The sequence below is a fragment of the Quercus robur genome, chromosome 8 (assembly GCF_932294415.1).
Source record: "Quercus robur chromosome 8, dhQueRobu3.1, whole genome shotgun sequence".
Classification (NCBI taxonomy): Eukaryota; Viridiplantae; Streptophyta; class Magnoliopsida; order Fagales; family Fagaceae; genus Quercus; species Quercus robur.
Genome location: NC_065541.1, coordinates 34,592,881 through 34,737,059, shown reverse-complemented (window position 1 = coordinate 34,737,059; position 144,179 = coordinate 34,592,881). Strand labels below are relative to the sequence as shown.

The window sequence follows — 144,179 nt, the reverse complement described above, 5'->3', positions numbered from 1 at the left end:
CCAATGCCATACTCAGAAATGATTACCTGGACTATTGGGTTAAAGGCCATGAATTCACTCTTAAAGAGGGGGACATTGATGGTGCACTTGGACATGGAGACCTAGATCAGGAAGACTTCACTCCTTTCAAGGACAGAATGCTTTCCATAGTGACAGTTCAATCTCGTATTGGTGGTGCTAGGGAAGGAAAATATCTCAACACAACCACCTTCCCTCTAGATTTGAGATGCCTCACATATATTATGTTGTTCAACCTATATCTGGTAAGGAAGATGACCACCATCAACAATGCTAGAGCCATCTTCCTTATGGAGCTTCGTGAGGGAACCTACATCAACATCGAGGCTCATGCGTTCACCATCATTGCTGAAGCAACAAGAACAACCTTAAGGCCAAAGCTTGTTCTCCCAAGATTGCTCATGAGAATCTTCCATGAAAAAGGTGTGGAGACTCCACAGGACATAAGCCTTATGAGTGTACCTCCTTCCATCAACACCCAAACAATCCTAAGGAGTAGAGTTCATCTTTTGGGTGATGAAGAAGCAGATGAACCGAAACAAGCACCTCCTGCGGACACCAAGACTAAAGCAGAAGGACAACCACCTTTTTCAACAAGAGTTAGTGGTTGAGGTAGGAGCGAAGCTTCATCGTCTTCATTAGTGCCTTCAGATGTGTTTCAGATTATTCTTGAGAGGATTAACGGATTAAGAGAAGTCCAAGCTGAACACTCCAACAGGCTTACAACCATTCAGGACCAAATCAACTTGCTTACAACCAAGTTTGATAGCTTCACGAACCAGCCTTAGCCCTTTGGCCATTCCTGTCAAAAGGGGGAGTAGTATGGAGGAGTAGCTCTTGACGGGAAGCCTATTTTAAGGGGGAGAATAGTTTAAAGTTTAAAGTTATTATAACTATCTTGTGGTTTTTCATAGCACTTATTCTAGTACTCTATGGTTTTTAGTACTTTGGTTTTTAAGTACTCTATAACTCTAATACTTTGGTTTTAAAATACTTGGATATTGTGTGTTATGGATTCTTGAATGTTTTAGTTATTTAAACTATGCTTGATTTGTACCTTTGCTTTGTAGCTATTTATTACTTTTAGATTATGTCTTGCATTAGCTTTAGTACTCTTGTGCCTTTGTTGGATCTTATATCCTTGATGCAATTACCTTAGTGTTCTTGCATTGGTTGAGTGTTAGACATGCAAATGATACTTTGCATTGAGCTTATTAGCTTGCATGTCCGGATGTTCATTCATTGTGTAAATGTTCATTGTGGTCACTATTTATAGTGATTGTTCTTGTTTGGTCAATTTATGCTTTATTGTTATATTCTTTATTGCTTGATCGTTTTGTGTTTGCTTCATATGCATTTCAAGATTTCTGCTTACAATGAACTTTTTGTGATATTGTTTTCAGGAGAACTTGTCCGTATGGTTTAAGAGCTTCACAGAATCTAGAGTTAGGTGTGAGTGAGTTTTGGCAATTGTTCCTAACTCACATTTTAAGTCTAGAGTTTGTTTTAGGGTTTTGTCACGGAATAGCCAAAGGGGGAGATTGTAAGGTTGAATTTATTCAACCATGTGTTGGCTTTATTTCGTATCAAATTTCCTTGTAATTCAGCAATTAGATACCCTATATTTAGGTGGGAATAATGTAAGGGTTGTGTGTGAGAGAGTGTGAAGAATTCAAGTGTGTGTGCATTCAAAGAGCTTTTTGCAACTGGAACTCGTGAGTGACTCATGACTGATGACTCACCAAAATGCCACACGTGTGAAGCATACAGGAAGCTGAAGGGTCATGATAATTGGAGCACTACAGGACAAAAAAGGACAGTTTGACCAGTTAGTTATTTCGCGACTAAATCTTGTGACTCATCCCAGTCGCGAGTTAGTTGCCAGAACACTTTGTTTTGCAGAAAAATGACTTTTCACATTCCTCACTCACGTACTGTAAATACTTTTATACCCACAAAATGTAGAGAGCTCCTAGAGAGAATTTTGAGAGAGAAATCCTAGAGAACAATAAGATTAACTCATCCACAATCTTATACCTTTGATTCTCAAATTCCTCTACTCTCACCCTCTCCATTGACATACCATGGAAAGGTTCATTAGCCAAATCCTTATCTCACCATACCCATATCAGTGAGGAGGTTATTTGGTGCTTGGGAAGCAGTTCAAAGAGAACCAATTCATTTGGTAGATGCAATGGGCTTATTGCAGGATCTAGAAAGATAGGGAAGACACGGTTAGACTTAACCTGTTAGAGCAAGAAGCTTGGAGGGCTTAGGTGCATTGGGTAGATTAGGCTTGGAGGGTCTATTGCTATTCGTGTATCCCACCGGGAGAAGATATTTGATCTCTTTGATCATAGAACGCGAATGGAGATTCTGGCCGTACCACTTCTGTACAGGTATCGTAGAGATGAGCTCGTGTGGAAGGAAAATAAGAATCAGGTCTTCTCGGTTAAGTCTGCGTATCAGGTTGCTCTCCGGCTTATGGATTGTGTGCATTTGGAGCACTCGGCTGCTAGATTAGACCGTGCTACATGGAAGAAAATTTGGGCTTTGAATGTGCCCCCAAAGGTACGTACATTCGTTTGGCGGGCATGCTCCGATATTCTGCCCACACGTGACAACCTTTACCGGCGTCGGGTGCGGGTAAACCCTAGGTGTGAGCTATGTTGCCAACAAATGGAGTCAGCGGGTCATCTTCTATGGGAATGCCCTTTGGCTAGGAATGTTTGGGCTCTATGTCGTGGACGGATTCAAAAGTGCTCCAATTCGGCTCAGGATGTGTGTGGTTTGTTTCATCAGATGGTTGGCCGTTTATCTCAACAAGATATGGAGAAATGGGCTGTTATTTCATGGGGGATTTGGAATGCTCGAAACAAGTTTTATTTTGAGAAGATCCAACTTCATCCAAAGGTTATTTTTGATGGTGATTATGTGTTTGGGCCTTCTTTTCTCACAACCCTAGACATATAAAAGGATTATTTTAAGGGCCGTCAAAGGTGACACAAGTTGCACAAGTGTTGAGCAAAGTTTGTTTAAGCAAATTGTGACCGGAGACAGAATTTGCCCTAGTTCATCGTTCTTATGAAGAAGTTGCTGTGTTTATGCACCGTAGGGTTTTGTGACCAAGCATCTTCTTAATCTTCATCGTGTGATGAACTGAAGAACTTTGCAGCCAACAATCTTCTCTAGTTAGTGATTGAAGTCGCATATTGGGATCCGTGTAATTGATTAGTCACGTACTGAGAGCAGTGCATTCAAAAGGAGAGATTGTCACTACAGAACAAGTCCAATTGTGTATTGGGGTAAAGGTTCAACTGTAGATTGGTATAAGGTACTAAGATTCCTTTACTTGTTACCGCTTGTTGTGATAATATTAGATTCTCGGGTGTGGTGACCTTAAAATCACTCGGTGGGGTTTTTGCCATGTTGGTTTTCCCCATTCGTAAACAAATCACCATGTCAAATTTTTTTTTTTCCGTCGCATACTTAGTTTAATTGGTGATTTGTTTGTGCTACCACATATTTGCATGTCAATTTGATTAATTAATAAACTTGTCTAATTAATCAATTAATTTATCATAAGGGGTTAATACGTTTTTGGCCTATTAAGTGGTATCAAAGCAGACACACTTTGATTAGGTTTTAATCTTTGCCGTGTTTGATCCATTGACCCCTGTTGTCATGGCTGCAATTGGCTTGAAGAGATCATTTAATTCAAATACATCTTGTTTTTCTAATCTCTGCTTATTTGAGTGTATCAAAAAATACAAGTCTAAAAGTTATTTGAATTCACTTGTGATGACCATTGTAAAAGATCTCAATTTGCTTAAAAAGAAACTAGACTATCTCAGAATGAAAATGTGCAAAGGAGTTTGTCTAAGAAGAGTGAAAGTTAAAGGTTTAGCTCGTAAGAGGCACATGAGAGAAAGCACCATTCGTACTAATCTGTCATTTAAGCATGAAGTGTGTTTTATGATGAAGTCCGCATTTAAAGTTATGGACACATGTTTGTGGTACCTTGACAGCGGTTGCTCAAGACACATGACTGGAGATCAATCTTTCTTCAAGGTTTTTGAGTCTAAGAAAGGTGGCAATGTCACTTTTGGTGATGGGAGCAAGTCACAGATTAAAGGAAAGGGAATCATCTTTCTACCTGGACTGCCGGACATTGCAAATGTTCTATATGTGGAAGGTCTGAGGGTGAACCTATTGAGCATAAGTTAGATATGTGATCAAGACTTCATGGTGCTATTCTCAAAAGGAAAGTGTCTTGTCATGGATGAGTTTGGAAAGAAACTCATAAGTGGCGTTCGCACTCTAGACAACTGTTATGGATTGGTTCCTAATGCTGATATTGTGTGCAATAGCATTCGTTTACCAAATGAAGATCTATGGCATTAACGGATGGGACATGCTAGTTACAAACATCTTTCTATTGTATCTAAGCATGAATTAGTGTTGGGGATACCAAAGCTTAGTAGAATGAGCAACATAGTGTGTGGACCATGTCAGCTTGGGAAACAAACGAAAGCTAAGCATCTGGGCACTCAGAGATCAGCTACATCTAGACCATTAGAGCTTCTACATCTGGATCTTATGGGTCTAACTAGAACTGAGTCTCTTGGTGGTAAGAGATACATCATGGTTGTGGTAGACGACTTTACTAGGTACACTTGGGTCATTCTTCTACGATCCAAGTCTGATGCTCCTGAGCACATTGAAAGTTTGTGCACAAGACTACAGAATGAAAAGAACTTGAAGATTGATCGAATTCGAAGTGAACATGGTATAGAATTCGAGAACTTGTATATGGAGTCCTTTTGCACAAGATCAAGTATATCTCGAGAATTCTCTACTCTTATTACTCCTCAGCAGAATGGTGTAGTAGAAAGAAAGAACAGGGTTATTCAAGAGATGGCCAAAGCCATGTTACACAACAAGGATGTGGCTAGAAACTTGTGGGGAGAAGCCGTTAACACTGCATGTCATGCGGTTAATAGGGTGTACTTCAGACCCGGTACCAAGAGGACTCCATATGAGTTATGGAAAGGAAGAAAGCCGAATGTAAAGTATTTCAGAATCTTTGAGAGTACTTGTTTCATCCTCAAGGATAGAGAGAATATGGAAAAGTTTGACTCCCAGAGCAATGAAGGTATATTTTTGGGCTACTCCTCCACAAGCAAGGCTTATAGGGTTACATAACAAAAGAACTATGAAGGTAATAGAGACAGAGGATGTTGTTATTGATGAGTCTTTAGATTTCGATCCTAAGAAAGGTATTGAGGAATTCCCCAAAGAAATTCTTCCTCCTAAGCCTAAGGAAGTTCAAGAAATTGTTGAACAAGAACTTGCATCTCTAAGTACTCCCGGTACTCCTAGTGTTGTGGAAGATTCTGCAGATATACCCACTTCACCAGATTTTGAATCTCATGAAGTGAAAGGACCTTCCTCCAGGATTAAATTAAATCATCCTCTATAAGTTATTATGGGAAATATGAATGAACTCACATTAAGGAAATGTACAATTGATAAATATGTTGCTAACTTTGTGTCTTATTCTTGTTATTTGTCACAGGTTGAACCCATGAAAGTTGAGGAAGCTTTTTTAGATGAAAGTTGGGTCGAAACAATGCATGATGAACTGTTTTAGTTTCAGAGGAATGATGTCTAGACTTTAGTACCTAGACCAGAGAGTGAGCACATCATCGGCACAAAGTGGATATTCCGCAATAAGATTGATGATGAGGACAATGTGATTCGCAACAAGGCTTGACTTGTAGCTCAAGGTTACTCACAAATGGAAGGAGTAGATTATGATGAAACATTTGCCCCAGTTGCCTGTATGGAGTCCATCAGAATTCTCCTTGCCCTAGCATGTCATTTGAAGTTCAAACTTTATCAAATGGATGTAAAGACTACTTTCTTGAATGGGCCACTTAAAGAAGATGTCTATATGGCTCAACCAAAAGGATTCATTGATCCACACTTTCCAGATCATGTGTTGTATCTCAAGAAAGCACTTTATGGCTTAAAGCAAGCCCCTAGAGCTTAATATGATTGACTCACACAATACTTGGTGTCACATGGGCTCACAAGAGGAAAAGCTGATCAGACTCTCTTCATCAAAAAGGAAGATGGCGATTTAATAATTGCTCAAGTCTATGTTGATGATATCATCTTTGGGTCGACTAAGGATGAACTTGCCCATGGCTTCTCAAAGCTCATGCAAGCCGAGTTCAAGATGAGCATGATTGGAGAGCTGACTCACTTCCTTGGATTGCAGATTCGTCAACTAGATTTAGGTATATTCCTATTTCAATCTACATATGCTAAGAATCTTGTGAAAAAGTTTGGTTTGAAATCTGCTAGCTCTGTTTGAACCCCTATGAGCTCAAATATTAAACTCACCGTGGACTTGTTAGACAAAAGTGTAGATTCATCTCTATATAGAAGTATGATAGATAGTCTTTTTTACCTTAATGCTAGTAGACCTGACATTAGTTACAGTGTTGGAGTGTGTGCTAGATATCAGGCTAATCCTAAAGAATCTCATATGATTGCTTTAAAAAGAATTATAAAGTATGTTAAAACCACTGCTGAGTTCAGTGTGTGGTATAGCAAGGACACCAATGACGTCTTAGCTAGGTATTCTAATGCTGATTGGGTTGGGAATGCTGATGATAGAAAGAGTACATCAGGGGGTTGTTTTTGTGGGTAACAATCTTGTCTCCTAGATGAGCAAAAAGCAGAACTTCATCTCTTTATTCACTGCAGAAGCTGAGTACATCGCTGCCGGTAGCTGTTGCACCCAACTCCTATGGATGCCTCTTGAGTTTATTCACACTGAAGATCAGAAGGCTGACTTGTTCACCAATCCTCTTGACAGCAAACGTTTTAAATTCCTTCATCAAAACATTGGTGTTATCTCCATGGATTGATCTCTTTCTCTCTTCCTTCTTTCTCATGCATTTGCATCTAGTTTTTATGCTTTGCTTTGTTTAACATGTTTTTGTTTGTTTTCAGTTTTGTTTATTTTTTTTATATAAAAATAAAAAAAATTGAAAAATAAAAAAAATACAAAAACAGTGTGTGTTTTGTGTACATTGGTACTTGTGTACCTTGGATGGCCATTGAAACCAAATTTTCTAAACTTTGTATCTTTTGTAGCTTAGATGAGCATCTCCATGCACAACTAAACGAGTTTTGTGGCTTGTGTTTGTGATGAGTAAGGTTAAGTGATCTCTTGTACTTAACACTCGTATTACTCTTTTTGACGGGAAGGACTAGAAAATCCTAAAAGAAAGGCATAAATAATTATCTCACCACTGTTGCCCGCCAATCATGAAATGACACTTGTATGCTTTAGCATAGCAAAAGTGCAATGTCAATGACATTTGTGTGCTTCGGCATAGCAAAATTGGAATGTCAAATGCTTAACATAATTGGGTATTTCTTTTCTATCTATTATATGTCCATGCATGATTTGCTTAAAAAGAAAAATATGCAAAGAAAAATAAAAAGCAAAAGGATCAAAATACTTTAAATATGATTGCAAGCGTGTATTCTAGGAGATGTGGGAGTTATAGGATGTACCTCGAAGGTGATAGTCTCCATCAAACAATTATGATTGTGTGTGAGTTAAAGTGATTTTCTCATATCTCAAATCGTCATAACATGTATACACTTATGCAATCTTGCGATGTTTTTCACACACAACACGCAATATTCTTTGTTACTCCTGATACATGTGTAGGTACAATGTGATTTGGCCATCACAAGGTTTACATGTGTTAATGTATGCTCACTAAACTGTCTTGATTTGTTTTTTAAATATAAAATTGGTTGGACTTGTTTAGTGTGTGTGTGTGTTTTTGGAATCTATGTGCTTAAATTTTTTGGTTGAGAGATGATTTTGAGAGTTCAAAATGTTGATTGGATCATTGATTGAGTTGCATGCTTGCTTGCTCACTCCCAAGTGCAGGAGATCGTAGCAATATAATTCTCGGAGTACCGAGGTCGAACCACAAGAAGCAAGGTAAATTCAAAGACAATAGAATTAAATAAAAATTTGGATGAAGAAGAAAAATATTTTTGCTTGGTGATTGTTAACAAGAATAATAATAAAAATTTATTTAAATCAATAATGTAAATACTAGGGCATCGGGGTGTTTCCCTATATCGATATGAAATTCTTTGTGATCTAAGAAAATATCTATTTCATAATTGATTGTTCTTATACAATTAAAAACTTATGATTCGGTTGGACTGAGACAATTCAAGAACGCATGATAACCTCGATTAATAATGCAGTTAGAAAAGTTTTCAGAAAAACCCATTCACTTAAAAACCTGATTTCTATTTGAAACTATTAGAAATTCATCTAAACAATAAGAAAAACATGATTGAACTTATTGAAAGCATTGAAGAACTAATACATCAAAAGAAATCTAATTGAACAATCAAATATGTTGTTGATAAAATGCTAGAAAGAATCACATTGAATATTCATACCGTATAGAAGAAACATAACCCCTAGCCCTAGCAAAGAGTTTAGGCTGCCATTAGAGAAAGGAAAATACAAGGTTTTCTCTCCAAAATTCGTTCTACACAGCCTCCCTTCAAAACCCTAATGTCTAAGTGTCCCCCAGAAAATAAAACATTTACTATTTTAATTTCCGTCCAGGTTTACAACGGTAAATTGTGAGTTAATTTTGGCCTTCAAAAATTGATAATTTCAAAAAACTCAAAACTGAAAAGTTGTAGATATTTAAGTCAAGGTTCCAACCCATCTGACCTGGTGTCAATTGGATTTTTGAGGAGAGAGATATGCCCAAAATACTGATCAGTGCTCAAATCAGATTTTTCCTTTTCAGATTCTGCTTCTTTGATTTCTTTCCTTATTTGAAGCTTCCAATCATGGTAGACGATCCAAGCACTCCAGCTGCACCTCCTTAGACATTTAAGCATGGTCCTTTAGCTCCACTTTAATTCTAGTTTGGCCTCTATTCTCTCACAAATTCCTGTAAACTCATCTTTCTCACATAATTTCCTGAAAGTAGAAAATTACACCCAATGAATAGCATTTCATTCAAGAAATTATGTAAAGATAAATAATAGGGACTAATGCAAATCATGGCTTAATTATACAAATTAAGCATAATAATAAGGAGATAATGCCCATATAAATATATAACAAGTATACATTTTAAGGCGTTATCAATGCTTGATTGCATTCATGTTTGTTTTTTCTCTTCTTGAAAAACTGGTTTTTAGCAACCTTGATAGATTCTCGACACCTTCTTTACACTTGGCTTATCCGTCGAGCTCTTAAGCTGTTTCTTATCACAATCTCGACACCTTCTCGACAGCTAGGTGGATCGATTGAGAAAGTTCCTGGATCCTCGATAGCTTCTCGATAGTTGGTGGATCGATCGAGCTTCTTTAATCATGTTTGATGAATTCTTCCTCGACACCTCTCGATAGCTGCATCTGTTGACACTTTAACTCTTGACACCTTTCTCGACACATGTCTCGACACCTCTCGACACCTCTATCTATCGAGCTTTACTGACCTTCTATATAAAGGTTCAATGCGATTTCCTTCTCACTTTTCTCGATCTATCTCTCGATAGATCCATCCTTTCATCTCCTAAAACACTCTTTCTCACTCCAAACCTCTTTCCAAGCAATTTTCAAGCTTTCTCAAGTTTTTTTTTCTTCACTTGGTATGTTTCAAATCTCTCATTTACATGCATTTAATGTTTTGAAACCTAGGTTTTGGGGTTTTTGAAAATTTTGGAGTTTTTCAAAATTGATGAGCTTCTGTTGAAATTTTGGGATGGGTTTTTTCTTAAATGAGTTTAAAATCTCATACATTGCATCACATAAACATTATAATAGTATTATCATGCATTTAGATGTGTGCAAATTGATTGTGTGCTAGTAGGATTGGATCGGGTTGAGCCCATGATGCCTTTTATATTGCATGTCACATGTTCATGCATTTCCCATGCATACATACTCTCTTTTCAATATACTTATTATATTTGAAATGTGTTGGGACTTTTCTGATTGTCTCTCTCTCTCCCTCTCTTTTCGTTTATGTTAGTTGTGTCTATGGCACCTAAACGAAAGTCTGCTCCGTCTCGGAATCCTTTTCATTCCGGGGCATCCACTTCCTTTGATCCTACTCCTTCGCATATTCGGTTCCATGATGAGGATGCCCGTAAGCCTTCTTGGAGAACTTTTCTCGACGAGGCATTCATTCTGAATGTCGAGTCATTTTGGTGGACTTCACTGACACTGACCTACTCGATGTCATTCACAGTCAGGGTTGGGAGTCACTGTGTGACGTCCCGGTCACATTTCCATTTGTGCTAATCCAGGAGTTTTACTCCAACATGCATGGATTTAATTTTTCAGTACCTCATTTTATCACTTGCATTCGAGGTACATGCATTGTTGTCACACCGGAGTTGGTCTCCGATGTGCTCCGTGTCCCTAGGGTAGAGTTTCCTGACTACCCTAGTTGTGAGCGTCTGAGGACTATGTCCAAAGATGAGCTCAAATCTGCTTTTTGTGAGCGCCTTTCTAATTGGGGTGAGCATCAGTTCACTTACTGTTTGGACTTTGCAAAAGGTCATTGGTTTTTGAACATGGTTATGACATTTATTCTTTACCCTCTTTCTCACTATAACTCTATCATAGAGTCTCGTGCTCGATTTTTGTTGTCCCTTCTTAAGTATCTTATCGTAAATTTTCCTTCTCACTTTATTCTGTCTATTATAGATGTCTATAGGGATTCAACGTCTCGTGATAAGCTCATCTTTCCTTCGGCTATCACGAGGATCTTATGCCATTTTTCTGTTCCCTTTCCAGCGTCCAACCACTTTTCTTATATGTGTGCCATAGACTACGCTACCGTTAAACATAGCGAGGCGTAGTTTAGGTCGAGGCAGTCTATGTCAACAGCTCTTCCTTCCCATTCGGCTCTATCTCGATCTACTCCATCCACATCTGCTCCCTCCTCTTCTACGAGTGATGTGTCACTCGGAGACATCATGGTGCAGTTTCAGTGCATGGATGCTCTCCTTGATACACTCTCTATAGAGCTGTATCAAGTGAACGTTCGTGTCACCCGTATAGCACGACAGCAGGTGGTCATGGGTGGCTTTGCTCCTGATGCTTCTTTTCCACCTCCTCTAGTGGCTTCTGATTTTGAGGCTGAGGATGATGATGATGGTGATGACGATGATGCTTTCGATGATGATGATGATGATGGAGATGCTAGCTTTACTAATGAGATGTTTACATGACACTCTTACCCTTTGTCACTCGTGACAAAAAGGGGGAGTAGTTTTGGATATGAGAGTAGTCATTCTTAGGAGGAGAGTTAGTATAGGACCATTTTGTTAGGGGGAGTGTTGATATCTGAGGGATGTAGTGAGGATTACTTGTATCCTTTTCTTTTCTCTATTTTAGATACATTTATTCTTGTACATGGGTTTTGTGACCATTATTGACATACATTGTACTTATCTTCTTTATATGTTAATGTATGTTTCTTTCACCTACACTTATATATGTTGTTTCTTTTCTCTCTTTATGCACATGCTTCTTATTACTTGTATGCAATCTATTATTTCTGTTTCACACAAAGATGCCTTGATGAGTTTTGTTTAAAGTGTTTCAAAAATAAAGGTTGTCAAAGTCTACTTGCCATAAACTCTCTTCTTGCAAAGTTTTTCAAGAGTTTGTGTTAGGATAGATTTTATTGTATTCAACAAGTGAATATGAGTTGAGTGATTTATGACTTCTCTCATATGTTCATTTGTTTGTTGTGGTTTTGTTACGGATTGCCAAAGGGAGAGATTGTTAGGACATATGTGATTCACTTGTTAGGAACATATGTCACTATTTTATGAAATTGGCTAATCTTTTGACAAAACGCACTTTACTTGTATTTAAGTAGATCTAGGATATGTTTAATACTTCAAGAAACTGTATTTCAAGATCAAGTGTTAAAACCATGCAAGTTTGTCTAAGATTTAAGCTAAAAAGTGCAAGTTCATTAAATCTCGACAGCTAGCTTAATAGCTAGCCATCTATCGAGCTTGAAGAGCTGTTCCAGCCCCGTGGCTCGACAACAGCTCGACAGATAGGCATTTGTCGAGGTATATGAAAAATAGAATTTCAGTTATGTTTTGACTCTAATCCGTGATTATGTGTTTGTGCCTTCTTTTCTCACAACCTTAGACATATAAAAGGATTACTTTAAGGGCCGTCAAAGGTAATACAAGTTGCACAAGTGTTGAGCAAAGTTTGTTCAAGCAAATTGTGACCAAAGACAAAATTTGCCCTAGTTCATCGTTCTTGTGAAGAAGTTGCTATGTTTGTGCACCGTAGGGTTTTGTGACCAAGCATCTTCTTAATCTTCATTGTGTGATGAACTGAAGAACTTTGCAGTCAAAAATCTTTTCTAGTTGGTGATTGAAGTTGCGTACTGGGATCCACGCAATTGGTTAGTCACATACTAGGAGCCACGCATTCAAAAGGAGAGATTGTCACTATAGAACAAGTCCAATTGGGTATTGGGGTAAGGGTTCAATTGTAGGTTAGTATAAGGTACTGAGATTCCTTTACTTGTAACCGCTTGTTGTGATAATAGTGAATTCTTGGAAGTGGTAACCTTAAAATCTCCTGGTGGGGTTTTTGCCGTGTTAGTTTTCCCCATTCGTAAACAAATCTCCATGTCAATTTTTTTTCCACTACATACTTAGTTTAATTGGTGATTTGTTTGTGCTACCACGCATTTGCATGTTAATTTGATTAATTAATAAACTTGGCTAATTAATCAATTAATTCATCACAAGGGGTCAATATGTTTTTGGCCTATCAGAATTAAATATTCTGACTGTAAACTTTGATTTGATAGTGGATTGTTCTTCTTGGGATTGGTCCCCCTAGGTTTTTTACTATGAAACTAGTTTATTTCTTGGTTTTCCTGAGTTATCATATCATTGCATTATTTACTTTTCCGTTGTGCATGATATGTTTGATTATTTTTTAACCTAAGTCTTGCATAATTAATATAATTAACAACTTGGCCTTAAAATTGGTTAATCCTTTTTTGTTCAGGGGTCTAAAATATAACAATTATGTTTCATGATTTAGCTCAAGAGAGGGTAGTCATTGTATTCTCAACTGACTCTCATCAGCTCTCAGTTAATCAAGATCAACCTATTGATTGTCTCTTGACTGAGACTCATTTGGTTGAGACATGGGAAACTTAAGTTTTAATCAGGTCTCAGTTGGTAATCATGAAATACTTGCTAAAGTATAAAAGAGCACATAATAATTGACTAAAAAAGAGGCTAGAGAGCCATTTTTTTCATCTAAAAAGAGGAAATCACAAAACCTCTCTTTTCACCACAACCCTTGAGTTAAAATAGATAATCCTAAGATGTTGTATTTTTTTATTGGTGATCAAGCTTAAACCACAAAACCTTCATTGTTTGTCACAATGTAGTTCATGATGAGAGAGAGTCTCATGATATAGAAGAGTCCAAATGACTAGGAGTAGATTGTGGGGTCATGTCTATAAGAATTTATTGGATAGCAATTAGTGATTTATGTATATCTCAATTGTAATACTTCAATTCTAAATAGTAAAAATTTCCTTGAGGCCAGGATTAAACCCCGTAATGAATTTTCTTGGGAATGAGTTCATAAGTTTTCTTGTGGTACCTAATCATGATTAAATTGAATGCATAATGGGTTTTTCTTTTTCTTTCTTTTTTTTAGAAAGAATTAGTTATTTTTTTTTTAGAAATAGTTTCAATGTGCTTTAGATATAATAAGGAAAAAAACATGTTCTTGGGTACTCCTTAATTAAGGAAACAAAAAGTAGAGGTTTTAAAAGGTCATTTCATTTTTGGAATATGTTTGACAAACTGGGTAGAGTCTTCATCCTCAAAAAAAAAAAAAAAAAAAAAAAACTGGGTAGTCTTATTGAATTTGGCTCAACTTTTGTTGCATATCCATCCGTGCATTAGTTCTCATTGGCAAAGCTTATGCATGCAATGAAGCAAGCAACGAACGACTCTCCACTTTATCATCGTTCTTTATAAAAGCTAAAATCAATAAAAATCCTATGGGCTACTGATGAAAATGGATGCTATGTTTTTTTATTATTTATTTATTATTATTACTTTTTATGAACAATATTGATGCTATGTTATTAAAGATGTGGCATAGTATATATAACTATTATACAGTAAAAAGATTTGATAGGAAAAATGAAGAGAGAGAGAATATAAAGAAGAATGATTTGGTATTAGAAACTTACATTCATGGTAAAAGTTCTTAATTGTTAGATCTTTAATATTAAATAGTATTTATTTAATAAATGCTACAATATAACCATTAAATGAAATATACAATAATTTTGTTATGAGAGTAATTTAATTTTAAGGTCACATGACTTGAACTATAAGTAAGATTTTTTTTTTCAATTAAAGTAGGATTATGAATATAGATACTTTATTTGCATTCCAAATATCATAAGATAAAATAAATCTAGAAGATTTATAAATTTGGACTTTGATATCTTTAATAATTATCATTACTTTTAAGTGTTTTAGTCTTCTCAATTTTCTTAGGAGTATAATCTATATATATATAAAACCGAAACATCTGAAACTCCCACAATTTTCCAGGTCAGCATAATATTAAAAAAAAAAAATTAAAATTAAAACCAACACAAAAACGTAATAAACCCAAAAAACGTAATAAACCATCTCTTCCCTTTCATGATGCTTTTCTCGATGCTCTGCCTTTCCCACCATCACATCTAAATACCCAACAGACACCTTCTTCAAACCATCGATCTCCTTCCTTAGACGACCGACCACGGCATCGCATTGCATGGAAAGATCCACCATACCCACCATCGCATCTAAAGACCCAACAGACACCTTCTTCAGACCATCAATCTCCTTCCTCAGACCACCAATTTGCCTCAGACCATCGATTTCCTTCCTCAGACCATAGATATCTCCTTGCTCAGACCACCAATTTGCCACAAACCACCCACATCCACCCTGTACAACCCAGAAACAGCGCCCCATTTGTCATGGGTCTCATCAAGCCCATGGCCACAGATCCCACCATACCCATATTCACCTCGCTTAGTTTCCACTCTTTCTTAGAACAGAAGCGGAGCCCCATTTTCCGTGGGTCTCATTTAGCCCATGGCCCATCAACTATGTCGGTTGGTAATACACCCAACCCAACCCATCGAGACCGACCCAAAGGTAACTAATAAACAAATTTAATTAGAACTCTAATATTATTATTATTATTATTTTTTGAATTTGAACTCTATCACTATTAGGACTCTAACTATTATCTTCTTATTGCCTTTCTCTTCGTTGTTTTCCTCCATTCGAATAAGGGTTAAGGTATGGTATTCGTTTGCCTCTGTGATAATCTATGTACATGATTTCGCTTTCTACTCTATTTTAGTGTTCTCTCAATTTTAATTGTAAAGAACTCATGAAACTCAAATTTTAGTGTAGTTATATCAGTTTGTGCAAAAGAATACAGCTAGTAGTTTTATGTTTTGACTGTTTCAAGTTCTGACTTAGAATAGTTAGGATTTCTTAGCTTTTTTTGAATTTTAGTTTAGTTATATCAGTTTTAGCAGAATAAAAAGAATGTTGTGTTCCTAAACAATGCTATTTTATGCATAATTGTTAAAACCTAAAGAAATCAAACTATGATCAATCTATAGTCCACGAGCGTTGGCCTCCTACTCCTTTAGTGGCAGACCACTGAACTTTACTTAAAAATCTTAAATTTTTAATATTGGATTTTTGTTTTTGTTTTGAAAAATGGTGTTTTAGTTTGATTTTTTGATATGGGTTTGTGTTAATGTTTGTGTTTTTGTGTGGATTTTTAAGGTGGAAAGTTGGTGTATTAGACCTCTAAGAAGAGGGCAAGTGGACCCAAGTGCCCTGTCACTGGCAAGAGAATTCAAGGGGTATGTAGTATATATATTGTGTTTTGGCGTATTGGGTTTTTTGCTAAATTTGAATACGTATCTTTGATTTATAGTTATATGCTATGTCAATTTGTGATTGTAATTTTGCTATTTGTGAATCTATAACTTGTGTTGTGGTGGATGATATAATATATGAGTGCAATGTTGTTATTATTGTCATGGTTTCTTTTCTGTATTATTTGATTATAGGAACCTAATTTGTGGTAATGTGTTGGTGAGGGGTTTAGTAATTGATGAGAGAAAGACAGGAGTCCATGTTGGTGATAACAAGTCTCAATCTTGGAAATGTGTATGTATGTGGTTCCTATGTGAGGCATTAATATGCTCAAAGCATAGGATTGTAATATTGATATTGTACTTTTACATTGCCTTTTACCAAAGGTCTTGGGGCTCAAATCTAACATTTATTTGAACTCATTATTGATCAATCACTGTCTGCATGGTGTTATGATGGTTAATATATCTTGGAAACAAAATATATTTGTCATTAATGGCCCAAAATGAAACTCTTTATTGCAGGATATACCTGAACATTTTAAGTCATTTTGGCATTTTAAGTCAATGTACTTTTTTTTTTTCTAATGAATCCTGTGCATTGCAGGAGAGTATAACTTATCGTCAACAAGTGGAACAAGGGTTTATATTGATTTGGACATTCCTGAGACTGCTGAATTCAAAGATCAGTAAGTGCTTTGTTTTGGATTCACATTTTTAATATATTTACAGTCTCTATAATACTATGTCTAATATCTTTATGTAATATAATAGGCTGGTGGAAAATAACCAACCAATAGTACAAATGCCAAAGCAATTCAAACCACAAGTGACAATTCAAGAAGAGATGAACATCAACAGAAGAACCATAAGTGAAATAACAAAAATTACGTGGGACTCTGATAATGAGGTAAGAAAAAAAAAACCTTCAACAATAACATTGTGTCCTTAACATTGCTTTATATACTATAGACCTACTTTTACAAAATTTAACTATAAAATTATGAATTGATTGATATTAAATTCAATTTCTAGGGAACTAAAATTTTTATGGTGCGACAATTGCAACAAAAAGGCATGCTTCCCAATCCCAAGGTACACAAAATGAAAATGTTTACTTTTATATTAAAATACACAATAACTAATATGATATTAACATTATATATGCCATTTCTTTTATCAGGTATAGAATTCAATTAAAGGTTGAAGATAGCTTAGGAATGGCCACATTCATTTTAATTTGATTCAGAAGCAGAAAAATTACTTAACATATCAGCAAAAGACCTTTTGAACAAATCTTTAGAGGTGAGAATGTGGAAGATAAAATTCGTATTTAATATTTACTAAACTTTACTTGAGTGTACAATTTGAAAAATGTTACTTTTGCTAGGAGCCCGATGAAGTCATCCTTCCTGTGCAAATATAAAATCTAAAAGGAAAACAATTTTTTCCAAATACAACTAAATGACTATAATCTCAAGTATGGATGGGATTTCTACACTGTCAAGAAACTTTTTGACTCTTTTGAAGAAATTGACAAAGCAATTCAGCTTGATAAAATGACAGAAGCACGTATTCTTTAATTTAGCAAAATTACAAATATGATATTTAAGATGTATATGTTGTAATACATTCCTCAACCTGTTTTATTGCCAGGCTTACATTAGTGATACTTCAAATGAATGTAGCAACAACTTATGAACTGAAGAACACTACAACAACATGTATTTTCAATGACGAATTGTAGTGAGGAAAATTTTTTCGTCACTAAAAAGTACCATTTAGTGACGAAATTTATATTTCGTCACTAAATATAAAACAAATTAGTAACATCTAGTGACGAAAAATAAATTTCATCACTAAATGTTGAGTTGAACTAAAGGCGCCAAATGAAAATGTAGGCGCCAAACTAAATTCATCTATAGCGACGAATTATTTCGTCGCTAAAAGTTTAAGTTTTTTGTGACGAAAACTTTTGTCACTAAAGGTGTTGATAAGAATACTATTAGTGACGAAACCCATTTCCTCGCTGAAAGTCACAAATAGTGACGAAAATAAGTCATCACTAAAAACAAAATCACAAAAATGGGTATCATTATCAGCAACGAAGCTAATTTTCGTCGCTAAAGGTAGCCAATAGTGACGAAATATGAGTCATCACAATAAGTTTTACACTAAAAATGTAATTCAGCCCCTTTTTGTTTTGTTAAACTTCCCTCACTCACCAGATTCTCACAAAAAACTCTACTCCCTATATTTCCAAATAGTAAACAAATTGAAACCACTTCTCACCGTCGTTGATTCACTCTCTGACCGTCATCGATTCTCACTCTCACCGTCGCAAACCCAGCCTCACCGTCGCAAACACAGCCTCATCGTCGCCAAACCCAGCCTCTCCATCGCAAACACTGTCACAAACCCAACCTTACAGTCGCAATCATCATCGCAAACCCAGCCTCACCGTCGTAAAACCTAGCCGCACCGTCACCAAACCCAGTCACATCATTGCCAAACCCAATCTCACCGTCGCCAAACCCAGCCTCACCATCGTTGATCCTCGCCTTATCGTCGTTGATCCTCGCCTTACCGTCGCCAATCCACCTCGCCTTACCGTTGCCAATCCACTTTGCTCACTTTAGCTCACAACGATTCGTGACGGTTCAGCTTGTCGCCCGTTCGCGACAGTTCAGCTCGTCGCGTAGCTCGCCGGCCGTTCGCGACAGTTCAACTCAGCAGCTATTCGTGACGGTTCAGCTCACCGGCCGTTCACGACGGTGAGTTTTATTTTTCAAATATTCTGACTTAAAAAGTTAAACCTTTCTTTTATAGTTTCAACATTCAATCTTTTTTGACTTTGGATTGGTTAAACGAGTATTGATTGTTTTAAAGCATTTTGGAGATTTGAGTTTTGATTTTTATATATGTGTTGGTTCTATTCTGGAAATTCATGGTTGTTGATGGGTGGATGGTGATCATTGCAAAATGGGCATGGTTGGTTGGCGAGTTTATGTCTATAAGGTGGAAATTGATTCTAATTGCAAATTTATTCGATGGAAATCAACCACATTACATACCTTTTTCTATGACTAGTCTTTGTTTGTTGTATGGATTTGTTAGACTACAAAAGAGAGTTGGAATTATTGAAATTTGCTAAAGAAGGTGTTTTAAATGCTGTGAGGAACTTCTTTGAGCATAATTTTGTATTTATCTTCCATTTAGTCAAATTGGGTTATCACTGCAGCTGGTTCAAATCTAGGTCCTTGGTGAGCATATGAGAATGTGATCTCAATATTTTTAAACCATTAAAATCCATAAACAACCAATAAGGAAATCCCCATCACATACATTTCACATTGATGATCGATTAGGATAGTCACCAAGGCTTCTTTAAATCTCTTTGATCATTGTTTTGAGCACATATTTTTCATTATCTCTTTGATCATTGGTTTGGTTTCCACATTGATACCAGTGTTAGATATATGTAGTGTACAAGTGAAGGTGTAAACTTTGTTACCTAATTCTAATGACTTTATGTCAATTATCTACTAATTATTTATTATGTGAATCTATGGTATTCTAGATTGAGAGTCATCTTTTTATTGAAATTCTTGCATTGTCTCCATCAAGAGGTAAAGCTTCACTGTTCTATGTGTTGCATGCAGGTGAAATCCTATTGATACTTAGAATGTGTTGATGACTGCAACCATTAGATCATTGGGAGGCTTATCAAATGTTGGGTGTGGGCCTTTGGCAACTTAACTCCATGTTTTATGTTGACTAATTAAACATTAGGAATATTTTTGAGGTATGATTGGGTCTGGTTACTAGCAATATGGACGAAGTGAAATGTGGGGACTTGATACCACAAAGTGGGGTTTCAATCTTTTCAATATTGAATTCTAAGCTATACCACTATTTAGAAACGGGAAAAAGAATAAAGAATATGTATTTTAAATTTGGGTCTACTTAACTGTTCACTAAAAGTTATCTTTCTTTTATCTCCAGCTCTCTTTCTCTTTTATGGCTGAAGAAATTGTGTGGAACAAGGTGAAGAACACAAGTTAACTTTGGATTGTTTCTGAAAGTTGTAAACTTAGTTTGAGCAAAGTAAGTAAATTCTAGTTAAAAACTTATAAAACTCTATATATACTTGTGATGTTGGAAATTGTGTAAGGTTGAATTTAATCAACCATGTGTTGGCTTTATTCCGTGACATATTTGCTTGTAATACAGCACTTAGAAATCCTGTATTTAGGTGGGAATCATGTAAGGGTAGTGTGTGAGAGAGTGTGAAGAAATGCTCAAGACTGTGCAGTGAAGTAGGGACTCGTAGTTGGACTCGCGAGAGGCTCGCGGCTTGCAAGCCGCCAAAGGTTGCACACGCACAGAGCATGCAGGGGAGCTGAACAGTCACACCAGCTAGAGCACTACAGGACAAAAATCTAGACTGGCCATTCAGTTAGCTCGCAGCTTGAACTCGCAACTCAGTCAAGTCGCGAGGTTAAGTCGTCAGCCAACCCTGTTTTGGAAAAACTGACTCTTTGCATTCCATTCTCACACCAGTATAAATACCCCTCATTCCCACAAAATATGTGTGGCCATTCAAAAAGAAAAACCCTAAGAAAGGTTTCTTCAAAACACCCACCCAATTAGAGAGAGCTACTTATTCTTAGAGAGAAATCTTTGTAGTCTCTTCTCATTCCCTCTCTCATTGTCATACCTATTGAGAGGAGATTTCTATCCAAACACTACCCACACCCATTTAGAGTGTTGAGTGTTTTTGGAGCTTTGGGAAGCATTGGAAGATGCCAAGGATGGCGGATGCTATGGATTATAGCGGAATCCGGTAAGCTAGAAAAGAAAAAGGTTCGGTGCAACCTCGTTGGAGCAAGAAGCTTGGAGGGCTTAGGTACATCGGGTAGATTAGGCTTGGAGGGTTTATTGCTGTTCATGTATCCCAACTACATTTTCTAGTGGATTATTGACCGCTTGGAGGGCGGAAGAGAGGTTTTACGCCGAGGGCTTTGGTTTCCTCTTCGATAACATATCGTGTGTTGTCCTTGTGTTTGCATCTCTCTTCCCTTTATCTTTGCCTTTTATTTTCTGCTGTGGATGTGATTTATAATTGGCTTAGTTTGATTTCCAATTCTGTTTATAGCTTATGTTCATTTTCCACACACTTGTTGTTTGTCATAAAGCTTGAATTGGTTATTTTGTATTTGGGGTCTAAACGTTCAAGGGTGTTTTATACACTATTTGAACTTTCAAATTGGTTTTGTGGTGGGTTGTGTTGGAGCAAGCGGGTATCTTGCATGGTGTTATAAGGTGGTTTAAATACATATTGGGTGTGTTTTTTTATTTCTTGCAAATGTGAATGACCATTGTTGATTAGATGTGATGAATGACAATTGTTAATTACATATTGGGCCTGAATGGCTTATCCTTAAATTCCTTAATCCTTACTAGAGGGTAGGCTCTTAGAGGGAGAGAAGGGATTAGCCTGCTTTCTCACTTTTTACTCCTTCTTAGTTTTCTATTTTCTTTTACAGTCTCTTCTTTTCTTGTGGTGTTGCTATATTATTCCCTTTTCCTCCTATGTTATGTTTCTTGTGCATGGCGGAGGACCCTTTTATACTGCCTGCCATGATATGTTTTTACTATTTTACCCTTTAACTGCTTTTGTCTGGGTGTGGGTGTCCTTCCAGACCACCCACTGGTCTATCAGCTACCCAACCACCATCACTTACTTGTGCTGGGCGTGCCATATCCCATAACTAGACAAAGAGCCTTATTTTGTTTACTTGCTCACCGTGGCATTCCCATTTGGATAAGGGTGGGCATTCTCTCTCACTATCCCTCATAGCATGCATCTAGTAATTGCAACTCATCTTTCTCTCTTTTGGGTGATATGTCATCCCAGTAGGACATTTCCCCCAAAAGAGTTTAAGTAGGAACCCCAGAATAGACTTCCCCATTCTCCCCACCGCTAGACCACACCCTCTTTTACCTCTGACCCATGGCCCACCAATCCTGTATTGGTTGGGTACAAGTTGGTGGTGCTTGAGCCTTGTGCATGCTCCATTTCCATGTGTGTCCATGGCTTGTCTATTACTCAAGCATTTGCCATGACTTGAAGGCTCGTTTGTACATTCTGTTGCTCGTTCTTGACCTTTTATGGCGTGAATGGGTCTCTAAGCCTTCGTTCTTTATGTCTCACTTCCTTCCTGCGCTAGGCCTTGCTTGATTGTGGGATTTTCCTTCTCTAATCCATTCTTTGCCCTTTTTGCGGGTCTGTTAGCACTTCTGCCATGTCATTCTATCATTCCTATTGTGCTATTGTTTGACCCATGCTTCCTGGGCCTTTTTTGAGCCTACTGTATGCTTTCCTTTTGCTTAATTCCAGTAGCCCAGTATTATCATTGGGCTGATATTCATACTATTTTGAGCTTCCTTGGCCCATTCCATTGCTTCCGGGTTTCCTTGGCCCATTTCATCCCTTTGGGCATCCTCGGCCCATTCCAATTCTTTATTCCCATTGGCCTTTGCTAAGCCTTTTGGGCTTCCCTGGCCCAAATTACAATATCCTTTACTCTTGGGGTTTATAGGCTTTCCCACCAACCCCTTACTCACTTAATTCATTACTTCGAGCCTTTTTGCCCCATCTTTGCTTGCTTTCTATTTCTCATAATGCCCATGGGTTTACTACTTCTTTCTTTGGGATCCTTTGGGCCTGCTTGCTTTCTTTAAGGCTCATTTACTATTTTCTAGGCCTATGATCCATTATTCCTGCCATTCGGGCTTAACGGTTTTCTTCTCAATTTACTAACTCTTTTCCTCCCATATTGTTGGGCTTCTTCATACTATTGGGCCTTCTTGCCAAATTGGGCATCAACATTATCAAATTTGGAAAGGCAGTAAGTTTTGAATCCACTTCTTTACTGTCAATTTTCGGCTACACTTTTCTCACATGGTAAAATATGAGATTTCTTACCTTTGACGAGGGCCGTGCAATAAAGTTTGACTTCATTTTCCTATCTTAGCATGATGCATTAGGAAAGAAAAGCGGTGATATAAAAAGCCATAACGCATAAATATTCATCAATTATTTAATGCTCTAAAGAGACATAAACGACTCAGGTTATAATAGGAAATGTAGTAAAACTCTTTTTGATGGCCATAATTGGGATATCAAGGCCATAATGTTTGACTTATATTTGGCTTTTATGGTGGGGGATATTAAAGAGAAAGTGGTGAGATTCTTTGGTCACTGATTTCTTTACATTCTCTTTTCCCTTGCCATATATATAAACACAATGCGTTCTTTGAACATGTATAGGCTGTAGCTATAAATCCTCTCAGTTGTACAGCTATTCAAATCCAGACTTTAACACCCAAAATTGGAATCTTAAATTCAACAATCAAGGCTATTTTAAAGTTGGCATATTTTTCTTGAAATATCTTTAGACAACATATATTTATCTTTCCTAAAATTGATTACCATGAATTCACGCTTTTGTAATTAAATTATGGATTTTTCCATCAATGGCTTAACATAGAACTTGGGAATTATAATATTGTCTAACTTTTTGCATTCAAAGATGGAAAAGTACTATAGTAATTTATTTTGTTAATTCTTATCTCTTTCACTCACATGTCTCTTGATAACAATGTAGCGTGAAATAAGCTTAAATATTGTTTGCAAATACTTGGAGAGTAGAAAGGGGGAAACACATAAATATGATCTTTAGCCCATAATGTGTTCTTTGAACTGGGCCATACCTTTGAGGACTGTCGAGATTGCTCAAATTTTGTGGTCGTCCTTTGTTTAGTCCGTGCCTTATAATGAATGAACCATCCAATTGATCTCCTCTCCACCATAACACCCAAATGGGTGCTTTGTTTCTCTACTTCTATAGCATGGATCCTCAAGGAGAAAAGGTAAAGGCCATAGGGATTGAGACCTTTGATTTGGGTTCTCACATCTTCGTCTACGTGTTTGGCTAACAAGTCATGCCTTGACGACGATAGTGTCTCAATGATGCCTCTTTATCTCCTTCATCTTAGCCTAATCTTGACAATGACAGTGCTTCAGTGTAATATGTTTGAATCAGACTATCTTTTTGTAAGACTTGGAGAGATTTCATCAGGGTGTTCATATCTTTTGATTGAACCAAATGACACTTTGTCATAGGAACAGCTTAATGACTTGTTGAGTCCCCACAGACAGCGCCAAATTAATGATGTCAAAATCGTCAATTGGGTCACTCGTTCAATTCGGAGCATTAGACGATCTTGTAGGACCTGCAAGATAAATAAGAGATAGATCGAAGACACCATCAGGTTGCTCTCGATAGGGAGCCTCTGATACTTAAGTTAATACCATCCCATATCTTTCATATATAGATAGTGTTTTGTAGTAGTTTTTGACGTACTTTAGCTAGTTAGACAGATTTTATAGGTGACTTAGGTAGTTGATGTACATAAATTAGGGTGATTATTACCTTAATTGTAACGTTCTTTGTCTTGATGAGAGTTTAAGACCTTTGATGGTTGTTATTAAATGTGTTGAGTGGTTATCTTTGATGGCCTACTAATAATGCAAGGTCGTCCATATTAATGGACGATCTTAATGATTTTTCTAGACTCATCAATACTATTTATTATTCCAAAAATAATATTGATTATCATTGGTTTGAAGAAAGAGACTTAGTCTTGAAGAAAGAGACTTGTATATATATACGGTGACGTAATGATAAATCAATTCTTTGAAAAAACAAAAAAAAAAAGTAATTAATATGAAAGTTAATTGATTTATAAAATCAAATTTAAATTTTTAAGTGTTTGCTTTGCTGTTACAATTTATACTGTTTTGGCATATGTGAAAACTCAAAAGAAAAAAAGAAAAAGAAAAGTAAAATAATGAACAGTTCAAAATAAGTTGCAGTACAATAAGATTTGGCGTCTTCCAAACCATGCATGTAGACTGAACATAAGAGAGATGTTAATTTGGCCCGTATGATCTTTATGGTTTTTTGCCCTTACAGCATAGTCATGGACTAAGTCAATATTAATAATAGTAATACGTGCATGAGAAATTCTGTTTGAGAAAAAAGATATCTAGACGCTTCTTCTTGTTTGTATCGTATAGTCCAAGAGAGTGAAGCATCACTGGTTATGTCATACAAATCACTTGCCCTACACTACAAAAAACGCGCTTTGGAGTTGCGCTTTGAAGCTATGTTTTTCAAAAACATAGCTTCAGGGTACAGTTTGAGCTGCGTTTTACAAAAACATAGCTCCACCACTGGACATATAGCTAAACACGGCTAAAAACCTGCTTTGAAGCCGCGTTTTGTGATGTTGAGGCTGTGTTTAGCTGGGTAGGACTGAAGCCGTGTTTTTAAAAATGCAGCTATAGACCCATCCGAGGATTTTTTTTTTTTTTTTTCCAATATATCCCAGAGCTAATATAGAGTTGCATTTGATTAAACACAGCTTAAACACTTATAGAGCTGCATTTGATTAAATGTAGCTTAAACATGTCTGGAGCTGCGTTTAATAAACGAAACTTAAACATTTTTAGAGCTGTGTTTGGTTAAACGCAACTCCAGACATGTTTAAGCTGCGTTTCATGAAACACAGCTCTAGGTTTGCTATAAATTGGAAAAAACCCTAAATTGAAAAGCACAATTGAACCCATTTCAACCTAGTTCATTCTCAGCTCACTCTCAACCTAGCTCCCGATCCCTAATCTCATCGTCGTGCTCTTAACCTCACGCCTAAACAAAACCCAATACCCATAAACCTCACGCCTCTTAGCCTCCCTCATCAATCGGTAAGCTCTCTCTCTCTCTCTCTCTCTCTCTCATAGATCCTCTCTCTCTTCCTCTCTCATCAATCCTCTCTCTACTTGTAGGAATCATTTTTCTCTTCGTGCCATTTTCAGTAGGGAGGAGACTTCATTCGTCGACTTCACCGATGCAAGGAAAAAGGGTTTTCCAACAGCTCCAATCAAAACCCATTTCAGGTATGCTTCGATTTTTGCCCAAAGTTTATTCATCCTAATCGAAGCCCATGTGAAATTTTGTCTATTGAGGATGGGTATGCTGCCCGATTGTGAGTGCGTGTCAAATTTTTGCGTTGGTGTTGGCTTTGGGTTTAATAGAGTTGATAGATTTGTAAATTTCATATAGGTATCATGCTTTTTCTCTTTCTTTCTTTTTTTTTTTTTTTGTGTTTAATTCTTATTGGTATATCTTCTACTGGTTCTTAGTTTTGATTTTGCTTATTGTGGATTTTTGGGTTAGAAGCCATGGGAACAAGATATTTAACTTAGAAAATTTTGAAGTAATATACGGTGATTTTAGTTTTGTTTAGTTAGTAAAATTTTTGAAGTAATTTATGTATATATATGCTAATTTACGGTGGTTTTAGTTTTGCTTATTATGTATATATATATATGCTAATATATATATATATATATGCTATTAGAGGATGGGTTAACAATGGGTATTATGAGGAAGGGGTATTTTGTAATCTGTGGAATCTATGTTACTGTATAGAGTTTGGAAAGATTTAAACCTTCAAAAATGTGCAGCTAGTGAACTATATCTCACTCTCAGTCTTGTTTTAAGATGCCATGCTTTTAAATGGATACAAGCAAAAAGACTATGTTAACAAGCTCATATATGATAATGACTCTAAAATTTTAAGGGATTGTTGACCTTGTGAATAGACTGCTTGAGAAAAATACTTGGTTATTTGTTTAGAGTCTGTTTGTTTTAGCTTAAAACGTTACCTTATTTCCGGTGTTCTCATTGTCACAGGTAATTGGCTGTAGCTATGGGCATTGGATTGACTGATCAAGTACCATATGATGCTTGCTAGAAACTGGCTGATCAAGTACCATGATGCTTGCTGACAATTTTTTGTGATGTAAAAAACCCTTGAGGGATATGCATTTTGTGATGTAAAAATATGTTGTTGGGAACTTGTTTTGTTTATGTAATTATTTGTTTATGTAATTAATCTTTTGGCAATGAACTTGTTTTGTTTGTTGGCAATTGGTTAGGAATCGTTGAGTGTTGGCAATTTGTTTTGTTTGCTGGCAATTTGAGTGTTGGCAGGAATTACAGGTCTTGTTTTGGGTAGGAATATGTTTAGAAGAAAAAAAATAGGAAAAAAATAAATAAAACCTATAGCCGCGTTTTTATAAACACGGCTACATGAAAAACCAATGTCGGGGTCTAAAGCCATGTTTTTATAAACGCGGCTACAGTCCCCTTATAGCTGTGTTTTTTAGCTTCCAAAGCTGTGTTTTCTCACCCCACAACTACAAGACCTATAGCTGCATTTTTAAAAAACGTGGCTACAGATCACCATATAGTTGTGTTTTTTCACACACATAGCTGCGGGACCTATAGCTGCATTTTGTAAGAAACGTGGCTATAAACCCGGTTTGGGCTGCGTTTAAAACGCGTTTATAAGTTGAACCTATAGCCGCGCTTTTATAAACACAGCTATAGGTCTTAGCCTATACCCGCATTTTAAACGCAACAGAAACCGGGTCTATAGCTGCGTTTTTTACAAAACGCAGCTATAGGTCTCATCTTATAGAAGGGTGGGAAAATGCAGCTATAGGGGGGCCTACTGTCGCACAGGATAGGCCACGTTTGGAAACGCGGCGATGGAAAATGCAGCTATAGCCTATAGCTGCATTTTTAGGGTCTATGGCTACGTTTTTCAAATGCGGCTATAGCCTTTGTTTTTTGTAGTGCTATAAGAAACGAATTAAGTTGCAGAAAATAAGAAATCATTTCTAAGCTCCCCTTGCCTTTAGTTTCAAGGAAATGTTAACAAGCACCGTGGGTTGCTTGTTAAGGTTTCTCTAATGTGGGTCCTATATAATAATAAAAAATGAGATAAAAAAAAAGACATAAAAATACTTATAAAACTGAAAAAGTTACATAAAACTATAAAAAAGATAAAAAAGTTGTTGTTAACGAGCACTTTGCAGTGCCCGTTAACACAACTCTTAGTTTAATAAAACAACAAAAATAATAGAATAAAAAGCAAAAGACAACTCTAGACTCCAAGGTGGTCCTGGACTTAGCTATCTGTCAATTTTAGAAAAAAAAAAAGGTTTTTGAATTTTTAGCACAATCCATGACTAAGAATAGATCTAAAATTGAATTATTGAAGAGATGTATCTAGGGAATAGTCGTTGCAAAACTCTCTCCAGATTCGCTTGTCGTGATATTTTATTTCACAATTGAATCAATTAAAAAAATACTTAAAATTAAGGATTTATCAATAGGTAATTTTTCAAACCAAAATATATCATTTTAAAACTTCAGTAAACAAAAACTCTTTATTCTACTTTAATTTCATATTAATATATATTCAAAACATTAAGGAATTAGAATCATTACTTTTGGATTTTTTTTCTTTTTAATGATTTATTATGATTTCTTATTAATATATGCCTTTTTTTGGACTAATAATACCGCAAACCAATTGTAATTACAATTGAAATGATTGAAAAGGATATATAAATTAATATATTCTCTAAAATGGAAGATATCATAAAAATTATAAAAAGAGGGGGTCTCACAATTATAGGAATCGACCTCATTCAATAACTGTTCTAGCTTTACCGTTTGTCTACCATATGTTTCTTGACTTTGGCAGACTGTAATAAGTGATTGAGTTTTTGTTTGGCTTCAAATTAAAAAGCCAACTTATTTTACTATTTAGCTTGTTTTTACTACTATTCATGGGCCTAATTAAACTTTTTGGTATTATTCATAGGTCTCACTGTACTATTTCAGCTAATTTTTACTTTTATCTATAGTACTTTTAGCAAAATAAGCGAATTTCAAACAAATCATGAATATCACTTTCACATTAATCTATATATATATATATATATATATATATATTTTTTTTTTTTGGTTTACTAGTCATAAATCACAATCCTAATGAGACTAACAAAAATTGTTACTACGTACGTCAGTTCTCTCAAAGGATTTGGTGGTCTTTTAAATTAACAGGCGTGCCTCAATTAATTTGTAGGCTAGTTTAATATCATTAGCTAATAACATTTTAGTTGAAATGATTTATGAAAAGTTTGATAACACTACCTCTTTAGCCATTAAAGTTTATTATATTTTTTGATTCTAAAAAACAAGTATACTCTATTTGTAATTCAAAGGGGCTAGTTTAATATTTTTTTTTTAAAGATTTTATAACAACCATAAGATCCTGCATTTGAAATCTCTAACTCACATCTTGGGGCCACTCTTAAACCCTTTTCTTTTTAAGAAATTAAAACTTGTAAAATTTTTCAGCTTGGTTTTTACTTATATAGAGTTTAAATAATAACACTCAAATATTTAAAAATTTATAAAATTATCCAATTTGGTTTCTAAAATTTGTCCCATTTTATTATTTGGCTCTTAAAATTTCAAAAATTTGTGAAATTCTTACCTCATTTTTCCCTTTTATATTTTAGTATTTTCCCAATATTTGAAATTATTCAATAAATTCAAGTTCTGAAACTAGAAAACCATATTTCATTGTTTGTTTCGCATTGTTAGAAGTATGTAGTTAAATGATTAAATTTACCATATCCTAATAACTTAAGCTTTTAGGACAATCGATAATTTAATATGGTATCAGAGCAAGAGATCTTGAGTTCAATCCCTGTCTCCTCCACTCTACCTCTCATTTAAGTTCCCATGTGTTAGACATTACCTATTAAAAGGTAATTTCAGTTCACACATGAGTGGAAGTGTTAGAAATATGTGGTTAAATGATTAAATTTACTATATCCTAATAACTTAAACTTTTAGGACAATCAGTAATTTAATATGCATCAATGCAACATGATAATGGTGGTTTAGTGAACCATCATAATCGCCATGATGTTTTTTTATATTACCTGGATTATTACTATTTTTTTTTTTTTTGGTAATATGGACCTTTTTATCTATATTTTTATTCTAGTGTTTTTCAAATATTTTTACATTAGTCAAATATGGAATAGAAAATTTTCTTGAAATCAGCCCTAGGGGATTCCTCCTTTCTCAGAAAAGAAAGTTTCTTCAATTATTTAGTTTGGTATCTAGAGTTTCAAAAATGACACTCAAATCCTTAAATTTATATAAAATGATCCGACTTGGTTAATAAAACTTTTCGTGCTTTATTATTTGATCCCAAAAATTTCAAACATTTGTAAAATGTTTACCCCACGTTTTCTTTATATCTAGCATTTTCCAATACTTATACATTAGTCAAATATGAAATAGAAAATTATTCAACAAATTCAACTTCAAAAACTAGATTTGTTAGTTTCTATATGTGTATAGATTTGTTGGCAATTCACGTAAACAAAAACTTGTCTAAATATAGATTACTAAGTCAATGGGTATAATTAGACAATTCTCAAGGTGCTGTTAGTTAGTGTGCAAGAATAGGAAAGCTGCTAATTCAAGAATTGAAATTTCATCAGTTTCGATTGATCAAAACTTAAGTTCGAACGATTAAAAGTCGTGTATGCAAAATCATTTTTCAACCCATCAGATGATTATGGTTTTAGTTTTAATTCACTTAGTATTTAAAAGAAACCCTAAGGAAAGTTTTCAGAGACTTGGGAGTTTCTCATTTGAGATCTAAAAGGTTTTGTGCCTTCTTCTTTCAAAGTCACTACTGGAAATCAATTAATCTACATACAATTTGAACCGATATACCTGAAGTTGCTGCAAACCAATATCAAAGGTGCTGGATCTAAACCTTCAAGGGTGATCTTGGAGTCATAGACTGGAGGTCTATGTTAGACAAAACCTTTAAGGGTGGTCTTAGAGTCGTGGACTAAAGGTTCATGTTTGGAAAACATCTATATCAGAGAAGTCTGTGGAATTCAGAACTAAGTTTGTTAACTCTATTTAGGTTTACTATGAATTAAATATTCAGACTGTAAAATTCTATCTGATAGTGGAATGTTCTTTTTGGGATTGGTCCCCTTAGGTTTTTTACTATGAAACTAGTTTGTTTCTTGGTTTTCCTGGATCATTTTCACTGCATTATTTGCTTTTCCATTGTGCATGATATGTTTGATTATTTTTTTAACTTAAGGCTTGCATAATTAATTGTTTGGACATATGTGATTCACTTGTTAGGAACATATGTTACTATTTTATGTAATTGGCTAATCATTTGACAAAACGCACTTTACTTGTATTTGGGTAAATCTAGGATGTGTTTAATACTTCAAGAAACCTTGTTTCAAGTTCAAGTGTTGAAGGCATGCAAGTCTGTCCAAGATTTAAGCTGAGAAAATGTTGTTCATTAAAGCTCAATAGCTAGCTTGACAACTAGCTATCTATCGAGACCTGTAGAGCTGTTAAAGCTCGTGGCTTGACAGCAGCTCGACAGATAGGGTATCTGTCGGGGTTTAGGAAAAACAGAGTTTCAGTTCTGTTTTGACTCCAATTCGTGATTATGTGTTTGAGCTTTCTTTTTTCACAACCCTAGACATATAAAAGAATTATTTTAAGGGCCGTCAAAGGTGACACAAGTTGCACAAGTGTTGAGCAAAGTTTGTTCAAGCAAATTGTGACTGGAGACAGAATTTGCCCTAGTTTATCTTTCTTGTGAAGAAGTTGCTGTGTTTGTGCACCGTAGGGTTTTGTGACCAAGTATCTTCTTTATCTTCATCGTCTGGATGAACTGAAGAACTTTGTAGCCAACAACCTTCTCTAGTTGGTGATTGAAGTCGCGTACTGGGATCCACGCAATTAGTTAGTCATATACTAGGAGCTGAGCATCAAAAGGAGAGATTGTTATTACAGAACAAGTCCAATTGGGTATTGGGGTAAGGGTTCAACTGTAGGTTAGTATAAGGTATTGAGATTCCTTTACTTGTAAACACTTGTTGTGATAATAGTGGATTCTTAGGAGTGGTGACCTTAAAATCACCCGGTGGAGTTTTTGCCGTGTTGGTTTTCCCCATTTATAAACAAATCACCATGTTAATTTAATTTCTACTGCATTTAGTTATTTGGTGATTTGTTTGTGCTACCACGCATTTTGCATGTTAATTTGATTAATTAATAAACTTGACTAATTAATCAATTAATTTATCATAAGGGGTCAATATGTTTTTGGCCTATCAATTAATATAATTAACAACTTGGCCTTAAAATTGGTTAAACCTTATTTGTTCAAGGGTCTAAGATATAACAGTTATGTTTCATGATTTAGCTCAACAGAGGGTAGTCATTGTATTCTCAACTGACTGTCATTATCTCTCAATTAATCATGATCAACCTATTGATTGTCTCTTGACTAAGACTCGTTTGGTTAAGACATGGGAAACCTAAGTTTTAATCAAGTCTTAATTGGTAATCATGAAATACTTGCTAAAGTATAAAAGAGCACATAATAATTGACTAAAAAAGAGGCCAGAGAGCCATTTTTTTCATCTAAAAAGAGGAAATCACAAAACTTCTCTTTTCACCACAACCCTTGAGCTACAATAGATAATCTTAAGATGATGTGTTTTTTTATTGGTGATCAAGTTTAAACCACAAAACCTTCCTTGTTTGTCACAATGTAGTTCATGATGAGAGAGTCTCATGATATAGAAGAGTCCAAGCGACTCAAAGTAGATTGTGGGGTTATGTCTATAAGAATTTATTGGATAGCAATTAGGGATTTATGTATATCTCAATTGTAGTACTTCAATTCTAAATAGTGAAAATTTCCTTGAGGTCAGGATTAAACCCCGTGATGATTTTTCCTGGGAATGAGTTCAAAAGTTTTCTTGTGGTAGTTAATCATGATTAAATTGAATACATAATTGGTGTTTGTTTTTTTTTTTTTTTTTTTTTTTTTTTTTTTTTTTTTTAGAAAAATTTTCAATGTGCTCAGATATAATAAGGAAAAAAAAACATGTTCTTGGGTACTCCTTAATTAAGGAAACAAAAAGTAGAGGTTTAAAAAGGTCATTTCACTTTTGGAATATATTTGACAAACTGGGTAGAGTCTTATTGAATTTGGCTCAACTTTTGTTGCATGTCCATCCTTGCACTAGTTCTCCTTGGCAAAGCTTATGCATGCAATGACGCAAGCAACGAACGACTCTCCACTTTATCATCTTTCTTTATAAATGCTAAAATCAATAAAAATCCTATGGTAAACTTGTTTTCCTGGATCATAAAATGATTATTGCTACAGATGAAAATTGATGCTGTGTTTTATTATTATTATTATTTTTTATGGACAATATTGATGCTATGTTATTAAAGATGTAGCATAGTATATATAACTATTATACAGTACATAAGAAAAATTGATAGGAAAAATGAAGAGAGAGAGAGAGAATATAAGGAAGAATGATTTGGTATTAGAAATTTACATTCATAGTAAAAGTTCTTAATCGTTAGATCTTTAATATTAAATAGTATTTATTTAATAAATGCTACAATATAACCATTAAATGAAATATACAATAGTTTTTTTATGAGTAATTTAATGTTAAGGTCACATGACTTGAACTATAAGTAAGATTATGATTATTTTTTTTTCATTTAAAGTAGGATTATGAATATGAATACTTTATTTGCATTCCAAATATCATAAGATAAAATAAATCTAGAAGTTTTATAAATTTGGACTTTGATATCTTTAATAAGTACCATTACTTTTAAGTGTTTTAATTTTCTCAATTTCCTTAGGAGTATAATTAAGTTAATAGCTAAGGCAAGCGTTAGTAGCTAAGGCAAGCATTTCACATAAATGACTATAATCATGTGACTAACATCTAAGAGAGAGGGTTGAGTTCAAGTTATACCTAGTGTAACTCTAAACAATGTTACACTACCCAATAACTTGTTATTAAATTTATATTTTAAAATCTTACTGTTGAATTACATATTCTATATGTGCTTAACATAAATTTTCATGGCAATCAAATGTTATTTACCATGTAATCCATAAACTCATCTTTTATGAATTATTTTAAATTACAAAAACTTGAATTTAAACAATTAATTGATAACATTACTATTGATCTTTGATCACCTTGAAATTTTGTAAACATTGAGAGTATATGAATATAATGTATTCTAACTATAGATTTTTCAAAATTCGTATTTAATAATAAATTATTAAGTGATGTAATATTATTTAGAGTTATACACACATCAACAACAAGTTATATACATGGTATTATAAATAGATAAAATTGTATGCATGATATCCAAAATTGATGTAAAAATATCTACCATTTAACATATAAAAGCGGATGTTAAAAAAAAAAAAAAAAAAAGTGAAATAGTACGTATGGGTGCTCCGGATAAGACCTATGTGTCAATCTGTATGGATCCCACCAACGAAAAACTCTATTCCAAATAGTTTGAAGACAGTGTACTGAGTCCCAAGACACTGAATTATTTTTTTGGTAAACAAAAGTGGGTGGGTGCTCCGGATAAGACGTATGGGTCAAACTATATGGATCCCACCAACGTAAAATTGCTAGCAACGGAACTCGAATTTCAAATTGGATCCGGTTAAAGTATGCCCTTAGAGCATACATTAAACTTTCTATTTTTAAAAACATTTTCTTAAAAATTGAAAAAACTGTCATTACTTTTTTAATTTTTGAAAATTTTTTTTTTAAAAAATGAAAATTATTATGTACCCTAAGGACACACATTAGTAAAATCCTTTCAAATTGAGGTGAATTGAAGGAAGCATCTAAACCTTACCAACTATACCATCCTCCGACACTGAATTTTCTATCATCACCAAATGCAGTAACAATGGAGTAGGGACCACGCATGTGAAATCCACGTCTATGTAAGAGGGACCACGATAAACACGATGTCCTCACCTATCTCTGCCATACAAGGCCATCAATGCAAATACCAGACCAGCATAGTAGTGCCGCTAAAATTGTATTCCTATCTACTCCATGGCCAACCCGATCGCTCTCCCTCTATATAAAAAAATCCCACGTAAAAACACTTTACAAAGACTCTTTGATATCCTAATCTTCTTCCTTCTCCTTTCTCTTCTTATTTATCGTTTTCTCTTCCTCAAAAATCATGGTCTCACTTGGTTGCTTGCCTTCCTATGCGAGTCATGGTTCACCTTCACTTGGGCTCTCGTCATCAGCACCAAATGGAATCCTGTTGAATATAAAACGCATCCAGACCGACTCTTACAACGGTAACCTATAAGATGTTGTGCCAATAATACGTTACTTAATTTTAGTTACCACTACAATTTGTGTTTGGCTGTTCTTCTTCTATATATTTTTATTACATTCTCTTTACCTGGTCAGGTGTCTAACATGATTGATTCATGTTCATAACTTTGATATAGGGTACCTGAACTTCCATCGGTGGACATGTTTGTGACAACTGTGGACCCTGTGCTAGAACCACCTATCATCACAGTAAACACCGTGCTCTCTTTGTTGGCAATTGATTATCCAGCTCACAAGCTAGCTTGTTACGTATCAGATGATGGTTGTTCTCCAATCACTTACTACTCTCTTGTGGAAGCCTCAAAGTTTGCCAAGCTTTGGGTTCCATTTTGTAAGAAGTACAATATTCATGTTAGAGCCCCCTTTCGATACTTTTCTAGTAACCCCCAAACTTTCGGTGGTAGTTCAAGTGATTTTCAACAGGAATGGAAAAGAATGAAGGTAATCCAAATCTGGAGTTATGTCTGAAAATTTATTTTCCATCTATAGTCACAAAATTGGTATATCTTAAAAAAAAAAAAAAAAAAAAAAAACCTTTTGTTTGCTATATTGCAGTAATCTAATGGTAAGCTTATTACAAATTTTGTTACATAAAATTTATAAAGTCGTATATCATCAATCACAAATTTAAGAAAAAAAATTCAAAAGTTATATATTATATTATTTAAGTCTATTAATCACGTTATTTGGCAGATCAATTCGTAAAAAATTAATCTGAAATAGTATAGCATTTTTCAATTGTGAAAAGGGACAACGATGAGATCTTTGCCTGCAATTTATATACAAATTTGTTCGACTTTTTCTTCTGTAGGATGAGTATGAGCGACTTAGCCACAAAATTGAGGATGCGGTCCAAAAGTCCGTGCCAAGTGATTTTAATGGAGACTTTGCAGAATTCTCGAACATAGAACGCAGAAACCATCCAGCTATTATCAAGGTAACATTAACTCCCAAATAAAGAAAAAAGAAAAAAAGAAGAAGAAGAAGTAAAACTCAATGATTCAGGGAAAAAAAAGACAAAACAGGAAAATAAAAAAATAAAAAAATAAAAACAAAAACAAAAAGCAAAACTCAGTTGAAGAGTTGGCTTATCCTTTCACAAAATCCGCTTATATTAGATTACATACTCATAGTGTATCAATTAAGTAACCAATGTTCCATAAAAAAAAAAAAAAAAAGAAATCAATTAACCAATGATTTCCAAATAGCAGCCGCCCCTTTGACTATTGAACAGCTATCACCATTGTAGTTTGTCAGAATTTAAATTTTGACCTTTACCGTAGTGTAGCCTTGCTGACTCGTGAGACTTCAGTGTTTCCCTTTTCTTTTTCTTTTTTTAATAAATCATTTTTAAAAATGTTTTATGAAAAAAATGAAACATAAACTAATTTTTTTAACAATTTTTTTTTTTCAATTTTTCATAATTCTTTTTTAAAATAAATTATTAATGTATGTCCTAAAGACATACATTAACCGAGCCCTGTTAAAATTACATGTAAATTCTGAAAAACATCTAGTGTATTGGATTTATTTAAAACATAAGAATGAATGTCATAAGCATGAAATCATTTTCATGTGAAAGAAATGTTACATATGTATATGTTTGATATATGTATGATACTTTATTTTGATTTATATTATTTTACAATAGGTTATATGGGAGAACAGGACAAGTCTTCTAGATGAATTGCCACATTTGGTTTATATATCAAGAGAGAAGCGACCAAAACATCCACATCATTACAAAGCAGGAGCCATGAATGTTCTCGTAAGACATGGACTATAAAATTTGTAGGATTTTTATTTTAATAAATCTTATCACTCTTTATTGATGTATTCTAATTGGCTAACACATTTTTCCCCTTTTTTCGAACTGTTTGTATCATATATAGGCCAGAGTCTCTGGTTTGATGACGAATGCTCCCTATATGTTGAATGTAGACTGTGATATGTTTGTCAACAATCCAAAAACTGCTCTTCATGCAATGTGCCCACTACTGGATTCCAAGAGTGAAAACAAAATTGCATTTTCTCAATTCCCACAAGTGTTCTATGGTGGATTAAAGGATGACCCATACGGTAATCAAATGGTGGTTTTATTTAAAGTGAGTCAAATTGAATCTTAATCTTACGTAATAAGTCTTTTCTTTTTTCTTTCATACTCTATAATTAAATAAACATCAAATTTCATGGATATGTTACGTGACTAAAGGAAATTTAATAATATGAAGAAAGTTATCATTTGATTAGTCAAGTACTTAACTGCCTTTTATGTGCATATATAGTATATGGGGCATGGAATAGCAGGACTTCAAGGACCTTTTTATGGTGGAACAGGATGCTTTCACAGCCGGAAAGTTATCTATGGTCTATCTCCAGATGATGTAGATTCAGAAAATGGTAAGTAAATTAATTTTGGATTTTAACCTACCAAAATAAAATAAAAAAGTCATTCTCTATTAACCATAATGGGGGTACAAACAAATACATGTTTGTTTCAATTTTCTTCAACTTCAATAAGCAACTAACTTTTAGTAACAACACGTGAACTTTTGGGTCCATTGGACAATCACTTCATCATCATGGTGGAGATTTTCCGTTTTGTACTGCTAATGTTTTATTTTTCTCTTTCCTTTGGCAGAAAAAACAGCTAATAACATTCTTTCAAATTTTGGGAGTTCAAAGGAGTTGATCAAATCAGGTGCTAATGCTTTAAAAGGGAAGACAAATCCACCACCCAATCTTTCGAATTCTATTCAGGCATCATGCCAAGTCAGTGGTTCTGGTTATGAGTATGGTACTAGTTGGGGTACAAAGGTCAGTAACAATGCAAATATGCCACTTTTTTCAAAACTTGTTATGGTGCTAAATAAATTGTAATTATGTGGCCGTCACTGAATCTATTTTTAGTATCTACCAATAGTTAAAAAATAAATAAAAATTTAATCCCTAAATTTTTTCAACAAATATATACAAGTCACGAATTAGGAGGACCATTAAACGTATGTAAACCTTACTTTAAAAAATATTTGAAGTTTAGCCAACTACATGGATCAATTTTAAGCGTTACGTTCTTTCAGTGTTTTTTTTTTTTTTTTGATAAGATGTTGAGCCAGTATATTTCACTGAATATGTATGGGAAGGTGCACTTTTAATTACTTCCCTTATTCTTTTTTTATTTATTTAGTTTTTTTTTTTTTTTTTTACGGTCCAACTCTGATGATTGTGGGTGCCCCATTTCAGGTTGGATGGAAATATGGATCGACCACAGAAGATGTCCACACTGGACTAATGATCCATAAAAGAGGTTGGAGGTCGGCCCTTTTATCACCAAACCCACCGGCCTTTTTAGGGTGCGCACCCTCAGGTGGGCCTTCCGTAGCAACCCAACAAAAGAGGTGGGTAACAGGCCTACTTGAAATTCTTTTTAGCAAAAGTTGTCCTATATTTGCTACTCTCTTTGGAGAGCTTCAATTTAGGCAATGTTTGGCATATTTATGGGTCTTCATGTGGGGCCTACGCTCCATCCCCGAGCTATGCTATGCTGCTTTGCCTGCGTATTGTCTCATCACCAACTCCCACTTCTTGCCCAAGGTGAGGACAAACCACAGCAAGCCTCTAATTTTACTTTTGCATGAATGCACCTTCCAACATCTAATTTGTCTTTTTATTGCATCTATTCGTATTTTCCACTAAAATAAATTAATGATAGCTTTTTTTTTAGGGTGGGGAATTTTCTTTTTCTTAAGACTCTAATTTTGGCGTGGCAAAATTAAGCTCCTTATTGACGTTTTCTTAGTTAGATGGAAAATAATAAGAGGAGCAATTTTTAATAAAAAATTATCACCTTATAGAAAGAAATATACAGTCTCAATTTGTTAGCTATTAAATTTAGGAATGAAATGTTAATTGTCAAGAATATTATAGTTTAATCAGTTCGCACCTCTTGTGTCAAGATTAAAGTCCTCCCATTAAGTATAGAATTATCCAAAAAAAAAAAAAAAACTAATCATTTAAATTTAAAAAATGCATTTCAAAGTCATTCGGAACCCTAAACCATTACGTCATTGTTCATTTATGACAAGACATATAGAGTTACAATTGTGTCATGCCAAAACTTTGCTGCATTGTATAAATCTTGTGCATGTTATCATTATTGCTTCTATATTTTTTGCAAATGTGTTCCACACTTCCACCAAAACAAAAATCATGTGCATATGGTAATCTCTATTCGAAGTAATAAATTTTCCTATTGTCCAAAATTTGCGTGATGAAGCTCATGAAACTATAATATATTCAAAATTAAGTTTATAGTGTTTTTTTTTTACTGTTTTTCCAACCTTGCATGAAACTATAATATATTCAAAATTAAGTTTTTATAGTTTTTTTTTGTGTTGTTGTTGTTGTTGTTGTTGTTTTTTTTTTTTTTTTTTTTTTTTTTTTTTTTTTTTTTTTAATACTATTTTTCCAACCTTAAAACGTGCATATGTATATTCAGGTGCAAGAACCAACACTATATGTACTAGCTGCTATCTTCATCATTTACAACGTATACACTTTATCCGAGTACCTAAGAAGCGGCCAATCAGTTCGAGCATGGTGGAATAATCAAAGAATGTCACGAATAAACACAATGAATGCATGGTTATTCGGATTTCTCAGTGTGATACTTAAGCTCTTAGGAATATCTGAGACAGTCTTTGAAGTAACACAAAAAGACCAATCTAGTGATGATGCCAGTGATGCTGAAGCAGGAAGGTTCACCTTCAACGAGTCCCCAATTTTCTTGCCTGGTACAACCATTTTGGTGGTGCACTTGACAGCGTTGGTTGTAAGTTTATTAAAGTTGCAACCTCCAGCTCGTGATGGGCAAGGGTCTGGGCTAGGGGAGGTATTTTGTAGTGTGTATTTGGTGTTATGCTTCTGGCCATTTTTGAAGGGATTATTTGGGAAAGGAAGACATGGGATTCCCTCATCTACAATATGCAAGTCAATTGCTTTAGCGTTACTTTTTGGGTACTTTTGTAGAAGGGCTACAATAGGTTGAGACTTTGGTCATGAAATTATTTTCTTTGCTCACTACGATTGAGGTTTTGGTCATGAAATTATGATGTTTCTCACAGTAGGTTCAAACTCAAATTTAGAAAATCAAAACTTGTATGAATTCTTGATGTGAGAGATATTATGGTTCAAGAGACTAAATCTACCCTACGTAGGGCCCATGTATTAACATGTTCCCCCTCCATCCCTACCCCACCCCCGAATGATTATAGAATTTTATTTTTCTTTATGCTTTCCAATAAAGTTTAGTTTCCCTTCAAATTGGTGTTTTAATAATATGTACTCTAATTTTCTTTGATGAAAATATGTACTCTAATTTGAATAGCAAAAATTCCATACTTTAATTTTCCATTTTGCTTTATTTGCATCTATACGACGTACATGTTCGTTGTTATAAATAAACGTAGCTAATAATTTTATAAAGCCATTAACTCCAGTGCCTCATAATTGTTACTTGTACACCCCCCCCCCCCCCCCCCCCTCTCTTCTTTCCACTTGTTCTTGGCAGATTACCTTAATTTTTAAGACCAAATGATTTTTATAAGACCTCCTACAGTTTTTAGGAAATAGTTTTTTTATTGGAAAAGGACTTTTAAAAGGAAGACCCAAGGGTTTTGATTGTTCATTTGTTAAAACAATGGATTTCATGAAAACTTTTGAAGAAACTTTTCCATGAAAATCATTTTCACAATACAAGCAGCTTTAGGTGATTTGGAAACACTCTTTGAGAAATAATTTTGAAAAAAAATAAAGTGTTTGAAAATCATTTGAAAAACAAGCTTTTAAAGTCACTTCGAAAACTTCTTTTAGATCAATCTTTTTGGTGTGGGAATTATGGAAGAACTAGTACGCAAATCCATATTTAAAGAAGGGAAAATTTGTATAAAATCATGCTTGTATAAATGGATCTATGAACCAAACATTAAGTTCACAATGTATGCATAATATATTTAGATATTGGAATTTCTTGAGTCCTGTCCAAGACTCAAGCAATTTCAATATCTAAATATTATGCATGCATGTCATATATATGCAAATAAAATACCATCTAGCCTTCATGTACAAATTTAATTAGATCAGATCAAGAGAATAGCTACATGTAAAGATAAATCGATCCAATCAGTCAAGCTTATTATTCAAAAAACCATCACATATTATTCCAAGAGCCAACTAGATAGAACATAATGGGTAAGTCATATAAGAAGTAAGAACATGGGTAAGCCATATAATCAAAATAACATATGAAGCAAGATTAAAATTATATTCATGCATGCAAAGATGAATGAAGTAATGAACATATTCATATTATTGTAAGAATTAGCATGATAGATATAAGCTTGAAATCAAATTCTAATCCTATCATGTATAACAATACCCATTCATGTCAATGAAAACATGTTCAATCATATTCTTTATGCAAACAAACACTTTAATTAAGCAAAAAAGAATTTGAAAACAATGACAATAAGGGAAAATTTAGAGATTATACCCTTGGAGACTTTGATTTAGATTATGGGAATTGAATTTAGGAATTTTCTAGAGTATTTGGGAGAGTTTTACGAGGATTTCAATGGATTTTTTTTACTTGTTCAACCAGGAGTAGTGTTACATACAAGTGAGAGGGTTCAAATGAGACCCCTAGCTTAGACCAAAAAATAGTTATATATAAAATTATATATTTTTTTTGTTTTGATCCCTTAAAATAAAATTTTGAACACCTTGATCCTAATTTTTTTTAAACTCAGCTGAAATAAACTTGAATATGATTATCTTAGTACTACTTTCGAAATATTTTTACAATAAAATTTAAGTGATAAGTTGTAACTGGTTTTATGTGGATCCACAACTAATATTACTTTTTTACTTACCTTTGACAACTTGCCATCTAGATTTTGTTGCGATTTTTTTTTTTTTTTTTGAAAGTATTATGCTAGTAACACTACTCTTAAAATATTTAATTTTATAAGAAAAAAAAAATGTTTCAAAATTTTGCTCATTCATTAAAAAATCATAATAAACCTTCTCTTCTGGACTTTGGCATTGACAGCAAATTGAGTTTTTTTTTTCACTACACTTTTCTTCTTCATCAGCAACAAATTACACCACCGATATAACTAACAGATCTGCATCTACATCTGTGATTCTTTCTTTATTCTCTCTATTTCTCTTTCTCCCTTCTATATTTTCTTAGTTTTTCTTCTATTCGATAAAGTAGTTTAATAGGTGCTCTATAGGTAACACAAAAAGACCAATCTAATGATGATGCCAATGATGCTGAAGTGGGAAGATTCACCTTCAATGAGTCCCCAACTTTCATGCTAGGTACAACCATTTTGGTGGAGCACTTGACAGTGCTGGTTGTGAGTTTGCTAAAGTTGCAACCACCACCAGCTCATGCTAGGTATGGGTTAGGGCTAGGGGAGGTATTTTGTAGTGTGTATTTGGTGTTAAGCTTCTGGCCATTATGGATTGAGGTTTTGGTCACAAAATTATGATGTTTATCACATTAGCCTCAAACTATAATTTAGAAAGTTGAAAGTTGTAATAACATTCCTTAATGCATGAGAGATATTAAGGTTCAAGAGTTTAAATCTATCGAAGCACCCATGTATTTAATATGATTCCCCCTCCATCTCAACCCCACCCCATGGAAGGATTATAGAAAAAAGAAAATTATTATTTATGATTACCAATAAAGTTTAGTTTGCCTTTGACTTGGTGTTATAATCATATATACTTTAATTTGACTAGCAGAAATTTCCTTCGTTAATTTGCCATTTAGCATTATCTGCATCTTCAAGACATATATGCTTTTTGTTATCAATAAACTTAGCTAATTCCCACTTGTTGAAGATGAAGCTTCATTTGGGTTGAAGAATAGCTCGAGGAAGAAGAAGTCAGAAGTTACTGTTGAGATTTGAAGGTGCTTTCTAATCTGATGAAACGCATCATTCTACTAAAGGTATCTAATGCAAAGCGCCCTGTTTTCACTTATGCATTTGATTGTGTATAACTCTGCCTAAATGGTGTCGTGTGTGTGCATTTAAAGAGCAATTCAAGATGGCACGAAAATCAGTTGAGTAAATAGTGAGATTCGCTTCAAATTGTAAATGAGCAAGAAATACAATTTTTCTATTCATTCAGCTCTCTCTCTCTCTGTGTATGTGTGTGTGTGTGTGTGTGTTATACTTAGAGTCAATATTTGTTTTGTTCTTACTTCAATACAGAATTTTGTTTCATAAAGAAAGTTTTCATGGTATCAGAACCCACGATCCTTGCTCAGAATTCATCAATGGCAGCATCAAGCTCAACAATGGCTTCTTTAACTTCTTCTTCTACATCTTCGAATTCCTCAGTAAATGTGATGAATCAGCCACTTTTGCTTTTGTCTAACATGGTGAATATGATGACAGTCAAACTAGACAACACAAATTATATTGTGTGGAAACATCAAATTTCAATGGTTTTAGAATGTTTGAATTACTAGAAGAGCCACAATTGATCCCTGATAAATTCCTTAAGGATATTTTTGGAGAATCCACCTCAATCTTGAATCCAAATTACTTACTCTGGAGATCAAAGGAGAAAGCTTTGCTTACATTCATAAGCTCTACTCTGCCTCCTTCCATCTTAGCAGTCATAGTTGGCTGCACTTCTACTATAAAGGTCTGGAAAATCTTGGAAAACAGGTTCTCCTCCATCTCTAGATCTCACATAATGAACCTTAAAGGTGAATTGCATAATCTCAAGAAGGGAGTAGATACTATAAATCTTTATCTACCGAAGATCAAAGTAATGAGAGATAAACTACTATCAGTTGGTATGATCATTGATGATGAAAAGCTAATACATATTACAATTAAGGGCCTTCCTCAAGAGTACAATGCTTTCAGGTCTGGCATAAGGACCAAAAGTACTCAATTAAGCTTTGATGAACTCTTAACTATGCTAAATGCAAAAGAGGAGTCTCTAAATGAAAGCTTGGATGTCAAAGATCCTATCTTTGTGCTGCTACCTCAAAACCTAATGGAAATAGTTACAATCAATACAATAAAGGAAGGGGCAGAGGGAACTATAACAGTAGAGGTGGAAGAGGAGGTAGAGGTCCGAGTAATCAACTACCTTAGTATAATCAATTCACTCACTTCCAACAAAACCAGTCCAATTCTACTGTTGCTGGTCCAAGATCAAAGAGGCCACCTTATCAAATATGTGGCAAGCTTGGACATTTAGCAATAGATTGCTGTCATAGAATGGATTATGCCTATCAAGGCAAGCATCCACCTACCAAACTTGTAACAATGACTATTGCATCCAATGCTTGTCTTGCATAAGAGCAACCTTGGCTCGTTGATAGCACAGCCACAGATCATGTTACTTCAAGCCTGAATCAACTCAACTTTCCCATGCCTTACAATGGTCAAGACCACCTCACTGTTGGCAATGGGCAAAACCTATCACTCATATAGATAACACTCTCATTCCTTCTTCCTATTCAACCATTCATCTAAATAATGTGCTTAGAGTTCCTTCCATTTCCTCAAATCTTGCTTCTATCAATAAAATCTGTCATGATAACAAATGTTGGTGTTTTTTTAATGAAAATATCCTTTCAATTCAGGCTTTGAGTAAGGGGAAAGTACTCTACTGAGGCAAGAGTGAAGATGAAGTTTATCCCATCTATCTTCACAAAGCTTCTCAACTCACTTTGTCTTCTAAAGTCTGTAACAATGCTGCTAAGTCCACTGTTTTCAATAAAACACTTTGGCATATGAGGCTTGGTCATCCTCACGATCAAGTTCTCAAACTTCGTTTTCCTAATTTGAAGTCTATATTGAATAAGTATACTAATTTGAATCATTCTTGTACACATTGTTTGTATGGTAAAATGCATAATCTTCCTTTTCGAAAATCTTAGTTTATTACATCTTCTTCTTCTAAACTTATACACTCTGATGTGTGGGGTCTTGCCCCTATGCAATCAGTAAATGGTTTTAGATATTATGTTTTGTTTGTTGATCACTTTTATAAGATTTACTTGGATTTACCAGCTTAAGTCTAAATCTAAAGTCTTTTCCAAGTTTGTTCTTTTTAAAGCCATGATTGAAACTCAATTCTCCTCCAAAATCAAAACATTTAGATTTGATGGAGGTGGTGAATATACTTCATCTACCTTTAAATCCTATCTTCTGCAACATTGCATTATTCATCAAATCTCTTGTCCTTACACCCCACAGCAAAATGGTTTGGTTGAGAGGAAACATAGGCACCTCATTGAAACCACAATAACTCTATTATCTCAAGCCTTTATATCCACTACTTACTGGTCATATGCTGTTCTTACAGCAGTTTCACTAATAAACTTACTTCCCACTTCTGTTTTGAGCTTTGTTTCCCCTGGTACAAGCTCTATTCCTCTCATCCTAATCTATCATGGTTAAAAGTTTTTGGCTGTGCATGTTATTCACATCTCAGACCTTACACTACTCATAAGCTTTAGCCTAGAACCAAGGAGTGTCTATTCTTAGGATATTCCTCTAATTCTAAAGGGTATCTCTGTCTTAATGTTCAATCTCAGCATCTTTACACCTCTAGTTATGTGTTGTTTAATGAGTCCAAATTTCCCTTCACTACTCTTTCTACTTCTTTACTTCTTCATCTTCTCCAACTTCAGTTATATTAAATTCACTTTGGTTATCAAATCTCCTTTATCTTCACTCTTCAAATCAACTTTCTTTATTGGGTCCTTATATACCACAATCTATTCCTTCTGTGACTGCCACACCATCCACTCCTTCACTGCCTAGCACACAATCCACTCCTCCTATGCCTGCTACCCCATCTCTCCCTCACTCTACTCCATTGCATACTCCTATAGATATTGTCCTTGTCACTATTGCTACATTACCTGCAGTTTCTCCCTCTGCTATTTCATTTACTCCTCCTATCATGCTTGAAGTTTTCACCACCACTTTTAGTAATCTGCATCCTATGCAGACTAGATCCAAGAGTGGCATTACTAAGCCTAACACCAAATTATGATATAAAACCATTTTGGACTACACCTACACAAAACCCCCATCCTTCAAAATTGCATCTAAATACCCCAAATGGTGTGAGGCGATAGATGCTAAGTTTCAGGCCTTACACACACACACACACACAAAAAACACACACACACACACACTTTGAATTTAGTTCATGCTCCTCCTCATGCAAACTTGGTTGGATGCAAGTGAGTTTTTAAGCTTAAATTCAACAGTGATGGCTCAATTGCTCATTACAAGGCAAGGCTTGTAGCAAAAGGTTTACATCAACAGGCAAGCATAGACTATTCTAAAACTTTCAATCCAATGATCAAGCCTGCTACTATAAGGCTTGTTTTGGCAATTGTTGTTAGTTGCAAATGGCCTTTACGATAGCTAGATGTGTCTAATGCTTTCTTGCATGGATTTCTCAAGGAAGAGGTGTATATGCAACAACCTCTTGGGTATGTGGACCCTACTCATCCAAGCTATATGTGTAAATTGCATAAGTCCTTGTATGGTCTCGAACAAGACCCTTGGGCCTAGTTTGAGAGATTCACATTTCATCTTCTCCATCTTGGATTCACTGCTTCTATGGTTGACAATTCCTTTTTCATTTTTCATTCTACAAGCACCATCATCTATCTGCTACTGTATGTAGATGATATCATTATAACTAAGAACAATTCTGCTCATATTGCTCAGCTTATTGCAACCTTAATACTTTTTTTGAACTTAAGGATCTCGGATCACTCAATTTTTTCTTGGGCATACAAAATTCTCACTCTAAATTTGGCATTACTCTCACTCAGTCCAAGAATGCTTTTGATATCCTTTATAGATTTCATATGGAGAATTTGAAGCCTACTAAGACTCCATGCTGTCCATCCACCAAATTACTTCCTCATGATGGTGTTTCTCTCTTTGATCCCACTGAGAATAGAAGTATGGTGGGTGCTCTTTAGTACTTGACTTTTACATGTCATGATCTTGCCTTTAGTTTTCACCAGCTTTGTTAATTTATGAGTAGACCCACATCTACTCACTAAAAAGCTGCAGAACGTGTTCTCCAATATATTCGAGGAATCTTGCATCATGGCATTTCTTTTACACCTAGTCCAATGACTCTCACAGCATTTTCAGATGTGGACTGGGCTAGTGATCCCACTGACTATTGCTCAACCACTAGTCTTCTTATTTCTTGGTCCCTCTCCTATTTCATGGTCCGCTAAAAAGCAGAGTACTTTATCTCGTTCTTCCACAGAGGCCAAATATCGGGCTTTAGCCACCACAGTTGCAGAGATCTCTTGGCTTCGAATTTTGTTCAAGGAATTGCGAATTTTCTTCCTCATGTGCCTGTCCTTTGGTGAGACAACATCTTTGCTATTGCGTTATCTGCTAATCCTATTTTTTACTCTCGCACAAAGCATATGGAAGTCGATTTTTATTATGTTCATGAGAAATTTTTGCGCAGAGATTTATGTGTTCGTTTTGTTTTTGGAGAAGATAATTTTGCAAACATCTTCACTAAACCCTTGCGTACTCCTTCTTTCCTTCATCAACGACATAAACACCTGGTGGATTCTTCCTCCTGTCGTTTGAGGGGGGATGTTGCAGATGAAGCTTCATTTGGGTTGAAGAATAGCCCGAGGAGGAAGAAGAAGTCAAAATTTACCGTTGAGATTTGAAGGCGGTTTCTAATCTAATGAATCGCACCATCCTACTAAAGGCATCTAATCCAAAATGCTCGTTTTCACTTATGCATTTGATTGTGTATAACTCTACCTAAAATATGTCTTGTGTATGCCTTTGAAGAGCAGTTGAAGATGGTAAGAAAATCAGTTGAGTAAACAGTTTCTTCTCCTTGGTTTCAAGGAGCTAATCCGCATAATGTGGAACCTAAAGTTATTTAGTTATTCTCATAAGCTTTGTACTATAAATAAGCAAGAAATACAATTTTTCTATTCATATGTCTTGTGTATGCCTTTGAAGAGCAGTTGAAGATGGTAAGAAAATCAGTTGAGTAAACAGTTTCTTCTCCTTGGTTTCAAGGAGCTAATCCGCATAATGTGGAACCTAAAGTTATTTAGTTATTCTCATAAGCTTTGTACTATAAATAAGCAAGAAATACAATTTTTCTATTCATTCATCTCTCTCTCTCTCTCTCTCTCTCTCTCTCTCTCTCTCTCTCTCTCTCTCTCTCTCTCTCTCTTTGTTTTACTTAGAGTCAATCTCTGTTTTGTTCTTGCTTCATTACAAAATTCTGTTTCATAAAGAAAATTTTCACCACCCTCCCTCTGTTCCGTTTGTTGTTTGCAAAAACTACTTTATGGACCTTAATTTTGAAAATTAATTTTGTTTTAGTTGCCACAAAACTAATTCTATCAATTTAATCTTTAGTTGTTTCAACATACATACCCTTATTTGACTCACATAAAATGCTGACATATTCAACATATTTTTGATATCCTCAATTTTAGGATTAATTCAATTTTGTTGTGTTAATTTTGTCTATATTTTTTGACTTTGTTCTTGTAAAGTTGTAATTTACAACTATGTGTTTTTGTTGGCTTTATTTCGTGCCAAATTTGATTGTAATTTCATTCAATCTGTTGTACCCTATATTTATTGTGGGATTTATTTGTAAGGGTTGTGTGATAGAGAGAGAGTGTGTGAAGACTCAAGCTATTGAAGACAAAAGGATTTTCGTGGGTAGCTCATAACTAAGCATCCCGCGAAATGATGCATATGCCCCGCACATGACTAGAATGCGAAAAGTCAGGACAGATGGAGACAGTTGTGTTTTGCGAGTATCTTGCGAGTAAGGACTTCCCGCAAGACACCCGCAAAACATTCTGTTCTGGCAGTTTGTACTATCTGATACACATTTTCTATACCCACATTACCCACAATTGTTGAGGAGTGCTTTTGAGAGAAAATCCTAGCCAAAAACCTTGAGAGTTAGAGATTGCTATACTCATATATCTCTACACATTTGCTTGTGCATTTCCTCAACTCCTACCTCTCCATTTCCATATCATTGAGAGGTTGATAGCCCAAACACTTACCACACCCTATCTAAGTGTCAAGTGAGAATTTGGTGTTGCTGGGAAGCATTGGAAGAAGCCAAGGATGGAAGATGCACTTGTTGCAGGATCCGGAGAGCTAGACAAAACACGGTTCTGAGTAGCCTTGTTGGAGTAGGAGCTTGGAGGGCTTAGGTACATCGGGTAGATTAGGCTTGGAGGGTCTCTTGCTAACCCATGTATCCCAATTGATTGTCTAGTGGATCGAATACCGCTTGGAGGGTGGCGGAGAGGTTTTTTGTCGAGTTCTTCGGTTTCCTTTTCGATAACACATCGGTGTGTTATCTTGTGTTTGTATCCTTCTTCCCTACTCTTTTAGTTTTCATTTTACTACTGTGTTTTATTGTTTATGGCTTAGAGTAACTTATTTGTTCATCCGCTCGTTTTTACTCTTTTCTACACTTAGTATAAGTTAGAGTAAAATTTGTCAAGCCGTAATTTATCTTAGGGTCTGAACAGCTCTTGTGTTTTCACACAATTTAGAGCATTCGATTGGTATCAGAGCAGATGCATTCATTGTGGTTTAAATACCTTAATGCGATCCTTGACCCCTCTTTGAGATGGACTGGTCTCAATCTTTAAATGCGCCACCATATTTTGATGGTAGCAATTTTGCCTTTTGGAAAGTCCGAATGAGGGCATTTTTATGTTCAATAGATGAAATTTTTTAGGATGTCGTTGATATTGGGTGGACTAGACCAGAGGCTACCAAATCCACATGGGATAAGGCAGCTCTCGCGGCGTATAATGCAAATAGTAAAGCACTAAACGCTATTTTTTGTGATGTATCTCCAGATGAGTTCCACAGGAGATCTCACATCACTGTTGCCAAGGAGGCATGGGAGATATTGGAGACCACTTATGAAGGAACAAAGAAGGTGAAAGACACCAAGATACAGATGTTGACCACTCGGTTTGAGGAGCTGAAAATGAGTGAGGACGAGTCCTTTGACTCTTTCTATAACAAGCTGAATGAAGTGGTCATCGGCAAGTTCAACTTGGGGGAGAAAATTGAGGACTCGAAAATAGTTAGGAAAATTCTTCGTTCATTGCCGGAGAGCTTCCGTGCAAAGGTCACAGCAATTGTGGAGAGCAAGGATCTTGAAGATATCAAAGTCCAAGAACTGATTGGCTCCCTTCAAACTTATGAGTTATCATTGCCCTCATAAAGGAAGAGTAAATCCCTTGCAGTTAAGACTATTAATGAAAGGGCAAAAGCTCATGATGCTTCAGATGAGGATGGTGTTGAGAAAGAAGTTGCTTATCTAGCAAAGAATTTCCGAAAATTCCTGAAGTTCAAGAACAGTGGAAAATTTGCTGAAAAAGGGAAGTTCCCAAGTTTTGGAAAAGATAAAAAGGACTTCAAAAAGAGAGAAGGGAAGGAGTCCCATTCCACTCAAGGAGTCACTTGTTTTGAATGTAATGGACATGGTCATTTCAAAAAGGAATGTCCTAATTATTTGAGAACGAAGGGCAAGGTGTATGCCACCACTCTTAGTCACTCAGATTCTTCCAACTTTGATTTGAAGGAAAGCTATGATGGAGAAGGGAATTACTTCGCTTTTATGACTATTGCTCATATTGAATCGATGGATGATTTGAGTAAGCTTGTTGAAGAGCTTGGAGAGCATAGTGATGAAGAATCAATGGGAGTTGTAGAAGAATCAGATGTTGAAGAAAATGAAAGTACAACCGGTCTTCAAGAGAATTACAACTCACTCCTTGAGAAGTCGGGAGAGTATGCAAGGGTGGCTAAAGCAGCCGTGAAAAAGATGAAGAAGGTAGAGGAGGACTATAGAAGTCTCCTAATGCGATACAAGGAAACCAAATGTGAAATGGAGACGATGAATGGAGAGCTGACCGAAGCCTACTCAAAGATAAAATTTCTTGTGCTTGAGGTGGTTCAAGCCAATGCCAAAGTAGAGCGAGTGTCCTCCAAGAAGCTTGATGAAGTTCTTTCTCATCAAAAACCTTTCTCCGATAAAACCAAATTGGGATATACTAGAGAAAGCAATTCAGCTATCAATGTCTCCAAGGAAGTGAAGTTTGTGAAAGCCAAGGAGCTAATAGTGGTTACCCCTACTGTTGAGAAAGTGAAGGAGGAGAAGAAAAAGAATGTAGCTGACCAAAGGGTGTTGAATAAGCCCCACAACCAATCAGTGGTCAGACCTGAAGCCAAAGGGAAATCTCTTCCAAGATCACAAAGAGGTCCAAGAATGAACCATGTCTGTCATCATTGTGGACTTCAAGGGCACACCAAACCTAATTGTCATAAGCTGAGAGCATTGAATAATGCTAGGGATCAAAGGTCTGTTGAGCAATCAAGAGGTCGAGATGGTAATTCCTGAGTGATGGAGGTGATGAAGATGATTGATGCATTCACCACCTGTTTGGTAAACTTCAACAGAAGGTTTGAAGGTCACAACACTCATACCCAATCCTATAGGGATATCACCCTAAACGCACATGACGTGTGGGTGAAGAAAGGTACTCATGCATGATTATCTCCTATGTCCACGCATCAATTCTTCCAATGTTTAGGATCATAGGTTCATGCATCATTTCATGCCTTGTTTTCCAGTTTTAAGCATGTTTCCTTTTCAAGTTATGTTCTGTACTTGTTTATTTATTTATTTTTTATCTTACTTTACTTTTCTTGTTTTTGAGTGTGTTAAAAAAATTCAAAAACTATAAAAATTGAAAAATCTTCAAAAAGTTTGATCACTTGTTTTGTGTATATCACATGTGAGCTTGGCCTAGTACCTTCGTACTTATGGTATAGTGCATTTACGAGTTTTAACTTGTTTTGTATGCACATATATATCTTTGTGGGGGAAATCTTGAAATCTATGAGTGATTGTTGTAAATAGATCTTTAAGCTTGTCATGAATGATTGGTCAATAGTCTTGATGGTCATGATACTTGCATAGACTTATGCCTATATATCTTCCCACCTTTATTTTTATATTTTTGCTATATGAGCTCACCAAATGTAAATCTCACAATGAAAAGGAGATTATGAGCTGCAAAAGCCTGTCGCATATACTAGTATTTGACTAGGAAAAAGGGAAAGCGACTTTTGTATTGAAATGTATGGTGCTTAAAAAGCCAAAGGCTAACTCTCAATGTTGAAATATCAAATATTTCAAGCACCGATCTCAAAAAGAGATGTATTATCCACACACAAAAAAAAAAAAAAAAAAAAAAAAGAGGATCAATTGTTATGATTTATGCAGAAGCCAAATGAAAAGCTTCTAAGTTTTGTAATCATTCTCTTGTGGAAAGTCATATATGTTCATTTCTATAACTGAGATAAACCACTTGATTTTGTACTAGTTGTGTATACCTTGATTAAATTGATTATTGAAACTTCACTCTAGTCTATGGACTATTCCACATTTCATACTCACCCACAACACACAAGACTTTGTTCAATTAATGATCATATCTTTTGTGTGATTGTACTTGTTCAAATGTGATATGCATGCTAAAATACTTGTTAATCGAACCCAAAAAGATTTTCGAGTGTTTATATGTTTTTGAAAGTGATTTTTTTACTTTCGTATTTTTTTTTTTTCAAAATGCATTTTTGTGTTTTTCTCCAAAAACTGGTTTAGAGGCAGTTTCGCGAGAAGCTTGCGACTTAGAGCTTCCCGTGAAAGCTGATTAAGGGAAATAAATTTTTTTGTCAATTCATACAGAGAGTCTCGCTACTGTCTCATGATTATCTCGTGACTAACCACTTCTCGCGAAATGTTTTTAGGCAAAAACTGAAAATTTTTCCAATCCATACAGAGGCTATCGCAACTGTCTCGCGACTTATTTGCGACTAACAGCTTCTCACGAAAGCTTTTGAGCTTCAGTGGCCATTCTCGCGACTGTATTGCAATTGTCTCGCTACTGCCTAACCTGAAAAAAACGCTTGTTTTCAGTTTTATAAGGCAGATGTGACAGGTTTTCAAAACACTCTCTTTTCCCTCGCTTAGACTTTCTTGAAACCCCCTAAACCCAAACCACTTTTCACTCAAACCCCATCACTCTCAAACTTATTTTCTGCATTTCCAACTTCAAGTTATGTCTTCTAAAACATTTTCTTCATGTTTATCTGAGATTATGCAGAAATTTAAGTTAGGGTTCTAAACTTTGGGGATTTTTTCGAAAATGGGTTGAAACTCTTAATTTTGTAAAATTTTCCAAAATCTTTGATTGGGTTGAGTCCCATTTGCTGTGTTTGTATCTGTGTTGGCCCCATGTGGCAAATTAAGCATGTATTGAGGTAGTTTTCACCATGTTCATACATTGTTCATAGTTATAGTGCATTGTTGCATGTTAGGTGTTTGACAGAATGTCCTAGTGACACTCTTATGTTGAATTGGACTAAACTGAGTTCCAATGCTTGGGTTTACTCTTGATTGAACATGTGTAACATGTTTTGGTCAAAGGGTATGTGTTTTTACACATTTTCCCTATTTGTGCCTCAATGCCATGCCATGCACATACTAGGCATCCTCTAGGCACACCCCTTGCATCACATGCTGCACACACATGCATCAGCGCATGCACAGCCCAAACACACACATGCACAGTCACTTAATTCATGCATTGTGCTTTTGTTTACATGTTTTAACATCTATAGCATGATGTTTTAAGTTCATTTGCTCTGTTTTGAGTTGGTTATGCTCTGTTTTAGGTTGTTTTACCATTTTTTTGAACTAACATGTATCTAATCATGTTTTTGTGTTTTTGTACTTGTTTCTTTTCTGCTCAATGTTCCTTTGTGCAGATGTCTCCTACTAAGCATGCAGCTCCTAAGAGATCATCCTCCAAACATGCACGCACTGATTCTAATAACTTTAGGTCTGCTGAGGCTGATATGAAGTATAATGACTGCTATAAGGATAAAATGATCATCATGGAAAGGGTCGTACAAATGGAATCACTTGAGGACACTTTCATACCTGAAGTGTTTAAGGATAGGACATGGACAAAGCTCTTGAACCCTAGCGGAGTTGTGTACTCAGAGATCATCAAAGAGTTCTTTTCCAATGCCAATGTAGAAGAAAATCACATAAACTGCTGGGTGAGACACAAAGAGTTTGTCATTACTAGGGAAAGTATTCAAGATTTCCTAGAAGTTCATCCTCCCTCACAGCCAGTTACAGTGCAATATGAGGATAGATTGGGTTCTACTGAGGAGATGATAAGGATAGTTGGTGGTACATCGAAGAAATCATCCATGAACACAATACCATTCACTCCGAAGATGAGGACACTTGCTCATGTGATGATCCACAACCTATATCCGGTCACCAACCTTACCACATTGTCTGCTCCAAGGACATTCTTCCTATATGATCTCTTTACCCACTAAGAGATAGATATTTTTGGACACATTTTCCACATTTTGAAGAAGTGCATTGAGAAGCAAACTTCCAGAACAGTCATGCCATTCCCCTCACTTATTATGGGCCTCATTGCACAAACAAGCCTCAAAACTCCTAGTGGGCTCACAGTGGTTTAGAGGGACCATCTTATTGGTGCACACACAGTGATTAGGAGCACAGCTTATACCAAAGGCTCCAAAACAGGTGTGCATACGATACCATGGGCTCATGTTAAGGAGGAAGGAGGTGACACAGAGGATAAGATAGACAGATTCACCACCGATCTAGAGCCTTTAGCTCAGCCATCATCCTCAGCACCAGCATGAGGACCAAACAGACTTGATCGCCTTCTAGCCAGAGTAGAGTAGATGTACACTATGCTAGACTCCCATGTGCAACACATAGCGATCCAGTTTGCGTATGTCCAAGGTCAGATCATTGCCTTATCCTCTCAGATCGATGATTTGTTCGCCGACCAGGGTTCAGATTTAGAGCCTAACCAGTTTTAGCCCTTTGGCCATTCCGGTTAAAAAGGGGGAGAAAATTTTGAAGGGGAGCTTGCACAGTTAAGGGAAGCATAGCTTAGGGCTTAGAAACATTGGTTCATTCAGATGGTTTACCTTTGTTTATTTTAGCTTTTTATAACTGCTGGTTTATTGTTATTACTATTTAAGCTTAAAGTTATGTTCTAATTTCAGTTTATATTCAGTATGTTTGTGTTTATCTCAATGCTTTGTAGCATTTTTTTTGTACTTTTAAGATATTGCTATTATGTCTTAAGTACTTCACACTTGTACCCTAGTAGGATCTTGTTCCTAGATGCAAATACTTCGTGTCTTTTGCATTGGTTGTGTGTTGGACATGCAATTGATCATTGTGGTTGGTCTTCATTGCATTGCATGTCCAGATGAGCATTTTACTTGATAAATGTTCATTGTGGTCATTCTTTAATGATTGAACTTGTTTGATTAAGCTATGTTTACATGTTATATAGTATTTACAAACTTGATCGCACTTTACTTGCTCATGTACGTAGCTTGTATTCAACTTGTCATAAGTTTAATGAAAGTTTTGTTTGTGTGCGAGTGTTTCAGGTTACAGGTATATATGTGCAAGTACTTCATAGCATTCTAGATTAGGTGTAAGTGAGTTTTGCCACTGTTCCCAAACTTACATTTAAGTCTAGAGTCTGTTTTAGGAGTTTTGTCATGTAATAGCCAAAGGGGGAGATTGTAAAATTATAATTTACAACTATGTGTTTTTGTTGGCTTTATTCCGTGCCAAATTTGATTGTAATTTCATTCAATCTGTTGTACCCTATATTTATTGTGGAATTTATTTGTAAGGGTTGTGTGATAGAGAGAGAGAGAGAGTGAAGACTCAAGTTATTGAAGACAAAAGGGTTTTCACGGGTAGCTTACAACGAAGCATCCTGCGAAATGATGCATGTACCCTGCACATGACTGGAATGCGAAGAGTCAGGACATATGGAGACAGCTGTGTTTCGTAAGTATCTCACAGGTAAAAGCCTTCCCGCGAGACACCCACGAAACATTCTATTATGCCAGTTTGTACTATCTGATACACATTTTCTGTACCCACACTATATATACCTACATTACCCACAATTGTTGAGGAGTGTTTCTAAGAGAAAACCTAGCCAAAAACCTTGAGAGTTAGAGATTGTTATACCCACATATCTCTACACATTTGCTTGTGGATTTCTTTAACTCCTACCTCTCCATTTCCATATCATTGAGAGGTTGATAGCCCAAACACTTACCACACCCTGTCTAAGTGTCAAATGAGAATTTGGTGCTACTGGGAAGCATTGAAATAAGCCAAGGATGGCAGATGCAACATGGTGCTTGTTGCAAGATCTGGAGAGCTAAACAAGACACGGTTCCGAGTAGCCTTGTTGGAGTAGGAGCTTGGAGGGCTTAGGTACATCGGGTAGATTAGGCTTGGAAGGTCTCTTGCTAACCCATGTATCCCAATTGATTGTTTAGTAGATCGATTATCGCTTAGAGGGCGGTAGAAAGGTTTTTCGTCGAGTTCTTCGATTTCCTCTTCGATAACACATCGGTATGTTATCTTGTGTTTTCATCCTTCTTCCCTACTCTTTTAGTTTTCATTTTACTATTGTGTTATATTGTTTATGGCTTAGAGTGGCTTATTTGTTCATCCACTCGCTTTTACTCTTTTCCGCACTTAGTATAAGTTAGAGTAAAATCTGTTGACTCATAATTTTATCTTGGGGTTTGAACAATTCTTGTGTTTTCACACAATTTAGAGCATTTAGTTCTCAACATCTATCTCCCAAAAAATGCCAACATACAAAAGTGTTGACTCATTTAATGGATTGTTTAGGTGTTGCTGAATCACAATAGAAAGTGATAGCAACAATAGTCATACAAAACCAAACAAAAAAGCAGAAAAGTACCCAAATGGAATTGGAAAAAATTCCAAAAAGGAGTGTTATGACCCCATTTTACCCTACCATAAATTAAGTTTTCTCAATGCAAGAAAACCAAGAAAACACCCAAGCTAGTTCCACCCCAAATGCCACCCACTCAAAAACCTCCACTGGGCTAAACCTACTCAAATTGTGTCAAATCCAAGAATTATTTTAGAATAAAAAATGAAGCCTGACCATGTTTAACTAAGTTTCACCAAACTTTAACCAATTTAACCATTTTTGACGGCCTATATTTAATTTAAGATCTGACCATTTAGTCTTGCATTAAATTTTTTCAATTGAATTTAAATCCAACTATGGATCACCAAATTGAGGGTGGCAAGCAATGATAATGTGCCACCACCCAGCCAAAGATTCGACCATTTTACCGAAGCAATTCTTATACTAAAGTCTTAAATTGAAACCCTAATCATAGTTGGATACATAGAGTCGTATCAAACTATATATGATCTATTCATTCTTTAATAATTAAGGTAAATGAAAATGTTTCTATCAAAGAAAAAAAAAATGTTAGGTGTGCAATTATTTTAGGGCAGTTGCACTCGGCGCAGCATATAATATACCATTTACTTGCTATATGATCTATTCATTCTTTAATAATTAAGGTAAATGAATTCAATAATAGGATTTTATAATCAAGAGTTTTGTAAGTCAATTGTGATAGGCCAAGAATGTATTGACCCCTTGTGATAAATTAATCAATTAATTAGCCAAGTTAATTGATTAATCTGATTAACATGCAATACGCGTGGTAGCACAAACAAATCACCAACTAAGTTAATATGCAGCAAAAAATAAAGTTAACACGGTGATTTGTTTACGAATGGGAAAACCTCCAAGGCAAAAACCCCACCAGGTGATTTTAAGGTTACCATTCCCGAGAATCCACTATTATTACAACAAGCAGTTACAAGTAAATGACTCCCAATACCTTATACTAACCTACAATTGAACCCTTACCCCAATACCTAATTGGACTTGTTCTGTATTGACAATCTCTCATTTCATTGCACAGCTCCTAGTACATGACTAACCACTAATTTGAGAAGAATGTTGGCTGCAAAGTTCTTCAGTTCATCAACACGATAAAAATCACGAAGCTCCTTGGTTACAAAACCCTACGGCATACAAACGCAGCAGTTTCTTGAAGAGAAAGATGAACTAGGGCAAATTGTCTCTGGTCACAATATGCTTGTGAAAAACGTTTGCATCAAGTTGTACTCACTTGCATTAGTTGTGACGGCCCTTACAATAATCTTTATATATGTTTAGGGTTGTAAGAAAAGAAAGTCCAAACATGTATATACAGATTGGATGAAAATCAGAACTGAAAATCTAATTATCATAAATCTCGATAGATAGGGTATCTATTGAGTAGCTATCGAGCATCGAGCAAAAGCTGCCTTTTAAACCTCGATAGATGCTATCTGTCGAGATAGCTATCAAGTTTTAAAATCCAACACTTCTTCACTTGATTCTTAGACAGATTTGCATTGATTTAACACTTGGACTTGAAACCTTGTTTCTTGAAGTATTAAACACATCCTAGATCTACCCAATTACAAGTAAAGTGCGTTTTGTCAATGGATTAGCCAATTTTATATTGACATATGTTCCTAACATGATTTACATATGTTCTAACAAATTGGAACATCCTAATATTTTTAAGGTCTAACTAATGTGTGGATAGAGCGATTAGTGTGTGGCATAGGAGTTGTCTCTATGGCTATGAGGGTAGAGTCATTTGAGAGGGGCAGAGAGCTCTCAAGTAAGAGGGAGAAATTGGGAAAAATTTTATTGGGTTTTTGTGATTTTTTTTACTAGGATTTGTAATTGATTTGTTATTATTGTTTTTGCTTAGACCGGATTTATGATTTGTCCAAAGATTTTTCTTATTATCTGGATATGTGCATTTTTTATAAGTTATCTATTTGTTGGATTTCTTGGGTCAATTTGTAAATTTTTTGGGAGGGGGGGGGCCAAATATATAAATTTTAGAGCCAAAATTAAAATTCCTTTTGTTAATATACAAACTAGTTTCTTTTTTTTTTCCAAAAGGTTGGGGGGGGGCGCAAACCCCCCTCTGCCCTTGAGTAGTTCCGTCATTGGAGGGGGAGGACCAATGTTTTGGCACTTATAATTGCCTGACCAATATTAGATATTTGTAATTTGTAATTGTTGCATCAAAAAAGGTTCGTAAGTGCCAAGAAAAATATCTCTAGCTATTTGGAGGACAAATTGATTTGACTCACTCTCCCAGATATATTTATTTTAAGGAGAAAAAAAAAAGTGTAATTAATATCATTTGATTAAAGACTTTTTTGTCATTTACTTTTGAAACCTTAAATTTAATTTGTTACTTTTGAAATTATAAGGTTTAATTTATTATTTTTTAAAATACTAAAGTTTAATTTATTACTTTTAAAATTATGGAGTTTAATTTGTTATGCAACTTGAATTATAAGGTTTAAAATATAATTTCTCAAAAATAATTTCAAAAGAATAAAAGAAAACCAGGGTTTTACCTACTTATATCAATCTTATGAGCAGCGATTGTAATACATAAAATATGAAATAAAATTATTAAAATAATGAACAACATTTTATATTTTATCAACAACTATATAATTAATCATGATAGGATTATGTAGAGCGGTATTTTTTTTTTTTAACCCAAGAAGTTTAGAAAAGACAATATAATATGTCACAGGTGGTAAATAAGAATTAAATAATTAAAAAAAAGTATATGATATGATATGATTTTTTTTATATATAATATATGTCACAGGTGGTAAATAGGAATCAAAAAATTAAAAAAAATATATATATATGATTTTTTTTTTTTTTTTGAGAAACCTCTTCTTTTTTTCTTTTTCTTTTTTTTTTTTTTTTTTGAGAAACTTGAGAAACCTATATATGATATGAAAATTTTTTTATGAGAAAAATATATGATATGAAAGTTTTTTTTTTTAGAAACTATATGATATGAGATTTGAAAGAATCGAATCCTGAATTTTCATATTTAAATATGCAATTGTCATGATTAGTGTTTGCTGTTACAATTTAGTTTTTTAGAACATGTTAAAATTATATATATATATATATATATATATATATTTATTGTAATGGAATTGAGTTGGAGAAAAGCAATGGAGGAGAAGGAGAGAGCAGAGAAAAATGTGATTATGGAGGAGAGAGTGATGTAGACTTTTTTTTTTTTTTTTTTTGGTTTAGAGATAGGTATAGAAGGTATTAAATAAGGAATAATAAATGAGATCAATTAGAATATTAGCATTAATAGGGGTCTTTTTTTTTTTACTGTTCGATATACTTAAATCCAATGATTTAAAAAATGTGTAACTCTAAAGAGTTACACCAGGTGTAACTCTAAAGAGTTACAACAGGTGTAACTTGAACTCAACCCTATATATATATATATATATATATATATATATATATAGGGTTGAGTTCAAGTTACACCTGTTGTAACTCTAAGCAATGTTACGCCAACAAATATTTTTAAATTGGATGCAAATTTTGACAAATCTATCGTTAGATTACATTATCTTCGTATATTCTCCATACTTGCAATATTTCAAGGTGATCAAAGATTAATAGCCATGTCATCAATTAATTTTTTAAATTCAAATTTTTGTAGTTTAAAATAATGCATAAATGATGAGTTTATAGATCAAATGGTAAATAACATCCAATTGACTTGAAAATTCGCATGATTGTTAAGAACATATAGAACATGTGATTCAACGGTGAGATTTTCAAAATATGACTTTTATAACAAGTTATTGGATGATGTAATATTGTTTAGAGTTACACCAGGTGTAACTTGTACTTAACCTATATATATATATATATATATATATATAATAAGAATTTGGTGTCTTCCAAGCCATGTTGACCATAAGATTTCTTACTTTCACCCTTTTTTTTAAGAGAAACCACTTTCACCCGTTTCTTGATAGTTTATTCACAGGAAAAATGCCCATACACCCCCTAAACTTTCAACTACTGGCCAAAAGACCCCCTCAACTTTTTTATTGGCCAATTTACTCCTTAAACTATTCACAACTGCCAAATCAATACTTCAGTTAGTTACACGTTAAAACACTAATGAAATAAGCACATGTCACTCACGTGACTTTCAAATACAAACATAAAAAAACCCAAATGTCCAAAACCCAACAGAAAGAGGAGAAGAGAACCAGGTCCGACAGAAAGAGAGAGAATCCACGCCGTTCAAAGCCACTGCCGAGCTTCTCTTCACTGTCTCGTCGCCCTTGTCCCGGCGGCGCCTTGGTGGTTCCGCCGCACTGTTCAATCTTGGCATTTCTCTCCCTTGCCAAGCTCCAACCATCTTTCTTCATCATCACCGCCCCAAGCCCCAAGCCTTCATCACTAACCCATTTTGGCGTTTGTGTTTCTGTTTCGGTATGGGTTTCGGCGTTTATGTTTGTGTTTCAGAGTGGATTTCGCGTTGTGTTTGTGTTTCGGTATGGGTTTCGGCGTTTGTGTTTGTGTTTTGGCGTGGATTTTAGGGTAGGTTTCGGGCTTTGTTTGCATTTCGGGTTTGTGTTACGGGCGTGGGTTTTGGCCACTCTCTACGTTTTGGACTGGGTTTTTGCTTGTTGTTCTCAATTTGTTGGTTTCGATTTGGGTTGCTAATATTTCTACTCTTTTTTTTTGTTTTTTTTTTTTTATTTGGGGTTTTCTCATATTTCTGCTTGTTTTTTCTGCTCTTTTGTTTTTTTTTTTTTTTTTTTTTTTTTTTTTTTTTTTTTTTTTTTTTGTTCTTCTTCACTAGTTCTTGATGGGTTTTGGTCATAGTGATGGCGTTGCGGTTGTGCGGTGGTTTCCAGATTGCACAATGCGGCAAAACCACCAAGGCGCCTCCGGGACAAGGGTGGCGGAGAGAAGCTTAGCAGTGGCTCTGAGCAGCGTGGATTCTCTCTCACTCTGCCGAACCTGGTTCTGTTCTCCTCTTTTCGTTGGGTTTTGGACGTTTGGGTTTTTTTATGTTTGTATTTGAAAGTCACGTGAGTGACATGTGCTTATTCCGTTAGTGTTTTAACGTGTGACTAACTGAAGTATTGATTTGGCAGTTGCGAATAGTTTAAGGAGTAAATTGGCCAATAAAAAAGTTGAAGGGGTCTTTTGGCCAATAGTTGAAAGTTTAGGGGGTGTATGAGCATTTTTCCCTTTATTCACCCAATGTTTTACTTGCATACAGCCAATGTCGGACTAAATAATAAATAAATAATAATAGCTACACGCATGCTTCTTGTTGTCTGACCTCTCCTCATCCTTCTCGATAATAAAAATCATATAATCCAGAAGATTTTTTTTTTTTTAGATTGGAAATATATATATATATTGAAAAACCATTAATAATAACTAGCCTCATCATACATGCTTTGCACATGTGATGAGGTTTTTTTTTTAATAGTGTCATCATTTTTATTATAAGTAGATAAAACAATTTGAAAATTAAGAGGAAAGTAGCCCTATTTTTTAGGCAATGTTTTAGTGAGAGTTAGAGTTGTATTTTTACTAGATTGTCCTTTTGTCTCTACTTAAATATAGGAGTGTATGGACATTTTTTAACCCAAAAAAAGAAAAAGAAAGAGGAATCCAAACAAGAAAAACCCCTTAAATAGTAGTATAGATATTAATAACGAAAAAGTTAACTGATACTCTAAATGTATTAGTTAAGAAAATATTTTTATAATTTTTTTTATAGAAAAAGAAAAAATCAAACTCATTTTGTCACAGTTTTTTACATTTCTTGTGAAAGTGGTATTGAAATTTTCTTAAAATTATCTATTAACAAATTCCCCCAAAAGTATCTCTTATTTGGACCATATTAAATTTTTTTTTTTTTATACAAAATAGAATTTCTACTCTAACTTAATATAAGTGTATATGTGTGTGAAACTCTCTTCTGGAGACTTGAACCCCGACTCTTACCCCTCACACCCCACAAGAATTTATACTTGTGGAGTGACCACCACACCAAAAGATGCGCGGTGGTTGTACCATATTAATTAATAATGTTGCATTCAGCCAACCATAAAAAACAAAAAAACAAGCTGACCGTACTGCACAGGAGGAATAGAAAGATTTATCATTAATGAGTGGGTAATAGTAAAAGTTAAGGCACATTTAACATTTTATTATTTTTTACATTTTATTTTAAAATAAAGTTAAACTATGCCCAAATAAGAAGAAAAAATCACCAAAATCCCTTAATTTGTAGGTTCAACGTTTAAACGGATAAATTAACCCAACCCCCCCCCCCCCCCCCCCCAAAAAGTGTCTTTTTCTCTTTGAAAAGTGTCAATTACAATACCTAATCAAATATTTATTATTGAAAAATAAATATTTGTTATTCCTTAATGCTTAGGTATATTTAAAAAAGGGGAAAACTAAAATATAATATGTTAAGTGCAATACATTTGGTTTCTAAATTAAATTCAAATACTTGGTTGTATTGACTAATAAAATACAAACATTGTTGTTATTCCCAAGAGGCAAGAACAATCAAATTAATTACAACCAGATATTTGAATATGATTGAATATCAAAATAAATTGTACCATACCTAAGTTTTATTTATTAAAAACAAAAAGAGAAAAAAAAAACTTTATTTAAGAACTTTTTAATTAAGGAGAAAAAAAAAATTATAACTTTACAAATGTCATACTACTTTATGGCCAACCCTAGTCCTAGATCGTCCCAACCCTAATCCTAGGCCACTTAGGCTATGGCCTAGTGCCCTTGACAGATAATGAACCCAAATGGGGGGTTTTATGCAATTTTTTTTTTAATTGAGTGATATTAGAAATATTAAAATTTCTCTCTCTCTCTCTCTCTCTCTCTCTCTCTCTCTCTCTCTCTCTCTCTATATATATATATATATATATATATAAGTCTTACAAATTGATGTATTGTCAATAACAAGAAGCAATTTAAATATTTATTTATCATGTTTAAGGTGCCACCAACTAGGGATGGCAATGGGGGGCAGGTCTGAAGAATGGGGTCTTCGCCCCTATCCCACATGATTTTATCTTACCCAATCCCCATCTCGCCCTGCCTTGCCCCGCCCCGCATGACGAGGAAAATCTTCTTACCTCTTGGGGCCCTGCAAAACTCCATCCCACCTCATAAAACTCTACTTCTTGTTAATTTACCCACAACTATTACAATTGTTTTCAATAAAACCTGTTTTGTTAATAAAAATATATTTGAAATTACAAATAAATTTATCCTATCAAATCAAACTAATTTTTAACAAAAGTGTTTAACAAGACAATATCACAACAAAAACAAAAATCTCATAATACAAAATCAATGATTCAATAGTATATAAATTTGTTTATAATAAAGACAAAAGAAAATGTTAAAATTGGTACCTTATTTCCAACCATACTAAAAAAAAAAAAAGAAAAAAAAGAAAAAAGAGGCAAAAAGCTTTGTTGGGTAAAATAAAATAAGCTGATGATATGTTTATTTAAATAGTAAGGTTTTAGGGTATGAAAAAAAATTATAGTTTAACCATTATCAATACAGGGCGGGGTGGGGCGGGTCTAAAAATTCTAAACTCATCCCTGCCCCACCCCATGGTGTGGGACTAAAATCTCGCCCTATCCTTGCCCTACCACCTTTGCAGGGTAGAAAAAACCTGCGTAGTGTGAAGTGATAGGGGCAAGTTAAGTGGGGTAGGGCAAAATTGTCATCCCTACCACCAACGATAATTATTGCTAGGTACCACATCAGTTTAGAAGTATTTTTGTAGTAATTGATTTAGCATTTTTCCAATTGCTACATGTCACTTTTAATATATATATATATATATATATATATTGAGAATCTTTTTTAATACGTTTGTAATTTTAAACTAGGTAATAGTAGCAAATCTATTTCATTGTGAATATGCATCCTTGCACTAGTAAAACTAGTGTGTAAGTTGTGTATATGCACAGGTACAATTAAAAATAATCACAATTATATGGTTTAGATTATACATTTTTTTGAGACGAGGTTCAAATTATACATAATATTAGCTTAAGCATTTTTTTAATTATACAATTCTAAAATATGTAATGTTTCTCATTATATATATATATATATATATATGATTTAGAATTTAATTGGATTTAGACTCTTCGGTTTTTGTATTTAATAATTCACTTGCGACAAAAATTAAAAAATAGGTGGACTCATGGTGCAAAATTAGACTCCAATTAAAAAATGATCATAAATATTGATTAAACATTGATGCTGTTTTAATTAGTAAAGGTGTGGCATAGCTATGAAACTATTATATAAGAAAATATGAAAAGAGAATGAAGAGAAAAAGAGATAATATAAGAAACTGGAAATTTATGGAAAGTCCTAATGGTTACATTTTACTTTTATATATTACAATAAATCAGTTAAATGAAATATAATATAAATCCTAAGGTTACATGACTCTTCTTTTTTTTTTCTTTTTCTCTTTTGGTTGAAAACCTAAGGTTACATGACTTATACTATAAGTTGGATTATAATTTCTTTATCTGCATTTGAAGTAGGGTTATGGATACTTTATTCGTATTCTAAATATGATTAGACATAAAGAATTGATCCTAAAGTTATATAAAGAATTGTGGCTCAAATACCTAGCATCTCTGTCTTTTCAAGACATCCGAAATTCAAATCCTCCCTCTTCCGTTATAACTATCAAATTATTAAAAAAAAAATGGACACTAATTAAGATGGGTGCAGCTTGTGGCCAATGGCCAATACCACTGGACACGTTGCAATGTGGACATGTGTCTAAGACTGGACACGTGTTCGTATCCTAACGGGTCCAATGGCCACTAGACAGAAGCCAAACCCAATTAAGATTAGTCCTTATAATCTTTTTTTGAAGTAATTTAATCTTCACTATTTTCCATCCAAATAATAATAATAATAAGAATGAAAAAAAAATCAACAAGTCATAAAAACACTCTTCTATAGCTTGCCTGACAATGACATGCATCTAAATGGTCACAAATTAGGGTTCATGGATGGTCCCACTTGTCGCTATTGCTTCGTTTTTTAGAATGATTTTTTTTTTTTTTTTCATTGGAATCATGACCTCAAGTCATAAAAACACTCTTCATGAGATACCTATGTGGCAAACTAGTTGGATCAAAGAAAAGAACTTGTTTGAATACAGCGCTTCAAAACACTGGATCCATTGTGATGCTAGCACATATCATCACAACAAGTTTAATGCAATGGAAACATTAGGTGGAAGGTTTACCAAAGAATATTGTCCACTCATTAACAAGTGGTTTTTTACTCTCTTTTTTCACCTTTAAATTATTTGGCAGCTAAACATTCACACCTGGGTTGTAAAAAGAAACAAATAACATTAAGGATTCTCCATACTCCACTGAGTCCATTCCAAATAGTTTGAAGCCTGTGTACTCAGTCCTACGATATCAAATGTGCTGTCATCACCAAACTAGTAACACAGAATCCCAAGGGACCCATGCCTATGAAATCCATGCGTATGCACGTAAGAAAGATGGCAAAAGCGCAAGTTATCATCACTTCTATGCTACAAACAGATATATATTATGTATCGTATACATGAGTCTTTCCTCTCACGTAAGAGTAAACCACACACTTGTGAAAAGAAGAAGAAAAAAATTTAATATATATAGTTGAAAGAAAAAGTAATTTGAATAGGTTAACATTTTTAAAATTTTTTTTTTTTTGGAAACTGGACTCAAATTTCATTTAAGGCTATGTTTGTTTTGGCTTCAAACTAATTTTAGAAATGCTTTTTCGTAAAATAGGCCGTTTGGTTGGTCCGGAAAATTGGGTCAAACTGAAATGTTTTTAGTGTTGACCGTAAAATAAGAGCAATGGGGCGGAAAATGATTTCTGTTGTTATTTTCACTTCAAACCATTTCCGTTCCAGAGACGCGTAAAGAAAGGACTCATAGACGCATAGACGGGCAAACACAGAGAGAGAGAGAGAGAGAGAGAGCTTGAGCATGAGCACACCCACAAAACCCAGATCATGCCTCACCTCAGCCAAGCTCCGGCCAGCCCAGCCAAGTTCCGATCATGCCGGCCCACTGCCCAGATCACGTGTCGGCCAAACACCCAAGACCCACAAATACCGGTCTACCAAGATCTCAGCCCACCCCTCCCTCATCACCGATCCACCTCTCTAATCGCCAGCCATGCACCAACGAGCTCCGATCTTTACAACTAACCACAGGCCGTGCTCCACCAGGCTCTCCAACACACTGACCGCCACCACCGATCGCCGATCTGGCTGCTACCGACCACCAGCCCACTCCACTCCACCCCCAAACCCACCCGATCTGACCACCGCTGCCTCCATCCACTCCGATTCTCTCTTTCCCGGTCTCTCCTTCCCTCAATCTCTCGCTCTTTCTTCCCCCTCTCACTAAGTTTGTGAAAATGATGTTTTTGTTTTGATTTTTGTTTCTTGTGTTGTTTATATATTTTGATTCTATGTAATAATATTTGTTTGGATCTTAAGAAAATGTGAGAAACATGATAAAAATGGGTTTTCTAGAGCATTTTCAGTAAAACAACCAAACACTAGAAAATATTTTCCAAAGCATTTTTTGGAATGCAACCAAACACTTGAAAATATTTTCCTTTCTTGAAAATAGCATTTCCGGAAAATATTTGCATGAACCAAACACAGCCTAAATCAAAGAAGCACCAAAGTTTACAGAGTCATACACAACTGATGGAACCTCTTCCATCCAAAACAAATCAGGACTAACATAGTCATACGCAATTGATGGTGACAGTTTTTAAACCCCTTAAAACACAATTGGATTAACCTAGGTAATTAACCAAGTTGTTACTTAGTCCAAATTTCAAATCTAGGTTATCGCAATCAAACAATCATATCATGCAAAGCAGCGAAAAGATAAATAACACAATGATATGATCACCCAGGAAACCAAACTGGTAAAATCTGGGGAGGATTTAACCTAGCTATCCTCAAGGTAAACCTGAATCCACTATGAAAGAATCGAAGTTGTTCAATAGGACTTAGACCACTAACATCCTATTGCTACCCACCAGTAGAAAGTTACTGACATGACCACATACAAGCTCCGAAACCACAGACTTCTTCTTTCTTGGATTCTCCAGCAAGTACAAGCACACCCGCTTATGTTTCTTTAAGTTCTTATGGCAACAACTAAATGATCATCAAGTTCTTGAACGAATCTCCTTCTTGAAAATCCTAAGCTTGTGTAAAGGAAAGCTCCTCACAGATCTCACAAGAGATTTACACAAACAGCAATATGAGCAATACTAAAACGTGGTTAGGGTTTGCTTTATATACCTAGGGAAAAAAATACAAAACCCTAAACGTTTTAAATAAACTAGGACTGAGTTGGAATTCTGCAGAAAACGCATTCTGCCCGAATTTTGATTGATCGAGCGAAACTTCGATCGATCGAACCAGGCCAAAATGCTTTATTAAATTTGCAGCAACTTAAATCCAACTTTACATAAATGAACCAACTTTGAGCAAATCTAAACACGACTAAACATCTTGTTTTGATTATGGTTTGCCAACAATACACATTAGAGTTCTAAATACATAAGATCCTAAGTCTTTAGAACCTAACAAACTCCCCCTTTGGCAATCCGTGACAAAACACAACTAAAAGCTCAAAGTTTACAAAGAAAAGCCTTTTACATAAAAATATGCTCATAAAAACAAATCCAATCCTAACTAATATCCATCAATTGCAAGTGTAGACAGCAACTCAATTGAATCAACCTGTATATTTCCTGAAACACTAAACAAAATGCATAACCGCATGTGTGACAGAAAAACAAAAAACAGTAAATCAACAAATATGCAAACTAACTCTCCCCCTAAGTTAGATACATCAAAAACAATGTTAACTCCCCCTAAACAGAACATTCTTGTATTTTCCACACATATTCCCACATTTCATCTAAATCTCCCCCTTTTTGTCACGAATTGACAAAGATAACTCAAACAAAGAGTAACAAAGGTCAAGAGAAAATAGTCAATCAAGGGAACACAAAACAATTCAACTCTATAGAAAATAGAGACAACTCCCCCTAGGAACAACAAAGATGAAAAACAAGTTTCTCCCCTATAAAAATAGGAAACACAAAACAAGTGTTGGGAAAAACAATTTTGGGAAAAATTTAGGAGGTGGAGAAAAAAAACAAAATCCAAACTTAAAAACTAAGTTGAGGATACACATGAAAAAAAATACTCTCTCTTTCAATAAATGCAAACTTGACACTATGTGACCCATAAACAGTTGCATGAGTAGAGAAAATATTTGCACATTGATTATCCATCATATCTCTTAAGAAAAATATTTTCTACAATTCACACATAAAAATAGCATATACTAAAATGTACAAAGGACTCAAAAATTAATCAACCAATTTTTAAATCAAGTTGAGTACCCAATTTAGCAAAGTGTATGCTTGTTATGTGTGAAAACAATGAGAGATATGATTGCAAAACTGCAAGATGGATACAAAAAACAATGCAATGAATGTGAATCCTAAATATAGATGATGCATAAAAAAAAATTGGTCAAAAACTTAAAATGAAAATTTTTTAGTTTCTAACGGTCGAGAAACAACGTTGATCGATTGAAAATCTGGATAAGTGAATTTTTGAAAAACAGAGCAAGTTAATGTAGAAACTCCTCAAAGCACATTGTTTTATGAATAAAATGCATGAGAATGAGATTAAAAGTTTTTCAAAAACACTAGAATTTAACCCAGATCTTCCAAAAACAAGATTATCAATCAATTTTCATCAAATCTCAAACTTTAAACACATTTTGCATCAAAATCAAGGAATTTTCAATCTTGGATGGCCATAACAAGATCACACACAATATAATGTACCAAGTTTAGTAGAGAGTAACTTGTTTAGTGTGTGCAACTAGCAAAAGCTTTAAAAACATGTGAGGTGATATGTAAATAGAAATTAATCACAATTTCTACAAAATTCATCACATAGAATTTGAAAGAGACTATCACCAAAAAAGTTACATCATATAATTCCCACATCTCCTAGAAAACAAGCTTGCAATCATGTAAGTTTCTTGATTTCACCTCATAATATACACACCAATTTTATTTGAGCAGAAACTTATTAAAATAGTCGGGATAATGTACACATCGATTTTATTTGATTGATTTAACATTAAGTCCAATAATGTACGCACCAATTTTAAAATTTAAACCAAGGCTACACCTTATGTTCTTTTTGTGCATGTGCTACACTGTCTCGAGCACAAAATCTTACGATATGTACTAAGGTGTTCATGATTGGCTAGTAAACAGTGGTGAAATGGTTATTTATGCCTTTCTCAAAAGGTTCAAGTCCGACAGTCAAAGACATGTGACTTTAAGATCAAGATAAAGTGATAAAAAAACTATAAACATCTCTCACACAACATGCACTACAAAGCTCAAACTAGTAAAATGCAATAAATAATCTCATCCAAGCTAAACAAGGTATATAAACTTGTTATGTAAAAATAAAATGGCCAATCCCTAATTATAAATCCAAGATGTGAAATACAAAACACAAAAATATTTTTGGTTTTAAAAAATTTATGACCAAAAACAAAAAGCACACATTATGCAAAATGAAAAATGCAAATGCAATGCATGACAGTGCTTAACTAAGTTATAGAGGGTACATAAACAAGAAATAGCAATTTCTTAATTAACCCTTGAGTACATGTACAAACTAGTACATACTCACACAAAATCAGAAAAAGCTTAGCACTTATATAACACATACTTTTCAAGTTTCTCCATAATGTCAAGCATGTTCTAAATCAAGAGAGATATCATAATTCATGTAATCCTCAAGAAAAATAAAACAAGACTCAAAATAAAATATTCTTGTCTTTTTGAAAATTTTTCAATGTTTTTGGATTTTTTGTTATTAAAAAAAAAAACATTCTAAAAAAAACAAAACAACCAAAAACAAAAACAAGACATGTCCACAAACAATTGAAAGAATTAAATCAAGGACAAGTCATAAACACTCACTTTACATAATTTTTTCTCACCCATATAACACGAGTCTTCGGCTTTGTAGGTGAAAATCCATGAGAAGCAGAGTGTATTTGAGGGATTACACCAATCTTCTGAGAAAGACTAAAATCCTACAAATTCCTTTCACAAGTCAACGAGCTCAAATTTTTCAAAAAAATATGAAACAATTTATATGGACTTATGGTAGGAGAAATATCATCACAAATCCTAGACTGAAACACAGAATGCTTAAATTTCAGTTCATGATAATTAGGACGAATGTGACCGAAGACACCACAAAAGTGACAAACAGGAACAAATTTAGGAACATCAGTATTTCTAACAACAAATCTAGTCTCAGATTTTGGTTTTTGCCTCAACAAAGAACAATTTGGTCTAATATGACTAACAACACCACAAAGGTGACAAGTAAGCACAAAAACATATTTATTATGCTCTCTAACAGTAGGTTTAGACTTAGGTTTAGAAACTTCAGCGTCTACATCAGAACTTTTACCTTTGTCTAACCTAGCAAAATAAGCATTTTCTTTATTATTTCTCTTAAAAGGAGGGACATAAACTTTCTCAGTTTTAGGCTTAAGAGAAACAGAAACGCTTTTGTTATCAACAGCAGGCTTTGTACTAGTCAAATTTTCAAATTTAGCTTTAGATTCAACTAACTCTTGTTCCAAGCTTTTCATCTTCTCATCTTGAGAGAAAATTTGATTTCTCAAAAAATCATTCTTTTTATTAGATTCATCTAATCTAACAACCAATTCCTCTTTTTCAAGATTGGCCAATTTTAACTCTTTCTTGAATTTCTTAGCAATTTTCATAGATTTTAATAATTCCTTACGAAGAGTTTCACAGGCATCAATAAAATCAACAGAAACATGATAAAAAAGAAACTTCAAATTATCCATGACAACTGGGGTCAAGGATCAACTCTTAGATCAAAAGATCTAAAACAAAAGAGCTACCTGCTCTGATACCACTTGACAGTTTTTAAACCCCTTAAAACACAATTGGATTAACCTAGGTAATTAACCAAGTTGTTACTTAGCCCAAATTCCAAATCTTGGTTATCACAATCAAATCATATCATGTAAAGCAGCGAAAAGATAAATAACACAATGATATGATCACCCAGGAAACCAAACCGGTAAAAACCTGGGGAGGATGTAACCTAGCTATCCTCAAGGTAAACCTGAATCCACTATGAAAGAATAGAAGTTGTTCAACAGGACTTAGACTACTAACATCCTATTACTACCCACCAATAGAAACTTACTGACTCCGAAACCACGGACTCATTTTTTCTTGGATTCTCCAGCAAGTACAAGCACACCCGCTTGTGTTTCTTTAAGTTCTTATGGCAGCAACTGAATGATCATCAAGTTCTTGAACGAATCTCCTTCTTGATAATCCTAAGCTTATGCAAAGGAAAGCTCCTTACAGATCTCACAAGAGATTTACACAAACAGCAATATGAACAACACTAAAACGTGGCTAAGTTTTGCCTTATATACTAGAGGAAAAAATACAAAACCCTAAACGTTTTAAATAAACTAGGGCTAAGTTGGAATTTTTCAGAAAACGTATTTTGCCCGAATTTCGATTGATCGAGCCTAAGCTTCGATCGATCAAACCAGGCTGAAATGCTTTATTAAATCTGCATCAACTTAAATCCAACTTTACATAAATGAACCAACTTTGAGCAAATCTAAACAAGACTAAACATCTTGTTTTGATCATGGTTTGCTAACAATACATATTAGAATTCTAAATACATAGGATCCTAAGTCTTTAGAACCTAACAGATGGAACTTCTTCCATCCAAAACAAATCAGAACTAACATTTTGTTCAAATCTAGCAAGCACATATGCCACCTTATTTCCATCTCTCTTAATGCAGCTCATAGATATCCATTCAAATGCTCCCATCAAATGCTGAATGTCCCCAACAATATTTCTAAGTGCTGACTGGTTGTCCTTGGCCGAAACTATACTCCTCGTAGTATTGATATTGTCTCCTTCAACTATCAGTTCCATGAAAACGGTATCTGTTGCAAACTCCATCGCCTTACGACAAGTAAGCAATTTTGCCTCAAGTTAACATTTTAGTTTAACAAAAGCGGTAAGATTAAAAAAAACGGAGTTAAGAATGAAATTGATTAAAAATAGTTAATATATAACTAATAACATAAATAAAAATCTAAAAAAATAAGTTCAATATAATATATTATACAAATAGAAACAGTAATATATTGCTTAAACATATTATCAATTAAATGCTATTAACAAAATAATCAAATGTATGTTATTCAAGAAAATTAAATTAAAAATAAATCCAAATATAATAATTTTATAAAATAAATATAAGAATAAAAAGTATACCTTTTTTTTTAAAGAGAGTTTTAGTCTATAGCGTCCGTTTCTGATGATAACTCTTTATCATCAGACCAAGACACCAATCGGTTTTTGATATAGGCGATGATTGAACCTCAAATCTATTATTTAACCATTAGAGACTTTATCAATTGAGCTAACTATAACCCATTAAAAAAAAAAGTATACATTTTTTGACAATAGACAGTTCACCTATATCATATACCACTTTTATTATGATTAATTGAATGGATGTCCCCTTATAAATGGGAAAAAAGCAAAACCCTTAACATATTTGTAAAAAATAAAAGTAATTGAAAAATAATTTTCTTTTTCAAATTTTAAATGTGAATTGAATCGTAAAATATATAAAATTTTAGTAGAATGATTTTTCAGGCTTGGTCAAGAGAGAAGTAATTTTTAAATCTCACTACTTATATAAGTGAGAGGTTAAGTGCTTGTTGGTACAACCTATTTTCAGCTTTTTAAAAAGTGAGATTATTTGAAATATAGGGCTCGTTTAGTACGTGTGTTTAAATAACAATTTTTAGTTTTTTTGAAAATACATGTGAGTGAAAAAGTATGTGAACATACGTGTAATATTATTTAAAAACTGAAAACATGTGTTTAAAATGATATACCAAATGTGCCCATAGTATCTAGAAAAAAGTGAATTAAAAAAAGAAGAAAAAAAGTCATTTGAAACCATGTTATTACTAAACAAGTATGAAACTAATAATAGTTTTTTTTTTTTTTTTTTTTTTTGGGGGGGGGTAAGTTTAAACTTTTTTTTTTTTTTTTGAACGAGATTGGAGGGAAGCTAATGTATGATACTCTTAATTGAATAAAGTGTGGACAAGACATATTTTGTGGGAGCTAGCCCGGTCAAAACCAGGGGTGTCAAATGAGTGGGTTTGGGGTGGGCATAATTGGGTTGGGTATTTAAAACTCATTTACCCAATTAAAACCCATTTAATTAATTACTCCTAATCCAAACTCAACCCAACCCAATTATTATGGGTAAACCCCAACCCATCCAATTATCAAAATTACCAAAATGCCCTAAAGTGAAAAACTCAAATTTCTACGTTCAATCTTTTGCACCTATTTCTCAAAAAAAAAAACTTTTGCACCTAATTTTCTTGGCAAACAAACAGCAAAAAGAGATTGTGAATCTCATACCCAAACGTATCATCCAATCGGATCTTTCTCCACAACCTCACCAACCTTAGCTTCCAATTTTGAAACCACACCGAAATCCATAGCTAAAGTAAAGAATTAAAAGAGAGAGAGAGAGAGAGAGAGAGAGAGAGAGAGAGAGAGATTGCTTTTAAGAGGAAAAAGAAAAAGAAAAAGAAAACAAATCGCAAACCCTATCAAAGAAGTTGTTTGATTTTGACGTTGATCGGAGAACGAAGAAGCTGTTGTTCGTTCAATGGCTCAGCCAACTTGCCGATTTTGGTCCAAACCCTGGTACCGGGAGCGACCTTCTACTGGAGGTCCAAAATTGGAACATCGCCATAATTGTCAGTGAGCGGATCCTCCATCGAAAGCGATTGAACGCCGAAGGCCACGGCGGCTTCCTAGCAGCGCTTTAGCTTCTCAAGCTTCACGGCTTCTTTCTTGGTGGCTTTCTTGCTCTGAGGTTTGGAGGATTCATCTTCTTCTTCTTCTTCTTCTTCTTCTGGTTGTGGTTTTGGTAGCTAGGGTTCGAAGGACGACATGGATGTAGGAGCAGAGAGAGAAAGAGAGGGTTTTGGTTTGAATGGGTTTGAGAGAGAAGTGTTTGGAAGCCAAGAAAATCAAAGAAAATGAAAACAATGTTTGGAGGTTTTTTATTTTTATTTTTATTTTTATTTTATGGAAAGGCTAGGTTGAATTTGGGTTAAACGGGGCTCGATGGGTTTTTAGTTAAAACCCAATAATTATTGGGTCTAATTGGGTTGATACCCATTTAACCCAACTAATAATTGGGTGGGTTTGGATTTAATTAGAGTGGGCGAGTTTGGGTGGGCAAATGGGTTTGAACTTATTTTGCCACCCCTAGTCAAAACTGAAATTTCAGGGTTTCAATTGATACGATTTTAAAAATTCATTTCTTGATTTAAAACTAGCAAACTATAAAGTTTAATTTGTAACAATCTTATACATCATGGTTCAATTTGAAATTTTTGAAACCATATAGTTCATTTTGAAATTAAAATTTGAAATGTAATTTATTATTTTTTGCCTCATTTCATTTATTTTCTCTTTTCTTTCTTAAATTTGATTTCTTATGAATTGGAAAAATCTGAAATAAAATCCTTTTAGAGGTAGAGACTTTGACACACTTAATATACCCTATAGTGATCTATACATTGTATCATAAATCTTTATTGCCGCTTTCCATGCAAGTGAATCACTGTTGGCAACAATAAATATCTCATTAAGCAATGATAATGTGACATTAGATATATATAATTTAAAAAAATAAAAATTTTAATCTAGTAAACTTGTAATTGATTATACACTAAACACTGAATGAATCTATTACATGAATTTGTAGTCAATATGATTTTGAATCTGTTAGGTTCTAAAGACTTAGGTATTTATGTATTTAGAACTCCAATGTGTATTGTTGGCAAACCATGATCAAAACAATGTGTTTAGAAGTGCTTTAGTCTTGCTCAAAGTTGTGTATTTTATGTAAAGTTGGAATCGAGCTAATGCAGAAAGAATTATGCATTTCGGCCTGGCTCGATCGATCGAAGCTTAGGCTCGATCAATCGAATCTCGAGCAGAATGTTTTTTTCTGCAGATTTCCAACTCAGCCCTAGTTGTTTAAAACGTTTTTGAAAGTTTAAAAACGTGTACAAAACACCTTTGAACGTTTAGACCCCCAAATTACAACTTAACCAATTCAAGCAATATGTCAAACAACTAATGTGCGGAAACTTAACACATGCAATAATATGAAATTGGTTAAAATCTATCTAAGCCATAACATAATAAAACCACAGCAGATAATATAAAGGCAAAGATAGAGAGGAAGGAAGATGCAAACACAAAGACAACACGCGATGTGTTATCGAAGAGGAAACCGAAGTCCTCGGCGAAAAACCTCTCCGCCGCCCTCCAAGCGGTAATCAATCCACTAGAAAATACAGTTGGGATACAAGGACAGCAATAGACCCTCCAAGCCTAATCTACCCAGTGCACCTAAGCCCTCCAAGCTTCTTGCTCCAACGAGGTTGCGCCGAACCTTTTTCTTTTCTAGCTTCCCGGATTCAGCTACTAGACCGTAGCATCAACCAATGAAGATTGGTTCATTCCTAACTACTTCCCAGAAATCCAAACTACTGTCTCACAGTGATGATGATGGAGAGAACCAGGTTTGGTATAATGCCTCTCAAGGATTTGACAATGGAGAGGAAGAGAGTAGGGGAATTTGAAGAGACTCTAAGGTATAGATTGTGGGTGAAACAATCTGGTTTTTCTTTAGGGTTTCTCTCTCAAAATTCTCTCTGGAAGCTCTCTTTCAATCGTGGGTAAAAGGGGTATTTATACTGGAGTGGGAGAGGAATGTGAAACGACAGGTTTTACAAAACAGGGGTGGCTCGCGGCTTGACCTCGCGGCTTGACCAAGTCGCGAGATCCAGTCGCGAGTTAACCGTATGGCCAGTTGTCCTGTTTTGTTCTGTAGTGCTCCAGCTAGCATGACTGTTCATCTTCCAGCATGCTTGGCACGTGTGATGCTTCTGGCGGCTTGCAGCCGCGAGTCCCAGCCGCGAGTCTCTGTTTTCTTGCACACTCTTGAGCAAACTTCACTCTATCTCACTCACTACCCTTACAACAAACCCACCTAAATACAGGGTTACTAAATGCTGAATTACAAGCAAATTTGGCACGGAATAAAGCCAATTAGATGGTTGAATAAATTCAACCTTACAATCTCCCCCTTTGGCTATTCCGTGACAAAACCCTAAAACAGACTCTAGACTTAACATGTGAGTTGGGAACAGTTGAACAAAACTCACTCACACCTAACTCTAGAAGCTGTGAAGCACTTGAATCATATGAACATAATACTCCTGAAACACAACAATACACCATGATCATTGTAAGCAGAAAATTATAAATGCATATGAAACAGGCAATATGTGATCAAGCAAAGATGGAGTTAATAAACAAACCATGGCTTGATCAACCAAGTGAACACCACAAGGTAGTGATCACAGTGCTCATTCACACTTGGAATGAACACAAGGACATACAAGTTAACAAGCACAAGGCAAGACACTTGTATGCTCAACACTCAACCAATGCATAACACACAAGGCATGTGCATCTAGGAACAATCCTACAAGGGCACAAGAGTGACAGTACAAAAACCAAAATGCAGAACATTTAGATTAAAGTACTGATTTCAACATAGCATAAAGGCTGCATTAAGCAAGATACATACCATAAAACCTACAAACTATGCATAAAACATTAACCCTAAAAGCTTACAAAAGCACATGGGTACAAACACAAAAACATCCTGAAAAACATCATCAAAATATATTAAAGTTTAAACCAAGAGTATAAGAAATGAGTTATAAACAACTATACACAAAATACCCAAAAACATAAGCATATATAAACAGAGATTCTGAATTTGATAACTATGACAACTCCCCCTCAACACATTACTCCCCCTTAAGATTTGCTTTTCTGCTTTTCATCATTAATGACATAATTTCTCCCCCTTTTTGACCGGAATGGCCAAAGGGTCACTGGTCATGCTGAGTTGTGAAGCTGTCAAGTTTAGCAGCCAAGACATCAATCTGGTCTTGCATGGCTCTCATCCTGTCAGAGTGCTCAGTTTGGACTGCCCTGATCCCATCAAGTCTTTCCAGAATGATTTGGAAAGCATCTGGAGGTGTATCTGCAGAAGTTGAAGCTCTGGGTCTTTTGCCACTCCTCCTAGGTGTTGAGGTTGATGCATGCCCTGCTGCCTCTACTTCAGTCTCCATTGGGACACCCTCTCCTTCATCACCTTCATCTTCTTCTCCCGGAAGCCTAACACTTATCATTTTGCAGGTAAGCTTGTTAATTGCAGAGGGTGTGGACATGGGACTGATGTCTTGAGGGATTGGAACACCCTTCCTTCTAAAAATCCTCATTAGCAAACTGGGAAAGATCAATTTAGGCCTAGAGGTTGTTCTTGTCTCATCCACAATGGTGTCATATATGTGGGAACTTATGTCTATGAAATTCTTTTCTTTGAGATCCATCAGAAAAACTGCTCTAGCACAATTGATTGTAGTCAATTTCTTAATGGGATAGAGGTTAAACATCATGATTATTGTAAGACACCTCATGTCCACTGGAAAGGCAATGGTATTCAAACATTTCCCTTCTCTCTGCCCACCTATCCTTTGTTGAACTGTTTCAATAGAAACACTCCTATCTTTGTAATTGATAAATTCTTCATCATCTAATCCTTCAAGCCCTAATGCATCATCTATGACATGAGCATCCAAAACGAATTCTTTACCTCTCACCCAGCAACTTAATTCATTCTCCTTTATCACAGCATTTGAGTAAAATTCCCTAATTAGGGGTTCACACACAATAGGGAAACCACTCAGAAGCTTTTCCCATCCTCTTCCTTCAAAACAACTGGGAATAAAGGTTTGTCTTAAGTCCTCCAAATCTACAAATCTTTCTTGAATGATTCCTGCATTCAAGAAGTTATCCTTGTATCTCTCAAAGTGATGAACTGACCTAAACAGTTTAGAATCCATCTTTAATCTTTTGTCAGCCTTCTTTGCAGTAGATTTCTTCTTCTGAGGTGAGGGAGCCATCTGTGAACAATCAGAAAAGGCCACAACAACATAGAACAATATATGTGCATAACCAGTCAGTACCATGTAATTAACAAAGAGATATCATCCAAACAAATGAACTTTGAGCACTTAAACAATAAGCTACTTAGATCAATCACATGGATAAACCAAGCCTATGATAGGAAATACATGAACAACATGGAGAAACTATCCTAAAGGCAGATATATGTCATTGAGACATATAATGGAAAATTGAGATGACACACCATCAGTATTTTGAGGCTAACATAAGCACCCAACAGATTAACACAATAGAACAAGCTCATTCAGCACAGTAAAGACACAATATCCAACGGAACATTTTGAAACAACACAACAGCTTAAGATCAGATAAAATAAAAGACACACTAAGCTAAGCACAGGATGAAGACCAAAAAAAAAAAACGACTATCATCAACACAAACTTTAGCAACAGCATCCGCAAGCTAAGCATGAATAAGGAGCAAAATCCGAAAACACAAATCCATTTCTAAAACACAAACATATGCGAAAAATCAAAGGGAAAAGCACAAAATCAAGTATAAAAGGGTGCAAAACTGAAAACCCATACTTGTAACTTGACGATTTTGAGCTACAAGAATGCAACAATGGAGATTAGAAATGGGAGCACGGAGTGTTTGGGAGGGAGATAGTTTAGAGAGAAGATGAATAGTTCCAAAAGTTCGAGGGAAAACTGAAAAGAGGTTTAAAAACTGCTCCTGTTTCTGCAAAACACGCGTTTTTCGCGACTTCATTAAGTCGCCAGCTCAAGCCGCCAAAGCACTCATGAACAAAAATTTGAAAAATTTTTCTAAGTGTTTTTCGCGACTGGAAGGTCTACCCGCGAGTGAGTCGCGAGCTGAGCCGCGAAAATCTCTGAGTGAACCTCGCGACTGGACCTTCCACTCGCGAACAAGTCGCCAAAAATGACCAGCGAAGATGCGACTGAGGCTCGCGGCTTGACATACTCGCGACTGAGCTGCCAAAACAGGGCAAAACTGTATTTTTGAAATTTTCAGATTTTTCAAACAAAATACTTTCCAAAAACACCTAAAACACTCAAAAATCTTTTTGTGCTTGAATTAACAAAGATTGAGCATGTGAAAACGCATTTCATAAAGTACAATCACACAAATGAATATGGCATTTATTGAACATAAACTTGTGTGTTCTGTGTGGATATCAACAATGAGATAGTCCTTCGTCTAATGTGAAGCTTCAATGATTAATTCAACCAAGGCATACACAATTAGCACTAGATCATGTGACCCATCTCAATTATAGAAATATGTATATATGACCTCCCACACAACTTGATAACATAACTTGGAGCTTATCATTTGACTCCACTTTCAATCATAACATATGATCTTTTTGATCTTTTGAGGCAATCATCTCTCATTGTGAGAGTGATATATGACATTTCACTTTAAAGAACAGGCCTTTGGCCTTTTTGAATAAACATTCACTTTAATATAAGGTCGCTTACCCTTTTTCCTAGTCAAATACTAGAATGTGCGACAGGCTTTTGCAGCTCAATATCTCTTTTCATTTGGAGATTTACATTTGGTGAGCTCTTTTTAGCAAAACAAAAATAAAAAGTGGGAAGATATATAGACACAAGTCTATGCAAGTCTCAAGATCAACATAACCATTCACTAATCATTCATGACAAGTTTGAAGATCTATTTACAACAATCACATAGATTTCAAGATTTTTCCCACAGTGATAAGAGTGCATGTAAACAAGCAATGCTCGAAAATGCACAAAGCCATTAGCCCAAAGGTACAAGGCAAAACAAGTTTTGAGACAAGACTCAACAAAGTCAATCAAGCTTTTTGATTTTCTAATTTTTATGTGATTTTTGGATTTTTGACACAAGAAACAAAAAGATTGATAAATCAAAATTAAAAATATTTACAAGTAGATAAGCAAACAACCAACATCAAAAACAGCAAGCAAACCAAACAAACATTGTCACAAAGCATAGGAAGTATTAATGCATGGACATGTTGTAATGCTTATGCATGAGTACCCTTTTTCACCCACACGTCACTTGCGTTTGGGGTGATTTCCTTATAGGATTGGGTACGGGAGTTAGGGCTTTCAAACCTTCGTGAGAAGCTTTCCAAGCAGTTGGTGAATGCACCAATCATCTTCATCACGTTCATCATTCCGGGATCTCCATTTTGATCTCTAGATTGATCACCTGCCCAAATTCTCCTATCATTTCTGGGTCCTCCTGACCTTTGAGAAGTTGCACTGTTCTTTGCTCTCAGCTTTTGGCAATTTGGTCGAGTATGCCCTTGAAGTCTACAATAATGGCACACATAAGTTCCTCTAGGACCTCTTTGTGGTTGTGGACGTGACTTGGCACGAGATTCAGACCTGCCCACAGACTGATTACGAGGATTCAGCATCCGTTGGTCCACCACATTCTTCTTCTCCTCCACCTCGAGCTTCACACCAGTAAGGTCAGCTACAACTGGATCTTTGGCCTTTACAAACTTCACTTCTTTAGTGACATTTCCAGATGAACTACTTCCTCCGGTATATCCCAATCCAGATTTGTCTGAAAAGCTCTTTTGAGATGATATAACATCATCTAGCTTCTTGGTGGTGACCCTCTCTATTTTAACATTCGCTTGCACAACCTCATTCTCAAGAAATCTCACTTTTGTGTAAGTTTCGGACAACTCACCATTCAGTGTTTCTATCTCACATTTGGCCTCCCTATATCGAATTAGGAGAGTTTTGTAGTCCTCCTTAGCCTTCTTCATTTTTCTCATAGCAGCCTTGGCCACCCTTGTGTACTCACCCGACTTCTCCAAGAGTGAGTTATAATTCTCTTGAAGATTTGCTGCGCTTTCATCTTCTTCAGCATCTGATTCTTCAACAATTCATAGTGATTCATCATCACTATGTTCTCCAAGGTCTCGTACAAGCAGATTTAACTCATTCGAAGACTCAACATGAGCAATAGTCATAAAAGCTGAATAGTTCCCCTCTCCATCACAGCTCTCTTCAGATTCTGAGTCAGACGAATCCGAGTCACTCAAGGTCGTGGCATACACTTTGCCTTTTGATTTCAAATCATTCGGACATTCCTTCTTAAAGTGTCCATGCCCGTTACATTCAAAACAAGTGACACCTTGTGTGGGTTGGGATTCTTTTCCATCTTTCTTTTTGAAATCCCTCTTCTCCCTTCCAGAACTTTGGAATTTTCTTTTATCATCAAATTTGCCATTATTTTTGAATTTCAAAAACTTTCTGAAATTTTTGACAAGGTAGGCTACATCTTTGTCAACCACATCTTCTCCCGATGAGTCTTGATCTTCCACCTTCTCATTAATGGTCTTTAGAGCAAGGGATTTACTCTTCCATTGATTGGGCAGCGACATCTCATAAGTCTGCAGAGAACCAACCAGCTCCTGTACTTTGATGTCGTCAAGATCCTTGCTCTCTTCAATTGCTGTCACTTACGAAAACTTTCAGGCAATGATCGAAGGATCTTTCTTACAATCTTTGAGTCCTCCGTTTTCTCCCCCAAGTTGAACTTACTGACAACCACCTCATTTAGTTTTCCATAGAAAGAGTCAAAAGACTCATCCTCACTCATTTTGAGCTCCTCAAACCGAGTGGTCAGCATTTGTAACTTGGTGTCTTTCACTTTCTTCGTGCCTTCATAAGTGGTTTCCAGAATCTCCCATGCTTCTTTGGCAATGGTAATGTGAGAAATCCTGTGAAATTCATCTGGAGACACACCACAGAAAATAGCATTGAGTGTTTTACTGTTAGCATTAGATGCAGCAAGTGCTGCCTTATCCCATGTGGCTTTGGCTGCCTCAGGTTTGGTCCAACCAATCTCAACAGCATCCCAAACGGATTCATCAATAGAACACAGAAAAGCTCTCATACGAACCTTCCAAAAAGCATAATTACTACCATCAAAATATGGAGGTGCATTTAGGGATTGAGACCTATCCATCTCAAAAGGGAGTCAAGGATCACACAATGGTAATGAAACCAATAGCAGTGTACCCGCTCTGATACCAATTGAAAGTTCAAAAACGTGTACAAAACACCTTTGAACGTTTAGACCCCCAAATTACAACTTAACCAATTCAAGCAATATGTCAAACAACTAATGTGCGGAAACTTAACACATGCTATAATATGAAATTGGTTAAAATCTATCTAAGCCATAACATAATAAAACCACAGCAGATAATATAAAGGCAAAGATAGAGAGGAAGGAAGATTCAAACACAAAGACAACACGCGATGTGTTATCGAAGAGGAAACCGAAGTCCTTGATGAAAAACCTCTCCACCGCCCTCCAAGCGGTAATCAATCCATTAGAAAATACAGTTGGGATACAAGGACAGCAATAGACCCTCCAAGCCTAATCTACCCAGTGCACCTAAGCCCTCCAAGCTTCTTGCTCCAACGAGGTTGCGCCGAACCTTTTTCTTTTCTAGCTTCCCGGATTCCGTTACTAGACCGTAGCATCAACCAATGAAGATTGGTTCCTTCCTAACTGCTTCCCAGAAATCCAAACTACTGTCTCACAGTGATGATGATGGTGAGAACCAGGTTTGGTATAATGCCTCTCAAGGATTTGACAATGGAGAGGAAGAGAGTAGGGGAATTTGAAGAGACTCTAAGGTATAGATTGTGGGTGAAACAATCTGGTTTTTCTTTAGGGTTTCTCTCTCAAAATTCTCTCTGGAAGCTCTCTTTCAATCGTGGGTAAAAGGGGTATTTATACTGGAGTGGGAGAGGAATGTGAAACGTCAGGTTTTACAAAACAGGGGTGGCTCGCGGCTTGACCTCACGGCTTGACCAAGTCGTGAGATCCAGTCGCGAGTTAACCGTATGGCCAGTTGTCCTGTTTTGTCCTGTAGTGCTCCAGCTAGCATGACTGTTCATCTTCCAGCATGCTTGGCACGTGTGATGCTTTTGACGGCTTGCAGCCGCGAGTCACCCACGAGTCCCAGCCGCGAGTCTCTGTTTTCTTGCACACTCTTGAGCAAACTTCACTCTATCTCACTCACTACCCTTACAACAAACCCACCTAAATGCAGGGTTACTAAATGCTGAATTACAAGCAAATTTGGCAAGGAATAAAGCCAATTAGATGGTTGAATAAATTCAACCTTACGGTTTTAGGGTTTTCTAATTTGTCCTAAGTATAAAAGGCAAACCCTAGCCACGTTTTAGTGTTGCTCATATTGCTGTTTGTGTAAATCTCTTGTGAGATCTAGAGGAGTTTTCCTTTACACAAACTTAGGGTTTTCAAAGAGAATATTTTTTCTACACCTTGATGATCAACTCGGTTGTTGCCATTGAAGTTTAAAGAAAACACAAGTGGGTGTGCTTGTATCTGGTGGTGAATCAAAGAAAGAAGGAATTCGTGGATTCGGAGCTTGCACGTGGTCGTGTCAGTAAGTTCTACTGGTTGGTAGCAATAAGAAGTCGAGCATGGGGGCTTGTAAGTCTTCTTGTATGAACTTCGATTCTTTCAAGATAGTGGATTCAAGTTTACCTTGAGGATAGCTAGGTCAAATCCTCCTCAAGTTTTTACCGGTTTAGTTTCCTGGGTGATCATATCATTGTGTTATTTATCTTTCCGCTGCTTTGCATGATATGATCTTTGTGATTGTGATAACCTAGATTTGTTAAATTGGACTAAGTAATAACTTGACTAATTACCTAGGTTAAATCAATTGTGTTTTAAGGGGTCTAAAAACCATCAAGTGGTATCAGAGCGGGTTGTTCTCTTGTTGTTGATCTTTTCATCACTGAGCTGATCCTTGACTCCTGTTGTCATGGAACACGGACACTTTATAGTTATTCCTCCTCACTTTGATGGGAATAATTATGCTTATTGGAAAGTAAGGATGAAAGCATTCCTGAAATTGATTGATGAGAGAGTCTAGAACTCCGTTGAATATGGATGGGAGAAGCCCACTACTCCTGTTAGTGAGTGGGAAACTTCTTAAAAAGAAGCAGCTGCGTTCAATAGCAAGGCTATGAATGCTATCTTTAACACTGTTTCTATTGAGGAATTTAAGAGAATCTCTAATGTTGAGTTTACTCATACTACTTGGAATATCCTCCAGACTGTGCATGAAGGCACAAAGGCTGTCAAAATCAATAAATTGTAGCAATTGACTTCTAAATTTGAAAGCATTAGGATGTCTGATGATGAATCTTTTGATGAATTCTATGCTAAATTGAATGATGTTGTTAATTCTGCTTTTAACTTGGGTGAAATCTATGATCAACCTAAAATTGTTAGGAAGATTCTTAGATCTTTAACTGAAGACTTTAGACCTAAGGTGACTGTCATTACTGAAAGCAAGGATGTGGACTCCATCCCTGTTGATGAACTTGTAGGATCTCTTCAATCCTATGAGTTGGATCTACCCAAAACTACCAAATCCAAATCAATGGTTCTTAAGTCAATTAATGATGTTGAAGGTGGTGGATTTGATAATGAGCTCTCTGCTACAGAAATTGCTTACCTTGCCAAGAACTTTAGAAACTTTCTCAGAAATAGTAACAGAAAGGCAAGAGGCATGAACACTGCTGAACCTAGAAACTTTAGGAAGCATGATCCCACTAAGGTTAACAATAATGATAAACCTAGAGAAAAAGTAGGTCAATCTTCTAATAATTCTTTGGGTTCTCAGTGTTTTGGATGTCAAGGGTATGGTCACATGAAATCTGAATGTCCTACCTATTAGAAGTCTAAGGGTAAATCTATGGCTGTAACCCTTAGTGATGGTGAAGTTTCTGATAATGAGTTTGATTGTGATGAGGATGGAAACTTCATTGCTTTTATCGCTACTGCTGTAGTCAATGAGAGCATATCTGTTGAAGAGAACCCTTCTGATGGGGAACTCTCTAAAGATGCAGATCTTCAAAAGGCTTATAATAAACTTTGCAAAGGATGCTATGAATGTTGAACTTGGCCTGAAGAAAATTGAATCTCTTGAGCTTGATAAGAAGAATTTGCTTGTAAAACTGTTTGATACTAATGAACTTTTGAACGATGTAAAAACTGAGAATATACTTTTACTTGATAAAGTTAAATCTTTGGAACTTGATTTATTTGTTGCTAGATCTGCTAGTTCTAAACTTGTTCAAATGTTGAGTGTTCAAAAGTCTCCTTCTGACAAATCTGAATTAGGTTATGTTGAAAGCATTTCTGTGTCTGCTCCCCATTCCATAAACTTTGTCCCTTCATCTTCTTTTGAACCTTCTGTGAGTGAGATTGTGAGTGAAACTGTCAAACCCCCTGTGAGTGAGGTTGTCAAACCCATAGAAGTTTCATCATCTAGGAAGATTAGGGTTGATCTGAAAGAGTCTAAGAAGCCTACCCTATCTAAGGACAAGACACAAGATAAACCTGTTTGGGTTTGTCACTTTTGTGGAAATTCTGGACACATACGTCCAAACTGTTACAAGCTGCAAGCTGCAAAGAGAGCAAACAAACCAAAAGTACCTGTGCCTCAAGCACAAGATCCTATGGTACTTATTGATGAATTGGTAAAAGCTTTAAACCTTTATTCCAATCATAGAGTTGGTAATCATTCCTATGTGAATAAGAACTCCAATGCTCATGGTGCATCTAAAAGGTTTTGGATGCAAAAGACTCGAACTAACTGAATATTTCTGACATAGTCCTTTTGCTTCATTGCTCTACCCTTTGTGACCATTGTTCTTTGGTTTTGTTTTGTTTTGTTTTTTTTTTTTTTTTTTTTTTTTATTATTATTTTTATTTATTTTTATTTTTTTTAGGATTTGCATTGCATAACATTCATGCATTTTATTCTAGGTGTTTTTTTTTAATTAAAAAAAAAGGGAAAAGGGAAAAAGGGAAGAAAAAGGAAGCAAAGAGTGTTTTGTACTATTCTTCTTGGTTTTTGAGAACAAGGTTGGTCAATTTATTTTCACATAACATGTCGTTTGTACCTTGTTTAGCTTTGATGAGCTTACTTTTTGCACTTTACTAGTTGAACCTTTGTACTGCATGTTGTGTGGGAAAGATGTTTATGGTTTTTGATTACCCTATCTTGATCTTGAAGTCACATGTTTTTAACTATCGGACTTGAACTTTTAGAGAAAGGCATAAATAACCATCTCACCACTGTTCACTAGCCAATCATAAACACCTTAGTGCATATCATAAGATTTTGTGCTCGAGAAAGTGTAGCACATGCACAAAAAGAACATAAGGTGAAGCCTTGGTTTAAATTGCTTAATACTTAAAATTGGTGTGTATATTATGAGGCATAAATTCAAGAAACTTACATGATTGCAAGCTTATGATCTAGGAGATGTAGGAGTTATATGATGTAACTCTTTAGGTGATAGTCTCTTTTAAATTCTTTGTGATGAATTTTGTAGACTTTGTGATTGATTGCTATTCACATATCATCTCACATGTATCTCAAGCTTTTACTAGTTGACACACCACACAAGTTACTCTTTGCTAAACATTGTACGTGTTATTATGTGTGTTTATGGTCTGACCAACCAAGTTTTGCAAATACTTTGAATTTTGTGCAAAATTAATTTGATACTTGAAAATTTATGGAGAATGCAAGAAATTTTGATTTTGGGAATTTTGGGCTTAAATTCTTGTTTTTGAAAATCACATCATCACATACTCATGCATTTTGTTCTTCAATTTCAATGCTTTGAGTTGTTTCTGAATTTTTTTCAAAAACTGTGTTTTTCCTCAAATTTAGTGAGCCTCTGCCCATTTCGATTGATCCATTCTATTTTTCGATCAATCGAAAATTTTTAAAATATGTTTTAGAGAGTCTCTGTCTATTTCAATCGATCGAAATTGATTTTCGATCAATCGAAATTTTTTAAAATTGTTTTATCAAGTCTCTGTCTGTTTCAATCGATCGAAGATGTTTTTCGATCAATCAAAACTCGTGAATCAAGTTTTTTTAAAACTCAGATTGGACTGTTTAAAAACTTACTTTTTCAAACTTTCCTCTATCTCTTCGACTTGGCAAGGCTCCACTGAGGATTTTTTATCGTTTTCGGCCAAAATTTTTGCAAGGTTTTTCTCTCCCAAGGCTGGTAAGACCCTTATACCCTTCCTTTTGCATTTATTTTAATGTTTTCATGCATAAACTCATGCATTTTTAAGGGGAGTTTTGGAACTTTTCACTATTGGGATTTTTGTTGAATCAATCCTCCTTTTCTGAAATTGATCATTGGGTTTTGCTTCTATATTGTTATATTCATGATATATGTTGGTTAATTTGATCAATTTGGGGCTTTGTGAAAAATTGAAAATTCTAGGGCTTGTAATTAACTTGAATTGGGAATTTTGTTCAAATTTGGCTAAATTGATGAAATTGGCTTGTTCAATTGATGTAATTGGTCATTATTTTCTGAAATCTATCTTGTATGATGATCAATTAGTCAATATCTTTCAAATTGATCAAGTGGTTTTTTTTCAAAATTTTGGGGTTTTTGTGTTAAAACTCTATGCTCAAGCCAATTTTGTGAATTTGAACTTAATTGCACTGCATTAGGACATGCATCATGCCATTTAAATTATTCATGCATCATATAGTTTTTGCTAACTTGCAGTCTGCCCTTTGTATTTTTTTTTTTTTGTTTTTGTTCCTTTACTTTGTGTTTTGGTCCTTATCTTAGTACCATGCCTAGGAAAACTAGAGCTCATAGGACCCCTTCCACTTCCTCTGAGTCTCCCTCTAGGAGTGAGGTGTTTAGGAATGATAGAAGCAGAGAGGCCTTTGAGACTTTGAATAGTAAGCGTAAGATTTGGGCTGAGCATGCTGTGATTTTAGATGAGATTGATCCGGCCATTAGGGCTAACTTTGAGTCTAGAGGTTGGTTGCCTCTCTTAGAGATAGATCATCCACCCCCGACTGCCCTGATTAGAGAGTTCTTCTCAAACCTCTCTTGCCACGACTATGATTCCAACACCCTTGTTAGGAGTTGGATACGAGGTGTTGAGTTCACCATTACCCCTCGGGTAGTGGCTGAAGCTCTTAGGGTTCCGGTTGTTCGGGAGCCTGACTATCCTTATGATAAGTCTCCTCCCTTAAATGTTGTCATGTCATACATCACTGGGTCATCTATCCAGTAGGGTTCTGATCCTCGGATCACGTCCTCTGAGCTTACCGAGACTGCCTATCTTTTCTTTAGGATAGCGTGTCATTCGTTATGACCTATTTCTCATCTCTACACCATCCCTTTAGAGCGATGTGTGTTTTTGTATGCGTTCGTTTTTGGTGCGTCTATCAGTTTCCCACATCTGTTCCTTCGTTCTTTGAACGAGGTTCATAGGAGGTCTGCTGTAGGGCATGCGCTTATTCATCCTATTTTCATTCATAGGATTCTACTATTTTTGGGTCTAGCTGGTTTCCCTTCTGGTGAGCCTGTTCATGCCGTTGCTCCCATAGATACCACCTTTCTTAGACAGAGGGCTGCTCACTTGAGAGTTGTTCCTTCGCGTCCTAGAGGTGCGTAATCTAGTGATGTTCCCCCTCCTCCCTCTTCTACAAGTGCTAATGCTGCTAAGACGTCTGGTGCTGCTGCTGCTGATGCTGATGTTCCTCCACCGACTACTTCGGATGATTCAGACATTCGACGTACGTTAGATCATGTCTTGACCATTCAGGCGGCTCATGGACAGATTTTGGTGGACGTGCTCGATGAGATCCGTGCCTTGCGTGTGGAGTTGGCACAATTTAGATGCTCTTCCACACCACCTCCCTTTTGATGATGGATTTTGTTTGCCCTTTGGCATTCCGTCAAAAAAAAAGGGGAGTACTTTGTAGTGTTTTTGTTTTCAGGGGGAGAGTATTTTGTTGGTTGGAGCTTGTGGAGTTTAAATTATATCTAGGTGCTTCACATTGTATTTTAACTTTTTAGCTCTTGCCATGTTTTTTATGGGATATTCATGGTAGGAGGAGTGTTATTTTTTGTTACCTTATATGTTTCTTGTTTTAAACTATTTATTGATTTATATTTATGAGTTATTCATTGATATATGTCTTTATTGTGTGTTGTTTGAAATTAAGAATTTAATTTGATTACTTGTATTTTTTCCACACATGCGGTTATGCATTTTGTTTAGTGTTTCAGGAAATATACAGGTTGATTCAATTGAGCTGCTGTCTACACTTGCAACTAATGGATAGTAGTTATTATTGAATTTGTTTTATGAGTATTATTTGTGTAAAGGGCTTTTATTTTGTAAACTTTGAGCTTCTAGTTGTGTTTTGTCACGGATTGCCAAAGGGGGAGTTTGTTAGGTTCTAAAGACTTAGGTATTTATGTATTTAGAACTCTAATGTGTATTGTTGGCAAACCATGATCAAAACAATGTGTTTAGAAGTGTTTTAGTCTTGCTCAATGTTGTGTATTTTATGTAAAGTTGGAATCGAACTAATGCAGAAAAATTATGCATTTCGGCCTGGCTCGATCGATCGAAGTTTAGGCTCGATCGATCGAACGAAGTTTAGGCTCGATCAATCGAATCTCGAGCAAAATGTTTTTTTCTGCAGATTTCCAACTCAGCCCTAGTTGTTTAAAACGTTTTAGGGTTTTCTAATTTGTCCTAAGTATAAAAGGCAAACCTTAGCCACGTTTTAGTGTTACTCATATTGTTGTTTGTGTAATCTCTTGTGAGATCTAGAGGAGCTTTCCTTTACACAAACTTAGGGTTTTCAAGGAGAAGATTTTTCTACACCTTGATGATCAACTCGGTTGCTACCATTGAAGCTTAAAGAAAACACAAGCGGGTGTGCTTGTATCTGGTGGTGAATCCAAGAAAGAAGGAGTCCGTGGATTCGGAGCTTGCACGTGGTCGTGTCAGTAAGTTCTACTGGTTGGTAGCAATAAGAAGTCAAGCGTGGGGGCTTGTAAGTCTTATTGTATGAACTTCGATTCTTTCAAGATAGTGGATTCAAGTTTACCTTGAGGATAGTTAGGTCAAATCCTCCCCAAGTTTTTACTGGTTTGGTTTCCTGGGTGATCATATCAATGTGTTATTTATTTTTCCGCTGCTTTGCATGATATTATCTTTGTGATTGTGATAACCTAGATTTGTTAAATTGGAATAAGTAATAACTTGGCTAATTACCTAGGTTAAATCAATTGTGTTTTAAGGGGTCTAAAAACCATCAGAATCGACTCTCACATAAGGACCAATACACTTTTATTTCGACATTTTTGTTTTTTGTTTTTAATTTTTTTGGTAAACACGGTCAATTTTTGTATTATTGTATATCAACCATCATAATAAATATTGTTAGGTTCTAAATATTTAGGTATAAATGTTTAGGTTCTAAATGATTTGTGTGTTGGCAAACCGAATTCATAAACTTGTCTAGGAATAGATCTTAGTGTCTATGAAGTGTTCTACACATTGCTCAAAGTGCTACAAGTCATAATTCAAGAACGTACAAGTTGCAAGTTCAGGATTTTGAAAACCAAGCTAGCTCAACCAATCGAGAGAAGCCTTCGATTGATTAAGATGTGATCTGCAGAATTTTTTTTTGAAGCCCAATAGCCCATTAAATGTTTAGTGTTTCAGTCTGACTTACTTGGTATATAAGGAAAACACTAAAGCACATTTTCCAAGTCTTGGAGAGCTACTCTTGAGATTTAAGAGGTTTTGTGCTTCTACTCTTTCAAGCATTTACCAGAGTTCATTCACATACTACAAGTACTAGTGGAATAAAGTTGCAACTCAAGCTTTATCAAGTGTATTGAAGATCAAAGGAATGAACTAGAGGTTCATGCTGGAGCAGATCCACATCAAAGAAGTTTGAGAGTTTCAAAGCTAGGTTTGATAATCATAGTTAAGTTTACTACGAATTAAATATTCTTGACTTTAAACTTCTACTTGATATAGTGGATTGTTCTTCTTGGGGTAGTTTCCCCTTGATTTTTTACCTTGAAACTATTTTGTTTTATTGGTTTTCCTGAATCATTATATCTGTGTCTTATTTACTTTTCCACTACACAATATGTGTATGTGCAAGTTAGATTATCAAGGCAATGTAAGAGAATGAATGATGAAACTGTACATTTAAGTGAAAAGGCTTAAGAACAATAAAAATGGAAACTTTAACACTTTAATGTCTAGAGAAATGCAAGTGCTAAACCAAGAAAGTAAGGAAGGCATGGGAAAATATGTGGAAAACCCTTTGAAAGGGATAAAATAAAACCACAAGTGAGTGAAGGGGAGAATGTGCCTCACTCTTCTAGCTCTCTATTATGTAAAAGTCAAGGTTTTCATACAATGGTGATGTTCTTCCCAAAGAAAGCCTTTGTTTCTACCTTACTTTTCCTACCCAAGCTTCTACCTCTTTCTCACTATCTTTCTAGGTTCTTGCCCTAATTGTTTAGCAACATGTTCATCTCTTATAGTACGAGAAATGTTGTTAGGTACATAAGGATAGGTGTCAGACCCTAATTTCTCCATTTGAATCCTAATAAAAGCTATTGTACTATGTTAAGGCTGGAGGAGAGAGAAAACACGTCGATGTTAGGGTAGTAGGGTGAAAGGCAGCTCTGCTACAACGTGGGGAGCAAGCCACAAACAAGGAAAGAGACATCAGGAATACTAGGAGTAATGAACATGTCCTCAGCATTGGTCCAACACAAGCTCAGCCAATTAGGGTGTTTTATAACATTTGACCATAAGAGGTCGCTATCTCCATTTTACGCTAGTGTTGGGTATCCATATCAGGTGCAAATCTCACTCTTCCCTCCAAGATGGTCACGCTATTGGCACGGGCCAAAGATCCACTTTTTCAGCCAACATTCTCCTTCCTTTCCTCACAACTAGCCCACGGTATGGTTCAGATCCAACCACGTCAACATTCACACATGCCTTGGCTGGTGTTTTGTACAATATGTGTGATGTATGTTTAACTTAGATCTATATAATTGACTTACATATCAACCTGGCAATAAAATTAGGTTAAACACTATGCTTTCAGTGTTAAAAAACCAATGGCAAAGCCACTTAATGACCGAGGGGGGCCTAGACCCCCCCAAAATTTTTGAAAAAACTTAAAACTTTTTTTTTTTGGGAAATATCTTAAATAATTTGAAAATTTCTAAAAAACCTTATCATTTTGCCCCCCGTATTTGATAATATACATATATATTTAAGAAAGTAAAAAAAATAAAAATAATTTTCATTTAAATAAAATACGATCCATAAATACATATGTCAACCAATTATAATAATTAAACATTTAACATCTTTAAAATGAAACACATAAGTATTTTAACAATTACCTCAACAAATAAAATGGAAAAATTGAGTTATGAAATATTGTATGTTACTATTTTACATTTCATACACACACAATATATATATATATATATATATATATATATATGACACCCTAAAGATAAATTCATGACTCCGCCACTACTAAAAACTAACAAATATTATTTGCCTTGGTGAATATTATAATTTCTGTGATTAATATCACTTATTCTTTTATTGAACAAAACGATAGATCCAACTAATGAATGTGGATGAAGGCAAACGGAAAAATGTTTGTTTAGGATAGTTTTAGAAAATTCTATAAATAGGGAGATGCCATCTGACTTTATATTTATACTAAGCTGAAAAGAAAAGGCTTTGTATCCCCGTGTACTAGTCAAGGTAATTTTTATTGGCTCTTGCAAATGATGCATGTATCATGTATCTCCTACTTACTTCTAATGAATTTACTAAATCTAAGCAATAAAAAATAAAATAAGCAATTGATAAAAAATGACTTGGCTTGGCTTGGGAGAATCAAATATTGATGATTGGGATTTGAATATACAATTATATATATATATATATATGTGTGTGTGTGTGTGTGTGGGTGTGTGTGTGTGTGTGGGGGGGGGGGGGGGGGGGGGGGGGGGGGGGGGGGGGGGGTGAGGATTGATTAAATAGAGTAATCTTTAAATTCCGCTACTTATATAAGTGAGAGGTTAAGTGCTTGTTTAGTATAACTTATTTTTCTTTCTCAAAAAAAATAAAAAGAAAAAAGTATAACTTATTTTTCAACATTTTAAAACCTTTTAAAATGGGGAATTGTTTGAAATATTGTATCTGGAAAAAAGTGAATTAAAAAAAATTATACTAACAAAAGTTATAAAAGAATTTGTCATTAATATTATTTTATTGTAAAAAAATTATTTGATTAAATAATAAGTATTATATATATTTTTTAATTGTGTATGAATAATGCTACATGTACAAATTATCTTATAACATTTTTACAAATTGTTATTGTGACCTGTAGGGTCATAATTTGGAACCCAAGTCCAAAATGTATGGAGTCTTGATTCAATGAGCTCAATACAATAAATTTATAGAGAATGGGTTGGAAACTTGGACCTTAGCCCTTGATGATAAAGAAAGAAAGATAACATAGGTTTACTAGGGAGAGACGTCCTCGGATTTTACCCGAGGAGGTTGATTCTTAAATAAAGTTCGTAATACGTTGTTACAAGTCTGGTCTCCAGATTTGCTCCTCCAATTGGCGCCGTCTGTGGAAACCTGGTGTTTTAGCGAGTTGAACGCTCAACATACCGAGGCGATGTAGCGATATATCGACCATTGGTGGAGGAGACCATTTTGGCTGTGGCGCATGCTATGCAGAGGATTGCTCCGTACGGAACTATATTGGGAGCAAATCTGGAGACCAGACTTGTAACAAAGTATTACGAACTTTATTTAAGAATCAACCTCCTCGAGTAAAATCCAAGGACGTCTCTCCCTAGTAAACCTATGTTATCTTTCTTTCTTTATCATCAAGACCTATGAGTCGATCATCTGATTCGCTAAGGTCCAAATTTCCAACCCATTCTCTACAAATTTATTGTATTGGACTCATTGAACCAAAACTCCATATATTTTGGGCTTGCGCTCCAAATTATACATGACCAATTATTAATGGTTCATTAATAATCTTTTTCGCAAACATTTTTTTTATCATTTGTCAATAATTACTTGTTATATTAGTAATTTATAAATAAATAATAAAAAAATTCCACCAATAGCATTTTTTATTGTGTATTTCAATTTAGATACAGGTCAACAATAACAACGTACAGCTGGATTCAAAATCCAATAATAAATAATAAATAAATAACAGCTGATACTTTCTATTGCTTTCTTCCTACAGTCCAGGATTGTGAAATGTCACGCCTTATCTCATAGTCTCATAGATAGTCACAACTAACAAAGATAAAGAAAGATTTAAAAAAAAAAAAAAAGAAGAAGAAGAAGAAGAAGAAGAAGAAAAACCTCAAAATCTCTCTGCCAAATTGTTCCTGAAATTTTTTTTTTTTTTTTTTTGAGCAAATTGTTCCTGAAATTGATGAATATATGGCGGCATTTATATATTGTAACCCGCAGCTCGAAACCCATCAACCCCATTCCAGCTTCTTCTTTTCTTCTTTCTTCTTTTTTTTTTTTTTTTTTTTTTTTTTTTTTTTCTTTTTTTTAATATATATATTTTTATTCCAATAATAATAAATTTTTTTTTTTTTTTGAAAACAAAAGCAAACTTCATTGAATGTTATGGAGAATCAAAATACAATGCTTCAAAGGCAGGTGGAGGGGACTCCTCCAACCAAACCAACTCATCCTCAATGTTTCTAGCGTATAGTGCTAACACATGAGCCACTGTATTGGCTGTTCGAGGAACACAATTTACAATTAAGTTGCCTATCCTTGCTGCAATGCAATTTACGTTTCCATACAAGTGTCCCAGCCGAGAGGATGTGGAATGAATGCTTGTAATGGAAGTCATGACCACCTTATTTTCTCCCTCAATAATTAAATCACTGAAACCCGCATCTACTGCAAATTCTAAAGCTTTTCGGCAAGCTAATATTTCCGCCTCCTCACTATCAATAACTGGTGGTCTTTTGGTTGAAATTGACGCCATAACTTCACCATTGGCATTCCGGATTATCGCCCCAAACCCAGAAGCTTGTAGTTCCTGAAAGATAACCGCATCAAAATTTAGTTTGAAGCAATTTCCAGGTGGTGGAACCCATCTCGGCTCTCTCACTATTGAATTCGGAACAACCAGCTGCTCCTTGGATGCTCTGAATTCAGCTACAAAAATAGAGGCTCTTTTCACTTATTGAGACGGATCTTGCAACGTGCCTCCCTTTGTAGCCACATTCCATTAGGTCCATATCATCCAGGCTTGCACTAGGAACAGTTCAACTTCCTCTACTGGCAATTTTCATATCATATCTTCCACTAGTTGTCGAAAATCAGTTTGGACACTTACACTTTTTTGTAATTGCCTCAAACTCCCTACCCACACATGCATTGCAACGCTGCATTCCCATAAGGCATGCAGTACAGATTCTTTTGCTCTCTTGCACAGCTCACATGTACTGTCTTCATATATTCCAATAAGTTTTAAATGCATAAATTTTATACCATTTTTTTTATAACTACTAAGGTATCATGCATATTGTGATTAATATACAATTAATAAAAAAGTGATATTAAAAATGGTCTCATATGAAAGTTATTTAATAATTGCAATCTGCCACCTTGACATGTTAAAAAGTTATGAAATTTGTAGCATCTCCAGCCTTGTCGTAGTAAAAATATTATCAATTTTTTTGTCTTATATATATATAAAAGTTGAAGCACAATTAGAATTTAAATTAGTTTTTAATTGTTGTTCGGATTGTGCTAAATGTCATTTCAATTTTCTTAATTTTGATGTCAATTGACTTACTTATAATATTCAACACGAAAGCCAAGATTTATAACTACCTCACACACCTAATAAATAATAGCACCTTATCAAAGGGTGACAACAAGTGTTAATCAGGATGGTCACATGACCACCCTGACTTGAAAATATTTTTTATATACTTTAAAAAAATGAATTTTAAATTAATATGGGTCTCTGACCATCCTAGGGAAAAAAAAAAAAAAAAAAAACAAACTAACTTGACCACCCTAAAAAAATTAAAAATTAAAAAAACCTTAAACACTCTAAATAAAAATTTGAGCTCATTACAATAAAATTCAACCTCTCCAAAATTTTGGTCTGTTGAATATTGAACCAAAAAATTGTGAGAAATACAGTGTCACAATATTTTTGTAACAAATCATAAGTAATTGTTACTGGTAGAAAAAAAAAATGGTAGGTTCAAATTAGAATCAGTAAAAACTTATTACCTATAGGCTTTGTTATGAAACTATTACAAAAATATTATGAACATAGCATTTCTTAAAAAATTTTCAAACAAACAAATTAGCCCAAAAGCTCAAATCAAACGTTCAATTGTAGGAATATATATGTATGTATGTAGCATTGCTCATAAAAGATATAGAACCTGGGGTCATGTGCGATGTGAAAGGGGATACATTAAAAAATACGAGAAGTTCTGATGTAACAAATTAGTGCACAACTTTGCTTACAACTCGTCCATGTGGTGAGTTGTGGTTGGTGGAGAGGTGATGGTGGGTCACCCTTCCACCAACCACAACTCGCCACATGAGTGAGTATTGGGCAAAGTTGTACACTAGTTTGTGACACTAGAATTTTTCAAAAAAATACACAAGATACCATGTATCTGCCACATGATTGGCCATCGATTGAATTGCAACTGTACAAGATCCAATTTAGTTCACTATGAATAAACACAATCCTATAGCCAAAACACATCAACTCTCTGCTCCATGCATGATACATGGCCATCATTGCAAATACAATAGCAGCTAGTCCACTATAAATGAACGAAGTCCTGGTGGGTTAAACTCCTGCACTACTGAAACACGCATTTATAGTGCACCAAAATTGTCTTCCTCTCTACTCCATGGGCATGGCCAACCCGATCTCTCTCCCTCTATATGAAAAAATCCCACGCAAAAATACTTTACAAAGAGCCTTTGATACCTTAATCTTTCTCCTTCTCCTTTCTCTCCTTATTTATCGTCTCCTCTTCCTCAACAATCATGGTCTCACTTGGCTCCTTGCTTTTCTATGCGAGTCATGGTTCACCTTCACTTGGGTTCTAATCATCAGCTCCAAATGGAATCCCGTAGAAAATAAAACGTACCCAGACCGCCTCTTGCAACGGTAAGATATAACATATTGTGCCAATGATAAATGACTTTTAGTTGCCATTATAATTCATCTATGGGTTATTTCACAAGGGAAAAATATAAACACCGAGAAAAATCATTTTTACAAGTTTGAAAATGCGACTTAAAAGTCACCATTTTAGAGTATTTGATCAGCGTTCACGACCTATTTATCATGAGTAGTGAAACAGTTACTAATGTACACCATCTTCACACATATATAAATCATGCATATAATTCTGGATACGATGTCCACGAGTGTAAAAAGATTTTCATTTTACTATATTCTTTACTTGGTTATAGGTGTGTAATATGATTTATTGATCCATGTTACGTTGTTCATAACTTTGAATTCCAATTATCTTGATAAAGGGTACCTGAGCTTCCATCAGTGGACATGTTTGTGACAACTGCAGACCCTGTGCTAGAACCACCAATAATCACAGTAAACACCGTGCTCTCTTTGTTGGCAATTGATTATCCATCTCACAAGCTAGCTTGCTACGTATCGGATGACGGTTGTTCTCCAATCACTTACTACTCTCTTGTGGAAGCCTCAAAGTTTGCAAAGCTTTGGGTTCCATTTTGTAAGAAGTACAATATTCATGTTAGAGCCCCCTTTAGATACTTCTCCACTAACCCCCAAACGCTTGGTGGTAGTTCAAGTGATTTTCAACAGGAATGGAAAAGAATGAAGGTAATCCAAAGCTTAAGTTAGGTGTGAAAATTAATTTTCTATCTTAAATTACAAAAGTTGGTTTTTTATTTTTGAAATTAGTGTGTATAAAAGTTTTGATACCACTTTTATGAGAAATGGTAAAAACTGTCAAAATATTAATTATTTTTTTTCATTTATCATAAAAACTTTCTTTAAATGGATTATTAATAAGTGTCCTAAAGGTACTCGTTAGCAATTCCATATATATATATATATATATATTAATTAGAGAATGCTTTTGTTTGATATACTATCAAATGGGAAAGCGATAAGATCGATGCCTGCCTTTAATTATTTAATTATGTTGAAATTTGTTTGTCTTCATCAATTGTAGGATGAATATGAACGACTTAGCTGCAAAATTGAGGATGCTGTCCACAAGTCAGTGCCATGTGATCTTAGTGGGGACTTTGCAGAATTCTCTAATGTAGAACGCAAAAACCATCCAGCTATTATCAAGGTGATCCCCCCCCCCCCCCCCCCCACCCAAAAAAAAAAAAAAAAAAATCAATTATAGAGTGGCTGCTGCCCTCTTTTCTTCTTTTCATTTCACAAAATCTGTCTATCTCACATTCATTAACTGTTTTTTCATATTATAATTAGTGCAACATCATTTTTATATCATTTAATTGCTAACAGTTTTACTATGTATCAAGTACAACATATTGCAGTCGATTGTTGTAAATTTTTTTATTAAATTTGTGGTCCATTAGACTTATTGTTTGGGATGACCTTTTAGCTTAAATAGTTGACCAATGATTTCTAAATGCAGCCGACCCGTGACTAGTGACCTGCCATTTCTATGATTTGTGGGAATTTAGGGCTTGTTTGATAGCAGTGTTTAAGTATTGTTATTTAGTTTTCAGTATTATGGAAATACGTATTTGAGTGTTATAGAAATACATGTCAAAAGTGTTATTGTTATTTAAACACTGAAAACTATTGTTTAAAAGCTATTACCAAACAGGCCTTAATTTTCTACTTTCATCCTAAGCTAGCCTTTCTGCTTTAGGAGACCTAAGTTTTGCCCTTTTCCAAACTATATATAAACGCTCATTTATATAATCTTACTGTAGGTAATATGGGAGAACAAGACAGGTCTTCTAGATGGATTGCCACACTTGATCTATATATCAAGGGAGAAGCAGCCAAAGCATCCACATCATTATAAAGCAGGAGCCATGAATGTTCTAGTAAGATATTTTTCATAGAAAATAAAATTCATATAAATTTTAGCTTTTATATAAGACATCCTAAAACTCCTTATCAATGTTTTCTAATTGATCATCACCACTTTCTTTGTAAATCGTTTGTATCATATATAGGCTAGGGTCTCTGGTTTGATGACAAATGCTCCTTACATGCTGAACGTAGACTGTGATATGTTTGTCAACAATCCTAAAGCTGCTCTTCATGCAATGTGCTTGTTATTGAGTCCCAACAGTGAAAAAGAAATCGCATATGCTCAATTTCCTCAAGTGTTCTATGATGGATTAAAGGATGATCCATATGCCAATCAGTTCGTGATTTTTTATGAAGTGCGTCAAATCGAACCTTTATCTTACAAATTAAGACTTTTCTTTTTGTTTCCATCTATAAACAACATGAAATTTCATAAATATGTTGTATGACTAAAGAAAATATGCTAACAAAGAAGTAATTCACTGATTGGTCAAGTATTAACTATTTTTTTCTTATATGCGTAGTATTTGGGGCGTGGAATAGCAGGACTTCAAGGACCTTTTTATAGTGGAACAGGATGCTTTCATAGAAGGAAAGTTATCTATAGTCTATCCCCAAATAATGTAGATCCAGTAAATGGTAAGCAATTTAATTTTGGATTTTAACCTATAAAAATGTTATTCTGAAAACTTTCATAAGCAACTAAATTTTTTGTGGCAAGTGACAATACATGAACCATTGGGTCCAAGAGACATGCACTTCATTAATGGGGGTTTTCCTTGACTAATATTTCCTTTTTCTCTTCCCCTTTGTCAGAAAAATTGATTGAATCTATGCTCTTAAATTTTGGGAGTTCAATGGAGCTGATCAATTCAGCTGCTAAAGCTTTGAAAGGGAAGACAGATACAGTGGCCAGTCTTCAAAATTCTATTCATGCAGCAAACCAAGTCTCTGGTTCCTGTTACGAGTATGGAACAAGTTGGGGTACAACGGTTAGTAACCAAAAAATGCAATGTTAGATTCACGATGTTTTTATAATCTTCGCACAAATGAAGAGTTGTGATTTGGATAATATTACTTCAACATTTATCCATTTTTTTTTTTTCAAAATATTCAATTACTATAACAAAAAATTTGGGTCCCTAAACTTAATCAACCAAAAATATGCAAATTTCAAATTGGGGAACGTAATTTGGTTGCTCAACCATACTTTACAAAACATTGAAAGTTAGCCTATTGCATTGATCGATTTTAATGATTATATTCTTTCAAATTATAAAAGCTCTAAGTAGCAAGTACATTTCACTGGATATATACAGGAAGATGCACATTTATATTTTAAATACAATAATTGTCAATGACAAAGATAAGAATATATCTTCTAAACTGGTTTGTATTCAACTTTATATGTCACACATGTTGAAAAATTCAATCATGTACCTATGTTTTCCCTCATAAATTAAGTTTTAACTTCCTAATGTTATTTTAAAGTCTAGATTGAAATGACATTATTATTTAAGGATAAACTGTTATGGAATGTTTCCTATCTATATTCATGGAAGCTTACATATTATTAAGGACAAACATTATCTATTAATTTTATTCTAATAAGTCGATCCACAACTTCATTTTCAAATTGAATGATGTTTCTTTTCTTGTTATTTTGTTTAGTAAGTTTTTGTTATTTTCTTTTTGTCCAACTCTGATGACTATGGCTACCGGCCCCGAATCAGGTGGGCTGGAGATATGGATCGACAACAGAGGATATCCACACAGGACTAATGATCCATAAAAGAGGTTGGAGATCCATATTCTGTACACCGGATCCACCAGCATTTTTAGGGTGCGCACCTTCAGGTGGACCTGCTGCAGCGACACAAATGAAGAGGTGGACCACAGGCTTGCTTGAAATTCTTTTCAGCAAAAGTTGTCCCTTATTTGCCACTCTCTTTGGAAAGCTTCAATTTAGGCAATGCCTAGTCTATCTTTGGATCCTCACGTGGGGCATGCGCCCTGTTTTTGAGCTATGCTATGCTGCTCTGCCAGCGTATTGTATCATTACCAACTCTCACTTCTTGCCCAAGGTGAGGGCAAACCTCAACCCTCCAATTTCATTGATTTACTCTAAGTATATACGCATGTTTTGATAACTCACTAATTTGAGTTTCTTGCATGATTGTGGTCATATCTTTGTTTGATATTTCTTGCATGATTTCTTTTTTCGATGAAAATAATATGTGGTGTTAATCTGTAACAAAAGATAACTAGCTTATACAAAGCAATATAAAATCTTGATTTTCTAGCGTTTGTATATATGAAGGAAATGCAAATCATTTAAGCTTAACAAATGAACTAATAAGTCATCATATATGCAACCCTAATACTTACCTCCGTGTTAGGTGATAGCTTGCGTTGTTTCATTCTTGAGCACGTCATCAATATTTCTTCTATATTTATCCCTAAATGAGATTAGCAAAATTTGCATGATGAAGCTCATGAAACTATAATATATTCAAAATCTACATTATAGATTTTTTTTTTTTTTACTGTTTTTTCCAATATTGAAATATTCAGGTTCAAGAACCAACATTATATATATTAGTTGCAATCTTCGTCATTTACAACATATCCACTTTATCCGAGTATCTAAGAGCCGGCGAGTCAATTCGAGCTTGGTGGAATAACCAAAGAATGTCAAGAATAAACACAGTGAATGCATGGTTATTCGGATTTCTAAGTGTCATACTCAAGCTCTTAGGAATATCCGAGACAGTCTTTGAAGTAACACAAAAAGACCAATCTAATGATGATGCCAATGATGTTGAAGCTGGAAGGTTCACCTTCGATGGGTCCCCAATTTTCCTCCCAGGTACAACCATTTTACTGGTGCACCTAACTGCGTTGGTTGTGACTTTGTTAAAGTGGCAACCACCACCTAGTGATGGGCATGGGTCAGGGCTAGGGGAGGTCTTCTGCAGTGTGTATTTGGTGATATGGTTCTGGCCATTTTTGAAGGGTTTAGTTGGGAAAGGAAGACATGGAATTCCCCTATCCACCATATGGAAGTCAGCTGCTTTGGCATTACTTTTTGTGCACTTGTGCAGAAGGACTACAATGGATTGAGACTTTGATCATGAAATTATTTTATTTTCTCATCTGAGTTTAGGCTTTGGTCATGAAAGTATGATGTTACTACAGTAATTTCAAACTGAAATTTAGAAAATCTAAAGCTGTACGAAGTTGACATCGTTGAAAATATGTGATCTTAGGTTGTTTCCCCCTCAAAGTTTCAATCCATTCCTCTGAATTGGATTAATTTTATTTCCTATTTTCACCAACAAAGTGGTTTCTAAACAACCCGCGGAAGGATTACAGTGAAACTTTGTTCTTTATGCAGAGCAAAATAAAGGATTTTAGTGTTTTAATCATATGTACTGTAATCTGACTAGTAATTTCTTTTTTTAACTGGTTAGAAATCTATCCTAAAGTTCTTCCCGAGAGATAGAACCCGAGACCCCCTTAAACCCCACCCCCACCCCCCAAAAAAAACAAAAAAAGAAGTACCCTACGTACGTTAATTTGCCGTTTTGCTTGATCTGCACCACATCTGTTTTCTGTGCTATCATGAACAACCAATATGCTATCTGCCATCAGTTAACTTAGCCAACTAGTTTATGTAGTTAATTGTTGTTCAAAAAGTACTTTTTGGTGCTAATTTTTAGGACCAGTTTCATTTTATTTCTCCCAAGACTATATGTATCTAGTATTGGTTGTTTAGAAATGTGTCCATATTACCATGCTCACTACTCATTTTACTCTCAAAAAATGTTGACAAGCTTAAGGAATTGCAGACATGTTGCCGACCCTCATTTCTTTTTAGTTCTCATTAAAACTAATTTTGTCATTTTTTGTTCAACGTTGCAGTATAACTTTATCATACGCTCACCAAAAAATGCTGAGTTGTTTTAATAGATTGTTGACATGTTGCTCCATGGGAATAAAATAAAATAAAGAATTTCTAACCCGCATATAACAGCCACGTTAGCGTGGCATGAAATGGATAAATCACATATATTTATTTAAATAATAAAAACAAAAAATGCAGCAAGTTTAAGAAAATGATAGCAATCAGACAAAACCAAGAAAAATTTAGGCACAAACAATTTGAGTAACCAAAGGGGATTTGGAACTAGGAAAGAGATTGATGAAGGAAAGAAGACAACAAGCGGAGAGAGATTTGAAGAATTCTGTGTTGTCTTATGTAATACAATCAGAGAGTTAAAAAACTAGATTTTGAGCAAGCTAAGCTCTGTTTGTGAAGTAAGAAAGATTGATACAGAGGAATAGAAAATGAGAGAAAGAGGAAGAACAAGATAGAGAGAGAGAGAGATTTGATAAAAGAGAAAATCTGAATCTTTTACATAATGATTAAATTGGGAGTACAAGAGTATTTATAATACACTGAGCCTATCTAGCTGTCTAACTACCGATCCACGAAATGCGAAAACTATAACAGAAAATTCACCAGAATCATAACTGCTCTCGGTGCCAGAACTAGCAGCTCTAATCCACAGTCAAGACGACATCGTTTCATCACTTCAGAGGCTTAAATACCTATCACTTTAATCTTTTGCAAGTAAACATCAACAGAATCTGCTCCCTTCTTAAGGTTATGAAGTTCACCCTTAAGATTCATTACGTGAGATCTAGAAATTGAAGAAAATCTGTTCTCCAATACCTTCCAGACCTCCAAAGCAGAAGTACACCCAACTGTGAGTGCAAAAATTGATGGTGAGACAGTGGAACTGATGAAAGTCAATAAGGCTTTCTCCTTTGAACTCCAGAGTATGTAATCTGGATTAACAATTGTAGTATAAGCACCACTTAGATCCTTGAGAAATTTCTCTGGAATCAATTGTAGTTCTTCAAGCAACTCAAACAGAGAGTAAGTTTCCAAAATCATTGAGATTTGGTGTTTCCAAACAATATAGTTGGAATTATCTAGTTTGATTGTCATCATGTTTGACATATTTGAAAGAAGAAGTGGCTGATTCATTACATTCATTGTAGAACCAGAGGTTGTTGAAGAAGTAGTAGTACTTGAATTTGAAGACGCCATTGAAGAGTTCTGTACAGGAATTTCAGAAATCTCAGGCTTTGATACTATGAAGAATTCTGTGTTGTCTTATGTAATACAATCACAGAGTTAAAAAAACTAGATTTTGAGCAAGCTAAGCTCTGTTTGTGAAGTAAGAAAGATTGATACAGAGGAATAGAAAATGTGAGAAAGAGGAAGAACAAGATAGAGAGAGAGATATTTGATAAAAGAGAAAATCTGAATCTTTTACATAATGATAAAATTGGGAGTACAAGAGTATTTATAATACACTGAGCCTATCTAGCTGTCTAACTACCGATCCACGAAATGCGAAAACTATGATAGAAAATTCACCAGAATCATAACTGCTCTTGGTGCCAGAACTAGCAACTCTAATCCACAGTCAAGACGACATCGTTTCATCACTTCAGAGGCTTAAATACCTATCACTTAAAACGGTGCGCTGCGTGTTAAGTGAAACGGTGCGTTTGTGTGTTTAACTTTAAGTGAAACGGTGTGTTGCACTGTACGTTGAAAGTCATCTTCAACCTTGCGCCCACTGTGTGTTATTCAGCCATTGTCATCCTCCTTTTGTTTCTTTGACTTAGAACTACCATGAACATTAACAAGATTGACAGCAACATCAAGAGAACCCCACACCACACCTCATAATTCATAACAGATATTGGAATATACTAACTATCATATATACTAACTAACAATATGCGACAATCATATTCCATGCACATAATGTTGATTTTTTATATTAAATATTAAATAATTTTATTAATCTGATTAGAGTGGCTGCTGGCCTCTTTTCTTCATATTAATGATTTCGCAAAATCTGTTTTTTTTTTTTTTTTTTTTTTTTTTTTTTTTTTTTGATACCAAAATAGGAAGTTTACATAAAGGCTGGATTAAACTAGCGAAGTTTGGTAAGCATCTAAGTTGCCTTTTTAGCTACATTACATAAGTATTTAACCAGCACATGGGATACTAAGATCATATGACAGAGGAGACCATTTTGTACAAGAAAATTCAGATCAGCAAGTCTTGTGTGGTCTTGCCAATCAGACGCTCTCCTGGTGTTGAAGATCTTGACCATACCTTTGCTGTCACTTAAGAGCAAAACACGAGAAAAACCATGATGTTTAGCAGTAAGACAAGCTTCCACCATAGCTTCAAGCAAAAAACCAAGTGCTGTATCAGTTAAACTACTATTAACACCAAAGAACACACGAACTCCTTGAAGATTAACAGCTTCATATACAAAAGCACTCCTATTCTTCTTCCTGTCTCTAAACCCTGAAACTTTGATGACTAGTTGCCAGGATCCTGCTGCGGATTGGACTGGAGATGGAGATTTTCTTGGGAGGAAAACTGAGTTGGATTGGTCTGAGAATGCATCCTTGTACCTGCAAGACATAGATTGCGCCATGAGAATTACTTGCATAGGATTAGGTGAAATCCCTTCATGAACAACTCTGTTTCTGTGTTTCCAAATAGTCCAAAGGGTTGTGAAAATGGCTTGCAAATAATTCATAGAAACAGGATCCTTGCTACTGTGATTAAGAATGACCCCAGTTAACCATTGCTGAATTGAAATGTTACTGAAATCTGAAGAGTGGATGGCCAAAAGGGTGCCATGCCAACAAGCTCTTGAGAAGGTACAAAGGAGAAAGAGATGAGTGTTGTTTTCCTCATGCTCACTACAGAAAGGACACATGGAATTAACTGAGATTCCTCTGTGCCTTAGATTAGCAAAAGTAGGTAAACTATCAAGCATCAATTTCCACACAAAGGTATTTACTTTTAGAGGCGTTTTCACTTTCCAAATTTTTGACAACACCACCTGGTTAGGCTGATTGTGATTTGAAGAAATCAGATGCTTTGAATTAAGGATCTTGTATGCCTTCTTAACTTGATACTCCCCATTAAAGGAATGCTTCCAAACCAACTTGTCCTGGACAGAATTAGTTTTGGAAATAGGAATTAGGAGGATTTGTCTAGCTAGAGAAGGGGGATAAAGAGATCTGACAAGATTATAATTCCATGAAGCAGAATTGTGATTGATTAAGTCTCCCACCGTACCAGTAGGTAGCCTATGGTCCTGAAGATTAAGAGACGGCCAGTGAAACTAGTCTTTATGATTAAGGGGGATTTTGTATCCATCACCAATCCTCCATCTTCCTTCTTTCAAGTTTGAACAATCATGATTGATAATGTTTTTCCAGAACCATGAGTAGTGAGGTTTAGGGCAGCACTCCTGAATAGAACCTCTAGGGAAATATTTGGCTTTATAGGTCCTGGCTAAGAGAGAATGGGGATTATGGTGTATTTTCCAAAACTGCTTAGTAAGCATAGCTTGGTTCATGTTTTGAAGGTTTTAAGTCCAAGCCCCCCTGGTCTTTTAGGTTGACAAACTCTATCCCAACTTATAAGGTCACCTTTATAACTATTTTGTAGATTATTAATGTGATTAGGGCTGTCCACGGGTCGGTCCAGGTCGGGTTTGTGCCCAACCCGGAACCGACCCGATCACTTCGGGTCTCCTAAACATGGACTCGCTGCCGACCCGCCGACGGCAACGGTTTGGGTGGTCGGACGTCAAAGTTTTCCGGTCGGGCTCGGATTGTGAGAATCGCACCGGATTTTTGCCAAAATCTGCTTATTTTTGTTGGATCTGACCGGATTTCAAAGAGAGCTTGGTTGACCTCAACGAGCTTAGGCTGAACTTGAAGAGATCTTGGCAGATCTCAACGAGATCAGGCCCGATCTCGAAGAGATCCGACGAGATCTCGAAGAGATCAGGCTAGATCTCAACGAGATCAGGCCCGATCTCGAAGAGATCCGACGAGATCTCGAAGAGATCAGGCCAGATCTCGACGAGATCCCGCTGGATCTCGACAGATCGGACAAAATCATACTGGCGAACTACTTCAATCGACGGAGAAAGCTTTTCCGGTGTGTTTTCCGGTCGGGTCAGTTGAAATCGGTTTTCCATGCTTTAACCCGTCAACCAACCCGCCGGACTCGGATTTTAGGATCGGGGATCCGCCGCTGACTGTCACCAGTGTCGGGTCGGCCGGTTCTCGGGCCGGATCGGGCGGGTTTGGGCGGGTGGGTCGGGTACCTGGTCTGGTTGGACACCCCTAAATGTGATAGATTGTGATAAGTGCAACATCATTTTTATAATAACTAGTCGCTAACCCGTGCAATGCACGGGATAGTTAAATAAAAAATTAATAAAAAATTAATTTTTCTATTATAACTTGGCTATAAAAAAAATGCTATAACTTCACACAATGCTCAACTGCAATTAAATCTACTATTCACTACCAATATAATCTATGTTATCTTACACATTTGTTTGCATAACAAACTGGTTGTTTTCATCTTTTTAATAAAACAATCTATGATAGAGGAAAGAGATAAATTGTTCCATTGCAGGATGCATGATGAATGTCAACTTTCCCAACTTGTGTAGAATGATTTTCTCTTTCCTCTTCTTTTACACTGCACTACATTTGGGTAGTGTTCAACACAAAGGATTGCGCAGAACTTCTTGTGATCATAGATGTTTTGGTTGAAAACCTATGCACATATCATAAAGAGTAATCCTACTTTGGAAAGATATATTATACAATTATTCAAATGGTTAAATTAAGCAGGAAATAAAGAAGAAAAGTTGCACCATCCACAAACTCAATTAGATTTCTCTTGAGCGTTATAGTGTTATAAAAAAAATTATAAAAAAAAAAAAAAAAAAAAAAAAAAAAACCCTCTGAGAAAGGGGTTAGGAATACTTACACTTGAAAATAGAAAAATTGAAAATCTACAAATTCAATACTTGATAATAGATCTACATATTGCATTCTCATATCCTTCATCTTCTGCAAGTTAATTGGATATAATTAAAATTTTTTCCCAATAGAATGCTCTTTCCTTTCCATTATGCTTTGCATATTTTCATCCTTACCAAGTTTAAGAAAAGCTCTGTGGTCACTGCATAAAGAATGTGTGCACAAGTTTAAAATCAGTAATAGAATTAAGGTTAACCATTAAAAAAACCTGCAAATGCCATAAAAAGGATCAGTAAGGATCAGCTTAATAATCAACTTGCAAGAATCACCAGTAAAGGATCTTTTTCATTAGCTTCCTCTTTCCAATTACCGGTAGCATAAATGGGTCACTATGTGCAAGAAAATCTGCAATTGTTAAGGCTGGATTGAGGCATTAAAAGATAGAATCCATAAGAAGCACCTTTCCAATATTTGGGTCCTAATGGTACAATGCAAAGATGGTGACCTGTTACACAATTTTTTTTTTTTTTTTTAAATTACAGTGAACATCCTAAAGCTATTAACCAATACAGAAACTTGTATCCAATGGTATATACCAAGTGGGGTAAATGCCTCTATATCATCTAGAGCTCAATTGTTTTAAAGCATTTTGAATTACAAAAGCATCTGATGGCTAAAGTGCTTTTGCCAAAAATGATCAAATAGTTATAAGCAACAAACGTTTAATATGCAATCACAGTTCTTGTAAATCTGACAATCTTAGGTAACTGATATTGAATCAATGGATTATGGATCATCTTTGCATACAATCTATAATAAATAAACGACAAAAAAAAAAAAAAAAAGGAAGAAAGAAAAGGGTTTAAATTAATCAATAAACAAATTAGGCTAACTAAGTTGGAGAAACATGTTTCATAGAAAGAGAATCTTGTATTTGCTAATTAACCTTTCATGGTGCTACCTCAATACACAACCAAGATACGAAATTTTCATTGATCTAAATGCTCAAAGAAATATAGAGTTGAGAACTATTATATCATTTAATTATATGTGTCTCAAATTACTTCGTTTCTATAAGGTTTTGATCTTCACTACTTACATCAACAAAAGAATTGCTAAGCAAGAACCACCATTAATTTTTGGCTTCAAAAAGATTTATATGCTTATATAACAGTGGATATGAACATTATAAAGTGTTGACCATTATAATAGTGCATTCTTCTGCTTCCCTCTACTTCTCTATTTCATGCAATTCAACCTCAACATTGCAAAACATTATTGTGTCTGCATATTTGTAAATGTTATTCGCAAGCATGTAAATGTTATTCGCAAGCATATAAATGTTCAACTTGTAGTATATTTATAAATGTTCTTCCACTCTGACCATTTTTTATGTTCTTAATAATAATGTAATACTGAAATGGTTACTTTAATTTAACTAAAATTTTTCCCAAATTTGAATCACATACACAAACCAAAATTCAATACTACATATAATTATTTAAGTATATGGGTTATAGTTAATAAATGCACGGAAATGCTTGTTTTGGTAACCTTTTCAATTAGGCGTCACATTGTTTGTCCCACAAACTGACACAATGACAAAAGCCAAACTCTTATCCAACCCATACGCACAAAAAATATAAGGTAAATATTTGATTTTCCTTGATATCTATTTTCTAGGGATTTTTGTCAACTTACTTAGTAAATCTGCTTTACATGATGAGAGGTATAAGTTCAGTAGAAGATTGTTCTTAAGGGCGTATTTGCCTTCTTTTGTAAGTAGGATTGTAGATGTCTTCGATTTTGCCCTCCTATCAACCTTAATCAAAACCAACAACCCAAATAATCAAGGGTGTTACTGGATGAGCAGATAACAGACCAAACAAATCAGCTCATATATCAATTATCAATAACACATCCAAAATGATAAAAATCTAAATAGATTAAAATGTTAGATTGCAAAAGAACTTAACTATTTATTTTCAATTCATTCAAAGAATTAGACAAACAAACAAAAAGAGAAGAAAGATATAATAACTGTTTCCAAAGCTTTAAGGGGCTTTAGCTAAGTCCTCATACTTATACTCCATCTCCACCTTTGCAATATCTTTTAAATTAAAGCATGGACACAATAAAAATGAGTGAAAAAGAACATAAATTTTTGTAAAAATTCAAAAATTTGGGAATTTAGATTCAGATTATGTAATAAGAATAAAACAGTCAGGCATTTTATCTTAAAGGTGTTGTCTAACACAAAACAGATTAGATTGCTGGGTTGTTTTTTCTTTCTTTCCCACTAACAAAAGTAAAGTATTGTTTATGAGAAAAGTTTGAGTTGAAGCCAAGAGAGGAATATTTATAGATACAAAATATTATGGGCAATTCATATTGGAGTGGAAGAGATTGTACCTGTCAAAGTCTCTATTTCAACACCTCTATTAAAATCATCCATTGGGTTTGAAGTTGACTCTTGGGAGCCCGACCAAACTCTGCAGTATTGATTAAAATCTTATTACAATTCTAAATTTCAGGCAATCATTATTACTTATACAATATCAATTACTCCAATACAGCAACTATTTTGAAGTACCTGTGCTTCCTATTTTGAAGTATCTTTGAAACCTATTATTTGAATTATTTTTCAGTGCAACAGCAAGAGTTTGAAAAAAGAATAAAAAATATTATAGTATGGAAGGGTAAAAGTTAAATGTAGAAAGCTTAAAGGAGAAAAAAAGGTATAATTTTTACCTATTTCTGCACAAAGATTACGAGCCTCTTTCCAATCTATCTCATGATAGGGAACCATATAAAGCTCCTTTCTCAAAGATTGGATTATGGACGTGATAGGACCAACAAATCTTTCCCATAAAAAATAAGCCATGGGCAAATACACCATTCGGCAATGACACCACATCCTTCCTATTAACAGAAAAGATGGAAAATCATAACCAAGAAATTGAGGACAAAGCCATGCTACTGCAATTAGCAACCCCCTCAGTTGATATGAAAGAGAGAGCAATAATTTGATTATAAAAGAGAGAGCAATGCGGCCAATAATTGAAATTAGCAAACTCCACTATCGGTTCCATACCCATCAATCTATGCTAATCATTCAAAAGAAACACTCCCAAACGTAACCCTAAATCATACTTAACAGCCAAAAACAATAGAACAAAATTAAAAACTTACTGGTAATGTTTTTGGAAAAGTTTTGGTCTGATTATAAAGTCCCTCAGATTTTTCTCTCCCTCTCTGACTCTCTCTGCCCCTTATTAAGGCTCTCAATGAACAATAATAATGTAAGGCTCTTTGGGTTTTTAAAAAAAAACCACAAATTTACTCCAAATAAAGAGAATAGGTAAGGGGGAAAACCTAAAATTAAAATAAAAACATCACTCACCATTCTTTAAAATGCCAAGAAGACAAAGCCCATGTAGAATTTGATCTTCTATAGGGTTTCCCTAGGTTCAACGAAGCCAACATCAAATTTGATAGCAAACCTGATCTTAGAAAATTTATAAACAAATTAGAATCTTTACTTTGGTGAAATTTGGAACTCAACTTCAAATTTTTACTCATCTGACATTGAAAGTTGCGAGAGACTTGGAGGGCGGTGATCCGTGGTGGTGGCAATTTGTGGTGGTGGCAGCGACGGTGAGAGAATTTGAGTTTTGGGTTTTGATTTTGGAGGAAGGAAAGGGTGAGTTTTAGGTTTAGGGGAAGGAGATGTTAGTGTGTGAGAAGAGGAGAGAATTTTTCGTTTTTTGGTTTTAAAAAGGCATTGGGTTTTCTAACGTGTATTTGGTGGGCAGAAATTAGATTTATTTTTAAATCAAATTTAAAAAATAGAAAAAAAAATTAAATACTAACGTGGAAAATTGTGGGAACTTCAAAAGTTTCAGTTTTATATATATATATATATATATAGAGATTAATTATACTGACAACTTTTATTATGTACAAGTACAACTAATGACATCAATTAATTATGTTTAGCTTGGACCCCGCTAAGAAATAATCTTGACTCTGCCACTGGCACCACTGAAATCAGAGTTGTAAGTCGAGGTTCATGTGACTCTTCTTCCTAGATTGCCAAAAATTCCTGTAACAGGTTCCCCCCACCCCCTAACCACCCCGAAAAGCTAATATTTGATATTGTGTAGAATTTGATTTCTTTATTTAAAAAGAAATATATGATGTAACACTAATAAACCTTTTTTCATGAATAAGAAACTATATTAAAAGGAAGAAGAAGAGGAAATAAACCTGGGTTGTCAACATCTTCTTAATATTTAGGGGTAGTTTGGTAATGTTATTCTAGTAACGTTGTTTGTATTTTTTGGAAATACATGTGAATGAAAAAATACATAGAAATACGTGTAATGTTATTTAAACATTGAAAACTGTTGCTCAAAACACCCTACCAAACAACTCCTTAATACTCGCTTTTCACATTTGCAAGGGCCACTTGCACAATTCACTCTTTTTTCCTCAATTCAACCTTATCACTTAAAAAATATAGGGCCATAAGTTTTTGATAGGCTTGCTACATAGAATGTGCACACAAAATTTTCTCCTATGAGTTTAGTGGTTTTTCCTATCTCTATCTCTCTTCCACAAACCAATACTCCCAATTTTTTTCTACCCTCTTAGTTTGCTTAATAATCTCCCAATTACTTAAAAGAACAATAAAATTACAAATTCAAATTTAACTATTTGACTTTCACAGCTCCAACTATATATATTACCTTCAGAGTAACGTGAGCAATATTTTTTTTCAAACTTATTATTATTGTTGTTGTTGTTAATATGATCAGTTGTGATTACATTAATATCACTTTTTATCTAAATTCATCATCAACACTATTTTTATTATACATTAATCATAATAAATTATTAATGTGATAGGTTGTAATTACATTAATGTCATTTGTTGTCTCCGGACAAAATTGCCTTATGCCCTTTTCACCCAAATTATATAGCCTTATGCCCCCCTTCCCAAACCAATTAGGGAAATGTTCCTTTTTTGAAACTCGACTTTCTCAAAATCGAGTTAAGCCATATAATGACGTTTTTAAGGACCTATAGTGACGTTTTTAAGGACCTATAGTAGTGTTTTGTAACTCGATTTCATGGAGATCGAGTTACAAAATGTCATTATAGGTCCTTAAAACGTCACTATAGGTCTGTAAAAACGTCACTATAGGGCTCCAGAATTTTTTTTTTTTTTTTTTTACTCGATTTTGAGAAAATCGAGTTACAAAAGATGAGCATTTTCCTGATTAGTTTGAAAATGGGATATAAGGCAATATAATTTGGATAAAAATGGCATAAGGCCATTTTGTCCTAATATTTCTTACTTTCATGTTAAATCGCGTGCCACATATATATACGACCAGTCCACTCATCAATGACCCAAACCGACCAACAAAAGTCAAAAACCACTCCTCTATTCCCATATCCTTTCCAATGGCCAATTCATCCTCTCCCCCTTTATGTGAAAGAATCGAGCAAAAACACACAGTACAAAGATCCTTGGAAACCATTATCACCTTACTCCTTTCACTCCTCGTTTATCGTCTCCTCTCTTTCAAAGACCATGGTTTCACTTGGCTCCTTGCCTTCTTATGCGAGTTGTATTTCACTATTGGGTTCTTAATGTCATCACCAAATGGACTCCTGTGGACTACAAAACATACCCCGATCGCCTCTTGCAATGGTATGTCTAATTTCACATCTTTTCTTCTTCTTCTTCTTCTTCTTCTTCTTTTTGTGTGATTCACCACATTGCCTATCCTTTTTTATGACTCCCCAATAATTTTCAATTTTACGTAGCTTTTATGTACCAAAATGAGAACAAAATAAATAACGTATGCAACATGTTTAATGTTCATAACATCAAGTAGAGAATTTTATGAATAGGGTACCAGAGCTTCTTCCTCCGGTGGACATGTCTGTGACAACAGCAAACCCGGTGCTAGAACCAACTATCATCACAGTGAACACCGTGCTCTCTTTGTTGGCAGTTGATTATCCAGCTAACAAGCTTGCTTGCTATGTATCTGATGATGGGTGTTCCCCTCTCACACTCTACTCTCTCATTGAAGCCTCTAAATTTGCTAATCTTTGGGTACTATTTTGTAAGAAATACAATATTCAAGTTAGAGCTCCCTTCAGATACTTCTGTTCCTGTGAGTCCATATTGCCCGGTGACCATTCTCCAGGATTCCAAATGGAATGGAAAAAGATGAAGGTAATTGAGCCAGATTATGCTTGGAAATAGTACCATTTTAAAAAAATAAATAAATTTGACTGAAACTTAAATTTTGAATGTAGAGATAAGAGAAGGGTACGTAGGGAAGAAATTGGCCCAGAACTTGAATATTAGTGTAGAACTATTAAGATTATAACACATATTTAGTTTTAGTCATATGTCATTATTGCAACAAGTCCAGCTCACTAACTAGAGTCTTTTGGGTTAATATTGCAAAAGCTAAAGTTAATTTGCGTTATAGGAACTGTTGGAAGTTATTTGGCAGATTGAGGAGAGAGATTGAATTTCGGTATCACCATTGCCGAAATTCAGCCAAAAAGTAGGAGAGAGAAGAATCAAATGGAGGAAAGAGAAAATGTTGAATTTCGGCAACGTGAATGCCGAAATTCCACTGCCCAATTCTGCTGCCCGAGTGCTATGTGTCCGAGTGTGCTGTTTAAAAAAAAAAAGGCAATGGCGGCAATGCCATTGCCGAAATATGGGAATAAAAATTTTTTTTAGCAATTGTGGCAATGACATTGCCAAAAATGGGGAAGAAAAAAAAAAGTGGTTCCGAAATATCTGGAAGAGTAAAAAAAAGTTTCATGTCCACAATATTTTCACAATAAATCACATGTAATTAGTTATTATTAGTTCAAAAAAATTTGTGACAACTAATTGTGGCAATGGCATTGCCGAAATAGGAAAAAAAAAAATTTGTGGCAAACTAATTGTGACAATACCATTGCTGAAATAGGGAGAAAAATAAAAGTGACAAACTAATTAAGGCAATTGCATTACCAAAATAGGGAGAAAAAAAAATTGTCACAACCTAATTGTGGCAATACCATTGCCAAAATAGGGAAGTTTCCCTACCTATTTCGGTAATCCCATTGCCACAATTGCTAATTTTTTTTTTATTCCCCTATTTCAGCAATAGTATTGCCACAATTAGGTTGTAACAAATTTTTTTTTCTCCCTATTTTGGTAATGCAATTGCCTTAATTAGTTTGTCACTTTTATTTTTCTCCCTATTTCGGCAATGGTATTGTCACAATTAGTTTGCCACAAATTTTTTTTTTCCCTATTTCGGCAATGCCATTGCCACAATTAGTTGTCACAATTTTTTTTTGAACTAATAATAACTAATTACATGTGATTTATTATGAAAATATTGTGGACATGAAACTTTTTTTTACTCTTCTAGAGATTTCGGAACCACTTTTTTTTTTCTTCCCCATTTTCGACAATGTCACTGCCACAATTGCTAAAAAAAAAAATTTATTCCCATATTTCGGCAATGGCATTGCCGCCATTGCCTTTTTTTTTTTTCCAACAGCACTCCACACTCGAACACACAGCACTCGGGCAGCAGAATTGGGCAGTGGAATTTCGGCATCCACGTTGCCGAAATTCAACATTTTCTCTTTCCTCCATTTGATTCTTCTCTCTCCTACTTTTTGGCTGAATTTCGGCAATGGTGATGCCGAAATTCAGTCTCTCTCCTCAATCTACCAAATAACTTCCAACAGTTCTTATAACACAAATTAACTTTAGATTTTGCAATATTAACCCAAAAGACTCCACTAACTAAGTCCAAAAAATTATTGTTGAAAAAGAATCCCTCTATTTCAAATCTTAAACAATAATTCATTTTTTATGTGGTCTAATTTTTTTTTTTTTTTTTTTTTTTTGAGAATTATGTGGTCTAAATTAGATGTAGAGATTTCACTTAATTTAAAATTTAAAATTAAATTAAAGTTTGCCTCTATTCTCTTGTTAGGATGAGTATCACAAGCTAGAAGGAAAACTTGAATATGTTGCTCAAAACTCCGTACCATATGATAATTCTTCGGAGTATGTGCCATTCAAGAACATCGAGAGTAGGAACCATCCAACTATAACCAAGGTATAGAACATTTTATTTAGTTTCAATTAAATGCTTAGTTTTTTTCAGTGAAAACTTAATGCTTATGATCATCTGAATTGCAGAACAGGGACCATTTAATTGTCCTTTGGGTGGAGTGAAATATCAATAACTATGAAGCTCATCTATCAGTTTTAAATATTTTTTAAATGAATGGATAATTCCATTTCATAAGAAGAATCATTATAAAAGTTCTATTATTATGTTTTAAAACGTTGCCTTGCAATTCTTCTATAAAAATAAAATAAAAAATAAAAAGCCTGGCCTTGCAATTCTTCTCAAAAAAGCTTGGCCTTGCAATTCTTCTAAAAAAAATCGTGGCCTTGCATTAAATCAATAAGTATCTATTCTGCTCTATCAATGACTCTTTTTTTTTTCTTTTTCTTTTTTTGCTAACAAGCTCTATCATTCACTTATTGATTTAAGGCCAAAGTTCTATTACATTTACGAATGTTGATTTGGAAGCATGCATTTAATACTCACCCCCATAAAGTTTTTTTTTTTTTTTTGGTTGAGAATACACCCCCATAGAGTTTTAAGAGAGTATTCAAAATTTATTCAAAATGTTAGGACATTATTTTTAAATAAAGAAAATGACATTCTCTTTTAACTCTTTCTTTATATTTTTAATATTGGATAGGATGTTTGAGATTATGGAAGAGGTCAAAAAATCCTACAGCTTAAAAAAATAAAAATAAAAAAAGATGGGATAATTATAGTAAACCCACATGTGGTATAGGCCGTTTTCATTTTACCTACCTGTGGTTCAATCATTTACACTTTGCCTACCTGTTGTAACTTCCGTTAGGACTCTATTACGCACCTTTCCTTTTGCCGTTAGAAAAACAAATTTTTAAGAAAAAACAAACATAACAAAAATAAAAAAGTTAGGGTTTTTGATTGCTGAAGAACTTCTATGAGAATAAATTGGAGGAATACAAATCAAATATAAATAAAAAAATCCAATAGCTTCCAGACCCATCTCCTTCATTTATTTATTATTTTTTCTCCTTCTTCATCTCTATCTCTCTGACTTCTCCCTCTCTTCAAACCCAACCCACTCACGGCATCACCCACAATCCACCATTAACCAAAAACGATGCCATCGTAGTCGATGGCTGCAGCGAAAATTTCAATTTCAATTTCATTCCTCTCTGTTGAGTTCGAAGATTGTGTTTTGGGCAAGATGGCTTGGCGAGAGGGTGACTAGGAGAGAGATGGGTCGGCGAGAAGGAACAAAGATGGCTGACTGAATAGAGAGCTTCAGTGAGCGTGAGCGGCTAGTTAAGGAAGACGAATGAATCAAACCAATGTAGCAGCAGTGAACAGAGCAATGGTGGCGGTGAACAGAGCAATGACAAACGAATATTGCAACAATGCAAGTTCTAGCTTTGGCCACGGGTTCCTTCGCGTTGAGTTTGGCTCCGACTGTGACTTCAATCCGCCTCTCTCTCTCTCTCTCTGCTATCTTATTTTCTTTGTTGTGGGTGTAATGGGTCTGTGTTTGTGTTGCTAGGTGTGGTGGGTCTGGGTTTTGAAGAGGGGTTTGCTTTAGTTTTGGTTTGAGATTTGAAAGAGAACTAAGGTGAAGCCATGTATGATTTTTGTGAATAACTGAAAGTGTCTGAAAGGATTTTTGTGAAATTAGAGTAAAGCACTTTCAAGTGTAGGACTTTTGTAAATGTTTTTTAGGATTTATGTGAATATGAAAATTTTATTTGGATTGATTGGCTCAAGATTGTTCATACCAAGAGTAAGTGTGTTCTTGAACCCAAGCTACAAAAAGCCCCCTCTTTGATCTTGTTTGTTTGAGTTTTTTCTATTATTTTTTGTTTTTAGAGGAGAGAGACATAAAAGTGAAGATAAAATACACTTTTACCCCTGATTTTAACAAAGGTGGGTAACGGCTGGATAATGGATTGAATTTCAGGTGAGCAAAGTATAAATGATTGAACCACGGGTAGGTAAAGTGAAAACGGGTCATACCATAGGTGGGTTTACTGTAATTATCCCAAAAAAGATATTAAAGTTTTGAAATTTATAGGGTCAATTAATCATCATGCAAAATCGGACCAATGTATATCCTCATTTAAAACCCATTATCCTTGCCCAATTAATCATGGGAATTTTTTTTTTTTTTTTTTTTTTTTGATAAGATTAATCATGGGATTTAAACTAGAGCTATGTTCTATAGTATAAACACCATAATCCAAAATTTTACATTTATGTCATGGCAGGGCTGAGTTTTTATTTTTAAAATTAATCTTTATATAATATGAAAAGGAAAAAATTGAGAGGAATTTCAGTTAAGAATCGAAATTAAACTCTAATTTTTTTTTTTAAAAAAAGAAGGTTGCCTCTTTATTCTAATTGTATTCCAATTTTATGCTAAATTCCGTTTTAATTGTCTTATTGTATAATACTGAGTGTCTTCATTTTTTTTTTTTTTTTTTTTGAGAGAAAAGATAGTCTACTTATTTTATTAATTAAGGACTTGAAAAATCAGTACATACAAAAGCATCAATATCAGACGGAACAAACTCCATCCAAGCACAAAAAGGAAAAGATAGCCTTGTTCTTTGGGCCAAAGCATGCGCAACCACATTACATTGCCTTACCACGAGCGAAAGAAAAAACTCCTCAAGGAGCTAACATGAGATAACGTGTCCCTAGCCAAATGCCCAATAGATGAGTACTGTGAACCATCCCTCTGCAATTCCTTAATGATCAGCTCCGAGTCACCTTCAAAGTGGGATTCTTGCAACCCAATCTCCTTAACGAAAATCACAGCTAGCCTTGCTGCCAACATCTCCAAGCATTCCACGGAGTGTCTTCATATTTTAAATACACTACTAATTACAATTATATGAAAAGTGTCCTTTTACTCAATATATATATATATATATATATATATTTATATGCAAAGCGTCCTTCCAATTATACTTTAATAAGGGTTGGATTTTATCTCACTTCAATTTCTCACAAGTAAGCCTTTAGATTTGATTTTATTTACATTAATATATGTATTTTTTAGGACAAAATATGTTTATATTATTATTAAAAGTACTTAGCCAGTAAACTGTGTATGAAAGTTTAAAATATGATTTTATCTCAAAAAATAATTTTCTTTTTCTTTTATTTTATACCCTTTTTTTAGAATATTTTATTTTATACCTATATGTGTTAATTTTGATAATTATAGTAGACATTAATAAGTATTTATTATGACTATATTTGTATATGAAATATTAAATGTGATTTTTGATAATTATGGTAGCCATTAATAGGTATTTATTATTACTGTATTTTCTTATGTAACTATTAAATTTATAATTATGGTAACTATTAATAGGTTTTTTAACGGTTGTGTTTGATTATGGAAATATTTACTCTAGTATTTAAAGAAATAAAATGATATTTAAAGATTCTAATTGAGTGTTTAAATATAGAATAAAATTTAAATTCAACAAAAAAAAAAAAAAAAAGCTTAAAACATAAATTGCACCCTCTAAGTTTAACTAATATTCATTTTAGTCTTTTAACTTTACTTTCATTTAATTGAGTTCTCTAAATTTCAAGTTTATCCAATTCAAGCCTTCCGTCCAATTTCGTTAAAAATTTTCCTTTAAAAAAATATTTTTCTCACATGAAAAAAATCTATAAAATTTATAAAAATATTTTATAGATATATTTTGTGATAATTTTTTTTTTCAATTTTTTTTTCATTAGTTAATTCCTTACTTAACATCAATTTTTTAATGGAATTGGACGAAAAGCCTAAATTGAATAAATTTAAAATTTAGAGAACTCAAATGAACGAAAGTAAAGTTAGAAGACTAGAATGAATTTTAGTTGGTGTAATTTGCATTTTAGCCAAAAATATAATTTATAATATTGATGTGTAAAATTGTGTGGCCTCTGTAGCAAAATATCGTGAGTTTAACGAAAAGTAAAACATCTTCAATTTTATATATATTATGAATTTTGTGCCAATTATGCTTCATCGTAAACTTGCAACTAAACTTAAAAAATATAAAAAGACTCAATTCAAATTTATTATGCTTTGTGTAATGATATTATAATGAAAATGCTAGAATTGTAAACATTTTTTACAAACTGCTAATATGGTGAGTAGTTATTGATAAGTAAAAAAGTTATGTAAATAAATTCGTACCGTCTATTACTTATTACTATAGCGCTCCATTTATTTCAATGGAAAACCTTGTCTAAAGATAGTTTTCTATGTTTTCCAATGTTTAGTAGTATAAAAAAAAAATGAGTCAAAGAAAAACTATCATTGGTTAACGAAAAAAGTATGGCTTATTTTTAGAAATTGTTTTCCATTAAATATTTTTGGAAAACAACTTTATCTCATAGCAAGATAAATAAGAAAAGTTAGAAGATTATTTTTCAACTCCTTTAAGATTATTACCAATCATAGGAAAATGAGATAGTTTTATGGAAAATACTTTTTGAAAAATGACTTATTTTATAGAAAACATTTTTACCTAAACAAATAAAGTGTAAGTAAAAATGTTTGTGTGCATGTGGATGCCCTTCTGTAAAATACTATAAATGTATACAGTTTATTACTTATTAGGTAAAAATGTTATGTGGGTGGTATGCTTCTATATATGTAATTGTATAAATGTATACATTTTATTACTTATTAAGTAAAAATGTTATGCCTTTGTGTTAAAACCACTTTTTCTCTCCCTTGTGTGTATGTGTGTGTGTTTGTTTCTCAAAAAAAAGAATGGATAATTATCTCACATTGCTTAAGAGAATATGTTGTGTGTTGTATAACTTGACACATCCTCTCTTAAAAGTTATCATGACTTTTGAGTGGAGTTGTAGTATGTCTTTGTATTAAAATTCATTTCCCTCTCCCTTGTGTGTATGGTTGTTTCTAAAAAATAAAAAAAATAAAAAGAAAAAAAAAAAGAAGTAAAAATGTTACATGTGTGTGGTGTGTGCTGCAGATGCAAGATATAAGCTTTTTGTTTTTTTTTTTTTTTTTTTTTTTTTTTTTTTGTTCTTCTTTTGAGAGAGAGATATGCAAGATATAAGCTACTATATGTAAACAGAGAAGTTTGTGTATATAGAAATTCTTCCAAGAGTCATTTAGGCTAGGGGTGTAATCGGTTCGGTTCGGTCGGTGTTGGAGGCAATTTTTGCACCAAACTGAGAATTTCGGTTTTAACATATTCAACACCGAGACCAATTTGTAAGGGATTAATACCGGACCAACCAATTGCAATCGGTTTCAGTTTAGCTCAGTTGGGTTTCAGTGTTTAGGATGTGAGAAACAAAAGCAAGAAAAGAAGAAGAAGAAGATGGGTGTTTTGGGATAAAAATAGAAGACAAACTCATAGCAAAAATTCCAGAAGCTGATAGGGTCGTTTCGCTAGAACTACAAAGACCCAAATACACACACACACACACACACACACATTAAAAAAAAAAATTAAAAAAAAAAAAAAAACACTTCAATAAATGATTAAAAACTAAAACTTGGGAAATAGTTGTGGGGTTGTGATGAAAATTTTTTGACTTACTAGTATTGGTGAAAAGCGTGTTTTCTCATCTTCGTGCCCTTTGGGTCCTAAAAATTAAACACAAAAGCAAAAAAAATCATTATCAGTTACTAGCTATAAGAACAAAGCAATTCTTCTTTATGTTTTTTGGATATTGAGACTTATAAGGCCTTGGACTTTAACCATTACAGCGAAATTGCAAGCAAATTTAACGATTTCTGGCAAAGCCATGTGTTGGGTTGGATTAGCTTTTTTTGAAGCTTAGGATTTGGACTTCAAAGAGAAGAAAAAAAAAAGAATGAGGGTGAGGGCGTGAGGCACTAAGGCGGCAAAAGTGAAATGTAGAGAGTAGGGTTTTTTTTTTATATATATGTTTTAAGTTGATGTATAAAACGACATAGTTTTGTGTTATAAGGAGAGAAAAAATTAAAATGTTTTTAGCAAGGTTTGAACCTGGGTCAAGTATAGTCACACGCATGTCTTACTACTAAACTAGTGGTACTCACCTTGAAATATTTTGTATATAGTTATATTTAATACATATCGGTCAGTTTTGGTTCAGTTCGGACTTTTATTTTCTGAACCTGAAACCGAAACCGAAAATTTTGGTTTTCATTTCTGCAAACCGAAACCAAACCGAAATTTTGGACATAGTTCGATCGGTTTCGTCTGATTTTTTTGGTTTCTCAGTTTTTTGCACACCCCTAATTTAGGCTTTTACCTTTTGCAGGTTATATTGGAGAATAAGGGTGGTCATTCAAATGAGTTGCCACATCTAGTGTATATATCTAGAGAGAAGCGATCAAATTTTCCACATCATTACAAAGCTGGTGCCATGAATGTCTTGGTAAGAAATTCCTTGCCAAATGAGCATTTAACTTGCTCTAATGGGAATCAGTCCAATTCAGTACACTACAAACGAGATCAACATAGTTAGTCATTTTCTTATAATAATAAAATAAAATAAAAAACATAGCTAGTCATTTAGTTAATAAAATATCTTATAAAAAAAGTTAATAAAATATAACCTAATATAGGTACCATAAAAATTTCCCCTTCAAAAAATTTATTATATTCTTTTGTAAATGATGGTCTATCAATTTGTATTGGTACTCCCTGTTATGAAAATCATTGACAACCTTTTTTTTATATGAATGTAGACAAGAGTATCTGGGCTAATGACGAATGCACCTTATATGTTAAACGTGGACTGCGACATTTGCCAATAATCCACAAATTGTTCTCCATGCAATGTGTATGATGCTTGGTTTTGAACACGAAAGTGACTGTGCGTTTGTTCAGTGCCCCCAAATCTTCTATGATGTACCGAAAGATGACCCATTTGGGAGCTAAATGCTTGCTTCATTAGAAGTGCGTGAAGAAACAAATAAATAAATTGCAAATTTAGTTATAGAAAATTTGCAAATGAAATAACTTAGTTTATGTTTTGCAATCAAGTATCAACCTCTTGGTTTGCATTAATCGATGCAGACAATCGGGCATGGAATGGGTGGGATCCAAGGACCTTGCTACGCAGGAACTGGGTGTTTTCATAGACGCAAAATTGTCTATGGTTTATCCCTCAATAATGCAGATTCTAAAGGTACAAATCGTTTTTCAAATATATATGAGTAATGTTAATGTTATAAAATTTATTACAATTTGTGATGAAATAACATTTTCGTATATACTGATAAACAAAGTTTAGTTACAAACTTAGTTAGTTGTAGTCTAAACCAACAATAGGGACAGATTATCTTTCTATTGTTGGCTACATGCAACCAAGTCTATAAACAAATTTTATTCTATATGAATTAAGTATGTATAATGCTATGAGCCTTGTAACTCAACTCACACCCAAATTTGAAATGTCAAAGGTTAAAATTTTCTTCCTCATTACTATAACTATCAAATTATCAAAAGACAAAATGTGATATAGTACATCCCTTAGGGTACATTCTTGTGGTGTGCTTAATGCTTCAATGGACTTGAAGAACATATTATTATTAACTAAATTCAATTTACCCTATTATAGGTCCTTCAGATTTTTTGGTGTTATGAACAGGAAGTGAAATAGTTTTTGGTCAAAGTTTAGGATACCATGCCATTTTCTTTTATATGTATATATGTGTGTGTCTATATATATATAAACGTGATACACTAACCAAATACATGCCATGCATGCGAAATTTAAGAGGCTAGAAGTAAATGGTAACCAAATTGTAACATACTTTGTAGACTTCAAACTATTTCTTGTTGCAATTGCTGTTTAAATTAAAGGTAAACTTTATATTCGATATGTAAATGTGTCTTCATTATTTTCCCTATTGATAAATGAATGAAGGATTTTATATATTGAGCTAAGAATATTATGAAATGATATATACACACAATATATTTGAATTTTTCTAGGAACATTGTAAGAAAAGGCATTAGAAGAACAATTTGAAAATTCCATAGAGTTCGTAAAATCAGCCTCTCAAATTCTATCTGGGTTGGATGGAAAGACAAATCATCCTCACGATATTCCGAGTCCCATTGAGGCGGCATACCAAGTTGCAAATTGTGGCTATGAACGTGATACAGCCTGGGGTAATAAGGACAGAGAAACTATATTGTCTTATTTTTCCTACCATGAGAGAGAGAGCTATAAAATTTTTATATGATCTAGAGTTTCTGATCTTAGTAAATTTAGTGAAAAATAGAGAGAAAAGAGAGAAAATCAATTGAGAGATTTCGGTCGTTCAGTAGAATGAGCTACATATAAATAATATCCAATGAAAATCCTCTATCACACGCAGAGTATTTCACCTTAAGTTTCACCAATTATAATATTTCAATTATTTGAAAAAATAAAGGAACATATGACCAACTGCAATTGATAGAGCATAAAACAGAATAATTAAATTGGGGTAAACGAGTTTTATTTACAAACATGAGCTATTGTCCGTAACACTCTATCCATATAAATATTGTTTTGAAGTGATGTTCAATTCTTTTTTGAATGGTAAATGTTTGCTAGTTTTAAATTTGTATATTGGTTTTTTTTTTTCAACAATATTACAGACACTCAATTTTCACAATTTGTTTACTTGTTCAACTGTGAGTGATTTATCAAAAGTAATAGGTCCATATAAATAGGAGCGGGAAAATAATGTTCATTACTCATAATTACACACATCAACATATTATAAAATTGGATACATATAGGATTGAATGTCTCCCTAGAGATTTTTTTTTTCTTCCTTTGGTTTTTTGCAAAATTAATGGGGTTTGTGCACCATACAAAACAAGAGTTGATTTAGGGAAATCTTTCCCAAGCTAGGTTGGTTGGAGATATGGATCAGCAACAGAAGATGTCCTCACAGGAATGAAGATCCATGCAAGGGGCTGGAAGTCTGTATTCTGTATGCCAAACCCACCGGGCTTCCTAGGATGCTCTTCCCTAGGTGCGCCATTTTCAATGATTCAAAGGAAGAGATGGGCCACAGGCCTCCTTGAGATCCTATTTAGCAAATACTGTCCCAGCTTTGCCACCCTCACTGCCAAGCTCCAACTCAGGCAATGCTTGGCTTGTATATTTATCCTCACATGGGGACGATCATGCATTCCTGATATGTGCTATTCTGCACTACCCGCCTATTGCCTCCTCACCAACTCACACTTCTTGCCCAAGGTATATAAGCATTATTATATTGGAAAATATTTGGCTCGAAACATGTTTGGATATATCTTACTCCAACTCCATGATTTGATTATTAAAGGGATCATCTATATGTAGTTTTAGTTACATGACCTTTTAACAAATCATGTATTATAATGATTTATAAGATGAGTATACATAGTAGGTTAAATCCTAGACTAACCATACATTAACTATGGTTAATACATTTGTAGTACAAGAAAAAAACTTGGCTTGTACACAAGTTAAGATTGAACTTAGGACTATACTAATGGGCTAATATATATCTCTAACATAAATGAATCATATATATGACTTTTTTAAATAATATACATGAATGTTATTATAAATTATCACATAATGGATTGGAAAATATAGCTTCAAAAAATATTTACATCATGTTGTGGGCCAAAAGTCCTTTTTTTTCTTTTTTTTTTTTTCTTCTGTAAGCCATTTTATTCATTTTAAAAAAATATATAAAATAAAATTATACATGCAAGTACAAGAGCCAGCTTCATATTTGCTTGTTGCTCTATTTTTCATTCACAACTTGTATAATATATTTGTTTTTCTTTGATAAGGATAAAAATAGTACTTACTTATATAAAGCATAAAGCTGACGATTTTAGATAAAGCCATCAAGCTGACGGATACAGTTACAACCGTTAGCTTCCCCTTGTAAGAGTCAACGAATGATGTTCTAAATTGGGGCAATGAGGGGAGTCCGTAAGACACACCTAAAGGCTGACGACATCAACAAACTGACGCCGGTAAGGTTGAAGGAAATAAATAAGCTGACGACCCTAATGCAAGTTTACTTGCTGCCCACAATTGCATATATAAAGAAATGCCTTGCCTTCCACGTTTGATGCTATTCAAAGGATCCTTATAAGGAAAGGATCCCGCCAAATATGCCCAAGAAGACTCCTATAAGGAAAAGACTTCCGCACCAAGGAAAAGATGTCAACCTTCAACTACTATAAAAGCCCCAATACCCTCACTAGCCAAGGTACACATAATTCACCCCTCTCTAGCACTCTAGAGTTGTAAGAAGTTCTAACTTGACCTTCGGAGGGTACTTGGCCGGCACCACACCGGTGCTCTCTGCAAGGTCTTCTCTTTTGTGTTGTGCAAGTGCTATTTCGAGTGCGCAAGTACCTATGGCTCACTGGTGACTTTTTCAGCATCATCAATTGGCACCATCTGTGGGAAAGTTGTTTGACTGAATTTATAAGTCATAGCAAGCGCTTCCCGAACAAAGAGTTGCATGGTACTTACTCGATCAATGGTGACCACCAACAACGTTCACGAAGACGAGCCGCGACCATATGCTCTCGAAAGACAAGTGCAGACTCTAGCCGCGGCCGTGGAGCGCCTCACCAAGCAAAACCAGATTTTGGAAGAACAGCTACGACGGAAGGTAGGACACGGTGCTCAGGAAGAGGACCAGGAGGATACCAGCGCCGAGCGACGAGATCAGGAGGGACCGAAGGGTAGTAATGCCCCAAGCAATCCGGAGAGACAAAATGTAAGCCTCTCATCCCTCACGGATGTGACTCCGCCACCGGTATTTCAAGCTATAAAGGAACAGATGGAAGTTATGATGAACGCCCTCAGAAGACGAGTGTCCAGCGATCTTGACGATCTCGTTAACCGAACTAACTCACCGTTCACCGCCTCCGTCAATTCTTTCCCCCCCTCCGTCAATTCTTTCCCCCTACCGCATAAGTTTCGCATGCCACAGATAGATAGCTACGACGGAGTCAAGGACCCTCTAGATCACCTAGAGACCTTCAAGACCTTAATGCACCTTCAAGGAGTAGCTGATGAAATCATGTGTAGGGCCTTCCCCATAACGCTGAAGGGTGCGGTAAGAATTTGGTTCAGCCGCTTGACGCCCAGACCCATTAGCACTTTCAAAGAGTTAAGCGCTCAGTTTACCGCACACTTCATCGGGGGACACAGGTATAAAAGGTCTACGACTTGCTTGATGAGCATCAAGCAGCGAGAGGACGAGACACTGAGATCCTACATATCCCGCTTTAATAAGGAAGCACTCTCGATCAACGAAGCCGACGATAAGATACTTGAAGCGGTCTTCACAAATGGGCGCTGCTAGCTCGAGAAGAAAAGCCCAAGAAAAGGGAGAAACAAGAAGACCTGCGGCAAGACCAAGGGTGGAAGATGGCAAGAATAGGAGACCAAAGGGATGAAAGGCGCTCCAAGCCCCCAGGAGGAAGGTTCACAACCTTCACCCCGTTAATTGCCCCAATAGACCAAGTCCTAATGCAAATAAAGGACGAGGAGGCCCTGACCTACCCCGGAAAGCTGAAGGGAGATACTAACAAGCGATCGAGGGACAAATATTGTCGCTTCCACCAGGACCACGGTGATGACACGGCTGATTGTTACGACCTAAAACAGCAGATCAAGGCCCTTATCAAGCAAGGGAAATTGCAGAAGTTCGTTAGAAAGGAGAGAGCGGATCCACCTCCTCAAGAGCAGCCCCACCAACGGGATAATAAACGCCCTAGGCCCCCCATAAGAGACATTAGGATGATCATAGGGGGAACAGCAACTACTGGGTCGTCAAAGAAGGCTCGTAAAACTTACCTCAGGATAGTCCAAAGCGTCCAGCTGACGGGCACCGTGCCAAAGATAGCGCGGACGGAAGGCCCCGTCATTGGGTTCTCAGAAGAAGATGCACGACGGCTTCACCATCTACATGATGATGCGCTTGTTGTAAGCATTCAGGTAGAGGACTACAACATGCACCGGGTGCTAGTCGACAATGGCAGCTCGGCGGATATCCTATACTACCCAGCATTCCAGCAAATGGGGATCGACAGAGAACGATCGATTCCGACAAACGCCCCCCTCATTGGCTTTGGAGGAACAAGGGTGTTCCCCTTGGGTGTGGTTAGATTATCTGTCACGATAGGTGACTACCCTCAGCAAATCACCAAGGACGTAACATTCCTAGTGGTCGACTGCTCGTCCACCTACAATGCTATCATCGGACGACCCACCCTCAACTCGTGGAAGGCTGCAACCTCGACCTACCACCTAATGATTAAGTTTCCTACCGAGTATAGAGTGGGAGAGCTACGCGAAAATCAGGTGGCTGCACGCGAATGCTACGTAGCCATGATGGAAATGGATGACCACCTCCAAGCTATAAACATAGAAGAACACCGCACCACAACGGAGCCCATAGAGAAGCTTGAAGAAATACTTCTCGACGACTCCAATCTCGACCGAACAACCAAAATTGGGACCTTCGCTAGTCCCACGGTCCGTCAGGCACTCACGACCTTTCTCAGAAGTAATCAGGATGTATTCGCCTGGAGTCACGAAGACATGCCAGGGATAGACCCTTCAGTCATGGTACATAGGCTGAATGTGTCGCCTTCCTTCCCACCCATTCGACAGAAGAAGAGGGTGTTCGCCCCGGAGTGAGATCAGGCCATAGCGGAAGAAGTCTGCAAACTACAGGAGGTAAGTTTCATTAGGGAAGTTTACTACCCTAATTGGCTGGCGAACATAGTGATGGTTAAGAAAACTAGCAGGAAGTGGCAGATGTGCGTGGACTTCACCGACCTTAACAAAGCCTGCCCCAAAGACAGCTATCCCCTCCTGAGGGTTGACGTTCTAGTAGACTTTACAGCTCGACACTAGCTGTTAAGTTTTATGGACGCTTTCTTGGGTTACAACCAAATCCGAATGCATGAAGTTGATCAGGAGAAAACTTCATTCGTAACCAGCCAAGGCCTCTTTTATTATAAAGTGATGCCATTCGGCCTGAAGAATGTGGGCACAACATACCAAAGGCTTATGAACAAAATGTTCGCACAGCAAATCGGGAGGAATGTCCAAGTCTATGTTGACGACATGCTGGTAAAAAGCCGAAGGGAGGAAGATCACTTGGAGGACCTCAAGGAAACATTCAACACCCTTCGTTCTTACAACATGAAGCTCAATCCAGGAAAGTGTGCCTTCGGAGTAATGGCGGGAAAATTCCTAGGATTCATGGTATCTCAAAGGGGCATCGAGGCCAACCCGGACAAGATCCGCGCCATAATGGAGATGGCACCCCCAAGAAATGTGAAGTACAAAGCCTCAACGGAAAAATAGCAGTACTAAATAGGTTTGTGTCGAGGGCAAAGGACAAGTGTTTGCCTTTCTCCTGCACGCTGAAGAGATCATTCGAGTGGACTGCCGAATGTCAGTAGGCGTTCGAGGAGTTAAAAGCTTATCTCTCTTCACCACCACTGCTAAGTCCATCGCAGCCGGGAGAAGAACTTTTCCTCTATCTGCCTGTCTCCCCTACAGCTGTCAGCGCGGCCTTGGTTAGAGAAGAAGAAAAAGTACAAAAGCCCGTATATTACGCGAGCCGGGCGCTTTGCGGTGCCGAAAAAAGATACCCACCTATGGAAAAACTTGCCTTTGCATTAGTTACGACAGCTCGCAAGCTCAAGCCATACTTTCAAGCCCACACGGTGAACGTCCTGACCGACAAGCCCCTACGACGGGTGATAAGCAACCCTGAAGCTGCGGGTCAATTAGTGTTATGGGCCATAGAACTGAGCGAGATTGATATCCAATACCGCCCGCGGACCGCAATCAAAGGACAGATTGTCGCAGACTTCATAGCAGAATTCACCCACGACAAAGACAAGGGGGTAGAAGAATCGCCTCAGTGGAGCATACATACGGATGGATCATCCAATAAACAGGCCGGAGGGGGCTGGCATCATACTACTGTCATCCGAAGGAGACACGGTTGAATGCATGGTTCGTCTCGACTTCCCCACCACCAACAATGAAGCGGAGTACGAAGCATTAGTAACAAGCCTCGACCTCGCTAAAGCAACGGGAGTCGCGAGCGTAGTCATTTACTGCGACTCTCAGGTCATTGCTAACCAAGTGAATGGAGACTATGAGTGCAAGGGCGAAAGGATGAAGAGATACCTTGATCAAGTGAGGAGAAGAGTAGACGACCTAGAGGCCAAAATCATCCAAATCCCCAGAGGGGAAAATAAGTAAGCCGACCGTCTTGCCAAAGCTGCTTCAGCAAAACATATGATCACCCCCGGTAACGTACTCTCTTTTGTTCAGCTTTCTCCACTAATAGATTCCGACGACATACAGGAGATAGGCTCTGACAGTAATTGAACCACACCACTAGTCTTGTACTTGAAAAACGGGGTCTTGCCAGATGGGAAGGAGGCTGTAAGAAAGCTGAAGGTCCAGGCAGCGAGATTTGTCTTGATAAAAGATGTCCTGTACAAAAGAGGCTTCTCCCGTCCATATCTGAGATGCTTGGGTACGGAAGAGGCAGACTATGTCATGAGGGAGGTATACGAGGGGATTTGCGGAAAGCATTCGGGGTCACGATCATTGGTACACAAGCTTGTGCGAGCAGGGTATTATTGGCCCACCATGCAGAAGGATGCCCAGGCTTATGTCAAGACCTGCGACAAATGCCAAAGGTTCAGCAATATTATTAGACAACCAACCAAAGAGTTGACCCCAATGTCGGTCCCATAGCCATTCACTCAATAAGGAATAGATATTATGGGACCATTCCCTACAGCATTACGACAGCTAAAATTCCTGGTAGTGGGCATTGACTACTTTACAAAGTGGGTGGAAGATGAAGCCTTGGCCACCATCACGGAGAAAAATGTGCAGAGTTTCATCTGGGAATGCATCGTATGTAGGTTTGGCATCCCTAGAGTCTTAGTCTCGAATAACGGGAAGCAATTCGACAACGACTCCTTCCGGGACTTTTGCTCATAGTTAGGGATACGAAACCACTACTCCTCCCCTGCCCACCTTCAAGCTAACGGACAGGTAGAAGTCACGAACCGACCCTTGCTCAAAATTATCAAGACTCAGCTCGAAGGGGCAAAAGGTATATGTCCTGAAGAGTTGCCAAGCATAGTATGGGCATACAGGACAACGGCAAGGATGCCCACGGGAGAAACACTGTTCCGGTTAACATACGGGAGCAAAGTAGTCATCCCGGCCGAAGTCGGACTCACAAGCTACAGGGTACACAACCGTGACGAGAGTACGAACGATGAGGCCATGCGACTACAGCTTAACCTAGTAGACGAAGTCAAGGCGACGGCAGAATAAAGGCTCGCACGGTACCAAGACCGCATGACCAAGCATTACAACTCCCGGGTCCAACACAGAGACTTCCAGGTTAGGGATCTCGTTCTCAGGAGAGTAATGGGCGCTGCTAGAGACCCTACCCAGGGGAAGCTCGGCCCCAATTAGGAAGGACCTTACCGAGTCACGTCATGGTAGAGGAAATGCACTTACCACCTGGAGACGTTGGACGGATAGAAGCTGCCGCATCCATGGAACACCGAGCACTTGCAGAAATATTACCAGTAGTGATGGCGGCATGAAGACCAACCCCCCCCCCCTTTTTTATTTACAGTTCACTATAGCAAATTTTAGTTATACTCCTCAGTTTTATCATTTACTTTAGTTTTCGCAACAATACCTCTTTTTCATTTTAAGCCCAAAGGGCAAGGTTTGGTTTTCGAACTATTTTTATTTACGAATGCATAGCAATAAGAGGAGTTTATTCAAAAATTGCTGAAGTTTCTATTTACAAATCTACAGTCCGTAAAAGTGGACAATTTGAAGTTCACAAAAGTGGACAACTAAAGTAGACGGCTAAGTCCACAAGAATGGACAGTTTGAAGTTCACAAAAGCCGACGGTCTCACCAAATGGATGAGACTATAAAATGAGGTCATTAAGTCCATAATATGGACGGAAGCCAAAAAGCTTACGGTCTCACCAAATGGATGTGACTATAAAATGAGGTCATTAAGTCCATAATATGGACGGAAGCTAAAAAGCTAACGGTCTCACCAAATGGATGAGACTATCATAACATGGACAAGGTTATAAAACCGATGGGCTTACAAAAATGACAAGGTCATTAAGTCCATAATATGGCCAGAAATTAAAAAGCCGACGATCTCATTAAAATATGTGAGATCATAAAAATAACAAGGTCAATTAAATTCCATAAAATGGACAAGGCTATAAAGCCGACGGGATAGTAAAAACGACAGAATCGTTAAATACATAACATGGGTGAAGCTACAAAGCTGACAGGCCTATGAAAAATAATGTTCCTTACAAGTCTACAAAATGGACAAGGTCATAAGGTTAGCAACACAATCAAATGCCCAGAGGTAAAGCTCATGAAACCGACGAGCTTATGAAACTCAAAAGGATGAGATGGACAGGCTCAAAAAAAGAACATAAGTTACACAAAGCCCGTGTCAACAGATTTTTCTTTTGAACAAGTCCACCCTTAAAAGTTAACGGGTTTCCTAAAATAGATAGGATTACAAGCCGACGAATTCATCCAACACAATCATCGATTAAAAAGTAGAAAACGACAGAAGTAACATGCCATATAATAAAATAAACTGTCTACAAATAAAAGCCTAAAAAGCCAAAGGGGCACTTAAACAATTGTTTGCAAAATAAGTGAAATACACATAGAGAAATTAGGTAGCAGGAGTGTCAGCAGGAATCCCATCAGCAGGGTTCCCGTCATCTACAAACACCGTTGAAGGGTTGGAAGCAGGAGTATGAGGAGGATTGGCAGCAGGTTGGGCGAGAACGACGACGCTGTCATCCTTTGGAGGAGGATTGGACTCAGGGGAGCCGTCACCTTCATCATACATCGTAATCCCAGATAGCTCCAGCTCTGGAAAAACTGACGCAACTTGTTTAAGGCAATCATCAAACTCAGTGCCATAATAATCTGCATAAGAGTCAATAAATGATTGCGACGCCTTAAATTCTTGGACAGCTTCAGTCCTAGCCGTCTCCACCTTTTCGCACAAAGCCGTCACCTGATGCTGCAGCTTCTCCTTCTGACGATCAGCCTCCTCCAGCTTCCCCCTTACCTCCTTCAGGTCATTATTTGGCATACACATGGCCTCCTTGTATTGCCCCTACTCATTCATCAAATTTGCATTATGTTTCCTAACCCGGCCGACGACCCCCTCCTTGGCAACACAACAATCCTCAAGGGCCTTAACACGCACCAAGGCCTAAAAAAGACACAGGCGTCAGTCAAATGAATCAGAAAGAAACGAAACCAACTTAACCTGAGGGAGCGAGCATACCCTAGCAAGATCGAAAAGAGCTGACGCCCCTAAGTCCTCCGTCCCTAACAGATCGCAAGGCCCTATATCTGTCGGCTTTATGAAGGACCCCACTTCCCCGACGGCATAATCCTTGTGGGTTAGAAGGCAACGAGGGCCCTCGATGACGGGACCAGAGGAAGTCATTACCCCCTTGCCCGCACCATGGCTTGGCTTAAGGGGTGACTTCCTCTTCGGTGAGACGTCCCCAGGTGTGACGGCAGCCTTTTTGGGTGAACGGTCGTCATTCCCGTCAGGTTTCCTTTTCAAAACCTTAGTGACGGTCTTGGGGGATGACGAGGTTCCCCCTTCTGCCTCCTTCGCCTTCTTTTCTTCTTTTTTACGGGCTGTAGCAGCCCTCGCCCTTTGCTTAGCAGATTCCGTCTCTGCACAAAATAACTAACAATTATTACAACAGATGGGATGAGTAAACTGACGGAGGTAATAAAGAATTTACTCACGTCGACGAGAGAAATTGTCCAGTCTGCGAGTTTCAGCCGACGGCTCTGGACCCCCGCAATACAGGTGAATAGTGTCAAGGGTAATCAAGTCCCTACACTTTTGTTCCTCCAAAAGGATTTCAAGAACCCGACGGATGAACGCCTCCTGCTCGACAGTTATATGTGGATGGCTACAGGCTGAAGAAACAAAACAAAGACATTAAATCACTAAATGGAGTAATAAAAGACTAAAAGCTGACGGTAAAACAAAAGTTGTCAGTATCAAAACCTAAGGCTTTAACTAATGCCCAGGTGTTATCAAAACCACGAGGCATGGTAACCCACTTTTCTGGGCGGCATACCCAGTCAGACCCCTCAAGGAAAAAATATCTACTTTTCCAACTCCTGTTAGAATCTGGCATATCAAATACAAGTCTTAAGTCCTTCTCCCTGACGGAAAAATGATAAGTTCCTTTGGACAAAACAATCTGACGGGGTTTGTAGCAGTAGAAGAACTTATCTAGGGAAAGCTGACAGTTCCCACTGCTCAGACGGCCCCATAAAACCTCAGCTCCAATAAAAGTCCTCCAAGCATTGGGGGCAATCTGGCTGACAGATAGCCTTATAAAGTCAACAAGCTGACGATGCAAAGCCGTCAGTGGCAGCCTCAATCTGGCAACAAGCACGGCATCATACATGCCGACGTCTGTAGTCCTCCCTATATAGCACTTTTCCTTTTTCCTAGGGAGACGGATTGAAATGTGGTCTAGGATTTGGAAACGGGTACGTAATTCTTTGAAAACCTTTTCACTCATTTTAGGCAAAAATTTGTTGACGGTCCAATCCTCAGGAAGGATGAAGGGACGGTTTCCTCTGGGACTTACTGAAGCCTCTTCATAGGACTCCTCGTCACCCTCATCCTCCTCCTCATCTCCGTCACTCTCTCGCCCCCCTTCAATCTCACCTACTACTTTCTCCCCAACTCCCTCAACATAGTCTTCTACATCGTCGCTAGGAGACTGGGCTAACATTTCTCTTCCTGACGACTCAGAAAAGCCGTCGGACTCTTGACCTAAGCCAAAAACTTCATCGTAGCCCGCTCCATCGCGGACTGACGACTGGTCACTCGACGCGTCACTTGACATTTGACTACCTACAAGTGACGGATCCATTTTAAGTACCTAAATTGACGTCATCACTAAGAAATTGTTCAGCTAGAGAAAAAATGCAAAGAAAGATGGAAAAAGAACTTACAGGTGAATAAGTCTTGGAGGAAAAAATGGCCTAGAAAATGACGGCGTTAGCAACAGGTGACTAATCAGCAAAAGCAAAGGCGACGAGCTCTCTCTCTTGAAATATCAGCAAGGTTGAAATAGAGGAATGAGGAGAAGGATGCGTGGAAGGCGAGGCAACGCCCTTGTCCAGAAACGAGGCCAACGAGAGCGTGCCACGTGTCCAAGCATTAAATGGCTGGCGGCTTGAGGAATCACTCATAAATAATTTTCCCGCTCCTCTGAACCAAAAGATAGTTAACAAAAACTTAACTCCACAACCCGTCAGTTTAAAACGACGAGGATGTAGAGTAGGGGGCAGCTGATAAGGATAAAAATAGTACTTACTTATATAAAACATAAAGCTGACAGTTTTAGATAAAGCCATCAAGCTGACGAATACAGTTACAACCATCAGCTTCCTCTTGTAAGAGTCAATAAATGATGTTCTAAATTGGGGCAATGAGGGGAGTCTGCAAGACACACCTAAAGGCTGACGACATCAACAAACTGACGCTAGTAAGGCTGAAGGAAATAAATAAGCTAATGACCCTGATGCAAGTTTACTTGTTGCCCACAATTGCATATATAAGGAAATGCCTTGCCCTCCACGTTTGATGCTATTCAAAGGATCCCTATAATGAAAGAATCCCGCCAAATATGCCCAAGAAGACTCCTATAAGGAAAAGATTTCCGCACCAAGGAAGAGATGTCAACCCTCCACTACTATAAAAGCCCCAGTACCCTCACTAGCCAAGGTACGCATAATTCACCCCTCTCTAGCATTCTAGAGTTGTAAGAAATTCTAACTTGACCTTCGGAAGGTACTTGGCCGGCACCACACCGGTGCTCTTTGCAAGGTCTTCTCTTTTGTGTTGTGCAGGAGCTATTTTGAGTGCGCAAGTACCTGTGGCTCACTGGTGACTTTTTCGGCATCATCATTCTTCAATCAGGTCTATCAATTCGTGCATGGTGGAACCATTTGAGAATGAACAAAATAACTTCAGCATGTGCACAGTTATTTGGAGTTTTAAGTGTGATACTCAAGCTCTTGGAATTATCTGAGATTGTCTTTGAAGTCACAAAGAAAGACCAATTTGCATCAAGTGATAGTGACAATGTTGACGCTGGCAGTTTCACCTTCGATGAGTCCCCAATTGTCATACTAGGCTCAACTCTTTTGATGGTGCAATTGAGTGCATTGGTTATGAGCTTGCTAGGGTTGCAACCACCAGTTCAAGGTGTGTATGGATCAGGCCTTGGGGAGGTCATGTGTAGTGTGTTTGTGGTATTATGCTTTTGGCCATTTGTGAAAGGCCTCTTTAGGAAAGGAAAATATGGGATTCCTTTATCCATCATATGCAACTCAACTGCTTTAGCATTGCTTTTTGTACTGTTGTCAAGAAGGGCATCCATGGGTTGAAGATTTTGTTGAGTCCAAACACAACAAAAATTACTGCATCCTCACAACGTTCCTAAATTTTTGTGAACTTTTTATTGTGTTCTTAACTTTATTGGATTTTTTTTTTCACATGGATAATGGATGCTAATTTAAATTTATTTCATAAAAACTTGGATTTTAATTTTGCTGATTTATCAATAAAGAGTATGCAGTAGAACTGTAATGGGAATAGTTTAATCCAAGCTATTTTGGAAATCAAAAACCACAACAACAAAACCATAAAAATAAAAAATAAAAAATAAAAACTGTCATTATAACTAATTTTGATTTATAGAAAAAGAACAAAGTTTTCCTCCAAACCTGAATCTTCTTCAACTCATTATGTAATGATTTATAGAACTATTCACGTGTAGTGTTAACAAGCCACGTGAACATATATAAATTAAAGAATACAATAAAGTATAAAATTAACTAATCAAAACATTCAAAAAGCATACAACAATTAGGAAATTAAAGAGATTAAAATAAAACAGAATGAGACTAACATTATCATTATGGAATTGAATCCCTACCTCTCTTCTTTACTATTATGATCTTAGTGTTTGTGGTGGACTTCTTTTGTATCCTAGACTGGACTACTCCTATCGTACTGGCCCAATGATTCTGGGGTAGGAGAGTTGGGACTAGCTCAATTGAAACTCACCTTAAACCAGGTTGTGCGCAAGCTAGGACCCCTGGTAGGGATCTTTGTCACATGCCTACAGCAGGAAATACTGTCTCAAAAAATGTTATGGTACGAAAAACATAACACAGCAAGATAGCCAAAATATTCTAACTAAAGTACTTGCTGACCAAAGATAAAGTTTAAACAATTTTGCAAAAGGAGAATATGATAATGTGAGTATGGCAAAAATGAATCAGTAACAAGAAAAATAGAGTTAGCGCTTGAACATTCATAATAAAAGAAGAAAGGGGGTTAGCCTACTAAACTTGAATCCTTAGCAGATTTAAGTCCAAGAAAGGAACCAATCTCCAATGTGGGTAATCTCACAGGGGGATCCTGCCATAGAAATTACCTACTTTGGAAAATGGAACTAAGTGGCTTAATCTCAAATTCTTAACTTGCTACAGAGTAGGCTTTTGAGAGGGAGAGAAGTGAGTAGCATATTGGTGCATGCTTTCCATTCCTCACACTCCTATTTGCTTCCTCTCGGTTTTCTTTTTTCTTTTTCCTTTTTTGTTTTATCTTCTGTGTTTATTTCTGTGTTTTCTACTTCTTTGTTTTTCTGTGTTTTCTACTTATTAGGACATATGTGATTTAATGTTAGGAACATATGTCAATATAGAATTGGCTAATCCTTTGACAAAACATACTTTACTTGCAATTGGGTAGATCTAGGATATGTTTAATGCTTCAAGGAACAAGGTTTCAAGATTAAGTGTTAAAGCCATGCAAGTCTATCCAAGAAACAAGTGAAGAAGTGATGGATTTTAAAGCTCAACAGCTAGTATCTATCGAGGTTTAAAAAGATGCTGAAGCCCGATGCTCAACAACTAACTCGACGAATAAGCTATCTATCGAAGTTTATGAAGTTCAGTTTTTCAAAGCTTTATTCAATCCAATCTGTGAATACATGTTTGGGCTTTCTTTTCTCACAACCCTAAACATATATAAGGATTGTTTTAGAAGTCGTCAAAGGTTGCACAAGTAGTTGTGTTCATGCAAATTGTAACTAAAGACAGAATTTGCCTTAGTTCATCTTTCTCTTAAAGAAGCTATTGTGTTTGTACACCGTAGGGTTTTGTAACCAAGGAGTTTCGTGATCTTCATCATGTGATGAACTGAAGAACTTTGCAGCCAACATCTTTCTCAAGTTGGTGAGTAAGCTGTGTACTAGGATCCGCGCGTCTAATTGGTCAGTCACATACTGGGAGCTGTGCATTGAAAAGGAGAGATTGTCACTACAGAAAAATTCCAATTGAGTATTAGGGTAAAGGTTCAATTGTAGGTTGGTATAAGGTACTGGGATTCCTTTACTTGTAACTGCTTGTTGTGATAATAGTGAATTCTTAGGAGTGGTGACCTTAAAATCACCCGGTGGAGTTTTTGTCGCGTAGGTTTTCCCCATTCGTAAACAAATCACCAAGTCAATTTAATTTCCACTGCATTTAGTTAATTGGTGATTTTTTTGGGCTACCACGCGTATTGCATGCTAATTGAAAAAATTAATTAACTTGACTAATTAATTTGTTAATTCATCACAAGGGGTCAATACATTTTTGGCTTATCACTACTATCCCTCTCCCGTTGTTTTTTACTGTGCACGACTAAGGACTTTTTATACTGTTTGCCATGATAAAATTTACCATTTTACCCTTTAACTACTTTTGGCCTGTTGTAGGTGTCCTTCCTGGATTGCCCACTGGTTTACTAGCTGCCCAGCCACCACCACTACCCTGTGTTGGTCGTACCATGCTTCATTCCCAGATAAAAGTAGTTTTGTTTTATTTTCTTGCTTCTCGTGGCACTCCCATCCGGATAAGGGCTGGGTTTCTCTCTTGTTAACTCCTATAGCATGCACCTAGTGATTTCAACTCATCTTTGCCTCTTTTGGGTGATATGTCATCCCAGTAAGACATTTCCCCCAAAAGAGCTTAAGCGGGAACCCCAAAATAGGCTTCCCACTTCTCCCCACCACTAAACCATACCCTCTCTTACCTTTGACCCATGGCCCACCGCCCCTGTATTGGCTGGGTACAAGTAGGTGGTGCTTAAGCCTTGTATATGCTCTACTCCCATATGAGTCCATTGCTTGCCTGGTGTTCACGCGTTTGCCATTGCCTGTAGGTTTTTCTGGTCCTGCTACGCATTCTACTGCTTGTTTAACTCTTTGTGGCATGGATGAGGCATTAGGCCTTCATTCTCCGCATCTCATTTCTTCTTTGGGCTGGGTATTGCTTGGGTATGGACCTTTTGTTCTTTAATTCAACCCCTATCTCCTTTTACTTTCGGTTTATGGGCTAATTGGAGCCCCCGCCACACCATTGCATTATTTCTACCACAATATCGTTTAGCTTGTGTTTGCTGGGCTTGCCATGCTAGTTTCATGTATTATTCTTCCCCTTAGTTTACGTTGCCCGGTATTCCTGCTGGGTTAATTCTCATGTCATTTTGGGCTTACTCAGCCCATTTTATTCCTTTAGGCATCCTCGGCCCATTTCATTCCATGGGACATCCTTGGCCCATTTCATTCTTTCCTACTTTTCACATTCCCATGGGCTTTTGCTAAATCTTTTGGGCTTCCCCGACCCAATTATCATATCCTTTTCTTTTGGATCTATTGGCCTTTGAACCAATCTCATTTACTAATTCCTTTCTTTAGGCTCATCTAGCCCGTCTTTGCTTGCTTTCTACTTATTATGATTCTCATGGGCTTATTACTTTATTCTTTAGGGCTCCCTTGGACCCATCTACTTTCTTTGGGGCCCTTTGACTATTTTATAGGCCTGTGAAGCATTATTCCTACCATTTAGGTTTAATGATTTTTCTTACTTTGCTAATTTTTCTTCTTTCGCCCCTATTTATGTTGTTGGGCTTCTTTTGTCATTGGGCCTTTTTACCAAAATGGGCATCAACATTCAGCCCCCTAAGCATATGAATTGATCCTGCAATTCATATGCGAATAAAAAGTCTCTTCCATTTCTCTCTCTCTCTCTCTCTTTTCGTGGGCTTTTTCAAACAGTGGGCCCCATCTTATTTTCTCCTTGCCATGAACAGCGTTTTCTCTTCGAATTTCCCAATTTGGCAATTATTTTGAAACGCAGCTTCTGCTTCATTAATACAATGCTTCTTTTAACAGCTAACCCATTGCATCCTTTCACGTCATCTTTATTGTCATTTGTACTTAAACTCATTCTCTTCCATCATTCGCCTAGAACGTCTTTTCCCTCCCTTTTCCTTCACCGTGTCTTCTTTCTCAAAATATCCTCACCAATCTATTTCTATCAAATAACCCATCATGACACCGGTGAAAGGCGAGGGTTCTTCCCGCCATAAGGGAAAAGAGATTGCTACCGACGATCCTCCTACCAAGGCCGCAGGGAAAGAGGCTTCCCTTTCCAAATCGGAACGCTTCAAGGGGGAGGAAGGGAGTTGCAACCCCAACAGCAAGTGCCCTCCCCTTATTGATCTGTGGTACGACACTCATACCCATTTCCCAGTGGTACTCGGTGACTACTTCCATCTGCTGCCAGGCCGCGTGTGGCTCTCCATTTTCTGCCATGACACAGAGGTGTCTTGGGCCCCTTTAGCTTCCTCGATCCCCAATCTTGATATACACCAAGGAACTTCACTCCCCATGCCTATTCTCTTTGAATTTCGGTCGGGTACCTCTTTAGGTTGGAAGGAGTGGGTAGACAAAGAGTTGTCCAATACGGGTATCATGGCAATGCTGCAGCAAGCCAGCATGTTGAAGGCTATCGTTTCATCACATTGCTTGTTACTATTGGGATTTGTTTAACCTCCGTCATTGGTCTGCCAATGGTGTAGCGCCACCCATACCTTCTTCCTTTCTTGCGGCAACATCACCGTGACCTTGAAGGATGTGGCGAATCAACTGTTGTTGCCTATTCTTGGTGATGTAGACCCAAGTAAAATTGAGCTTTCTCCCAAGGAGGAGGCCAAGTTGAAGAAAGGGATGAGTGGTAACGCGAAGTTGCTGCAATGGGTTGGGGCTTTCTCCAAGGCTTCAGACGTAGTCCACCATGTGGCCTTTGTCGCATTCTAGCTCTATAAGTTTATCTTTGGCTCTAACCCTCATTATGCTGTAAAACATCTTTATTTCTGATTAGCCATAAAGATTTCTGTGGGGGTGAGTCTACCATTGGCCTTTATGTTTCTGGGTTATCTGTATGTGCAATTAGATATTTTGCAGAGTGATGAGAAGCAGGCGGGTTCCTGCCACATAGTTACCACTTCCGCCCATAGTACCATCTTACAACATCTACTATGGGAGAGTTGTGTTAGGCACTTGGTTAAGTGCAGGTCCGTCCGTTTTGCCAAAGAGAAGTATCGTTCATGTCCGAATGTCATTACTAATTTTTGTGGTCATTTTGTATCTGATTTTTCGTCGACTTACAGGTGCATCTCAGACTGGGAGCACTTCTCCTACTACTTCTTCTATCATCTCTACTAGTGATCACTTTGTGGCTCTGTCTCAAGCTATGAAAGATGGCTCTATTGCTGCACAAGGAGCTCCTTCATCCATTCCTAGTTCTGCCACCCGATTCCTAATTCTGCCACCTGAGGGACCGATGCAAACTTGTCTTCGAATGAGGGATTCGAGAAGGTCCTTGAGGATTCTAAGAACAAGCCTATCATGAAGAAGAAGGTTTCTGATTCTGACAAGGATGATGGTGGTGAGCATGAGACTGAGGCCATGGGTATATGTCTCTTGCCCTTGTCAGATCTTCTCTCTTCTTCTTTTTTTTGGCAACTTCTTGGTACAATTCTCTGCTTGTTCTACACATTAATTTCCTTAGCCACACATATTCCCGAGGAGTCCAAGACTGTAGCAAACACTACAATGCCTACAGCCCCCACTTCTGCCATACCTACCATGGGCACACACATAGAAGGTTTCTTTGAAGAGATGAATATAGTGGCTGAGGTCATAGCCTATGCTTCTATTGCTGCACAAGGAGCTCCTGCCAAGGCTCCAATCCCTTCACCCAAGCCTGGTCCTATATAGGAGAGTGCCCAAACCAAGAAAGTTGG

General features: G+C 35.8%; 1 protein-coding gene and 1 pseudogene across 3 annotated transcripts; both read left to right on the top strand.

Annotated features, from left to right (window-relative positions):
- Nucleotides 1-34,989: 34,989 nt before the first annotated feature.
- LOC126695317 (cellulose synthase-like protein H1) lies at nucleotides 34,990-104,134 on the top strand. 3 transcript variants are annotated; one of them, XM_050392015.1, is made up of 9 exons: nucleotides 34,990-35,311; nucleotides 99,269-99,593; nucleotides 99,949-100,074; nucleotides 100,691-100,807; nucleotides 100,940-101,152; nucleotides 101,321-101,435; nucleotides 101,613-101,788; nucleotides 102,530-102,880; nucleotides 103,371-104,097. In XM_050392015.1, exons 1-9 carry the CDS (start codon nucleotides 35,055-35,057, stop codon nucleotides 103,917-103,919), a joined length of 2,229 nt encoding a protein of 742 aa, XP_050247972.1. In that variant the 5' UTR covers nucleotides 34,990-35,054; the 3' UTR covers nucleotides 103,920-104,097. The 3 variants fall into 3 exon arrangements, with proteins under 3 accessions (XP_050247972.1, XP_050247971.1, XP_050247970.1); XM_050392014.1 differs by lacking the exons at nucleotides 99,269-99,593; nucleotides 99,949-100,074; nucleotides 100,691-100,807; ... (3 more) ...; nucleotides 102,530-102,880; nucleotides 103,371-104,097 and adding exons at nucleotides 35,468-35,792; nucleotides 36,163-36,288; nucleotides 37,003-37,119; ... (3 more) ...; nucleotides 38,595-38,945; nucleotides 39,850-40,673 and having other exon boundaries at nucleotides 35,010-35,311; XM_050392013.1 differs by lacking the exon at nucleotides 34,990-35,311 and adding an exon at nucleotides 98,476-98,891 and having other exon boundaries at nucleotides 103,371-104,134.
- An 11,035-nt stretch (nucleotides 104,135-115,169) lies between these two features.
- Nucleotides 115,170-138,424, top strand: LOC126696204 (cellulose synthase-like protein B4; annotated as a pseudogene).
- Nucleotides 138,425-144,179: the final 5,755 nt, after the last annotated feature.

Bases quoted from the DNA above. Each gene is read 5' to 3' on its own strand.
- LOC126695317 (XM_050392013.1), top strand. From the start codon at position 98,629: ATGGGCATGGCCAACCCGATCTCTCTCCCTCTATATGAAAAAATCCCA. The intron at 99,594-99,948 runs GTAATCCAAAGC...CATCAATTGTAG, and splicing joins AGGAATGGAAAAGAATGAAG to GATGAATATGAACGACTTAG. The intron at 101,789-102,529 runs GTTAGTAACCAA...GCCCCGAATCAG, and splicing joins GAACAAGTTGGGGTACAACG to GTGGGCTGGAGATATGGATC.